Consider the following 129,152-nt stretch of genomic DNA (forward strand, 5'->3'; position numbering starts at 1 on the left):
TGAAACCCCTGTGGGAGACCCAGACTAAGTCTCCAGCTCCCAGCTTAACCCAGCCCAGTCTTGGCCATTGCAGGTATTTGGGGAGTGAACCAGCAGATAAGAGCTCTTTCTTTCTGTTTTCTATGCCTCTGAAATAGTTTTTTTAAAAGGTAAGTTTATTTGAAAAAAATTGTTAAAAATGATAAATTCATTGTGTGTGTCTTACTACAGTAAAAAAAAGTTTTAATATATCAAGGCCTAACAACCATTTTAAGATTAATGTAAATTCAAATATATTGGCTCTCCCATTTGCAAGCTGTGTGATGTTGGGAAGTGTTTTAACCACCTCATCTCCCCACTTCATGGTTTCCTCATCTGGAAAATCAAATAGTATCTCTCTTCTCGAGTTGTATGAAATTAAATGAAAGAATATATGAAAAATGTTAGAACACTCCTTAGAATATAAGTTCATAAGAAATATTATTTGTAATGATCATGATTAATCATTGGTTATAAAATAGAAAAAGCAAACTGCAGATTCTGTGTGTAATGCCTCCCATTTTTATTTTGTGGAGACGCTAAGGAGGTGTGCATTTACACGCATGCAACTAACATTCTCACTCATGCATCCATCACGCGTTTATAAAACACCTCCTGTGCACCTGGTATTGCACTGAGGGCTGAGTAGACAGTGATGAGCATGGAGTGTCAGGGCATACTGATGACAGTGGTGGCACTGTCTACATGGGTAGGTCACAGAGGACCTCTCTGAGCCAGCCATGCAAAGATGAGCAGGAAGCGGCATGGTGGGAGATCCCAAGCTGGACGACCTCCTGTGGGTAAGGAGAGTGGTGTAAGAGGAGGTTGGACTGTCCACAGATGATTCTAGAAAGATAGAAAAGAAAGTGTTACTAGTGATTTCTGTTAGGGAGTTGTGCTCACGAAAGAGGAGAATAGAGAAAAGGAGCTTTACTTTTCATCTCATTCCGTTTTTTACCATTTGAATTATTAACCATAAGGATGTATTTTATTATCAGAAAAAAGGCTGATTAATAAAAATGGGGGGGGACTTTTAATGATTATGAGTAGGGAATCCAATAACCTTTCCTCATTTCTAGAAGCACCTTGTCTCAGCTCCTCTGTTACATTTCAGGAAGTAAGATGGTAACTTGACTGACATCTGCCCTTTGGTCTGAAAGTAGAATGGAGGTTACCTCCTATCTGCCTAACAGTCTTTTTCTTTGTATCAATGATAATTTCTTCCAATTCCCTGTAGTGATGTCATTGAATCATCTACTCCAGGGCTGCTTTTACTTTTGTAGAAGGCCCTTCAAATTCCCGTAGGATTCTTTATTTTGGTCATTGTGATGACAAATACACACAGAGGCAAGTGTTCTGCCTTTGCAACTGGAGCAGCGTGGGAGGCAGGGCTGGGCCTGAGGGACTACAGGCAGAGGCAGGAATCAAGCTCTGTGGTGGCTCTGCAGGGCCGTGCACTGTGCTTCTCAGGGGCTCCCCGGGGCTCCCTGGGGCCTGTCTGGTACAGAGCTGGGAGGCTTTCCCTGTGCAATGCTCCCAAAGGCAGAGGACGGTTTTCCTCGTCCAATAGAATCCCAGAAGGTGTTAGGATGCTCAGACTGGTACCCCAGGTCAGGATAACTGATGATGCGTTCTAGGACAGATAGCAAAAGGAGCTGTGAGCTAAGGTGCTGAGGGAAGCTGTAAGGGCCGTCTCCTGGCATTTTCAACCCTCCAGAGTGAGCTGGAGTCAGGGGGCAGGAACACAGAGCCTCTCTTCTGTCAGTTCCTGCCCTTCCTCACTGATCACTTCACTGCCTATATGGCCACCCCAGAAACCAGGTAACCTCCACCAACTGGGAAGCTTGCACCCAGCTCACGCTCCACTTTGCCTGTGTGTACTCCCAGGCCTCTCTGGTAACTGTTTCAAGCAAGGAGTGTACGTTAGGTGGCGCTTTGTCTTCGGCGTTCGGCCAGCTGTGTTCCTGGGCTTTCTTTCCTCTTCCCAGCCTTGGCTCCGTCCCTGCCACTGTGTGTGCCACATCCTCCTCACACAGAAGATGTTAACCTGTCAGGTCCGTCCACGCAGTCATGTTCCAATACCAGAATCGATGTTCTCACCTCTCCACCGAGGACCCACTCTTCGTCAGCCCGGAGATACCAGCGATAAACGCGGGTCCATGGTGCACTTGTCAAATGCAGGCAGTATTCGTCCTGAGGGTCCTCGGAAATAGGCCCGGCTATTATCCCCACCTACAGATGAGAAAACTGAGGCAGAGAGAGGCTGGCTTCCCCAGCGTTTCCTTTCTGGCAGTGGCCTCTGCTGCCTGGGCCAGCTCTCCAGTCGGAGCAATGAGCCGGGTCCCTGCCCCTGTGCCTGCCAAAGCGACTCCTTGATCTCTTTAACTCCTCATCTGCTTTCACATCCTGAGCAAAACAATGTGTCCCCAGATCCCTCCTGCCAGCCCCATCTGTGAAGCGTGTGGGCTGATGTTTGAATAAGAATGACTAAAGGGAAAGCGGTTTGATGAACTTCAGACTGTGAACTCAGGGAAGAGAGTGAGTCAGGCCTCCACATTCCTCAAATACTTTCGGGAGGCTCAATGACCTCAGACAATAAGAACCTGAGGCAGAATGTCCTTGGGAGGCCCCCAGCGGGGAAGAACGTGAGGGCAGGCTCTCTCTGCACCTGGCTCCCTGGTGCGGTGGCTGGGGGTGAAGACCAGCAAGGCCCAGTCTGCCCAGGGTGCCCCCTTCTCTTGCCCAGGCTGGCGGTGCCCACCCCTGGACTGCCTTTGCCTAAGCTGAGCTCAGGGGTCGCCTCCTGGGGCAGCCCCCGGAACAAGCAGTGGCTCTGTGGCAGGAGCTCCCTGGGGCTTTGGGGGGGCCTCTGTCACCCCAAAATCTTGGGCCTCTGCAAAGAAGCTGCTTTCCATGAGCCTGCCCAATACCCTAGGATACCCCCTGAGGCTGCAACAGCTCCCATGCTGAGAAACAGGGGAGTTTTTCTGGGGGTGGGAGTTGTGAGTGCCGCTCTCATCCTTGGCCTTGGCCGTGCCAGGAAGCCTCCTGCACCTCATGTTCCTCTTGAATGAAAATGATTTGTTGTGATCAGCCTCTCCCACAGAGGGTGACCTTTAACCCCAGGCACTGTTCTCAGTGAGGCATAGGCACACATCCACTAAATATGCTTAAATAATCACGACCTCGTCTTTCTCCCTGGCTTATACCTCTGTCCCTCCCGCTCCTGACCAAGTTGAATCCCATGGTTGGCATGAAGTAGAGTGAATCACGAAGAGACATGTCGTCTGCTAAATAATGTGCATGTATGCGTGTGTGCATGTGTGTGCGTGTGTGTAGACAGAGCAAACCAGAGACTGCCCCAGAGCTTGCCCCCAGGCCAAGTTCACCACTCCAGGGTGAATTGTGGCAAAAGACTCTGACTTGAAATGAACCGGAGTTACCTCAGAACACTTACAAGCTCTGTGAGCAGGGAGGGATTGAAAGGTAGTACCTGGAGCCCATTCTGTGGATGGAAAAGCAGAGGGAGCCAATTCAGAGGCATGCGACTCTCCCGGGAGCTGCACCACTGTCCAAACGGAACACAAAGAAAGGGCAGATGAAGAAGTAAACCAAGGGAGGCAGTGGGTTACTGGCGCAAGACCCAGCTTGAAGCACTCCTGACTCCTGGCTGCTTGAGGAAAGTGCTGCCAACGTCTCCCAAGAGACTCCCAGCAGGCTGCTGGGGCGGGTGAGGGCTCCAGTGCAGAGGAGAAGCCCCTGGAGACGGAGGTGCCAGCTCTTGTTCCCGGGTCTGGTCATGTCATGTGACTCCCCCCGCCCCAGCACTCTCTTCCATGTGATGAAGAGCAAAGCTACCTGGAGTCCTGAGGCTCCTGCTCTCTGTCATCCCCACAAACATTCCCAGAGACCCAGTTGCCACTTGCCCTCACTGTTGCTTCCCCAAGTGACTGAGCTGTTACCCAGCCATTTCACTCTCCGGAGAGGGAGGAGGGAATGGGAGTAAAGGCAGGTGCATAGGGCACACATTCAGTCAGGCAGATTGGAGGCAGGTTACCTAAGAGTTTGAAATCTGTCTCCAGGCTGCTGACAGACGGGCTGCCCTCTTCCTGCATCTCATCTTTGCCTCTGGTCCAATTACAACCCCCCTCCTGCCCCTGCCCAGTGGAGATCTTGCCCTCATTCTGGCAACCAGGAGAAGCTGCCTGAGGAAGTCCTGCCACTCCAACCAGCCCTGCCCTGCTCACCTCGCTGCACCTGCCACACGCTCCCTGCAGCCTCCCGGGTGGTTAATGATCTCCTCCTGGGCAGAAGAGTCCTTTAATCATTTACCAGTGTAGATAAAGAAGAAAGCATAGCTCTTGAGTTGGAGGCCAATTAGGCTGGCAATCCAGACAGCAAAGATGGAGTTCAAATCAACTTCAAGTTCAAACCCAGCTTTTTTGTAAGGGTACCCTGCCTTATAGCTATGTATATAAAGTCTTATCAGAGCCTTCTCTCAGATATTTAAAAATCCCAGCCCTATGGTATGATCAACACTCTAGGGATCCTTCACTACTCTGGGGAGCTACTGTAGCAAGCCAGAGGAACCAAACTACCAGAGAACAAAATGAGATTCAAGCATTTAAAGAACTCCAAAGAAAGGCCATTTTGCAATTTGCAGCTTGTTGGGTTCCTTATTAGAATTTGAAAAACACCTTTTTCATAGGGAGTTATGTTTTTTTAAATCAAAAGCACAGTCTCTAGAAACAGCATGGTGCAGTAGGGAAAAGCACATGTTTTGGGATTAAAGAGCCCTAGGTTGAAATCTTGCTTTCAGCTAACTGTGTGAGACTTTCAGAAACTTAACCTATCTGAACCTCACCTAACCTTACATCTTAAATGGGACCGACAGTTTTGTCCTTGGGATTTTTACACACATCATAAACATGTAAAGAACAACTTGGCTCATGTTAGGCAATAAACGACATTACATCAGGACAGGCATTTGGTGCAGCCATAAAGATGCCGCCTGGGACATCTGTATCCCTTATCAGTGTATCTAGGGCTGACTATCAGCTCTGCTCCCAATTCCAGCTCCCTGCTGGTGTGTACCATGGGGGACAGCAGTGATGGGTTGGTACTTGGACCCCTGCCACCTGCAGGAGAAACCTGGATTGAGTTCCTGACTCCCAGCTTTGGCCTGGCTCAGCCCTGGGGCTATTGTGGAAAGCTGGGCAATGAACCCACAGATTGCACATCTCTCTTTCCATCTCTCTGTCTCTGTCCCTCTGCCTTTCAAATAAATAAAATGAGCTTTTTAAATGAGATATTTTTAGAAAATTAGTAAATGATACTACATCATCATCATCATCATTATCACCCAGATCACCATATCCAGAGACATATGAATTTTGTAAAGGTATGAGAAAAATATTCCCTCTCCCAAGGGAAACAGTGAAATTGCTTAAAGGTGAATGCAATAGACTATAACACTGGTGGTCCCCAGTGAACCGCACCCTCCCATATCTATGACCTTGTGTGGTTCCCACTCCCTGGGTTTGATCATGTGGCTTGTTTTGAGCAAGGAGGCATTAGCACAGGTGAGGCAGAGGCTTAACAGGTGCCTGTACCCTGCGGCTGTCCCGTTGGAACACACTCCCTGTAAGAAGCCAGCCCCAGGGCTGTAAGGAAGCTCAGGTTAAGATACGGAAGGGTGAGAAGCCACAGGAAGAGAGGCCAGAGGATGAGAGGTCATCTGGGACACTCCAACCCCCCGCCAAGCCCCTTGCTGAGTAACCACATGAGTCACCATCCAGAAGAATCTCGTCAACTGACAGCCCTGTGACAAATAACAAATAAATGTTCTTTTAAGTCACCAACTTTTGGAAGGGTTTGTTATACAAACATCAAGTCCTAGATCTACATTAAGGAAAATCAGCAATACAAGCCAAAGAGATAAATTCTGCTTATAGAAGGCACTGCTTCTCTCCCCCTTCAGCTCGCAGAGCCATGGGGAACAAGATTGGGACAGTTGGGCTCTGCTTCCTGCAGAGTGCTGCAGTGCCATGGCACCAGGACTAGAGAGGGGAGTGCAGCCCCTGGCTGGTTGCAAACAGGAGGTCTGAATGGCCAATGAAATATTCCCTCCATCCAGACCTCACGGCAGAGGGTCCCTGGCTGGCCAAACGCTAGATTCCCCTGCTCTCAGTCCTGGGCCTTGGCAATGCTGTCTTCCCATCTGGTTGCCCCTTCTCCTTTCCCTTTTACCAAGACCCATGGAAAGCCTGAGGCAGCCTCCAGCCTCCACTGGATCACACAGCATAGCTGACTGCATCCACATTAAGTTCTGCAAGGCCAGAGGCAGAGTCTTGGTCACTGCTTTATTCCCCAAGAAATGACACAGAACCTGGAATGCCTCCCATGCTCAGTCCATGCAGTCTGAGTGTAGGAAGTGGAGCTTCCTCTCCCCCTGCACGTTTGTGGCCTGCTCACTGGGGCTCTGCTGCGACTGTACCTGTGCTAGGTCTGCAGCCTGCCTCTGCGAAGTTGGAATACAACTCTGATCAGGCACAACTTCAGTCTAAAGGAAATGAAACAAAAGCAAAATTTGGTTTCCAGTCTCTCCCTCCACATCAAGGGAAGAGGTTTGGTCTTTGAATGGAGCCTGAGCAGACTGGGAGACCTCCAGGAAGAGAAGCCGGTCTTGGCAAAAGCCCTAAGCCATGGCCCCAGCCCAAAGATTCTCCCAAGGGGAAACTCAGTAGAAAGATTGTCTTGCTCTAAGGGAATAGGACTTGGGGAATAAAACCCCAAGTCGTAAAATGGGCCTGTGGGTGGGTATTGATTTATTGAGAGAACATGCCAGCAGGTCCCTCTAAATAGCCAGCCCCACAGTCTGCTGCAGCTGCGATTTGATTTCAGGAGTTTGATATTACACACCGGTTTTCAGAAGAAACACAGATAGGCTCCCAAGAAGCCAGACATTACAGGGTGTCTGGCTCGTGGGCCAGGCCTGAAGGCGACTGAGTGGGCTTTGAGCTGCTGTAAGTTACCAGAGAGCTGTGGTGCCAGTGCTCTGTGTCCAGCTACTCCGGGAACAGACTCCATGAGTTGAGCTATTTCTGATGTTAGGTGCAGCAGAAGAACAAGGGCTCTACTTGATTGTGTCCTTTCCTGTAGCGAGGGCATGGGATCTGTGCCCATTGTTCCCTCACTCACTCACTCACTTATTCAAGGGTGTTTTCCTGGGTGCTTTCTGTATGCTGGCACTATGCTGAGCACAGAAAAGTGCAGAAGATGGTAAAGGTGTGTCCCCTACCCTCTAAGAACTCATTGTTTGGTTGAAGAGACAAGTTCCTCAATTTCACTGAAGCTAGAAAGCGGGGGTTTTTTTTTTAACCCTTTAACAGCTCTGAAATTAGGATGCATCTTACTGAAGATAGCATGTTAGTTTAATTCATGGGTTTTCTTTCTTTTTAGATTTATTTATTTATTTATTTGAAGGTTTACTCTCCAAATAGCCACAACACAGCCAGATCGTCCATTCTGAAGTCAGGAGCCCAGAGATCCTCCATCTGGTCTCCCACATGAGTGGCAACGACTCAAGCACATGGACCATCCTCCACCGCTCTCCCAAGCACATGAGCAGGGAGCTGGATCAGAAGTGGAGCAATCAGGACTCAAATTGGCACTCCAGTATGGAATGCCATCACTGCAGGTGGCAGCTTAGCTGACTAGGCCAAAACACAGGATCCTGGTGGGATCTTCTTAGTGTATGTAAAGTCATGTTGTATCTGGCTGTCAGGGACTTACACAGAGGAACCCTGGTATGTGAAAATGCTAAGGAAAGGTCTAATGACACACAACTCCAAGTGGGACTTGATGCTTAAAGTCTATGGTCATCCGTACCTTCCAGGCCCCATTACAATATCCATGTATATATCTGTGTATTTGTGTGAATATGTGTGTGTGTGTACACACACCAAGATAAATCTGGATATAAATATAGAGAGATGTATGGCAGATGAGTGAATTTCTGTGAATGAGGCCAAAATTTATTACTGAAAGAGTGCACATGAATGCTAATCTTGGCTTCTTGGCCAACCCTCAGAACAATTTCTTACAATCTGTCTAGTGTTACAGGGGATTTCTTCCTTTTCTTTTTTTGGCTTCACCATTCCTCACCCAAAAAAAGCAGTGGCTCCTGCTGGTGGTGCTGAACCATTGCCATGTTCTATTTATTTAAATGGCTGTGTTTACGTAGCATGCCAAGGGACCTGGCCTTTGACTTATGAGAGCATAAAGAGAATATCCAGTTTCTAGGCAAGGCCTGAGAGTGACTGTGGGGATTAAATATGACCCTGGGCGCATGTGTGATACCTGGAATGGTTTAGAGCAAGTGTGTTATCATAATATGATAATCCAAATCCCTTAGTCCAGTTATCATTAATATAGCACATAAGGACTATGAGTTACTTTTTCATTCTTGGCCATGCAGGGTAGAAAGACACTCGCTATTCAGTTCTACCTTCTCTTGGCATTCTTTTTGAGTGAGAGTGTGGTTATGATAGTTGCTTTGTGTCTGGAGGAACAGATGAAGTTTAGGAACCAGCATGGAGCTGCCACTGTGGCCTTTTGTTTACGCGTCACATTACTGCAAGCTTTAAAATCTTGGACAAGAAAGCTGTACTATGCCCAGTTAGCGGTAAGCAGAAGCATCACTCCAGAAGGAACCGGAAACCATTAAGAAGTTGGCCTCTTGCAGGAATCTGACTTGTGGCACAAACACAAGAGCATCAGGTGGCAGGAACCAAGTCAGCCAGGCCTCTTCTCTCTGGGCGTTTTGCCCTTGCAGCTGGGTCCAGGTCGTTACTGGAGCTGCCTCAAGTGTCCCACCAATGAGTTAGGCCTAGCTGGGTCCTGTCAACCCGAGACCAGCGTGTCATTTTAAGGCTGTCATGTGGAAGTAATACTCTGCTTTGCCTGCTGGTGGTGTAGTGCCTTGGCTGCACTCAACTGTGTCCAGCTCCTGTTTGTGGTTGTGCCAGTACTAACTCAACCCCTCTGCAGGCTGGCAGTTCTTATTTCTGTGGTGATGGGATTTCCAAAGGTAATGCCCATGGAAGGAACATACCTGTGCCCATCACCCGGGTACATCCCCCATAGGTCCCTGCTGAAGGCTGCTTTTCCTCTTACTAGCCATTAAAACAAAGATGCAAAATGGCAGCTACTACTCAGGTCTTGCTTGAGCCTGTGCATTTGCACAGAAAATATTGCACAGAAAATATTGCACAGAAAATATCTCCGGGCTTCAAATGCTATGACATTTTCTACTTTGGGAGATAACTCCAAATGGCAAACTCCTATTCATCCTTCATGATCCAATTTAGATGTTTTGTTGTCTAGGAAGCTTTGACCACATCTATGCTCTGATATTACTGGGTACTCTAGCACTGTTAGAATTATTTGTGTACATGGCTATCTTTGCTAGATGTGTGGCATCTTTGAGGTCAGGGACCATGTCATTTTATTTCCTTATTTGTCAACCATATCTGGTTGACCCATGGCCTGTCATGTGCTATATACTCAGTAAATGTTAGGCAAAAAAATGAAAGAATGATATCCCTGCACAATGTTTGTTGACTAGTTCATTCATTCACATCTAAAAGTACTTTCTTCTCCTTTGGAAGTGGCTATCATTGTGTTATTTATGAAGATCATAGGCCTCAAAAGAGAGTCAAGTGTGTCAGGATGGTTTTAGCTGCAAGGAACAGACAACCTCACTAAAATAGCTTAAGCAATAGAGGAGTTATGATCACACTAAACAAGAGATCTGCATGATTCAGCAGCTCCATGAGCTCCTCCCCCTTTCAGCTCCTGCGTCCTCACTGTGGCAGTGGTTTCCTCCTTCTTGGGTTCCTGGCAGGTAATGTCCAACAAAGAAGAAAGCTATTTCCTCTCCTGAATGCTTTTGATTATCAAGGCCATCTTTTCTCAAATCTTCCTTTCTGCCTCCAGAAGATTTCTCCATCACTACCATTGATAAAGTTGAAGGCACAGTAGATCATTAACAAGAACATGAAAACTTCATGCTGACCTAACCCAGGCCTGATGCAATCTTTGGTGTGAAGGTGGATACAGGTGGTTGCCTTCTATGAATGCAAAGTTGGAGCTCTTCTAGCAAGGAGTCAGAGGAATGGGGAGGTGGCTGTTTGGTGGACACCTAATGCACCAAGTATTTCAATAAATTGTGGCACTTCAATGATAGAATAAAAGTCTACAAAGACCAAGGGACAGCTCCATGTATCAACATTAAATGATTTTTAAGATACAGTAAATATAAATAAAACTCTGTGTATAGTCTAATCTTTTCACTTATTTAATATTTATTAAAAAATGCCCACTCCAAAAATCTGTAAGAATATACATTACATGTTTAACAGTGGCTCTCAGTGCTTGTGTATTTGTGTATATGGGGGTGGGGGCAGTTTACTAAAGACCTTCACTTTTGACATTCCAATATGTCTTAAATTTTGAATTTGTACAAGTATGCTCTCCTTTTATAAAATCAAAATAGTAGCAACAACAAAACCAAAACTCAAAAACTAAAGAGAACATTTTAAATGGCTAAGTATCATACCTCAAATGTAACCAAGGACATGGGCTCCTTTCCAAGAGCAAACTAATCTGGAATAAAAGAGGGACCTCTCCGAAGGTTTTGACCATGGAATCAAAATTTAAATCCCACCATGGATGAGCTCCTTGATTTTCACTAGCAAATCTCCTTAAAAGAGATCTGAAGTTTTCCCTCGGTGACTTCTTCTCTGTTTGCTGGAAGAGGATGTCACTCTCGGTGTGGGATTCTGTTGATGCTGAATCTCCTCTAGAATCCCATTGGTAGAGCCACATTGACACCAAGAACCTGTCCCATAGCCAGACCTGCCTATAACCCAAGAGCCTACTCTCAAGAACAAGCTCAGAGAATAAATCTACTGAGCTCTACCTTCTACTCTGTTATTGGTTTACTCCGTATAACTCTCTGGAGTTCATTGAATGCCTCCAAAAAATAAGTATTGTTTATTTGATGGCACTGGAAGCAAGAATTTTGAGTCATTAAAAACAATGCTAATGCAAGCTCCCTGGCAATCTGAAGTTATTCTTTCTGGAAGTCTCTTTGGTTACTGTAAAAATAGATGGTTAAATTCAGCATAGGTTCAGAATGCAGAGTCTATCTTTGCTTAACTTACCTGGTATCCCTTGGAAAATATGATGTGGTAATATAAATGGAATATGAATGCTTCTTTACAAAAATACACAGATTGGAATAATAGAAGGAAGTTGGAGTGTGGGGGAATATTTACAGCTCCATGGTGATCTAACAAGGCCGCCATTTTTTCCTGTACTTATAACAGCATTTCCATGCCTCAAATTATTTTACTAAGCCTTTTCTTAATAAAAGATGTGTCAAGGTTGCATCTTTTTTTTCCTGCTTTTTTTTTTTATTTGACAGAGTTAGACAGTGAGAGAGAGAGGGTTAGAGAGAAAGGTCTTCCTTCTGTTGGTTCACCCCCCAAATGGCCACAACGGCCGGAGCTATGCTGATCCGAAGCCAGGAACAGGTGCCTCTTCCTGGTCTCCCACTTGGGTGCAGGCGCCCAAGCACTTGGACCATCATCCACTGCCTTCCCAGGCCACAGCAGAGAGCTGGACTGGAAGAAGAGCAATGAAGACTAGAACCCGGTGCTCATATGGGATGCCGGCTCCGCAGGCAGAGGATTAACCAAGTGAGCCACGCACCGGCCCCTGAGGTTGCATCTTTTTAAGAAAGAATCTGGGGGCTGGTGGTTAGCCTAGTAGTTAAGATGCCCATGTGCCCCATGAGAGTACTTGAGTTTGATTCCTGGCTCTGGCTCCTGATTCCAGCTTTCTGCCAATGCAGACCCTGGGAGGCAGTAATGATGGCTTAGGAAATTTGGTTTTGGCCACTCACATGACAGACCCAGATCAAGTTCCCAGATTCCTGCTTTAGCCTGGCCCAGGCCTAGTCATTGCAGATATTTGGGGAGTATACCAGTCAATGAGAGTGCTCTCTCTCTCTCTTTCTCTCTCTCTCTCAAATAAGTACATAAAAAATTTTTAAAAACAGAAAGAACCTGGATTTTGAAAGATCCTCTCTTCCCATCCTTCAACTACACACACACACACACACACACACACACACACACACCTGTTCTCCATCAGTCTCTATGCTGGTGAACTGCAGAGCACCTATTCTTAAGAGAAAAGCTGCAACTTAGCCCCTACCATGGAGAAATTACTATGGCCCACTGCTATTGCCTATATGTTTGAATTTTTCAAAAGACCTAGAAATTTGGACTTCATCTTTCTTTTCATATTTGCCAACAAATTCTGTGTTTACAGGCTGAACAAAACATGTCTACTGGCTAGCTACTGTTCAAGCCTCGAACTCAGGACCTCCGCCCTGGGGCAACATGGACCAAACTTGCTCTCCTTTCTCCAGTGAAGATCCAAAGATGCTCTAAGATAGCCCTCAAATTCCTCTCCATTCAAAATCTGTTGGTAATTACTCACTGACAAAACTTTTTAGTGAGTTTAAATCCTGATGAGAAAATAGTTAAAGAGCCTATCACAGTGTGGTTTTGTTGCTACTACACAGGCCCTTTGCATGAAGCACTATTATCTGTCCTGGGGTGTATATAAGCAATGAACTGTGTCCTGCCATGTCTGGGAAGATTTGGAGGCGATCTTTCTCTAGAGCCCTTGGAGGACCTCCCTCCACTCCTCCATCCACAGCCATCCTGATGCTCCTCTACCTGGAGCTTGTACCCAGGAGCAGGTGGATATGGCTCTAGGTGAAGCTTGGGATGAGTAGCCTAGGAGCCTTCTTGAGGCAACATTGGAGTCAGGTAAATGAAAAAGAAATGCTTATGTCCTCCCACAAGCATGAGCACAGAGATCAGCCTTGCGGAATCCTAGTCATAGCTAGCAAAATTTCACTTTTTCTGATTCTGCTCAAATTCATTCCAGATTAGAGAACTGACAAGAGCTTCTTCTCCCTAAATGTTTCCACTAAATAGGTACTGTGATGGTTAATTTTATGTGTCAACTTGCCTAGTCTATGTTGACAATTTATGTGGTCAAATAAAACTCTAGATAGTACCATGACGGCATTTTTGATATGTATTTAACATTTGAACATTAGACTTTGGATAAAGCAGATGACTCTACAGTGTGTGTTGTGAGGGAGGGGTTGCATACATGCAATCGTTGATGTCTTTCAGAGCAAAAACTTAGGTTTCCTGAAGAATGAATGATTACAATTCAAGATTATACCATGGAGGGGGCCAGCATTGTGGTGCATCAGGTTAAGCTACTGCCTGTGGTGCCAGCATCCCGTTTGAGTGCTTATTTGAGTTCCAGCTACTCCACTTCTAATCCAGTTCCCACATAATATACCTGGGAAAGCAGCAGAGGATAACCCAAGTATTTGGATAGAGTTTCAGGCTCCTGGCCCAACTGTGGCCACTGTGACCATCTGGGAAGTGAACCAGTAGATTGAAGATCTAGCTCTCTTTCTGTAGTTCTCTTTCAAATAAATAAAAAATTTATAATAATAAATAATAATATAATAATAAATTTAAAAATCTTTTTAAAATTACACCATAGAGGCCAGCGCCGCAGCTCACTAGGCTAATCCTCCGCCTAGCGGCGCCGGCACACCGGGTTCTAGTCCCGGTCGGGGCGCCGGATTCTGTCCCGGTTGTCCCTCTTCCAAGCCAGCCCTCTGCTGTGGCCAGGGAGTGCAGTGGAGGATGGCCCAGGTGCTTGGGCCCTGCACCCCATGGGAGACCAGGAAAAGCACCTGGCTCCTGGCTCCTGCCATCGGATCAGCGCGGTGCGCCGGCCGCAGCGCGCTGGCCGCGGCGGCCATTGGAGGGTGAACCAACGGCAAAAAGGAAGACCTTTCTCTCTGTCTCTCTCTCTCTCACTGTCCACTCTGCCTGTCAAAAAAAAAAAAATTACACCATAGAAAGCCTGGATGAATTCCCAACCTATTTGGCAGAACCTTCAAATTTAATTCTTACCTGAATTCTCAGCCTGTTTTCTTACCCTAAGGATTTGGGACTTGCCAGTCCTCATGGTACCATGATATATTTGCTCTTTCTCTCTCTTTCCACATCTCTGTCTTTTAATTATCTGGAGAATCCTAATACAGGTACCAATTCTGTGTTATTTCTGTACCCAAAGCAAAAACATCAACTGTTTCAAATACTCAGCCCTCAGGACCACAAATCCAGGTGGTGCAGGTACCTTCCATTTTTCTTTATGGCTGAAATGAGGAACATGCCACTGACTGTTTCAGAAAATTTCAGCTTGAGCACCAAGTCTTCTGAATAGTTTCTAGTCTATAATCTTCAAAAACAGAGCTGAGGCAATAGCTTCTCCAGGAAATTTTCTTTGTTGCCAGCCCCAGGCAACTGGTAACCCTTCTCCACCCTCCTCTCTGCTTAATTATACTTGTCACAGCACATATTTGTCTACATGGTTGTATTAGTCAGTTTTGCATTACTAAAGAGTTACTTGAGGCAGCCTAACCACAAAGAAATGAGATTTGTTTTGCTCACGGTTTTGGAGGTTGGAGGGCATAGCAGAGGCATCAGCCAGGATCTGGTGAGGGCCCTCCTGGCTGTGTCACATCATGATAAACTGCGATGGTGGGAGCACATGGGCGAGCGAGTGATCACATCTCAACAGGAAGCCAGAGAGAGTGGATGGAGTCAGGTACAGGCTTTTATATCACAATCCCCTCCTGAGGACAACTAAAGGGTATCAGGAGAGCCAGCTTAATCCCTTTCCAAGCAGCAACGAGAAAGATCTACAAACATTCCATTAGGTTCTACCTCCTAAATGTCTCAGCACCTCAACACTGCTACACTAAGGACCAAGCCTGAAAAACATGGACTCTTGGGACAAGCCATATCCAAACGACAGGAGTGCTACTAGTTGTCTCCAATATTTATTCTCTCTTCTATATTAGCAAGATCTTGAATTTTTAGCTAAGTACTTGGAACCCAGAACAAATGCTGTATTTACTAGTTTTTCCTGTAGCTAGATGAAGCCATGGACCATGAGATGAACTATGGATCATGCATGGTGAAACAATGAGATAGCTCAAACCTTGGGACATCACACCAATCCTCTATTACCTATCTGGATTTTTTCATATGAAAGAGAAATAAACCACTATGCTACTTGTGCCTGAACCTAATACTGACTCAGTTTTCTTAAAGGTACGCCTCCCTTACACAAGGTAAAGGAACCAAGTTTCTTCATCAACTGCATAACACTGAACCTAGGATATAGTGATGAGAGGAAAGTGCCTATTGACTGGATGTATGACTGAAAAGAAGAATGGATAAATGATTAACAGTTGGCTAGGGGAAAGTCCAAGGTCAAGTATTAAGAAGACATTGTGCCAGTGAGTGGGACCTTCTAGGTCAGCTCCAGCTTAAGGCAACATTGACCCTATATATCCATGAGCACCTCCTTTTTGCCAGGCACAATGTCAAATGATGTTTTTACAGTGGTGAAAAGTTTTTTGCTCTTACAAAGGTTATTATAGTAGGGGCAGACACAGTTTTTTAAAAAACAGGTAGTTTTAAGGGCGATGATGAAAATAAAATTTGTTGGCTGGCGCCACAGCTCACTTGGCTAATCCTCCACGTGTGGCGCCACCACCCTGGGTTCTAGTCTTGGTTGGGGTGCCAGATTCTGTCCTGGTTGCTCCTCTTCCAGTCCAGCTCTCTGTTGTGGCCCGGGAGTGCAGTGGAAGATGGCCCAGGTCCTTGGGCCCTGCACCCTCATGGGAGACCAGGAGGAGGCACCTGGCTCCTGGCCTCAGATTGGTGCAGCGTGCCTGCCTTGGCAGCCATTGGGGGGTGAACTAACGGAAGGAAGACCTTTCTCTCTCTCTCACTGTCTAATTCTGCCTGTCAAAAAGAAAATAAATAAATAAAAAGAAAAAGAAAAGAAAATGTGTTGTACTTCAGGCTGAGCAGTAGGACAGGTGGCCCAAAGGGTAGCATTTTTGCAGAGACTTGGATGACAAGAAGCAGCAGAGGTCAGGGAGAAAGGTCTTTGAGGCACAGAGAATAGCTAATGCAAGGGCTCTGAATGGCAACTTACTCAGTTTTTTTCAAAGGGGAAAAGGCAAGTGAAGTATACTGAATGAGGGGAATTGGGAAGGAGTAGGTAGGACCAGCATTTACGTGCAAAGAGCTGACTCTTGCTCTAAAGCCAGCGGAAGCCATGAGAGATTTTAAGCAAAGGATGGGCACCTTCCAATTTGCATGTCAAGAGTCACTCTGGCTCCTGGAAACAGAAAGAATTGTTGGAGGGCAAGAGTGCAAACAGTGATGTTTTGATTTTCTGCTTCTGTGTGAGAATATGCAAAACTGAGTAGCTTCAAGTTGCTGTATTAGTTTGCTCACCACTTTGTGGGTCAGGAACTATAGAAAGGCTTCAACTGGGCAGTTTGTCTCTGACTCACAAGACATCAACTGGGGTGACTGAGGCTGGAGGATCCAGGTCCCTGGTCTCTCCCCACACAAGGGCAATGCCCAAGTGCTACCTAACCTTCTTCCCTCTCCACCTGACAACTGACTCTTTAGGGCCTATCCAAGTGGCTTGGACCTTTCCCATTCTGCTGATCTTAGGGTGGTTGTACTTCTTAGATGGAAGCCCATTTCTAAGAGAAAGGAAGTAGGAGTTCCGGTGCCTCACTGGGAACTGGCACTATGTTGCATCACTTCCTCCATATTCATTGGTCAAAGTAGCCAAAGACGGTGGGGAAACAGACCGCACCTATTGATGAGGAAACAGGGTCACTTGCAGAAGAGTATGTCAGGTGGAAGCTACTGCCATAACCAGCTTTGGAAAATACAAAATACCACACAAGCGGTGGCCGTTCCAGTAAGTCAGGCAAGACGCATTTGCTTAGATTTGGATGTTTTCACTGGAGAAGAGAAAGTGGTGGATTTAAAGTAGTGAGCAGAATATATGGAAACCAACTAAAGCATGAACAAATGCATCTGAGTACTTGTGAATAGACTGCCCTTGATAAGCTTACATGGATGAGATTTGCAGTCTTCCAAGGAAGAAAGTCTCGAATACATTTGATCTATTCACAGGAAACACACATCAATGTCATGCTTCATCATTGCCACCCATCAATTAGGGCAGGGAGTTAAGACCAGAAGAGGCCCAGAGCTACACAGAGGGGTGACAGTGTGAACCTCAAGACCGTGAGGTCCAGGGATTGCCAGGGCCTGTACCCCAGAGTGCAAGGTCTACAGGCATTACATTTTCAAAGGCTTCATGGAAGTGAATGCATTTGACCAGGGAAACACCTGAGCAGTTTTTGTTTCATACCTTTGGTTACTTAAGGAGACACATTTTTTAAGGTAAGGGAATCAATGCACCAAAGAGAGAAAAGAAAGAGGGATTTTTTTTTGGTGACAAAAATGCTGGAAACTGTTTTCACATGTCAACACACGGGAGAATGATTCAGAAACTTGTCCAGAGTCACCCAGCAAATTAATGGCTGAGCTGGTGCTAAAAGACATGTGTCCTGATTCCAGTCTGGCGTTCTTTCCACAGCATCACCTGCCATTCTGCCCAGAACATAGCTTTGCGCTGGCCTGTGGTCATATTGAACCCTTGCTATTGCTCAACTGACTTTCAGACAGTGCCAGGATGCTGGGAGAAGAAATTGTGAACAAACCAAATCTGTTCCCCCTACTGGAAAAATAACTAAAACCATGCTTTGCTAATTTGACTCAGCTGCGTCTCTTTGTGGAGAAGATAGTACATAACGTCCATGTGAAAAATCATCACAGTGAGGCCTCTTGCTGTGCTGCGAAATGTGCCATAGACTATTTCTTAAAATTCACAGAATGCCTGAGATTCTCAGTTCTCAGATCTCTACAAAAGCTCAGGATCACCAGGATCTTTGGATTGGAAAATGAGAACAAAAGGTTTTTACTGCGTATGTATGGTAGGGGTAAGGAGAAATACGCTTTATAACTGATATTCCCTAGATGTAACTTCTATTTCATATGTGCAGTTGCATGTTTTTTGTTTTTATTTTCTCAATATTTGAAGTGGTCAAAACTCTACTACAGACAGGTAACACATGTTCTAAAATATTATCATTTCAACTGCTTTTAATATCTTTGGCATTTCCCAGAATGAAATAAAATTTATGTCATTTGTTTCTATCCAATTTTTAAAAAATTATTTGAGCAGTCTTATGGGAATAAAATTGGCACTTGCATGTCACTATTATAGCATTTCCTGGGAATGAGATGAATGACTCAAAGATTCAATGGTTCCCATACTAGGTTTTGCATCACGTTTGAACTTACTTGGACAAATATTTTCTCCCCCACCACACTTAAAGGATTTATAAAATATTGCTCCTTGCTGTTTGCAGAAGAAGCCATTTGTTGTGCTCTGGTGCTTGATAATATGTAGATGTCGTCTATGGATTTAGATGTCTCTTCATTAAGATTGCACCACAAAATCTTATGCCTTCATTATGCTTCTTATGTTATATTGCACTGATAAGTTTGACTGCAATGGAGACGGGGCCAGGTGGTGTTTAAATCCCAAACACTGAAAAATTTGAATGCCGCAGGCAAGGAAAACTGACTATTCAGTAGGTACAAGTTGTAATATTTCAGGCAAGACATTGTCAAAATCAGAAGAGTGAAGGCTTTCGGCCACTGCTTTCACTAGCACATTTCTATTATCCTTTATGCATTTCAATGAGACTTTAAAACAGATGCTTAGGCAGTGTTTTTCTGTAGGTTTTCATGAAAGCATCAATATTAATCTATTTTGAAAAATCCTCTATGGGACCCCAGAAGCTGGCTCCCTTCCCCCCTTTTTAAAGCACTTTCTCTCAGGCCTAAAAATTCAAGTACTCTCTTAACTAAGTGCAGACTGAAATATTTCACTATGGATTTGAACGGGAGCCAAGATGGACGATGAAAAGAAAACTTCTCTCTATAAAGGGTTTATTGTCAGCACTTTCTAAAGATGTAGATTCCTCTAACACAGGCTACCAGCCTTTTCACAGACACTGATGCGGGCTTCTGCACCCCTCCTGGACCTACCCTTCAGGTCCTTTTCTTGTAGGAATGCTCCACATCAGGCCTTTGACCTTCGGGATAGCCAGCCCCATCTAACTGCTCCTTCCCCCATCAATATAATGTATATTTATAAAAAAGCAAGGGGAATGGGGTGGCTTGGTCCTCACGCTATTGGAAAAGTACTTGAAATTCCTCACATTCCTTTGCATTTAACAGCATGTTTACCTAATCACTGGCTTATTGGGATTAACACAAGTCATTGCTTCAAACTCATTAGTGAAAACAAACTGACTCCTATAGATTCCATCTGTTTTTTTCTGATCCCAGTCAAGGGTGAATTTTTAAGTAGTGCTTCTAACTTTGAGGAATGATATTAGAAAACCATAGTTACAAACAAGCAGTCTTTTATAATACATTTTCCAACCCCATCTCTTGTTGCTCCTGGATTTAGATTGTGCATCCTAGAGCATGGACTGTTTTCATTGAAGGGTTTCCCCTCTACTGATGAGACATGCAGAACAACCTGGTGATTAAACTGGAAAATAATTCTGTGATGCCTATCTCAGAGTGATGGAGTGCCTTAGGCCTTGTTATTATAAAAATAAAGTAGTAATTTTTAAATCACAAATTTAGCTTCTAATTCCCTTGTGCTTCACACAAGGCCTATCTTCTATCCATGTTTTTAAGATAGATTACTACACTACTGCATATATCAAAGAAACCATTGCCTTATTTTTATAGTTTACTGCTATATTTCAGACCCCTAAAACAGCTCCTGATGTATAGCAGGCACTCAATAATTTCTGTTTGCATGACTGAATATGTAAGTCACACGGATGCTGGACGGTCTCTAAAAATATTGAATGCCATACACTCAGATATTAGGTAAATATTTCTTTATTAAATGATTAATTCCATAAATAAATTCTTTTCACTGAATATAAAATTAAAATCATTTACAAATTATTCCAGTATTACATTTCCCCTCCCTCCCCAAAAGCTACATTTTGATAAATAAAAACATTCAATCTTAAAACACCTGATTTCTGTTTGCTGTGTAGAGTGCAGGTAGCTGCCTCTCGTGGCCACTCACAGAGTGTCACTTTTGGGAAGGGATGGAATGTCCTCCCCATTACTTCTGTCAAAGGACAAAGGAAGCCTTTCACTGTCCACCGCATCTTATTATCTCTTTTACAATTGTAGACAGGAGAGGAAAAGGGCCTAGAGAAAAATATGCTTAGCGAATAATTTACAAACAGAAAACAGAACGTCATTGACACCACAAGCTCCAAAATGAAGCAGTAACGTGTGCTCCAATACTATGAAGCAAAGGATTCTCCAGTCGCGGCTGCGTTACAGGCCATCTGCACCAGCGCGCTCGGCAGTTCTGAAACATCTTAGCACTACTCAAGAATGAGCAAGGCATCCCTTCTACGAGGAGTCCCTTCACCCACACCGCCCCCACCCACGTCTCCGTGACGCTGCCACTCTTCTCCCTCCTTTGTTCACCCTGACACTGGAAGCCCACGGAGCGCTTAGTCCCGAAATTTGTGAATGTCATTGAACAGCCTGTAGAAGGGAAAGGCGGCCTCGTTGGCATGCGGGCAGTTGAAGCTGCACCTGCAGGACTGAATCATCATGACGTTCTTGGAGAACGTCTCGCCGTCCTCACAGCGGAACCGCATCTTCACCGTCCTGGTCTGCTGGGGCATGCAGCACCGGCCGTCCACGCACGAGCCGCAGTACTTGGGCCGGTATTTCTTCACGCTCGAACACCCAGCGTAGGTGAACCTGACTGCTTCGGGAGACTTCTTGGTCTTGCTGCATTTCTTGCCCTTCTGTAACAAACAGGGGGGACGGGAAGTCAGGGATGCTGGTTGCCTGGTTTGGAAAGGAGGGTCACATCCCACCCACCTGCCCCAGCCCAGCTTCCCAGGTCCCGGGGTGGGGTGGCGGGACTCACTTTCAGGCTGCTGTACATCGGCTGTCCACAAGGCCGCACTTCACAGATCCGGGTCTCTTTCACCAGGCGGCATTCGGAGTTGTCATTGGTAACCCGGGTGGAGATGCCGGTTCCACAAGTCTTTGAGCACTGGGACCATGAAGTGGTCTGAACGATACACTTCTGGCCGTGCAAAGGGTTGTATAGGATGCGAGGCTCCATGCCAAAAACTAGAGAGACAAACAAGAAGAGAGGGCGTCTCAGAGGCAAACCGACACAACGGGACTCACGCTCAGCTCTACAAAGCTTTGGCCCAGAAACGCATGCCCGGCCAGGGTCGGCAGCCCAGACTTACCAGGGAGCCTCTTCAGCGGGCCGCCTTTTCCCACGGCAATCAATTCGTTGTTTCTCGTTAACTCCACCTCAGAGGCGTCGAAGCCCAGCCCCTTGCCCAGGAGGTCGTCCAGCTCGTCCTGCTCGTCGTCCTCCGCGGGTTCCTTGACGTTGTCCTCGTCACAGACCCATTCCTCGCAGCACTGCCCGGCAACTTTGACCAGCCGGGGGTTGGGACAGCCCAAGTTGGGGAGAGACAGTTCCTGGGGACACAGCGGAATGCAGCCGACGGCGCCATCGATGCACGTACACTGGTGTTTACAGTTAGGCTGGAAACTCTCCCCGTTCTGGTAGATCCGGGAGTTGTATTCACAGGGTCGGCCTTCCGACTGAGCTGCAGAGACAGAGAGACGGGGGATGAAGCAAAGAGCCGGAGGCATGGCCTCGAGCGCACACGCAGTTTTTGCTCTTGAACTTGGTTTATGGTAAAGTTCCCTGCAACTCCCGGGAGACTCCAGACCAGAACAATAAGTTAGTCAGGAATCACTTTTCCGTATGCGCTTTTTGCTGGGCTCAGACACACTGAATTGCATTCCAGACTGCTGAAATCATGTGCTTTTCTGCCAAGCTACCAACAACAAAGCATCACCATACATGGTCTCAGAATTACTAAACTTCGGGACTATGATTTTTTTTAAAGGGGCCAAACCACAAGCATCTTACCTCTGCAGATCCCCTTCAGAGCGGTGGGGCTGGCGCCGAAGTTGCATTCCAGCCCCTTGGTGTGGTCGCAGGGCTGCGTTTTGCTGCAGTCCTCGTTGAGTTGCTTGGCGCAGACCTTGCAACAGCCGCAGCCATCCCGGACCAACCCGACTCCCGGGGCGCACTTGGGCGCCTCCAGGGGGCAGTGGCAGACGGCGGGGCAGGTGGAGAGCGCCTGGAAGAAGAAGAAGAAACGCGTGAGACTCGGTGCGGGGTGCGGGAGAGAGGAGCGCAGCCGCCCGCGGGAAGGACCGGGGGTCTCTCACTCGGTCGACGAGGAGCGCCTCTGATTCCGGCCAGCCCGGCGGCTGCGCCCAGCAGGAGGACCCCCGGACACGTCTCAGGGAGAGTAAAGCAGCAGCTACCTCCCAAGCGCCCCCTTAACTTTTTCAGCTTGGCTTTTCCTACCGCGGGGCCATCTGGGGCGTGGGGACGGGGCTGGAGCGCGGTCGGGTAGGCAGTGGCCAAAGAAGAGTCCAACTCACCAGCCTGGTCAAGTGGAGAAGGGTGACGGCGCAGGCGAGCGCCCTGGCGGTGCGGGAGCTCATTGTGGCGCGCAGGAGGAGCCGGGGTAAGCGCGGCGGCGGAGACGCCAACAACCTGGGGCGCAGCAGACAGGCCCGGCGCGGCGGGGTCGCGGCGGGCAGGGAGGCGAGGGCCGGGGCAGCAGGCGAGCAGTCAGGCTGCGGGCGTCTTTCTCTCGGGGTCCTTGCCGAAGTGGAGCAGAGGTAGCGGGCACTACTCCGAGGCGATCTCGCTCGCGGTCTGCCCAGGCGCCGGGAGCCCGCCTTTTATATGGGCCCGCGGAGGCGCCGCGTGTTGCAGTGACGTCGGCGCTGTCTGCGCGTTCCAGAATTCTCAAACATCTCAGGAATGCTGGTTGGCGCGGGCTGCTGCCAAGCGCCTCCCCTGGCTCCATTGCACCTTTTTTTTTTTTTTTTTTTTTTTTTTTTTTTTTTGGTCTCCGACCCATCAAGAAAACAGTCCGTTTTTCCACTTTACATACCGACTTCCACTGGGGAGGGCTCTTTGGGGGCATGATGGTGGTGATGGGTGTGGAAGGGTGTTGGAGGGGCCGAGGGGACGAGTTCAGAACTTTGCCCGGACTGGGAGGGTGGGAGGACCTGAGAGGGAGGAACAAAAGTGGTTTTGTTTGGTGATGCCGAGTTGACCGGGCAGCCACGGAAGCCCTCGGCCGAAAAAGCAGAGAGCTGTTTGCTTGTTTACAGCGAAGGTGAGAGTCAAGTTATCTATTGAGAGAGTCCGACGGGGATGGGGAGTGCTCCTGGGAGCCAGGAATCTATTTGTGGACTTCAAAGAGGCACGCGGATCAAATCCCGAAGCCTTGGCATGATGTTCATTAGCTAAGTGAAGTGTATTGCAAATTAACACCTGCAGCAGCATTTATGAATGAGAAGCGAGGGGTGGGGGTGGGGAATCGACTTCCCCCCACAGTCTGGCACATGCTCAGGCAGAGGTTCCCCCCCTCCCCCGCCTCCACCCCGTTTTTGGTATGTTGTTTGTTTTTGGAGGTTCCCGCTTTAGTTCCAGCCCACTGCCTGGGTTGGAAGTCCGAGAGGAAACGAACACAGGGAGTTCTCTGGGAGGCCGGCTTCCTCGCGGATGCGGGAGACCGGGTAAGCCCTCCAGGCCTCCCTCGGCGGGCAGGAGGCAGGAGGCGAGTTTCACCAAGCAGCCAGCCAGCCGACGGAGGGGACCACCGGGGAGTGATCTGGCCTGAAATCTTCACCTGCAAATCCTTCCTGCAAGGTCAACCCAGATTCCAGCGGTAGCGCTGTGCCCCTCGCTTCGCTGAGAAGTTCTGCGGGGGTTTGTAGCTCTTTTTCTTGGCACCGCTGGGAAGCCGCCCTTTTCCAGTGAGCCGCCAATATCCTCTCCAGGTACAGAGAAGAGATGTAGGATGTACAGGATTCCCTAATCAAAACGCTGGCAAATTGTAATGTCCGGTTCCACCTGCTGCACACACAGAAGACCCACAAGAGGGCAATTTACGTTGACATCATTACTGTTAGTGTGAATGTTGCAAAACCAATCTTCTTAGGTACTTTTAATAAGACACACGGAAGTCACCATTACGAGGCTGTGTTTTCCATAAGTTCTGGGATAGCCTCTCTTTTTCCTCTTAATTTTGCAGCCTTGCTTAAGAAGGCCTCCAGTGCCTGGCTTTTCTGTGAATGATTGATAAGCAGCATGAATGAGACGCATTGGAAAGAAAACACACTCCAATGGAGAGAACTGTTGCAGCAGAGAGTTAGGTTTCATTCATTCAGAAGTATGCTTTCCTAAGTCTAAGAGGCATCTGCCAGAGGGAGGCTGAGGCTGGGGGAACGTCTCAAGACAATGTGTTCTGCAAATAGTGAGGCCGGGCTAGGCCCCGCACACCACACAGGCCAATTCATCAGTGACTATTTGGAAAATATTCTCTTCCTGTCTCAGCGTTTCATCATTGTTTCTCTCTAAAGAGGTGCCTGGGGAGGGTGGGGGAGGGGCTAAGGGCAGTCCTGGGTGGGAGGAGGCGGTGGGGAGAATGGAGAGGACCGTTCCTGGCTTCTGTTGTGGCGTCTTTTCTATTTGACTTCATGGTTGTAAGTATTTCCAGATGGTGAATCAGACACCAGACGTAACAATATTTCCATATTTGGGTATAGCAGTAGCCTGCGTTTTTAACATTTTTCTGCCTCTGTTATCCAACCACAAAGCATTCTTGACAGCTTCAAATGTTGTTAAATTTAGACTTAACTTCTGTTCCCAGAGCAGGAAATTCTTTGGAATTCCTTGTTTTTCACGCAATCTTTCTATCACGCTTTAAAATAAAATTGCAGTGGATGATCCAACTGGCCATATCTACGTTGTTCCTTTATTGGGGGGAGGGGGGCACGGCCAAGGGATCCAGGCCGCTGCACCTCTCTCCGCGAATGCCATTCCAGAGATTCTTTTAACAATCAGATTAAAGTTTTCCAACAAGGGTCTGTGGGTTTGTTTCTGGACTTCAATTGGGGGATCTCGGAGGAGGATGAGTTGGCCCCAGAGAAGAGAATCGTGCCTTCTGCGGCCCATTTAAAGCCGCAGCTGCGTGGTGGCAGGGGGTGGGAGGCTAGAGCCACAGGGCCAGGAGGTGGGGGAGCGGGAGAGAGTGCAGTAACCTTGGTGCACAGCTTTTCCGTTCCCACAGACCGCGTCCCGGTGCGCCTGCTAACCAACGACGGCCTCAGGCGGGAGCAACGGCGCCCCCCCCCCCCCCCTCGCGACCAGCCCAGGGACGGTCCGGAAACCCTAGACGTCCCGTCGCCTTCTCACCTCCTCGGCTGAGAGCTACAGATCAGTTCACGTTGATGGATAGGCGGAGGAAAGGTACAAATGTTTAAGGGTAAGTGCTGATTCGGGTGCTAATTCTGCACGGCTCCCTGGCTCGCGTTCCCCTCTCCCGCCCACCACGGGCCACCCTGTTTCCCTGGGCTGCAAGCCCCGGAGAAGGGTCTTGCTCCTGGCTTAGGGCTGAGCAATTGGGGTGGGGGGGGGTCTTCCACCCGTTGCTGCCCCCGAATTTTAGGTTACCTAAAGAACGGCTCACCATCTGGCTGCAACTGAGAATAGCAACCCTGAACCTAGCCACCACGCTGGTATCCTAGCCCTAGACACGCGCGCGTCGCAATCACCTGGAGGGCTGTTTAAGGGACTGACTGCCGGGCCGCAGCTCGAGTTTCCGATCAGTTACTTTTCTAACAAGTCCCTAGGTTATGGTGATGTTGCTGGTCCTTGAAGCACACCCTGGGAACCTCTGCCCTGGGCGACAGCAGAGACTGTAGGGACTGTGTGCGTGTGTGTCCGTCCATAGACAGATACTTGCCTGTGAAACTTGCCAGTCTACAACTCCTCTTTGATCGCCACCTTCATGAATGGCACAATGTAAGATGTCCGCAAAGGGCTAGTTTTGATGGGCGCCCTCACAAACATCCCCGATTTGTCTCCTCCATCCTTCCCCTACCCTCTCCTCCCCTGGCATGATCGTCAAGGAGAGCCAGAGGTGGCCGGAATTACGGTGGGGGCGGCGGCGGGAACTGCGTGGCAGACGCGCGGGTAGGGCCTCGGGCGGCCCCGGGACCCCTGCGGAGACCCGGAGCAGGGTCCGCGAGGCTGGAGGGCCCGGAGACGCGCCCGGCCGCCTGCTGCCGCCGCCCCCTGCCGGCCGGCGGCCCACGCGCCTCCTCCCCGCCGTTGCCAGGACGCGAGGTTTCCGGCGGCTCGCGGCGCAGGACGTTTCCAGCCCCGGCCCATATTTGGTGAAAGTCTTTCAAGACTCCGTCATCCAACTCTGGGGGGCGGCGGCGGCGACGGCGGCGGCGGCCTGGGAGTGGGCTGGGCCACCGCGCGGCCGCTGCGTTCCTGAAAAGTACGCCTCGGCTGCCCGCGCCCAGGCCTCCGGCAGCGCGGGACCCGACGCGGGGCGGGCTAGGGCGGCGGAGAGCACGTCGGCCCCATCCCGCCGTGCGCCCCGCCGAGCGCCCGGGGCCTCCCCGCGCTGCGTGGGAGGCTGGCGCGGAGGGCGCCGCGGCCCGATTGTGTCACTTTTCCCGTCCACCCCCTGCTGACTCCCAGCGGGGCGGCGAGCGGCCGCGCCGTGCCAAACCTAAAGGGCCCGCCCGTGGCGGGAGTGTGGGGGCGTGTGTCAGGGTGGCGGCGGCCCCGACGCCCGGCGCCCCCGGGAGCGGGAACTTGGAATTGACACTGGGGGAAGAGCCCCGAGGGCCTGGGTTCCTTTAGGACACGTGCTGGAACTCTCTCGCGGCTCCTCCTGGTCTCACACAACTCTTCCCTCTCTTCCTTCTCAGGAAGTTCCGTGGGGAGGCTGCGGGAGCGGGGGATAGGAAGCGGGCTCTGCTCTCCACCAGCCTGTGGCCCTGAGTCGGCCAGTCCTCCTCTCTGTGTCCCGAGCTTCATCAGTAGATGGGTTAGGAGGCAGCAGCAGGTGGTAAAACCTGAGTAATCCCTTTTCGAGGCTGAATCCCCTCCTAACGGCGACAGAAACAAACATGTAGGGCTCACCGTATAGCAGGCACCTTTGTGAATGTTCCCTGTATATTATTTAAATATCCAGAGTTCCATTGAGGCAGGTCCTCTTCTAATGCCATTGTCTAGCTAGGCACAGAAGATAGGCAGAGAGCCAAAAGTCACTCACCTGGAGGGTAGCAGAACTGGAATTGGACCCAAGCATCTTGGTGTAAACAGGGCTTAGAATTAACCACTGGGTTACACTGCCTACCTCAGTCGTTCTGGCTTATCCCCTCTCCTGGAATTTTAATCTTTATTTAACGGTATCCTGGCTTACCCAGAAGGTCTAGAAGGAATGCATCAGACAGAAAAATAAAAAGTTGCTAAATTAACTGCAGCTGTGCCAGTCCCTGAGCATTGCCTAATGCACTGGCTCTTCCGGGGCGGTGGGGAGGTGGGGGGGGGGGAGTTGCGGTTGACAGAAAAAGCCTTAATACAAATAAGTTTACAAAAGGGGGCGGAGGGGGGAGCTGGCGCTCTGGCTTGCCAGGTAAAGCCTGCGAGGTCGGAATCCCATAGGCACCTGTTGGAGTCCTGGCTGCTCCACTTCTGATCCAGCTCCCTGCAGTGTGCTTGGGAAGGTGGCTGTTTTGACCTTTTGGGGAGTGAACCAGCAGATGGAAGGTCGCCCCCCCCCCATCCTCTCCTCTTTCTCCCCCTGTTTCTCTGTTAACTGTGTCAAATAAAAATAAATAAATGAAATGGACTTTTGGGCACCATGGCAGACTGGTAAGGAACATAGTTAGCACCTTGGGCCTATTCTGGCACCTCCTAAGACACATTGATCAGGCAGTCCGGGCTTCTGGAGTAAAGGTTGACCTGATGGGAGCATTTGTCACTGAGATAGATTTTTCAGCGTCACTTACTTGACAGTTAATCAGTCTCAGTGTCTCTTGTGGACCGTCTGCTTATAACCTGTTTTTACAATGACCTGTGTATTCAAGGACAGATTATCTTCTCTGAATCCCAGATTTATTCAGAGCTGGTGAGGTATCGTTGTACCATATGGGGCAGTGGTGATGTAATGAGGACCTTCACAGTGAATTTCCTGTAGAGGACTCTAGGGTGTGTTGCAGGAACAAGTACACAGTGCTGTGTGGACACCGTAGCCTGAGGAGTTAGGCTGGCACAACCCATCTGGGTCTGAAGGGATGAGCAAGAGTTTGAACAGGGAAGGACGTTTGACACAGAGGGAGCAGAGCCTCAACCAAGCTTGAAGACAATGTAGTACTGAGCCATAGACTCCTTTGGAGAGTTGGAGAGAGGTCGGCTGGACCTTCTGCGATTGGGACTTATGCTATAGACAGTGGTGAATCATGTGAGAGCTTTGCCTTGGCTTTCCCATCTATAAAGCAATGGGATTGTTCCAGCTCAGGGGAAACACATTCAAGTGCCTGCAGGATTCAACCAGGTTAACAAAATGCCATGCCTGAGGATCAGTGTCACTTGATACTTGGCCTTGGCTTTGGGAATCATGGGGACAGTGGGGACAGTCTATGGGAGGCTAACTGCTTGCTGGCTAAAAACATAGGCTCAGTGTTTGCCTGTGTTCTCATTTTTGAAAGCAATACAGACATCTGGATTGTTATGCAAAACTTTCGCATTTCAAAAATCTTGGCAATTAATTAAAATTAATTAATCCTAGGCAAACCAAAGAAGACAATGTCTGGGTACCAGCTATGAACTCCAGATGGAATGCCTAAGCACCTATCCTGCTCTGGCATTGTGTAACTTCCTGTCACCCATGAAATTTTGGGGAACAGCACCCTGGTCTCCACGTAACTGTCAGGTTGACCAGACTTTGTTTATGAATCAAGCCTTCCACTTAGCTCTTGGTTGTAGGAACTTGTGCTCCACCAACAAAATTGGAGTATGTGGCTCTCTTTTTCTACTTTATCCACCCTCTAAACACTATTTAGTCTCCCCTGAATTAGTGTGGTAAGCAGCTGGCCTTGCCTTGGCAGCACAATAGGAAACACTTTTTTTTTTTAAGGGCACTGGAATCCAGTGGGAACTATATCTGTTTATTTCCTCTACCTGGCATCTGTCCGCAGGAAGCCAGTAGTTTCTGTCCCCCTTACTTTACAGACCTTCTTGTTTCATGCTAACACAGAAACATTTCACTGGGAAGGACAGGAAGGCACCTCTCCTGCTCCACCTTGCAATCCATCTTCTAGAGATGATTAAGTAATATGAAATATAGTAACTATAAGTCACTATGACATGGGCTTCCTCATAGTTTGGGGAATCAAGAATTAACCTCTACCCCTTGTGTTTCATTTCTGGAGATACCTGTGTCTTCACTGCCCTTGGAAAAGCCATACTTTCTGTATTCAGAATTTAGAAAGGATTTGACTTGGGCACATTATGTAAGCACACATCTAGATCCTACAGAGATATTGAAACCATTTATTCATGCCAGATTTTTTTCAGGTCCTAAGGATTTAATGCTAGCAGTTGGGGAGATTATGTGAAATAAGACAAGCTCAATGCTTGGTGTGATGCTTAGCACATGGTAAGTGCTTAACAAATTATAATTATCCCACTCCTAAGCACCACCACTACCTTCACTTTTACTACAACTAGCATAGAATGAGGTAGCTTGTCCTCTAAAGAACATTGTCTATTTTTTAGATAACATGAACTCCAGTTATAAAATCAGTAAAATTATTTGATATATGATATATAGACAACATGATTAAAAAGATTCATTCAGCCCAGGGTTCTGGCCTGTACTAGGGCACCAATGATTATCGAAGAAAGCATGCAAATGGGCTGGCCTGTTATGGCATTGTGATTTGGCCTACAGGCAGTGGAGAGCCCAGGTTTTGCCTTGGTTTCCTAATCTGTAAAATAATAGGATTACCCAGCTCAGAGTCAGGCATGGGGACCAGCTGGGTAAAACAAACAACAAAATGCCATACCTGGTGATCACTGCTGGCTGATACTTCGCCTCTGAATTCGGGAGCTGTAGAGTAGTTGGGACCATCTGTAGGGCCTAGGTGTTGCCTGACTTGTTCTAAGTGGTAAGTTCGCATCATTTCACCTGATACCTAAAATCTGACAGCACAGTTTATTTCCACTTAAAAAACTGAGAAAACTGAGGCTTATCTAGAAATCAGTACAAGGGGCAAGACACAGGGCTGTTAAGGTTGAGCAGAGTGTCTGTTTCCAAGACCATTCTTTCTAGGAAGAATGTAGCATGTGCCCTTCATGAAATCTACCTTAAAGATTAGGAATTTGCCTGGAACTTCCTGACTTACCCTTAAGGACTGACTGTGAATCTGTCACTTAGATGTTTTTCTAGATGTGTCTCCAGCTGATTTGTGGAACCCAGTTTCTCTCTCTCTATCTCTCTTTCTTTGACACGTAGAGTTAAGACAGTGAGAGAGACAGAGGGAAAGGTCTTCCTTCCGATAGTTCACCCCCCAAATGGCTGCTACGGCCAGCGTTGCGCCGATCCAAAGCCAGGAGCTTCTTCTTGGTCTCCCATGTGGGTACAGCGACCCAAGCACTTGGGCCATCCTCCACTGCCTTCTTGGGCCACAGCAGAGAACTGGACTGGAAGAGGAACAACCGGGACTAGAACCCGGTGCCCATATGGGGTACTGGCTCCGCAGGCGGAGGATTAACCGGGTGAGCCACAGTGCTAGCCCCAGGACCCCAGTTTCTTAATGAGATTCGAATAATGAATGAGTTAAATAAGACAAGAAAAAAAAAAAAGGGATTCCTTCCTTAAGACTGTTGCCTGAACTTGCATCTGTTTCCTCTGAAAAAAAGGGAGAGGGATGTGTCAGAACAGCAGAGGAACTTCTCAGAGATTGAGAGATACTTCTACTGTAACTTAGTCATCACCATCGATTTTGTTACCTGAGGCAGATTGTGTTGCCACCTCCCACAACCTGTGGTCACTCTCCCAACAGAGGTACTGAGCACAGAACCCTGCAGCCACCCACCAAACATGCCTTGCCTGCCCTTACCCACAGTGGCCCTGAGCCTTAGATGCGCAGTGGGTAGGGCATGCCCAGGGTGATGGCTTGAACAGAATGCATAGAGCACTTTGAGACCAGCCCCAGGTATTTCTCTGAAATCTTTTACCCCACCTCCTTTGATTAGGTTTTAGCTTCCTTTAAACAAACAACAACCAAAAAAAGGGATGTTTATAAACAGTTAATTCTTAAAGGACAAAGATAATGTGTGTTCAATGCTTGAACTATCTGAGACTCTGAAATGCTGTTAGGGGAATTATAAGTTGTAAAATATACCAGGATAGTAAAGCATTGCAGAACTAGAAGATGCATGACTCAGTTCAGTCTCATAAACATGATATGCAGGGCAGGCTTCCCGCTAGGTAGCAATGTGGAGAGGATGAATGTCTGGACTGTGTGTTGTGGCTCTCACGGCCTAGGGAAGATGCAGACGCTCACACGGATAACACGATGCAGTTCATCCATGCTCCAGGACCAGAGCAGTCAAATTGCTCTGAGAGTGCAGACCAGGGATGTCCAGCTCTGAGTTTAGATGTGAGGCCTTGCTTGATTTATTGCTTTTAATGAATGAAAGGGAATTATTCCCTAATATACATGTTCCCTTTGGAGTTGGTGACTGAAAAGAACATGTGCTGCTGATTCATGAGAGATTACAAAACACTTGAGAGGGAGTAGCTTTGGGTGAGTCTCTGCCATGGCTTGAAAAGGATGTGGCTCCCAAATCCACACAGATAGTTAAGAGAGCTCAAACTTATTTCTATTATGGTATTCAGGATATAGGCCTGCTATGAAATCCTCAGATCAGCCATGCCCTTGGAAGGTGGTTCTCTTGAGAGGGTTAATTATAAAAGCTGTCTTGTGCTGAGCCTCTCTTTGCTTCCTGGCTTGTCACATAGAATTTCTCCACACACACTCTACCATTGGCATTCTTCATCTAACCAATGAAACCTGCCTGATCTTGGACTAAGAAGCTCCAAAACTGTTAACCAAAATAAACTTCTTTCCTTCTCTAGAATCCTGTCTCAGGTAATTAGTTACAGTGTTCAGGAAATTGGAATCAAGGGTGGGATTGTTACTATTTCTTAAAATGTGATGGCAGCTTTGAAAGTGTCTGGCTTGGGGCTGGCACTGTGGTGTAGCGGATAAAGCTGCCACCTGCAGTACCGGCATCCCATATGCACACTGGTTCGAGTCCCAGCTGCTCCACTTCCAATCCAACTCCCTGCTATGGGCTGTGAAAGCAGTAGAAGATGGCCCAAGTCCTTGAGCTCCTGTACCCACCTGGGAGACCTGGAAGAAGCTCCTGGCTCCTGGCTTCGGATTGAAGCAGCTCCAGCCATTGTGGCCATCTGGGGAGTGAACCAGCGGATGGAAGACCTCCTTTTCTCTCTCTCTCTCTCTCTCTCTCTCTCTCTGCCTCTCCTTCTTTCTCTGTGTAACTCTGACTTTCAAATAAATAAATAAATTTTTTAAAAAAGAAAGTGTTTAGCTGGCAGAAGTTAGGGTTGTTGGTAGGACCTGGCTAGAGCAATTTAGGATGTTGTGAGCAGGGCATTATGGGCAATTCTAGTGAGGCTTAGAAGACCAGAAAGCTGATAGGGATGTGGACAGTAAAGACCATACCAGTGAGGTTTCAAATGGAAATGAGGATTCTGTTTGGATTTGGACTAAAGCCTTGTTACATGGTAGCAAAGTACCAGATTGTATTGGGTCCCTGTCTTGAGACTTTCTGGAAGGGTGAACTTAAAGGTGGTGGACTAGTTTATTTGGTAGAGGAAATTTCAAAGCAAGAAAGCATTCAGGTTGTACCATGGGTGTTATTGGCTACAGTTAGTACACTTTACAGTGAGACTCAGGAGCAAAATGCAGCGGAGTAGAAAGGTTTGGAAAACTCAGACAAGGAAGGAAGTTCATTCAGAACAGAAAAGTGAAGTGGAGAAACCATTTACTAAAGAGATCATCTTAGATAAAATGGAGCCAGGTGCAAGTAGGCAAAACAATGAGAGAAAAGACTCCAAAAGGCATTTCAGAGATCTTTGGGGTTGGTCCTCCCATCACAGGTCCAGAGGTCTGGAAGAACAAAATTGTTTTGTGAACTCCAAGAGCACTTTCAGTGAGCTTACCCAAGAAAGACGTCCTGAGGCTTCATTTCCCTGTATTCAGCTGGTGAAGCATGCCAGGACCTTGGTGATGTAGTCTACATGCTGAGATCAAATATTTGTCTTTCACCAACCTTTTAAAGGAAAGCCTGGGAGGCCTGGCAGAGTTGTGTTGCAGGGCTGGAGCCCCTGTGTAGAGTCCATAATAGGATGATGCTAGTGAAACTGTGAGAATGAAGCTGCAATGAAGAAAGGTAGGGGCACCAGCAATTCCAAATGCTCTTTCCCCCCTCCTCCCCACCCAGGAACAGTGCAGGCGGTATAAGCCTTGTAAAGCCAGAAACATGAGTATACAGCTGCAGAGTCACAGTGTGGGTTGAGGCCAACAGAGCCATGGAGGCATGGAAGCCCTCATCTGCATTTCAAAGACTGCCTCAGATAATCTGCAGTCCTGGAAGAGACCTGTTGCAGGGGCAGATTCATTGAAGAGACCCCCCACCCCCCGCCACCACTAGGACAGTCCCAAGTGGAAATGTGGGGTTGGCATTGCTGCAGAGAATCTGCACCAGGGCGAAGTTTAACACAGTTGTAGAGATGAGAATCCAGCCCTTGAGAGTTGCAGCATGGGGCCTCGGGGGCTTGCCCACCGCTGTTCCCCAGATGCCAGATATGGAGCTTTAGAATTTAATGTTTTCCCTGCTTGTTTGTAACCTGTCCAATTAACCCATTTTAATCTTTGTCCAATTAATCTGTTTTACTTGTCTGTTACCCCTTTTTAAGATGGAAATGTGTGCCCTGTGGCTGTCCTGCCATTGTATCTTGGAAGTATGAACTTGGTTTCAATTTTTCAGAGGCTCATAGTTAAGGGAGTTTGCCTTGGATCTCAGAAAAGACTTGGGACTTTTGAATTAATGTTGAACTAAGTTAAAACTCCGGCACTGTTGGAAATGGAACCACTATATATTGTCTGTCAGAGGACACGGGTTTAAGAGTGGCAGGGGTGGAAAGGTATGGTTTGAATAGGATGTAGCACCTGAGCTCATGTAGACAGTTAAGGGGATGCAAACTTAATACAATTATGGTGCTTAGGAGGGGGGTCTGGTGGAAGGTTTTCAGGGGCAGACCTTGGGAGGTATTTCTCATGAGAGATTTGGTGACAAAAGACAAATTGAACCTAGCCTGTCTGTCTACTTCTTGGATTAACATGAGATCCTTCCTCCACGTGCTACACCATATGCCTTCTCCAGCCTCAAAAAACGGCTGAGTCAGTGGGGCCTCCTGGTGTTGTACTGAGAACTTCCAATATTGTGAGCCAGAATAAACTTCTTTCCTTCTGAAGTAGCCTGTGTCGGGTATTTAGTTATAATGATGAAAAGCTAACTCTTGCAGCCTCTTAAAGGGCATTAAGGGGGCCCATGCTGTGGCTTGGAAGGCTAAGCCTCTGTCTGTGGTGCCAGCATCCCATTCAGACATTGGTTCGAGTCCTGGCTGCTCCGCTTCCAATCCAGCTCCCTGCTAATGTGCCTGAGAAAGCAATGGAAGATGGCAAAAGTCCTTGGACTCTTGCCACCCATGTGGGAGACCTGGAGGAAGCTTCTGGCTCCTGGCTACAGCCTGGCCCAGCCCTAGTCACTGTAGCCATTCGGGGAGTGAGCCAGTGGATGGAAGATCTCTCTCTCTCTCTCTCTCTCTCTCTCTCTCTGTGTGTGTGTGTGTGTGTGTGTCTCCCTCCTTCTCTCTGTATATCTCTGCCTTTCAAATAAATAAATAAACCTTAAAAAAGAGAGAGAGAGCAATAAGTACAGATGAGACTAAAACTTTGGGTGCTGTTGGAAATTTCTACCACTATGGACCCCTCTTTCTAAGGGGGAAAGGAAGAGAAATAACATTGACAGAGCCCTGCAATGAGCTTTTGACATCTGAGCTTAGGAAATGGAGAGTGAGAGAAGTTAAGCAACTGGCTCAAGTTTAGGCAGTTAGAATGGGACCAAATGAGAGTGCTAACTCACACCTGACTGATTCCAAGGTCTGATTCCTTTCTGTTTTCTGTGATACTATCCTAACTTACTGAGTTTCCATTCCCTTTGTGTTTGCTGTTTTCCTATTTTCTATTTTTTTAAAAGATTGATTTATTTATTTGAAAGGCAGAGTTACGGAGTGGCAGAGGAGAGGCAGAGAGAGGTCTTCCATCTGCTGGTTCACCCCCCAAATGTCTGCAACAGCCAGAGCTGCACTGATCAGGTGAGTGCAGAGGCCCAAGCACAGGGCCATCCTCTACTGCTTTCGCAGTCCATAGCAGAGAGCTGAATAGAAAGTGGAGCAGCCAGGAATCAAACTGGTGCTGAAATGGGATGCCGGCACTGCAGGCAGCACCTTTACCTGCTATGCCTTTTGTTGTCACCAGCACCTCAGCACCTTGTCTTTATGGACCCAGCCCTTCAAACCTTTCCTTGGCACTTTTATATACATTGATGAAGTCTTTGAGCCACTGGTGACTCTTTAACTTCTAGAAGGTGGTGTAAATTAGAGTGAATGGGATCATTACCATCATGTCAACATCATCAGCACCATCATTATAATCAGAGAACAGCCTGTATCTACACTTGATTCTTTGGGAGACTCTCTGTAAGGTGATTTAGATACATAGTATCTCTGTTTTCCAGGGACAAATGACAGGTTCCAGAGGATGTAGTGGAGTAAATTAGAAATAACAAAGGAGGCATGATTTAGGGGATTTTGTGTTTGAAAGATAGATGGGAGGTGCATGACAGCCTAAGGTTGCACTGGAGCACTGTGTTGGAACCTGGAAACCTGCTTCAAGAAGGAAGGCAGGTGGTTATATGAAGAGGGTATTGGACAAATGTCCTCAGTTGTGTGTGTGTGTGTGTGTGTGTGTTGTTTGGAGGAGATAAGGATGGTAGGTATGGAGAATAAGCAAGGGGGTAAGGGTTCAGGAAGAAAAATAGAAATTATCGGGTACTTGGGTACTTGGGAGCTCTTTTTAGAGGCTTTGAGGCTGTGTTGGAAGAGGCTGTAGCATCACATCAGATTGGCCATTTAATCTCATTGGCCCTCAGTCTCTTTAGTGATAAGCAAGGATAATATAATCTCACAGAATTATTGACAAGATGGGATGACATCATGTTACGAGTCAACTCTTTAGAAACCGGGATGCACCATACAAATGTTTGTGATCAGTGTCAGCTTGGGATCTATGTTTCAGCCTGAAGCTTCTACAGAGCCTTTGGGAGGGGACAGGAATGTCTAGTGAGAAACAGAGAAAGCCAACAGTCAGTTGAGGATAGGGCATGATAAGTGAGAATAAACAACCAGGTTCAGCAAGAGTGAGGTTGTGGGTATCAGGAGAAGCTAAGAACAGAAGTAAACCATGACATTCCCATGGATTCTTTGTCCTTTCCTGTTATTACAACTAATTCAGACTCCATCCCCCTTTTTCTCCAGGCTTACTGACTTTGTAGATCATTACTCTGCCATTTAGAATGGAGGAGAAGGCTCTGAGTCCCATTGCAGGAAATGTAACCAGAAAGGGCCAATTTTCATAGCTGTGCACCCTGAAAAAAATATTTTCAACAGCCGTAACTCCAAAAGCTGGGGCCAGGGAAGGAGGCAGAGGCTGATGAGGGGGTGAGAGGAAACTCAGAGAAGACATCTGAAATGACACACAGTGAGAATCAAGACAATTAGCACCTAAATCACCTCTCTGGTTACTAGTTATTAACCATCTGCCACCAAATGCAGTTACGGTAGCACCACGCTGGGGACCTTGTAACATGAACCACATCCTAGGGCCAGGGACACCCAGGTTTTGATCCTTTGCCAACATCTCTCTTGGGGAATACCATTTGGTGTTGGTCATAGCAGTTAAGGTGTGCTGAGTTGTGAGTCATCAGAGATCTGCTTTCTTCCAGAATACCATGGGAAAAGGACAGGCAGATTGGTTCTGATTTGGGACCCTTCCAAACTGTTACTGCAGCCTGGAAACAAATCTGTTTGACATGTTTTTAAAATCTAATTCAAATCAGAAAACAGATAATAAACCTCTGCTCTTTAGTTTCTTTTTTTAAAGATTTTATTTATTTTATTTGAGAAGTAGAGTTACAGACAGTGAGAGGGAGGGACAGAGAGAAAGGTCCTCCCTCCGCTGGCCCACTCCCCAGATGGCCGCTATGGCCGGCGCTGTGCCAATCTGAAGCCAGGAGCCAGGTGCCTCCCCCGGGTTTCCCACACGGGTGCAGGGGCCCAAGCACTGGGCCATCCTCCACTGCCTTCCCAGGCCACAGCAGAGAGCTGGACCGGAAGAGAAGCAGCCACTGGTGCCCATATGGGTTGCTGGCACCACAGGCGGAGGACTAACCTACTGCGCCACGGCGCTGGCCCCTGCTCTTTAGTTTCAACTTGGAGTTAAAGCCTTTTTTGTTTGGTTTGGTTTGATTTGGTTTTCTGTTGTCTCCTTGTTCTCATATCATATGTTATCTGCAAACCATTGCATTTCTAGGGGCCAGGAGCCTCTTCCATGTCACCCTATGTGGGTGCAAGGGCCCAAGGAATTGAACCACATTTTATTGCTTTCCCCAAGCCGACAGCAGGGAGCTGGATCTGAATTGGAACAGCCAGAACTCAAACTGGCACCTATATGGGATACTGGCACTGCAGGTGGCGTCTTTACCCACTACACCACAGCCGCAGTCCCTTCTCATCACACTTGATGGTGCTGCTCTTAGAACTTCCAGTGCTTCCTCCAAAATCTTGGAAGAGCAAGCTATGTTTTTCTCTGCTTGGATATAATTGACTATGCTTAGGGTAGTATCATAGTATCAGCACAGGACGAAGGTCCTCTGATAACATTCATTCAAAAGGAGTTGGATTTTTTTTTTTTTTAAGTTAACTGAGAAACAGAGAAATGGTGGGAGGGGGAAGATGGACAGACAGAGAGCTCCCATCCCTTGATTCACTTCCCAAATGCCACAAGAGCCAGAGCTGGACAGGGGCTGAAGCTAGGAATGCAGTCCAGGTCTCCTATATGGATGGCAAGGACCCAGTGACTTGCTGCCTCTCAGGGTCTATGTTAGCAGGAAGCTGGAGTCAGGAACTGGAATGCAGTATTGAACCCAGATACTCTAATGTATAAATGGGTATCTTAATCACTAGGTTAAATGCCTGCTTCTAAGGGTTGGATATTTTTATTTTAAATGTCTTTCCACTTCCGTTGGTAGAAATCCAGGCTTTCTAGTACTTATGGCTTTTTAGGTAAACTTCTGTCTTCTAGTGCTCCAATTACAGCTAGTGAATATGTGAATTATATTCTTGTCCTTAATTCAAATGATGCAGGGAAAATCTCACAGTTTCTGTAATGCATTTTTAAAGGTGAGCTCAGTTATTTGAAGCCTTTTTCCTAGGCAGTGGGCCACAACGGGAGTGGACAGGAATGGCGAGTATATTGAGTAAGAGGACTTCACTCCCACATTCCATCACATTTGGTGGCATTTTGGAGTAGTTTAATTTAATTCCAGCATTGTTCATATATGTGTCATCTGCCTTATTTTCTTTCTCTTGTTGATTTTGGGTTTGGTTTTCTCTTTTTTGTCATTTCTCAGTGCAGAATTTGAGGTTACATTCAAGACTCTTTTTCTTTCTGGTATATGCACTTAATGCTAAAAATTTCCCTCTATTCTTGCAACCCACAAATTGTGGTATTTTCATTTAATTCAACAAACTTCCCAATTTCCTTCCTGATTTATTTTTCACTCTTGTGGTATTTAGTAGTGCATTATTTAGGATCCAAATATTTGGATATTTTCCATTTATCATGCTATTATTTATTTCTAGTTTAATTTCATTGTGGTCAGAAAATAAACTATGTATGACTTGAGTTCTTTTCCATGGATTGAGACTTGTTTTATGGTCCAGAAGATGATCTATATCAAAACCAATATCTGTTCCTTTGTGGGTGGAGTGTTCTATGTCAATTGGATTATGTTGTTTGATGGTGTTGTTCAAGTCTTCCATAGCCCTGCTGATCTTTCTGTCTGTTCATTCTTTGAATAATTGAGAGAGGATGATTGAAACCTTCAACCACAGTTGTAAATTTGTTCATTTTTTTCCTTTTAGCTCTGTTGGTTTTCGCTTGATTTATTTTGGGCTTCTGTCATTAGAGGCAAAACATTTAGGATAGCTGTATCCAGTGACTAAACTGACTATAATTGCGAAATTACCCATTGTAATGGTTAATTTGTCAACTTGAATGCACCACAGAGTCCAAATTTTGGTTAAACATTTTCTGGGTGTGTCTGTGTGGATGCTTTCGGATGGGACTAATGTTTGCATCAGTAGACTGAGTGAAACGGGTTGTTCTTCCCAATATGGAAAGGCCTCATCCAATTAGTAGTTGAGTTCCTGAGCCCTCTTGTACATAAGAGGGAATCTCTTCTGCCTGGCTGCCTTCAAGCTGGAACATGATTCTTGCTTCCTGCTTTCAGACTCAAATGGAAGCTCCAGCTCCTCCGGTGTCTTGAGTCTGCTGCTCTTTGAATTGGAGCTGTACCATCAGCTCCCTTGGGTCTCCAGTTTGCCAGCTGTAGATCTTGGGATTTGTCAGCCTCCATATCTGTGTGACCTAATTCCTTATAATAAATCACTGATGTGTCCCAGGGTCTGAGTTATCAGGAAGCTGGAGCCAGAAGCCAGAGATGGGTATGAAACCCAGGCACTTCGATGTGGTCTGTGGACATCTTAACAGGTGTCTTAACTGCTACCCTCTAACTTCAAGTTTTAAATGAGATTTTATCTCTAGTAAGAACCTTGAGAGAACAAATATGCTGGCACCTAACATATACTAGATCCATAATAAATATTTGTGCAAGAAATGACACTAAGAAACAAGGATGGAAAGAACAACCAAATGAAGCCTAAAGAAGTTGAGCATCCGGGCCAGAGTTGTAGAACACCAGGTTAAAGCCCTAGCCTGCAGTGCTGGCTGGCATCCCATATGGGCACCGGTTTGAGTCCTGGCTGCTCCATTTCCAATCCAGCTCTCTGCTATGGCCTGGGAAAACAGTAGATGATGGCCCAAGTCTTTGGGCCCCTGCACCCATGTGGGAGACCTGGAAGAAGCTCTTGGCTCCTGGCTTCAAATCGGCGCAGCTCTGGCCATTGTGGCCATCTGGGGAGTGAACCAGAGGACAGAAGATTCTCTCTCTCTCTCTCTCTCTCTCTGTGTGTGTAACTTTCAAATAACTAAAATAAATCTTAAAAAAAAAAACAGTTTAGAAAAGCACCTGCCTCATACTATCCTTAAGGATCATTTTTTAAAAAAGATTCATTTATTTATTTGAAAGGCAGCATTACAGAGAGAGGGAGGGAGAGACAGAGAGAGACATCTTTCATCCAGAGTTCACTCCCCAAATGACTGCAACAGCCAGGGCTGGACCAGACAAGCCAGGAGCTAGGAGCTTCTTCTGAATCTCCCAAGTGGGTGCAGGGGCCCAAGCACTTGGGTTATTTTCTTCTACTTCCCCAGGTGCATTAGCAGGGAGTTGGACCCGGTCAGAGTAACCAGGACTCAAACAAGTGCCCGTATGGGATGCCAGCAGTGGTTTTACCAACTATGCCACAGTGCCGACCCCAAGAATCATGTTTTTGAAGACTATTTAATGACATGGGATACAGCTCTCAGACCAATGTTAATTGAACAAAAGAAGTTCAAAGCATTCTATGTAAATCTATCATTTCATATGAAGATCCTACATTCCTTGTTAATGTAAGTTATCTCTAGATGATTTTTATATTCCCACGACTTCTGTTTACCATAACTTTTAGATTATTTTTAGTGTAACTTAAAAAATTTCTATTAAAATATGAGGCACCTGGGGCCAGCACTGTGGCACAGTGGTTTAAAGCCCTGCCCTGCAGTGCTGGCATCCCATATGTGCACCTGTTTGAGTCCCAGCTGATCCAGTTCTGATCCAGCTTCCTACTGATCTGCCTGAGAGAGCAGCAGAGGATGGCCCAAGTCCTTGAGCCCTTGCGCCAATGTGGGAGACCCAGAAGCTCCTGGCTCCTGGTTTCGGCCTGGCCCAGCTCCGGCCATTGAGGCCATTTGGGGAGTGAATCAGTGAATGGAAGGTCTCTCTCTATCTCTACTTCTCTCTGTAACTCTACCTTTCAAATAAATAAAATAAATCTTTAAAAAATATATGAGGCACCTGATACATGGCATATAGCAAAGAAAGAGCTTTACTCAAAACATGGAACAAGCTGAGGGCAGGGAAGTCCACAGACACAGAAACAATATGCCCACCTCGAGCTACAGCTGGAATCATATTTCTCTATCTCTGTGTTCATTAGAGGTCCTCTGGGATTGGAGTGTCAGAGCCATTGAAAGGAATACCCATCTCACCTAAGGGGGAAATTGTGGCCTAATTGATCAATTTATGGCAGTGGAATGGAAACAGCCACCTTTGGTTGGCTTTGCTTTGACTAGTCGGGAACAAGTGCCTTGTCCTTGGTTCCTGTTTTACACTTATGTGCTGTGGTGGTTTGTTGGGATTGCCACAACCAAGACCCATGGGCTTAGTGGCTTAAACAGCAGAAATTTATTCTCTCACAATTCTGGAGGTTGGAAGTCTGAGATGGAGTTGTCAGCAGAGTTGGTTTCTTCTGAGGCCCAGCTCCTTGGTTTCCTTTCCTTTCCTTTCCTTTCCTTTCCTTTCCTTTTTTTTTTTTTTTTTTTTTTTTTTTTTTTTTTTTTTTGACAGGCAGAGTGGACAGTGAGAGAGAGAGACAGAGAGAAAGGTCTTCCTTTGCCGTTGGTTCACCCTCCAATGGCCACTGCGGCCGGCACGCTGCGGCCGGCGCACCGCACCTATCCGAAGGCAGGAGCCAGGTGCTTCTCCTGGTCTCCCATGGGGTGCAGGGCCCAAGCACTTGGGCCATCCTCCACTGCACTCCCTGGCCACAGCAGAGAGCTGGCCTGGAAGAGGGGCAACCGGGACAGAATCTGGCGCCCCAACCGGGACTAGAACCCGGTGTGCCGGCGCCACAAGGCGGAGGATTAACCTAGTGAGCCGTGGCGCCGGCCTCCTTGGTTTTTCTCTCACCATGTGCTCTTCCTTTATCCGTATCTCCTTGGAGGTTATGTCTCCTCTTTCCCTATTCCTTACACAACACCCACAACAACACACACACACCATTAGCTCTGCTAGACACATTATCTAATTCCACGTGTCCAGATTCTGCACACACATCAATGCTGTCTTGTCAGGTTGTGGTGTCTACCTCACTAAGCAGTCCTTCTAGAAGGCTTTGATGACTAAAAATATAGATGATGTGTCTGTCCTTTGTACATCAGCCCTCTCACCCTCATGTGGGAACATGTACTTTGGGTACTTTTGCAAGCAACGACTTGTGCTGGTCTACCTCATACGTTAATTCTGGCTGAAGTAATACTTTGGGAAAGGAATATGATCCCAAAATAACCACCAAGAGAAGTGTGTCATGAAAGGTCATGGCCACGGGGCAGAAGATGTTAGACAGAAGCGTTCTAAAAATAGAGCAGGAGATCAAAGAACCAGCAGTGACAAGGAACCTTTTTTGGCTTTGGTTCCCAGGAGGAGGAGGTGGCAGCACTCGTCAGCCTGCTGGAGCCTTATGCTCTGCCTGACACTCAGGCCCCTGTTGTGGAAAGACAGGGACTGGGAGGATGGTTAGCACACTTCTCGGTCCCAAGTCCTGACTGCCTTTACGTCATTCTGATGAAAGGCATCTTTACATCAAGATAAGTAGTATCGCATAGAGTTACCCTAACTGCTGGATGGCTACTATTTAATCCTGAATCCTTAATTTCAGTTTTCTTCTGGACCAGATATTTGGGTTTTACAAGTTCAAGTTGACTTTCGTTGTATCGCACGATGAAGTGTTAGTGTCTGCAAAGCCAAGCACGGGGATGATCCTGTGAGTTGGATGGGCTAATAGGCAGTTGGGTCAGGTCCCCATGGGAACGAGAAAAGGGGGACACTCCCTTTCAGTGTGGACAGAATGTTTGCTTCTCCCCAGAAGCTGCCTTCAGAAGACCAAAGTGCCAATCACACCCTTCTGATAACGAGAACAGCAAGGAAGTGGAACTCCCACCCTTCTGCTGGTTTTGTTGTGTTTTGTTTTATCACAACAGGAGTACACTCCCCACCCACTGATTGATCCTTAGCTGTTATTCTGTTCCTCCCCTAGTTGGTGCTTAAAAAAAAAAAAAAGCCCACTTTCTTGGGTTTTTCTCCCTTGGAGCCCCCTTCCTGACTCTACACCAGGAGGGTTCTGGACTTAAATAAATCTTGCTTTGCTCATTGTGCTATCCACATGGAAATTCTTCTACTTGAGACAAGAACCAAGGTTGCCTTCATCATGTCCCTGTAACCATAGGAGCCCCCATGCCAGCTTCTGTCAGCCGCTCTGTGTGCTCCATAGATTTGGGGTTTGAGCAAATCTGCCTGCAGCTGAAGAAACTAGCATTTTAGTTGTGCTGCCTAACCCTCACTTCCCAAATACAGCTTTCACATAATGAGGTGGGTATATGAAGACAGATTTCAAATGTGGGCCTCTTGAATGAATTTTGGTGGATGATTAATCCCACAATTGCTCCCAAAAAACAGTTCCATTTCCTCAACAGTAAAATAAACTTCTTGACACTTGGATGCGAGACAATACGTGTGGGAAAACGGTTGGCATCTGAGCAGTGCTGTGCCCATGTGTCTTAAGTCACATATTGTCAGAGAACCAGTCTACACGTTCAAGCTGAATCCATTCCTTCCCGATGAAGGAGGCGTCTTCTCATTCATTCCAAAACTACTGTGTCACTCCAGCATGCAAGGTGCTCCGCCAGGCACAAAAAGTGTTCAAAGATGAATCAGACCCGCATCCTGCCCTCAAGGAACTTAGGGTACCAGGAGACATCATAAAGCACTAAAAAAAAAAAAAAAAAAAAAAAAAAAAAGCCCTGAGTGGTTTCTCTAATTTAGCATCCGATGGCTGCATAATTGAGCATCATATGTCATTTTAAAAGTGATTTAGCGGTCTAGTCTAAATAACAATGACCATGTTAATTAACAAGCAATAGTCTGTAAAAGACTAATTGATATTCATGTGGCTAGTCAAGAATATTGGGAGATGAATGTGAAAGCCGAGGTGTCTTGACTCAGGACAAGCACTTTGAGGTGCCGGTGATTGAGGCTGACTGGCAGTTCACTAATCCCAGCCCTTGTTGAGCGATCAGTCTTCATTACGCTCCCCACGCCAAAACTGACCCGAAAACAATTGATTCTGGCTGGCTCTGAGGCTAATTTCTCCATTTGTTTTGATTCAAGACTTTCTTTGCCTGAATCGTTGAATGAAAGGCCCCTTTGTTTAACATTTTATTTGCAGTGTAGCTAACAACTCTGTGGCTTTATTCTGAAAACAAAGTTGACACTTCTCTGGAAGACAGGGGAATCCTAATATTTGTATGAGGGAAATAGGCACAGTTAGAATGCTGAAAATTATGCAATTAGTTGTTTTAATGGAAATAAGAGGCTCGGCTAATGAAAATCCCTAGGCATTTGCAAATCACAATAAAATCTTAGTCTTGTAAAAATCATGCTCATAAAAATCTGACTCTTAGAAAAATCTAGCAGATTCTCGGTCAGAGTTAGGGCCACAAAAGTGTTCTTATTACATAAAAATACTAACGGTCTTCTCAAAATGCAGGACAGACACTGATCGCTTCTCCCAGCAGAGGAAGGCTGTCTTAGAGATCAGCAATCTGTTGCCTTCTCAGGAAAACTACAAGAGCCTGTGCTCTGGTCCTAACTCTGTCTCTCCTTCAGACCGTAATAGACTTAGATCAGTATGAGAGATCTTAAATATGGTCCTTAGGAGAAAGAAGCTATTGTGAACTCAGAAAAGAGGAATGCTTCATTTGCTGCTCAGAATAATGATTGAAAACTATTAGGGGGGGCCTGTGGCTTTAGCTAATGAATTCCACACAATGGTGGAAAGAGAAACATACATGCAAGTACTGTGCAACAAGCAGTGCAAGCCGCGAGTCACTGCCCGTGGTGGGCTCAGGGGCCTGGGCTATCTTGTGAGGAAGACACAACCGCCAGGCAGACTCCTTGGAAGGTCCCCCCACCTCCAGCGAAGCTGCAACCATTCTGAAGAAAATGCCTGGGAGAGAGGGAAGGTGCAGATCTGCACAAGGGCATTTTGGCGCCCGTGAAACTCCGGGGCCTTTGCCTCCCAGTAAACAGTACTCCCGATACTGCCCACAGTTCCCACATTCAGTCAATTCATTTAACAAATATTTCTAGAATCGCCATTCTTTTTCTTAACTTTTACCTATTTGAAAGCATAGTGAAGTGAGAGGTGGGAGAGAGAGAGAGAGAGAAAGAGAGAGAGAGAGAGAGAGACCCTCTCTCTATCTGCTGGTTTACTCCCCAAATGCCCACAACAGTCAGGGATGGGCCAGGCCAAAACTAGGAGCCAGGAACTCCATCTGGGTATCCCACATTTTTGACAGGAACCCAGTACTTGGGCTATTATCTGCTGCCTCTCAGGCACATTAGCTGGGGGCTGGATGGGAAGCAGAGGGGGCAGTCGATCTCAGGTATTCATGTGTTGCAGGCACCCCCAAGCAATGGCTTAACCTGCTATACCATCATGCCATGGTGCTCATTCATAGGCACCACCATCTGGCAGTGATGGAGAATTTTTTTTAAAGATTTATTTATTTGAAAGAATTACAGAAAGAAGGGGAGACACACACACACACACACACACACACAGAGAGAAAGATCTTCCATCTGCTGGTTCACTCCTCAGATGGTTGCAACAGCCAGGGCTGGGCCAGGCCAAAGCCGGGAGCCAGAAGCTTCTTCTGGGTCTCCCACGTGGGTAGCAGGGGCCCGAGCACTTGGGCCACCTTCTGCTGCCTTTCCCAGGCCGTTAGCAGGGAGCTGGAACATAACTGGAGCAGCTGGGACTCGAACCAGAGCCCATGTGGGATGCTGGCGTCGCAGGCAGAGGCTTTACCCACTTGTGCCATGCACCGGCGCTGATGAAGAATCCATTCATGCCTCTGGCTTCCAATTTGCGCCTCTACAAAGTGGAGTGGACATCCCAGGCCTTTGAGAGCTCCTTTTCCTGGTCAGGTCAGCAGCACTGCTCCCTCCTGGGAACCTCTCCACCCCCACTGACTTCTGGCTTCATGGCCAGTTAGGACCCAGCTCACTCTGTGGTGCTCACCACGCACCCTCAATGTGCCAGGAGATTCCAAATGTTTTCATCTTAAATTGTGATTATGACTATTTCAGAAGATGGTTTAGCTCTCAGAGTAATAGGAAAGTCCAGCAATTCATTCTCTGACTTTTCCCATTTTACTGCTGTTTAAAAAAGCTACCTCAAAATTTAATAACTTAGGGCATCAACATCGTGGCACAGTGGGCTAAGCCACCACTACCTGCAACACCAGCATCCCCTGGGAGTGTCAGTTTGATTCCTGGATGTTCCATTTCCCATCCAGCTCCCTGCTAATGTGTCTGGGAAAGCAACAGAAGATGGCCAAGTGCTGTGGCCCCTGCCACCCATGTTGGAGAACCAGATGGAGTTCCTGGCTCTATCCTGGTCCAGTCCCAGACATTGTCACCATTTGAGAAGCAAACCAGTGGGTAGAAGATCTTTCTCTCCTTCTCTCTCTCTTTCTGCCCCTCTCTCAGTAATTCTGCCTTTCAAATAAATAAATTAACAACTCTTCAAAAAAAATGTAGTAACTTAAAACAGTACCATGGGGGATAGGTGTTGTGGTACAGTGGGTGAAACCTGAGCATGGGACACATACTTCCCAGATCAGAGTGCCTCCATTTCTGATCCAGATTCCTACTAAGGCACCTGGGAGGCAGCAGGTGATGGCTCACATACTTGCATCCCTGCTACCCATGTGTGGGGCCCAGATGGAGTTTCCAGCTCCTGACTTTGGCTTTGCTCAGTCCTGGCTGTTGTGGGCATTTGGGGAATGACTTGAGGTCTCTCTCTCTCCCCCCACTCTGCATGAGTGTGTGTGTGTATCATTCTGCCTTTTAAATAAATAAAACACAAATTTAAAATAAATGAATACATAAATGTTCATTAAAAAAACAGCACCGTCATATCTTATCTCATGGATTCTGTGTCAGGAATCAGGCAGCTTCCTCTAAGTCTCTTTACTGCCCTTCCTGGAGAAGACTGAGGTCACTAATTGCTGCCCAGCTGGCAGGGAAGCTGCTTAGGAAGGTCCAACATGATTTTACTCGCCTCTTTGCCTGATACCCTGGTGGAAATGACTGCACATGGGCTCAGCCAGGCCTGCCTACTGGAGTACGTCCACACAGTCTTTCCAGTCCTGCAGTGTCAGGGGGCTGGATATCTCACATGGTGGCTTACTTCCCCGGAACAAGGATCCCAAGAGAGCAAGGAGGAAGCTGCATAGTCCTTTCATATCTAGCCTCAAAATTCAGGCAGCATGACCTCAGCAGCATTCCATTGGTTGCAAGTGAGTCATGAGGTCATCCCAGATTCAAGGGGGAGAGATTAGACTATACTTCCTGATGAGAAGGAGTCATCATGAGAAGTAAGGAGCTTCACTGAGGGGGTGGCCGTTATGCTGGACTTTGAAGGAAAAGTCAAGTTTAGACAGCCCAAGAATAGAGGAAAAAGGCATGTCACTCCTACATGAGCAAGAGCACAAGAGTAGTAAAGTAGGCCATATGAGTAAAAGTTAAGATTGCTAAAGAACTTGGACTTCAGATTTGAAGCCAGGTTTTTAAGCTATGTTTTAAGAAGACAACTCTGGTGGTGCTGGACAGCTGAGATTTTAGACAAAGGAGGTGACCAGTGTACATAGGAGATTGTGTATCCTGTTGAGTGGGAAGGAGAGGGCTTGCTTTCTCTGCTGATCTATCAGAAACACTATCATCACTTTTTCAGCAATGGTAGCTTACACTGATGCCATTCATCTCTAGCCTTAGAATTCCCTCAGCAAAGATTTGTCCAGATGCATTTGGATTGGATACTTGGGAGAGCAGTCATCCCTTTGGGCTTTCATGTCCCTCTCTCTCCCACATACCCATCCTAGGGAGTCAATACCTCAGTAGCCCTGGACACTTCCAACTTCTCAAGTCCACCCCAAACCCTTGTTAAGAAGGGCAAGATTCACAGCTGTTTCTTGCCTCAGTTCTCTCAGACTCTTGGCTGCCGCCGCCACACAGAGTCCCACACCACTCTCTGGGCCTGCTGAGCCCCATCATGGTGCTACATCTTTGCATGAGATTATGTCTCTGTTTTGCTATCTTCACCAATTAACACCCGACTGAAGTACCACCTCGAGGAGGCACGATGCAGTCAGGTGCTACCTTCAGATGCCCACGAGGTCCTGTCTTCTGTTGAGGTGCCATGTACATTTCCTGACTGTGCCTTTTGTTTGTGTGGGTAAGCTGAACCCTTTGGGGGAGAAGAACACTTCCTACCATCTTTGTATCATCAGTGTCTCTCATTGGACCAGTTACAGGTGACCAGGTAAATGTTAAATGAAGACAAGAAAGTAAGAACTTGGTTTAACTCACGGTGGTGTGGGTTTCTGACTTAGAAACTCCGATACTCTGAATGAGCCAAGAGTTGGTACCAATCTCTTCAGAATAGTGGCATTGAAGTCTGTGCAGAAGAGGCTGGGTTTCTGTTGACATAAAGTTAACCCAAGTAATCTGGGAAATCAGCCAGGGAAAACCAGCAGATCCCAGAGTAGTAGACTCTATTCACAAACCTTGTTTATTTCTGACAAACTATTTCCCAGAGGTATCATGAGCTGTCCAATTGCCGTGTCTCTCACACCCCAGCAACCATTAAAACTGGCAATTCCTTCCTGGTTTCAAGATGCACAGCAGCCCTGTGGAGTCCTCTGGGTGGCCAGTGACATTCTCTCTGCTGAAAGGCTGACATTCACCAGGAGTTTAGGTCATTGTCGACTCCTGCGATCTCCTTTTAAAACCTAAGATTGCACATTCATAAAATCCTTCCTGATATTGTGTGGAGAATGGCGGGGAACTCAGCTTATACATGTGCTAAGCCCTAAAGAATGCTCCGTGGGCAGAGCTCAGCTTACTTGCGAGAATGTTGTTTGCATAGGGTTTCAGAGCCAGGGTAGACTGGATGTTTTCCTTTTAACCAAGAACCCTGCCATGAACTGCCTTATATAACCAAGCCAGAATGAGCGAGTTGTTGCTATTGCTTTCACCGTGGCTGGAGCAGACAGATGCTATATGTGCTGCCTAAGCCCCGGGTTAGCATATGTGGGCTCATGCAGGACCTCTAACTTGTACATTTTTATTATTTTCATAGGTCGTTCACTGGGCTTATTAACAGTCTGCGATAATTTGCATCCTTCTGACTGCAATGTATTGATTTGATCTTACCATTAGCACCCACTTTGAGTCTCTCACTTAATTTCTATTTCAGCTACTGTCACGTCTAAGGTGACACTTAGATCTATGAAAATGATAACTTTAAAAACATAATGGATTAAGACCAATTCATCCCAATGCCAAATCATTCTCTCTTTCCAGCTGTCCTTTCAAGCAGGGGCTCCCCTATTCCATGTAAGGATCGCTAAGGACTTGGAGCTAGGGATTGGTGAGGTGGGGTGAAAGGTGAGTGGCCATTTGAGTAGTTATGGCTGGGGGTTTGTTATTGTTGCAAGTAGTTCATGGGACTGGAGCCTCCCCGGGCCCCCACTTTTCTTTGGCTCACACTCTTGTTGCACATTTGGTATAGACGAAATGCTGCAGACCTTAGAGAATGATCAGGAAAAGTTCTTTTCTGTCTTGCTTCCTTGGCAGTTCATTAGGTCTGCAGAGCCACAGAAGGCAAAGAAACTTCAAGCTGGAGTTGGGAAGCAGTGCCAGTTGGGTGGATCTAAAATTAGAATATGTAAATATGTAAATAGGATTCAATTGCTGGTAATTTGACTTGCAATTTCCTGGGAATGCATCTATTACACCAGGCCTGCTGAGAGTCTGACTCTGTAGTTACATTTACAGTCACCATTATTTTCAAGAGCCCCGTGACTGTAGATTCTGGCAACACAGACTATTCTACTGTAGAAACCAAAGGCTGCAAGGACTTTGGGTTTGAGTTGAACAGAGCCCTAGCCCAAGTGCCAGTAATGTAAACTCATCTATCTATATTAACAAACGGTAACTTAATCACTCCTCCAAGGAGAGAAGAATAAATTTATTGACTGAAACGTACCCCTTATGATTGGAGTGAGGAAATACAAGACCGACTCTTAAATCGATGACTATTGCCTGTTTTCAGCATACCTTCTTGTGTTGAAGCTCGGTCAAAGACTATGCTCTTTATTTTGTCCATCATACTTGAAGTTTTGAGACTTTTGTAAGTAAAAAATATAAAGCACAAAGAAAATTCCATGGCTATTTGGCCAAATAACCAAGAATTGTGGTTATGCATAGCAAGAGGGAAGGGAGGAGCCCTCGATGATGCAAGCAGAGACCTAATGGATGTCTTCTCTGGTCTGCTCCGTGGTCTCACCTGCTCCCAGAGCTCCGGATGAGTGTAGTTGTCCTCTGCCAGGGGCCTCAGTGTCCCCTGGGACCTTGTTAGTGGCCTCCTGTAGTCTCAGGCCTCATCCCCCATGTACTAAAGTGAGAGACTCTGGTGCTGGGCCTTGGCAATCATTGTAGCAGTAACACTTCCAGCTGATTCTGGCGATGGCAGAGTTTGGGAACTGTTAGTCTAGAATGGATTTTGAAGAGAGGGCCGTAACCTTTAGAGTAGATTAGCTATCATTGTTACAAACTTTTATTCCATGCTTGAAGAGAGACCAAAAAATAATCAGACTGTATGGTCCTTAGATAAATACTACTTTTAACTAAAGAGCTTTATGAAAGCCAATACTATCATAGAATGATAGTTTTGGGAAGAATCTCAGAATATCACTTTTCATAGCCTATTGTATTATACAGGAATGTTTTAACTGCCCAACTTATAACCTAGCAATGTCTATGGAACTAGTTCCATGAAATATTTATGTACAAAAGGGTTTGATGCCCAAATGTTTTTAGAGTACCCTGGGTTACGCAAAATAAAAAGGTTTCCTTGCTGAAAATTCTTATAAGAAGAGAACCTGTTTAATTTTGTGTACTCAAGTGTCCTGCAGGACTTCTCAGAGCTTTTTCTTTTTAAAGATTTATTTATTTTTTTTGAAAGGCAGAGTTACAGAGAGGCAGAGGCTGAGGCAGAGAGAGAAAGTCTTCTATCTGCTGGTTTCCTCCCGAAATGGCCGCAACAGCTGGAGCCGGTCCGATCTGAAGCCAGGAGCCAGAAGCTTCTTCTGGGCTTCCCATGTGGGTGCAGGGGCCCAAGGACTTGGGCCATTTTCCATTGCTTTCCTGGGCCATAGCAGAGAGCTGGATCTGAAGTGAAGCAGCCAGGACTTGAACCAGCACCCATTTGGGATGCTAGAACTGCAGGTGGCAGTTTTACCTGCCATGCCAGAGTGCTGGACCCTCTCAGTACCTTTAATACATGAATGTGTAATTGTGAATCTCCAAAAGAGAATATTCTCTTTTGTATATGATGGTCCTTTTAGTTCACGGTGTTTTTCAAGAATTTAATCATGGAAACATTTTCTGTGGAGCATTTCTTAGGACCAGCATTCTTGCAGAATCCACTTTGGGAAATGCTAATCTAAATTATAGGATGATAGAATTTCTGGCTTGGAGCTATCTCTAGAGATCTACCCATTGAATCTTCTGAACACTCAGCTTCCTCAAAGTCACAGAGCTAATTTTCTGGAGCCATTTTGACCAGCGGTTTGTGTTGTTATTGATCCTTGCAGATGTGAGAATCATTTTTGAACATAAAATGTTATGGATAAGCACCCGCCCTCTACACACATAGACATGTATGAAATAGGCAAAATGTTTTTATACTGGTAACCAAGAAGTGGCTCAGCATGGGTAACTACAGTGCAAGCTTTGAAGACAGTTTCTAGCCGCATGATTTACTACTAGCAAAACCGAAGGACGAGTTTCTCAGTGTCTCCACATCTCAGTTTCTTATCTATCAAATGGAAATAACAATTATACCTATTTTCTGCATACCATTGAGAGGGTAACAAAATATTCTCTATAAACAATGCAGCCATTGTTTTTATTGATGAAAAATCAAATTTATAGCATCTTTGAAAATTTTGAATTTTATTAAAATAACATAGGCATATTTATCCACATGTATATGGGGCAAAACATATTGCACATAAGTACGAGATCTTATTCATTCATTCTGTAATGTGTGTGATGCAAATCAGTCTGCAGATCCTTGGCAAGAACTCTGCAACTCTGGAGTTTACAGACTACAGGTTAAGAACCAATGGCCTGTGTCAACCTATTTTTGTTTAAAAATAGACTGTCTTTTTAAAAAAAAAAATTACAGGAGGAGAGAATCCTCAGCCGCCTTTTTTCCCATTTTTCCTGTGTTTAAATTCTTTTGTGGTTAATTTTTTTTTAAAAGATGGAGTTGTTTATTTAAAAGGCAGAGTTATAGAGAGAGAGGGAGAGGAGAGACACACAGAGATCTCTCATCGGCTTGTTCACTCCCCAAATCGTCGAAATGACCAGGTCTGGCCTGGGCTAAAGCCAGGAGCCAGGAGCTTCATCTGGGTCTCCCATGTGGTTGCTGGGATTTTTGGGCCATCTTCTACTGCTTTTCCCAGACCATGAGCAGAGAGGTAGATCAGAAGTAAAGCAGCCAGGACTTGAACTGGTGCCCATATGGGATGCCAGCCCACGACACCACAATGCCGTCCCAGCTGGCCCCATTTTGCAGTTAATTTTGTATGGGACTCCTTGGGCGTAGTCAAAACCTGTTTCCTCTGCTCTGATCTTCTGCAGACCTTGACATTTGTTCCCTGTCTTTCTCACAGTAACATTTTATTCCAAGTAGAACCTCTTCTTAAACAAACCACTCTATCAATCAAGAACAACAGTCTGTACCCAGTGTTTGAGTGGGCTCCTGAGGCTGGACAGAAGACATGTGAAACTACTCGTGTCACTTCAAGGCATCTATAAGATAGTTGAGGGAACACATTTATAGAGTATGTTAAAGTTATACCAATGATACTGGTTGGAAATACAGTTGATGTTCAGAAAAGGTCAAAACCCATGTGGGAGATATTTGTGGAGCTCTGTAGCAGTGGAAGCATGTTTAGTGCAAATATACTGAATTAAGAATCAATATCTAAGTTCTAATTCGGTTTTTGGACTTTGTAACAAACTCATTGTGCAATGTGAGATAGTCATAACATCTCTGTGTTCTAGTTTCTTTTTTTTTTTTTTTTAAGATTTATTTATTTATTTGAAAATCAGAGTTCACAGAGAGAACTCTGGCTGCAACGGCCAGAGCTGCACCAATCCGAAGCCAGGAGCCAGGAGTTTCTTCCAGGTCTCTTCACAGGTGCAGGGACTCAAGGACTTGGGCCATCTTCCACTGCTTTCCCAGGCCATAGCAGAGAGCTGGATCGGAAGTGGAGCAGCCAGGACTTGAACTAATGCCCATATGGGATGCCAGCACTGCAGGTGGCAACTTTACCCTCTACACCACAGCGCCAGTCTCTCTATTTCTTATGTGTAAAATTAACTATTGACTTGGGTTCTACCTAATGGCACTTAGGGGAGAAGACTTTTATCCTCAGTGTGTGTTCTCAGGTTGTCACTCACACAGCCCTCTGGCGCAGACACTAGTGATAGCCCCATTTCCACACGAGGACGCTACGGTTTAGGAGGGCTAACGTGCTATAACATAGTGAGTGGATGGTGGTGCCAGTACTCCCACCTCGGCTTTTTCTACTCCAGCTTCTTTGCTTTTAACCACAAGGCCAAATTTTTCTTACGAGAGCAGAGGAAAGGGTTTGTGCTGGACCTTTTGGAATGGATGCAGGCAGAGATGGGGTTACACTTTGGGTCTAGCTCCGTCCCAGAGTACATGGTAATTTATTGTGCAGCTCCCTCCCTGAATCGCAGAAAGCCTATAATATGAGGTTATTTTGGTCCCCAAACACTAGCTCTATTATGGAGATCAGCTGAATATGAAGCTAGGTTGCTGCTTATTCATTAACCTTTTCTTTTTTAGACGTTTCTTTTCTCTTTAAAAAAAAAATCCTTCAGTCATTTTAAATTGCTTTTTCCTAAATTTCCTTTTATCAAATACAGCTCTGTCCATCATCATGCCTACAGAAAGACCATTTTCTCCCCAATTCCTATAAGCCATAAGCCTGGAACTCATCACAAATATAGCATTGTGCTTGGACTTTAATAAAAATGACTATTGGCTTTTACATGCTTCTGTTCTGCTAAGAGTTGCAAACCATTCTGTGTATGGCCTTTATCTCTAGTCAGTGTTGCTTGCCTGGGGTGTTCATGAGGTCTGCCTTGAATCTGACCGTTAAGAGATGGAAAAGCCAAAAATAATGTCTGAATCTACCTTGTGCTGCTGTAACAGAATGTCATAGACTGGGTGATTTATAATGAACAGAAATGAACTGGCTCACAGTTCTGGAGACTGAAAAAGTCCCAGATCAGGATCTGGCGAGGGGCTCCATGCTGCATCATCCTATGATGGAAAGTGAGAGAACCCTCTCCATTGACTCCTGCAATAGTGGTGTTAACCCATTTGCGAGGGCAGAGTCCTCCTGGCTTAATCACCTCTTTTTTAAAGTCCCATATTTTAATGCTGTGACAATGGTGCTGAAGTTTCCAACACATGCGTTTTGGGGGGAACACATCTAAACCGTAGTAAATAGTAGCCAGGAACAGTTCCTAAGTGCTTTCTGGTTGTAGGCTCTACTCAAGATGAGTTCTGTTAACACTTCACAATCCTCACCACCCCAGAAGTGTGGGACTACTGTTGCTCCCATTTTATAAGTGAGGAAATTGATACAAATAAGGAAATTGAAATGAATATGATTTGTCCACTCACATAGTCATTTAGCAAGTCAAACTCAGAAAGTTTAGCACTAAAACCAAAGCCCTTAAACATAAGACTACGTGTTTGCCTCCTTAAAGGGTAATAAGTGAGAGATAACACGGGAAGACCAGTTTCTTCTTTCCCCTTCCTCTGCTTCCTCCTCTTTCTCTTCCTCTTCTTCTTTGGGTTGAACTGATTTATGTGGAATTTACATGAGCAGTGTAAGAAGATTAATTATTTAGACTAGGAGAAGATTAAGAGCGAGGGACGGAAATTAAGAAAAGGAACATTCTGGACACACATTTACATCTCCTAGACGCCTCTTTCCCAAATGCAGGGCTGTTTCCAGACCAATTTTCCTAGTGAAAGAGGTCATTCACAGCTAGGAAAAGCAAGCCCCACCCCTGGCAGCATTGGCCTGTCACTGCAATTGCAGTTAGTAATGAGAGGGGGAGAAATTAATAGCTTACTGCCATTTCTAACGCATTTTAATAATTAAAAGAATAAAAATTGGGCCTTATCTTTAGAAGAGCAAAATGGGCTTCAGGAAACTACTCCCTCCTTTTTACCACCTCTGCTGTGTCTTCTAGTCATGATAAAATCACCCATTTGCTATTTTCTCTTTCTCTGCTAATAGCAGGGTTTTAAATTATGAAGGGAGGGATTATTAAGGCCCCTGCTTTGCTGCTTCTCTGCTCTCTGCTTCGAGAGTTGGTGGACTTTTTGCGCTCCCCTCCCTCTGCTTGGACAGGGCCACTTTCTGTTGGGAGTCACGTCCTAGCTCTGCTCTGGGCCTGTCTAGGAGCCAGGAGAGCCGAGTGGAGGCCGCTGAATAAAGCACAGGAATGTTTGAGTGGCAGGGGAAGGGGGTTGTTGACTTTACTTAAAATATTTCTTGAAAATATCTCATATAATGTTAGGTTTTGTAGCTCCCTCCAGCTCTAATCTGACCCCCTACTTTTAAATAAACGTGAAGAATGAATAGCTGTGTACAGGGGAGGTCAGAAAATGAACCCCACTGTTGCTATCTCCACAGGCATCTGTGCGGGTGTGACAGGGTGAATAGACCCTTTGGGAATTTTAAGGGGAATCCTCTAGAGCCAAATTCCTCAACCAGGGCAAACTTCCATCAGCTGTGTAAATAGTGTGGCAATGTGTGGAGGCCACAGGCAGTTTCCTGATAGTCAGCTACTGTGCCCAGGTAGTTAAAAGGATTCGTGTTCCATCCTGAGGCTGGCAGGATATGAGCTGGGTCTTGTAGTCCCTGATGAGTGGGTGGGTAGAACTTTCCTCTCCATTGTACTGAGGACTGGGGAAGGCAGGCTGCTTACCTAGGGAGGACAGGCTGTGCACAGCCACACCTGAGAAGCCTTCTGGGTGTTTGGGGGAGGAGGAAAACTGCAACTCTGCACTGGGGACAGAACTGACCCTGCGATGGCACACATTCATCCCAGCCCAAGACATTCCTGGGGTAGGAGTAGGACATTGTGCTCTGGGAGTTGTTGATTTGGCACTGCTTGAAATATGAAGTTCAATGCAATTCATGTACCTAGGTTTTTTTTTTTTTTTTTTTAATTCCTCCAAAGTCTGAAAGAAGGCAGAAACCCTGGAAAGGCTTTCTGTCCATCAAAAAATGCAGCATTCATGTGCCTCTGCCTCTGCTGGGTGCCGGTTTGCAGCTGCATTAGTCTCAGCTCTTCCCCATGCACAAACCTGGATACTTGCCCCAGCTCCTGGATCTTAAATTATTTTCGTTTCTTTTCACTTATTCTGCAGTCTTCATCATTCTGACATCCGATTTGTTTGTTTAACTTAAAGGAATGAGGATGTAGACAAAACAACTAGGTACTGGCAGTCCTCTATGTACATCAGAACATAATGCAATCCTAAAAATATGAACAGATCTGCAAAAATCAAATAATAGACCTGCCTATTATAAATGGAGATCTAGCACCAAAGGACTAAAATTCCTATAAAAGCCCCCAAACATCTTGTTTTTGGATGTAATTTTTAATCGCATATTTCTACCCTTTTGCTTGTATTCTCTATTTAATTCTTTTCACTCACCATTGGACACCTAGAGTACTGACTGGAACCCCTCCACCATCATCAACAGTTTATCAGCTTGGGGATTGCCCACTGCTCTTCAAGTTCAACTTAATTGTATTAAGTTTATGATTTACCCTTCTTATCAATAGTGTCAATATTTAGTTTTCATTTTCAGTCCTACTTTTATGAATAAACCTGCATAAAAGTCATCAAAACATTCAAACAATTACTTAAACAAGTATTCTGGTATAAACAGGGTGCCATGCTACCCAAACAGAACAGCTGTACCTGTCATTATCCAGTTGTACCATGGCCAATTTAAGTACTTATATTTACCTTTTTTTAAATGTTCTATCAATTACTATTCCAGGTGTTACCAGATGTCAAGATTGCATGCTGGGGGACTGGTGTTGTGACATGATGGGTGCCATTTGTCACCTGCTTCACTTCCAATCCAGCTCTCTGCTTTAGCCTGTGAGAAGCAGCGGAAGATGGTCCAAGTCCTTGGGCCCCTACACCCATGTGAGACCCAGATGAAGCACCTGGCTTCTGGCTTTGGTCTGGCATAGCCCTGGCGGGTGTGATCATTTGGGAAATGAACCAGCTGATGGAAAAAAAAATCTCTCTATCTTCCCCGCCCCCCCCCCCCCCGCCCCTGTAACTGACTTTCAAAAAAAAAAACAAAAAAAAAAAACGATTTCAGGGCTGGAACTGTGGTGTAACATTAGGTAAAGCCACTGGTTGTGGCACTAGCATCCCATATGCTTCACTTCTGCTCCAGTTCCCTGCTAATGGCCTAGGAAAGCAATGGAAAATGGCTCAAGTACTTGGGCCCCTGCCACCCATGTTGGAAACCTGGCTCCTGGCTTCAGACTGGCCCAGCTCCAGCTGTTGCAGCCATTTGGGGAGTAAACCAGTGGATGGAAATTCTCTTTCCTTATTTCTCCCTCTCTGTACCTCTGCCTTTCTAATAAATAAGAAAATCTTTTTAAAAAATTTCATGCCGGGTTTGGTGTTTGTCAGAGCACTTAACACTGCTTGGGATTCCTGCGTATTTTACTGGACTGCCTGATTCAAGTTCCCGCTCTGCTTCTGATTCCGGTTTCCTTCTAATTCACATGCTGAGAGGCAGAGGTGATGGCTCAAGTAATTGGATCCCTACCACCCGTGTAGGAGACCTAGATTGAGTTTCCTGTCCCTGGCTTTGGCCTGGCTTACCCCAGCAAGCGTTTAGGGAGTGAACCAGCAAATGAAAGATCTCTTTCTCTCCCCCTCCCTTTCTTTGCCTTTCAAATAAATAACCAATACATAAATAAATTTTTTTAAAGGATTGTATCCTGGTATTGGTATGTTTTCTTGAAATTACCAACTTTTTTTTTTTTTTTTTTTGATAATTGAAAATGAATCTTGATGTGAATGGAATGGGAGAGGGAGCGGGAGTTGGGAGGGTTGCGGGCAGGAGGGAAGTTATGGGGGGAAAAGCCATTGTAATCCATAAGCTGTACTTTGGAAATTTATATTTGCTAAATAAAAGTTAAAAAAAAATCAATGAGCAACTTTTTGGCACTGGTCAATGGGCCAGAGCCACAGGACTCACAGGTGTAGAGGGAGTTGCTTGTTTCCTGTGTGCATTGTGAATAATGTCTCATGCCTATCTTGCAGAAGTCAGTCACCCAGAAAAATGCCAGCATAACCTGCATATATTATAGTTGTTTTACTTAAGACAATAGAATGTTTGAGCAAAAAAATTAACTTTCAATGCATTGAACATATGTATAATTAGTTGTTGAGTAAGAATTTAATAATAATTTTGGAGAGGAGAAAGGAAATGGAAACCAAGGGAAGGTTTGGGTCTCTCTTTTTTTGTATTTTTTTTCTGTCTTTTATCATATCTATTGGCCCTTGTGAACAAAATTCACAAGGATTATTATCTGATATTTAATAAAACTTCATCTACATCTCATTATATGAACATAGCTCTGACAAGCAGTGTAGTAGAATCATTAAGAGTATTGACTTTGAAGGAAAACAGAGTTTGGATCCCAACTCCAGTCCTTTCTGTCTGTGTGATCTTGGGTGAGTACCTTAACCTTCCTGGGGCTTAGTATTCTTATCCATAAACTTGGGATAATTATGTGCATCTCTCAAGGTGATAATAAAGATTGTATAAATGTGTACAATTTTTGTGAAATCACTCAGTATTAGCCAACCAACATATATTCGTTTCAGATTTCCTTGGTGTGGTTTGGAAACCTGTTTCCTTTGCATCTTTGGCAATTATTGACCAAATAAAGCTAACCATTCAAGTAGGGTATGTGTATGAAATTGTAACTTGGGGTTATACAAGGTGGATTTGAACATTGATACTGTTACTTCCTCTTGTTTGTGGGTGGCTTTTCATAAATCAGTACATTGGTTGAGAGTATGAATAGTCAGTGGGCTGTGTCCTTAAAAAGACTGGAAAACCACTCTTCTAGCCTTGGGACCCTAGCATCTTATCATCATTTATCAGGCTTTATGGTGTTGGGCTTTGGTCTGAGAAAATGAGATAACAGGTGACACAAACCACCTATTTTTCATGTGACAGGAGTTTCTAGCTGGATAGCTGTAAACAAATGAACCTGGAGAGGAGATTTGAAAGGGTACAGAATTCTGATTTTCTAAGAATCTACACAGTAACAGGTTGAAGAAACACAATAAAATCACATAGATTCTGTGCATGTCCAAGCTGCAGCCTTTAGGAGTGCTCACTCTTGGTGTCTTTTCAAAGGTCATGTGACACAAGAGCCATCTGTCAGACTCCGCCATCAGTTTCCCATACAAGTTTCCTTGCAGTATCATGGACAACATTCAGGCACAAGAATACAGAGATCTGGATGAAAGTCTAACTTGTGCCATTCTTTGGTTATGTGGCCTTGTGTAAAAGGATTATTTAACACCTCAGAGTTTCAGTTTATTGATTTGCAAAAAAAAAAAAAAAATCTGTATGTTACTATCTACAACAAGGTGAGGTTTTGAGGAATAAATGAGAAAATATGTCTTAGTCCATTTAGGCTGCTGTAACTGACACAGCACGGGCTGAGTGGTTAACAACAGGCATCTCATTCTCAAGCTTCTGGAGGCAGGGACATCTAAGCTCAAGATCCCGGAAAATTCTGCCTGTGTTCAGGACCCACTTCCTGGTTCACGGAGGGTCGTCTTCTCCCTGTGTCCCACCACGGCCCAACAGGCAAAGGAGCCCACTGGAGTCACTTTTCTAAGGGCTCTAATCCCATTTATGAAGTCTCTGGCCTCATGACCTAATGACTTCCCAGGGGCCCAAACTCCAAACACCATCACACTGGGGTTTAGGTTTCAACAAAAGAATTCTGGAAGGACACAAATTTTCGGTGTAGAGCAATATGCTTCCAAATATTTGCAAACTCTACCACCGAAATGAAGGGTTTTCATGGGAGATCATCATAGATCTCTGCCATAACCTATAAAACATAAACAAACGAGTCATTAAGACCCACATGGCATCCTTTATTAATGTCTGAGACTACAATAATGAGGAATACCACAAAATGTCTGCAAAATATGTCATTTTAATTTGTTTAAAAAACATAGCAGTTTCCTATGAAATACTAGGGCTAGAGCTAAGACATATTTAGAGTTACAGGAACTCCTTCCCCTCTAGGCCGTGACAAGAACAAAACGACAATTTCTATTTTAGCACATGGGGAATTTCTTCTTGTTGTTGTTTAAAAGGATTTTATATAATTTTTTTTGAAAGTCAGAGTTACACAGAGAGAAGAGAGGCAGAGAGAGAGAGAGAGAGTTCTTTTATCCGCTGGTTCACTCCCCAGATGGCTGCAATGGCCGGAGCTGTGCCAATCAGAAGCCAGGAGCCAGGACTTCCTCCGGGTCTCCCTCATGGGTGCAGGGGCCCAAGGACTTGGGCCATCTTCTACTGCTATCCTAGGCCATAGCAGAGGGCCAGATCAGAAGAGGAGCAGCCGGGACTAGAACTGGCATCCATATGGGATGCCAGTGCTTCAGGTCAGGCCTTTAACCCACTGCACCACAGCACTGACCCCAGATTTTATATTTCTTAAATGAAGCTATCTTTAGCCTAAGCACTAAAGAGCCTCCTTCAAAAAATTTTGATAAAAACGCGATCACTAGGGCCAGCATTGTGGTGTAGCAGGTTAAAGCCTTGGCCTGCAGTGCTGGCATCCCTTATGGCCCCTTATGGGCCAGCTGCTCTACTTCTGATCCACCTCTCTGCTAATGTGCCTGTGATAAGCAGCGCTCACATGGGAGACTCAGATTAAATTTCATGTTGGAGAATCAGAGGCCATTCTTATCTGGGGAATCAGAAAAGAGTTAATGAAGGAGGCGAGTGTTTGAGCTAAACTTTGAAGCTGAGTTGCTTTGGACATGTGTAGTAAGGAGCGATTCATAGAATTCAAGGCCAAAGCACAGATCTGGAAAAAGGTAAGGAACATGCAGGTGCAAAGAGGAAAAAAAGTTGAATTCCAGGACAAAGAAAAAAGGTATATAATATGTTGGATATCTTGGAAAGATCATTGAGTTGGTTTAAAATGAGGGTGATGTGCTAGTTCTTTGTTTCAAAAATTTGTATTATTTTTCCACATTTTAATGTTTCTGAAAGCAGAAAAATCTTATACTCAATATGGACAGTTAATATAATATTTCCTTATCACCTAGAAAGAGGTTATTGAATCAATGATATATTCACAATTGATGGAGATAGTTTAATATTTCATAATCATATAATCTTTTTCATGCCCCCATATAAGCTACTTTTCAAGTTATTTAGTGAAATAAGTAAAATTGTCTAGATAAATACTTATTGCATAGTGTTCTCTGTAAACTTACTATATTTGTAAAAATAGAATTGTACAAGTTTTTTTTTTATCTTTTATTTAATGAATATAAATTTCCAAAGTACGACTCATGTGTTACAATGGCTTCCCCCCCATACCGTCCCTCCCACCCTAGAATTGTACAAGTTTGATAGGCAATGAAAAACTATTGAAGATTTCAAAAAGAAGAAATTTGAATCAGGTTGCTATTGTTTGGATGTGGTTTTCCTCAAAGGTTTATGTATTGGAAGCTTGGTCCCCAATGTGGTAACATTAAGAGGTGGCAGGACCTTTTTTTTTTTTCAATATTTATTTATTTATTTGAAAGATCAATGGAAAGAGAAAAGAAGACGCAGAGTTAGAGATTTCACTTCCCAATTGGCCATAACAGCAAACTCTGAACTAGCATGAATTCAGGAGCCAGGAACTCCATCTGGGTCTTGCACATGGAGATCTTCCACTGCTTTTCCAGGCACATTAACAGGAAGCTGGATCAGAAGTAGAGTAGTCAGACCCAAAATGGGGCTCCAATATGGGCTGCCACACTAAAGGTGGTGGCTTAACCTGCTCACCACAGTGCTGGCCCCATGGTTGGACCTTTAAGAGGTGGGGTCTAATGGAGGTTTAGGTCTTGGAGGGGGGCCCTGTCCTCAGAAAGGATGAACATGGGTCTGTGGAACCCCAGTCTCTCTTTGGCTTTCTTCCTTACAATGTAATTGCCAACATTTGAAGCCATCTGCCATGAGGCCTTCATCGGGAGCCAAGCACACTTTAAAGCCATTGCCTTTAAAGTCCAGACTATGAGCTAAATAAACCTCTTTTCTCCCCAAAGTACCCAGCCTCAGGTATTTCATTATAGTCATGGACAAAGGACTACTACTGGCATCAACATTACCTGTCAGTAATATGAAGACTCAGTTGATTCTGGGAAACTATTGCAATAGTCTGAAGAGGTGTTAGTTATTTAAGGGCTAATCCAGGGCAGAACCCATGAAAGTGAATGGCAGGTGCTTTGCCTTAGAGTTGCTATTGACAGGGCTTGGGTATGATGGAGAGATAGTACCACTAATAGACAAAAGATGCAGAAAATGAAGCAAGTATGGAAGCAAAGCTGCTTGATTTGGGACATACTGAATTCAACTCAGCCATGAGGCAGGCCCACAATGGGATGCCCAAAAAACATTTAGAAATCTGTAACTTCACTCTGGAAGGAGATGATGCTTAAAGTATTTTAGAGTAATTTTCATTTAGGTGAAAATTGAAACCATGGATGTAGATAAGATTTTTTTTTAAGATTTATTTATTTATTTGAAAGGCAGAGTTACACAGAGAAAGAAGGAGAAGCAGAGAGAAAGGTCCTCCATCCGCTGGTTCACTCCCCAATTGGCCACAATGGCTGGAGCTGTGCTGATCGGAAGCCAGAAGCTAGGAGCAATTCCTCCAGGTCTCCAACGAGGGTGCAGGGGCCCAAGGACCTGGGCCACCCTCCACCGCTCTCCCAGGCCATAACAGAGAGTCAAATCAGAAGTGGAGCAGCCGGGACTCGAACCGGTGCCCACATGGGATGCCGGCACTGCAGGCTCTTACCCTTCAAGCCACAGCACCGGCCCCTGATAAGATTTTTTTTAATTGATTTATTTATTTTATTTGAAAGGCAGAGTTAGAGAGAGAGAAGAAACAGAGAGAGTGCCACGGCTCACTAGGCTAATCCTCAGCCTAGCGGCGCCGGCACACCAGGTTCTAGTCCCGGTTGGGGCGCCAGATTCTGTCCCGGTTGCCCCTCTTCCAGGCCAGCTCCCCACTGTGGCCCGGGAGTGCAGTGGAGGATGGCCCAAGTGCTTGGGCCCTGCACCCCATGGGAGACCAGGAGAAGCCCCTGGCTCCTGCCATCGGATCAGCGCGGTGCGCCGGCCGCAGCACTCCAGCCGCGGTGTCCATTGGAGGGTGAACCAATGGCAAAGGAAGACCTTTCTCTCTGTCTCTCTCTCTCTCTCACTGTCCACTCTGCCTGTCAAAAAAAAAAAAAAAAAAAAAAAAAGAAAAAAGAAAAAAGAAACAGAGAAAAACACACACACGAAGAGATTTTATTTTATTTTATTTTTTTTATCCACTGTTTCACTCCCCAAATGACTGCTAGGCTGAAGTCAGGAACCAAGAACTCCATACAGGTCTCCCATGTGAATGCCAGGGATCCAAACACTTGGGCCATCTTCTGCTGCCTTCCCAGAAACATTAGCATAGAGCTGGATTAGAGGTGGAGCAATCATGATGTGAACCTGCACTTGCAGGTGGTGGTTTAAGATTTTTTAAAAGACAAGAAGAGTGAGCAAAAGAGAAGAAGATGAAGAATGGAGACTCTAGAGAAAAACAACATTTAGACTATTAATTGAAAAGTAAACAAAGGAACCAGGGGGAAAAAGGACTTGAAAGTGTAGAGAACAAGAAAAAGGCCGAGGCCATGAATCCAAAGAGAAGCTGGTTAACAGTGCTAAGTGTATTGATTCCACGGGGACACTTTTATGGACACAAAGACAAATTGGTATGAAGATAGCTCTTTGTATACTTGCATTATCTTTGAATACCTTTTGGCATCTGGCTCCCATCTTTTTACTTCTTCCACTTCTTTCCTTTGGCAGCATTTTCTCAGCCCTTTCATTTCCACCTACATTTCTGTGGATACTTTAGTAGCTTTGAGAACTCTTCCCCCTGCCCATGTACTTGTAGGGGAACACAGAGCAGAGACTATCTGAGGCAGCCCTTTAGGGTAATCCTACGCTGATGCTTAATGATGTCAGAGAAAGAAATGATACCAAGCCTACCTGGGCAAGTCATGGGTGAGGGCCCTAGGTGCTTCCCTTTCAGGGAAATCCAAGTCATCATAATAATACCGTATGGTTTAGGATCTGAGCACAGGTTGCCTGGAGTCACTTACAATTTTTTGGAAAAGATGCTGCTGCCTCTCACATAAGAACTCTGCAGCCCCTCTCAGCTCTTCTCATTCTGTTGTTGTTTCTATTTCCATGGCATTGTATACAATAGTTGGTTCTTTCTTTACTTTGCCATTCAGGGTCCTTTGAATAAACTCATATCCATGGAAATCAGCTTAAAATTAGAGCAAGTTACTGCATAACTTATGTTGAATGCATTATATATTTGCAGACAGTGGCAGTCTTGTATTTGTCATAATCACATTTTCATGTGATAATGTATAATGCATCAATAGCCTGTTGGCAATGAATTTAGTTCTAGTGTGAAAATCACATAGGAATGGATTAGGTTTGGTTCTGATTTTCCTGCTAATGGGACTTGTGAGGTCTACATTCAGTACAGTGCTACATGCCTGGCTCTGTTAATGTGTCAGATTTAAGCATAAAAGCAGAATTGGCTTTAGTAAAAGCAAAGAACTTATCTGTTTACTGTTTTTTTTTTCATTTCTTGCATGCTTGTGTTGCATTTTTAATAATGGTTTTGATGATATTTCTTAAAATGCAGTTGTTAACTAAATCCAATGAAGACCTTTGAATGAGAATTACTAGAAGCTGCAAGGGTGCAAGAGATTATAGTTTGTTGGATCTGGGTTAAGACTTGGATATCCTATTATTATTTTTCTTTTTCTTTTTTAAAAGATGTATTTATTTATTTGAAAGTCAGAGTTACACAGAGAGAGGAGAGGCAGAGAGAGAGAAAGATTTTCCATCTGCTGGTTTGCTCCCCAGATGGCCACAACAGCTGGAGCTGTGCTGATCCGAAGCTTCCTCCAGGTCTCCCACGCGGGTGCAGGGACCCAAGGACTTGGGCCATCTTCTACTGCTTTCCCAGGCCATAGCAGAGAGCTGGATCAAAAGTGGAACAGCCAGCACCCAAACCGGCACCCATATGGGATGTCACCACTGCAGGAGGCGGCTTTCCCCTCTACGCCACAGCACCGGCCCCTATTATTATTTTTCAAACATTTTGTTTTTTGAGTAGCGGTGGGAGGAGGATTGGTTTTAAAGACATTTACTTAAAAGTCAGAGTAGGGAGGGGAAGGCAGAAGGGAGAGAGATCTTCCATCTGCTGGTTTACGCCCCAAATGCTTGTGATAGCCAGGTCTGGGCCAGGCTAAAGCCAGGAGCCAGGAACCCCATCTGGGTCTCCCACATGGGTAGCAGGGGCCCAGGTACTTGGGCCATCTACTACTGCCTTCCTGAGTGCAATAGCAGGAAGCTAGATTAAAAGCAGAGCAGTTGGAATATAAACCAGCACTCTGATATGGGATGTTGGCATGGCAAATGGTGGCTTAACCCACTGTGCCACAGTGCCAGCTCCGGGCCATCTTATTGCTAAATTTCCTTAATTTTCTAGTGTGCCCTGAAGTTTCATGACCACTTTTCATCTGGAATAAGTTAGAAAATTGAGCATAAGCAGGGAACTATCTAGTTAAAAACTTAATTAGATACATAAAATCTGCAATTACCTGCAGCTCATCTAGATACAAACTAAAATAGTTGAAGAAAGGCTTTAGAGGGTGGACAGATCTCTCTGAAAATTTGTGGAAGGATGGAGAGTTTTCAGAAAACTGAAAAAGAGCCAACATCTTATCTAAATATTTTGGAGGGAATAGAAGAGATCCAAGCAACTCAGGCTGTGTATTTAATTTCCATGACTGAAAAAAATACACATCAGTGGGAATATTCTCCTAATTTAGTGTGGTGAGTGAGCGACTGTCCTTCACCCCAACTTTAGGGAAATGGGCTGTAACTAGAGCGTGAGGGATTTGGGTTAGAATGTTAAGAGTTTTATGGCTGGGAGGAATATTGGAACAACTTCCTAAGAAATATTGTGCAATCTCTTTCTTTAGAGGTCTTTAAAAATAGGATAGATTTTCATGTCTGGCTTGAATCTGGTGCTGCCCAAAGGCCAAGGGCAGCCTGATTTTACGCCTCATGTGTATGTTCTGGAGATCTTTGAAGATCTATTTCCTCATGTCACATGTTGGAAACTACTTTTTAAAATATTCTTTCACTTTATGTGAATTTTGCTTTACAAAACAGTATCCCTATAGTGCTTTGCCTTTCATTGCATTTCCGTGGAAAAAAAGAATGGCTAGGCATATCCCTCCCACTCCACCTCCTTTTTTCTTTTGCTTCAGTACACTGTGTTTTTGGTCACATGTGTACACAACAAAGTTTAAATAAGTAGTCAGGAACCTTTTCTGGCAGACCTTGGTCGATCAACTCTATACCATCTATACAGAATGGACAATAATGGTACATGCAGGGAGGAGGCAGAGGGCCCAGAAGCTCTTGGCAGCTGTGCTGTCTGGTTAGAGAAGGAGGCAAGTTACAGAGTTTGGACATTCAGTTCTGAGCTGTTATTCCTGAGTCAACAGGATTTTAATTATGTATGTGGCCTAGAAGAGACGTTTACGCAAGAGGAACATATTGTTGTCGAATGTGTTTGGGATTTACTCATGGTTCAGAATTGGAAGGAAGCCGAAGTCATTTCTGAAGGTACGTAACCGAACTAAAGGAACATGGAATAATGATAGCCCTCTGAGCGCAGGAAAATCACCATCATCCCTGACTTCTTCCCATTCCTGCTTCCTACTCCACTCATTCCTCTTCTTTTATGGTTATCCTTTTCACACTACATTCATTCATTTGAAATCACATCATTTGGGCAGAAATAAAGGATGCGTTAAATATACCTTTATCTTTAAGCATCTTTTTCTCCTGTCATGATGTTGAAGTCACTTAGAGTTTTTGTTTCTAAGTTCACTGTGACCTTTTATGTATTTTAGACTAGCTTTGGAAAAAGTTAAAAATTTACTGCATTGAACTGAGGTGCTGTGTGAGGCATAGAAAGCCTGTTCTCGGTAATGGTGGGTAATAATTTCTTTTGTATGGTTGGATTAGATGGGATCAAGAGGCCTGCAGTAGGCAAAGAAATTAGCTTTTGGGCCGGCGCCGCAGCTCAATAGGCTAATCTTCCATCTTGCAGCGCTGGCACACCGGGTTCTAGTCCCGGTTGGGGCGCCAGATTCTGTCCCAGTTGCCCCTCTTCCAGGCCAGCTCTCTGCTGTGGCCTGGGAGTGCAGTGGAGGATGACCCAAGTGCTTGGGCCCTGCACCCCATGGGAGACCAGGAGAAGCACCTGGCTCCTTCCTTCGGATTAGCTTTTGGGTTGGCGCTGTGGCGTAGCAGGTAAAGCTGCCGCCTGCAGTGCCAGCATCCCATATGGGCGCTGGTTAGAGACCCAGCTGCTCCACTTCCGATCCAGCTCTCTGCTATGGCCTGGGAAAGCAGTGGAAGACGGCCCAAGTCCTTGGGCCCCTGCACCCACGTGGGAAATCAGGAAGAAGCTCCTAGCTCCTGGCTTCGGGTCAGTATAGGTCTGACTGTTGCGGCCAATAGGGAGTGAACCAGCAGATGGAAGACCTCTCTGTCTGTCTCTCCTTTCTCTGTGTAACTCTGACTTTCAAATAAATAAAAAAGAAATTAGCTTTTCTTAGAGTAAGCTTTTCTTCCTGGGACTGCATTGATTGTTTGATTCATTCATTCTGTATTTTCTAAGCACTTACAATGTGTCAGCTATATTAACCATCAGTACACCTACAGGTATACTCATTTTGTTTTAACTTGTTTTCTTAGTGTGCCTTTGTTTAATTTACCTTCTGCATACACATCCAGGCATGCTGCACTATAGAATGACATTTTCTACTTTCAATAGCTAATAGTGATCAGGCATTTACCAGACATTCTCCTCAAGACTTTTTCTATATTGTGTTATTTAATTTCCTTAGTACACAACCTTATGAGGTAGACCTTATTAGTAACCTCCTTTAAATTGAAAGGAGCCAAGTACAGGCAGGAGAGGTATCTTGCACAAGGTCACATACCTAATGAGTGAACCCAGGCTGTGAGTCTTTGAGCCTTTGTTCCTAATCCCATGCTGTCATGCCTCCCAGCATTGTTTATTCCATGAGTTTTTTTTTTTTTTTTTTTGACAGGCAGAGTGGACAGTGAGAGAGACAGAGAGAAAGGTCTTCTTTTGCCGTTGGTTCACCCTCCAAAGGCCGCCGTGGCCGGCGCACCGCGCTGATCCGATGGCAGGAGCCAGGTGCTTCTCCTGGTCTCCCATGGGGTGCAGGGCCCAAGTACTTGGACCATCCTACACTGCACTCCTGGGCCATAGCAGAGAGCTGGCCTGGAAGAAGGGCAACCAGGACAGAATGCAGCGCCCCGACCGGGACTAGAACCCGGTGTGCCAGTGGCCGCAAGGCGGAGGATTAGCCTAGTGAGCCACGGCGCCGGCTATTCCATGAGTTTTTGATTTAAATGTTTTCTTTAGGTGCAAATTCTCAAGACAGCCTTTATGCCTCATTAAATTGTCATTTTTACCTTTTGTTTTCATCTCTTTTGCCTCCTTGAAAAATCCTTCTATAGTTGTTTTTTTTTTTAAGAATACAATGAACTATTTGAATCTTCAGTGACTTCAGATTTTGCAATACTTTCTTTTTTTTTTTTTTTTTTTTTTTTTTTTTTTGACAGGCAGAGTGGACAGTGAGAGAGAGAGACAGAGAGAGAAAGGTCTTCCTTTTTGCCGTTGGTTCACCCTCTAATGGCCGCCGCTGCAGCCGGCGCACCGCGCTGATCCTGGCAGGAGCCAGGAGCCAGGTGCTTTTCCTGGTCTCCCATGGGGTGCAGGGCCCAAGCACCTGGGCCATCCTCCACTGCACTCCCTGGCCATAGCAGAGAGCTGGCCTGGAAGAGGGGCAACCGGGACAGAATCCGGCGCCCCAACCGGGACTCGAACCCGGTGTGCCGGCGCCGCAAGGTGGAGGATTAGCCTATTGAGCCACGGCGCCGGCTCGCAATACTTTCTTAAATGCCATCTTGGTTCTCTTTTAAAGCCTTGTAATATAATCAAATAGTACATTTGAAAAGTTAATATAAAATAAACCATTTTAGGATATAAACTGATGTTTTGCTCTAATGCCCATATAGATAAAAATAATTCTTGGTGCTTTGAGTAACTATGAACACTAAAAAACCCCGTGAGAGTCTTTGGTGAAGTGAAGAAAGATGCAGAATGTACCTTAGTGTGCACAGCATTGGTTTTCTCCAGCTTAGTAAGAGATTACAATACAGTTTTCATCCAACCTGGAAATGACTACTATGATTTTTGTAAGGTGAGAACTCAAATCATGTTTCTTTAATGCCAGTAATACTGTCTTGAAAAACTTCCTTTTGAAATGAGCCAGATCTACCAAACCAACATATCATCTTGGAGCAATTAAAGGTTTTATGGTTTCCCCCTCTACAATCTTATTTCCAGCTGACAGGTTTTGAAGGTTCCCCAAGGATAACCGTTTGGCAGATGTCATGTACCTTTTAATATAGGGTTTGTAAAAAGCAAATGATGACTTTGTTAGAACCTGGGACTCATGGTGGGCTTTATTTTATACATCCCAGAGTTGGCATCTAAATTAGTGGGGACACTTAGAAGCCAGGTTTATCCCTTCATATCCTCGCTCTGCCACTTGCTAAATAGCTATGCAATCTTGGACAAGTTACTTAAACTCTTAGAGCCTTGGTTTTGGCTTCTGCAATTTGGGAATACCAACAGCATCCATCTCATAGAGTTGTTATGAGATGAGATAATCCATGTAAAGCACAGGGCAGAGTGCCGGACCCAAAAGAAACAGCCAATAAATGTTACAGCTTACCAATCCCAATGGTGGTGAAATTTAAGGCATCTCATGTTGAGCTCAATTCTTTTACAAGACCTTCATAGAACTTGCTATTCATACTTTAATTCATAGTTTCATAATACTAGTGCCCTCTAAGTTTTTTAGTATTTTTCGTTTACTCAAAGCACAATGATTGTTTTTCTCTATGTGGATGTGAGAGGAAAAAGTCATTTTCTATTCTGAAACTATTTACTCTGCATTAACCTTTACAAACATGGGGTCGGCTCTGTGGCATAGCAGGTAAAGCTGCCACCTGCAATGCCAGCATCCTATATAGATGCCGGTTGGTGTCCTGGCTGCTCCACTTCCAACCTATCTCCCTGCTAATGGTCTGGGAAAAGCAGTAGAAGATGGCTTAAGTACTTGAGTCCCTGCCACCCATGTGGGAGATCTGGATGAAGCTCCAGGCTTTGGCACCCATCCCCAGCTGTTGTGGCATCTAGGGAGTGAACCAGTGGATGGAAGATATCTCTCTCTCTTTCTCTCTCTCTCTTTCTCTCTCTCTCTCTCTTTCTCTCTAATTCTGACTTTCAAATAAATAAATAGACTTCTAAAGGAAAAATTTTTTACAAAGCTATTATACTGCTTTGGCCATATTAGAAGTTTTTTATAGTGAATCAAGAGTACAAACGGACTGTTTTTGACACTTGGCCTCTGCAAGCAGGGTCTACAGGAGCTGGTAAGTAAAGACACATGGGCTCTGGGTTGGCAAAGATTAAAGGGGCCTAGATGAAGGGAGGAAGCTAGTTCTGTGATGCCTAAACTATGTTGGCCAAACCTGTTAACCCCGATCATAGGCATTATCTGCAAATAATGATTCCCTAGTCAAGTAAGTTGGGAAAGTCCTGGGTTTTAAGTTAAACACGGTTAAAAGCCTTTCCTTATTGTAGAACTGCTCACTATGCAGCCTTAGTCTGAATTTCAGCCTTGCCTCTTTCTAGCTTTGTGACTTTATTTTCATCGGTTAACTTCTTCAACCTGTTTCCCCAACTGAAAAAAATGATAGTAATAGTATCTATTGGTTTATTATGAATTACATGAGGTAAAATTCTGTTCTGAGCCCACAGTAAGTACTATATAAATGCTGCTCTTACTAATGAGATGGAGGGAGCGTTGAAGCTGGTGCCATTTAATCCCCACTGCAGCCACGAACTCAACTGAAGTTTGTCTATACAATGGGGGCAAAATGCCACTTCCCTGACTCAATGTGAGAAACGCAACATACTTGAGAGATATTAAAAATGTAAGAGATGTATAATGAATGACAAGGATGATTATTCCTGCAATTTCCATTAATATCATTCACTAATACACACCGACCCTGTGTTGATGGCGTTGATTGTGAGGCCTGGACAAACTGAACATAAATATGTACAGTCTGCTCACTTCCCATTGTGTGGTGGAAACAGTGAGGAAGAGCTGGCATGGACCTGTGTCAGGGGCCTCTATTTCTCAGGTTAAAATATAAAGGATTCAGGCCTAGGGAGACAGGGATTGAGAGAGACTGGGGCAGTGGGATCATAGGGCAGAAGTAGCTCTCGCTAATTCTGTACTACTGCATTCAAATCAGATGCCACTAGTCAGATAAACATGGAATGTCCTGGGCTCAATGAAGATGGCTAAACTACTTTCTTTACTGTAGGAGCACTCAGATTCATTGATGCGCTACGGTGATGCTTCGGTACGCATTCAGAAGCTCTAGGAAAGGAATGTTGTTTGGAGCATTTCCCAAGCAGGTCATTTTCTTTTTTCCTCAACCAGCATCTTGAGAGAATGGAGTGCCTTCACACACACACACACACACACACACACACTGAGAACTGGCTGTGCAGTTATGCTGTCTTTTTGTCCACTTGGGTGCTTCATTCTCCCAGAAGGCTGCTGCTGGCCTGATTTACCATCCAGACTTCTCTACCATCAGCAGGATTCAGTCTTGACTTGTTTCTAGTGATGATGTAGCACATTTAAATGTACAATATGTTGATCTATAGAAAATAGCTGATTTTCACCTATGAAAATGACAGTTCCACGTAGTGCCAACTAATCTTAGGACAAAGACTGCAAATGCCATTTGAGTCCACTTGGTTCAGGTGTTCCTTCCTGCCACCTGAAGAAGGGCAGGACTGAGGGACTGGGTTCTCCCAGTTTGTAAAATATTTATGGAAGGCTTATTCTATACCTCAGACGATGAAGTCCATAGCAATTTTCCAGTAAAGTATTGCCTACCTCCCTCTTGGTTAAGCAATGAAATAATGAAAAACTTGCTGCAAAAAGTTTGAGGAAAATGAGCCAAAAAATGACATCTAAATTTTTCTTTCAGATCCTGGCTGCCACCAGCTGCACCATTTCCGAATGTTCCAGATGAATGGGTCAGCAGTTTCTAACCCCTCTGATTCTCCGGGGGCTCCTCCTCCCACAGAGTCTTGGCTGAGGTCAAACACAGGCTGCAGGCCCTGGAAATGAGCTCCTTGAAGACTGCAGGGAGGGGGGCTCCTAACCCACGTATACAGAGAAGACTGACTCCTGAATGGGACCACAAGTTAAAGTCAATGATTTATTATTTATCTCTCTTTTTAAAAAAAGATTTAATTATTTGCTTTGAGATTCAGAGTAACAGGAGGGAGAGAGAGAGAGAAAGAGAGAGAGAGAGAGAGAGAGAGAGAGAGAGAGAGAATCTCTATTCAGTTTGCTTCCTAGATGGTCACATTGGCCAGTGCTGGGCCAGGCTGAAGCCAGGAGCCAGGAACTTCATCCAGGTCTCTTACATGGGTGGCAGGGGCCCAAACACTTGGGCTGTCTTCTGTTGCTTTTCCCAGGCCATTAGCAGGGAACTGGATTGGAAGTGGAGCAGCTGGGACACAAATTGGTGCCCATGCGAAATGCTGGCATCAAGGGGCTTTACTCATTATGCCATAACCCAGGCTCTATTTCTTATTTTTTAAGGATTTATTTATTTTTTAAAAGGTAGAGTCATAAAATTATAGAAAGAGAGAGAAATATTCTATTCACTGATTTACTTTCCAAATGACTACAACAGTCAGGGCTGGGCCAGCCAGAAGCCAGGGGCCAGAATTTCCATCCAGGTCTCCCATATGGGTGGCAGGGGCCCAAGTATCTGGGCCATCATCTACTGCCTTGTCAGGTGCATCAGCAGGGAGCTGAATAAAAAGTGGAGCAGCTGGGACTTAAACCAGTACTCATGGGATACTGGTGTAGTAGGTGGCGCTTAACTCACTTCACCACCAATGCAGAGCCCTCAGTGATTAACATCCGTACACTCATCTATTGTTTCCTTCTGTATATTGTTATAGAATGCTCAGAAATGTACTAGGTTGACTGCTAAATTCAGGATAAAACAGTAGACAGGATAGATTCTCAGAGTCCAGTGACAGAGGCAGAGGTCAGCAAGCACTTATAATTGAGTCCATTGGCCAGGGTGCTGCCAAGTCAAGGAAGGCGAAATGAAGAAAACCACATGAACAAAGGGATGACCGAGCATGTGAAGAATCAGGTACTCCTTGAGGGGGCAGACATCTAGCCCAATAGTTCAGATACCCATGTTCCACATTGGAGTGCTTGTGTTTGATGGCCAGCTCTGGCTCCTGACACTAGCTCCTGTCTAATGCAGACCCTGAGAGGCAGCAAGTGATGATTCAAGTAATTGGGTTCCTGCCTCCAAACCGGGAGATCTGGATTGCATTCCCAGCTCCTGGTTTTGGCCCAGCCAAACCCCAGCTGTTATGGTCATTTGGAGAATAAACCAGTAGGTAGGAATTTTCTCTGTGTCTGTCTCTCTATGAATGCCTGCCTCTCTCTCTCTCTCTCTCTGCCTCTCAAAGAAAAAAATAATAACCATTTTTAAAATTTATTTATTTGTTTGAAAGTCAGAGTTACAGAGAAGCAGAGAGAGAGAGAGAGAGAGAGAGAGAGAGAGAGAGAGAAAAGTCTTCTATCCGCTGGTTCACTCCCCAGATGGCTGCAACAGCCAGAGCTGACTGATCTGAAGTCAGGATCCAGGAGCTTCTTCCGGGTCTCCCACATGGGTGCAGGGGCCCAAGGACTTGGGCCATCTTCTACTGCTTTCCCAGCCCATAGCAGAGAACTGGATTGGAAGTGGAGCAACCGGGACTTGAATTGACGCCCATATGGGATGCTGGCACTGCAGGTGCTGGCTTTACCTGCTATGCCACAGCACTGACCCCCATATATGGGATTTTGAAATATATTATCTCTTTTGTTTTCTTGAAAGATTTATTTATTTATTTGAAAGGCAGAGTTATAGAGACAAAGACAATGATCTTCCAACTGCTAGTTCATTCCTCAAATGGCCTCAATGATCAGGGCTAGGCCAGGCTAAACCAGGAGCTCAGAACTCTATCCAGGTCTCCCAGTGGGTGGCAGGGGCCCAAGTACTTTGGTAATTTTCTGTTGCTTTCCCAGGTGCATTAGCAGGGAGCTGATTTGGAAGTGGAGCAGCCAGGACTCAAACTGTTGACTGTATGGGATATTAACATCACAGGAGGCAGATTAACTTACTGCACCACAATGCTGGCCCCAGAAAAATGTTATGACCTAATGCCAATTTGTACACTCTGTAGGTAGCATCAAGAAAAAGCAGCACCCGATTTTAATTCATTTCAGTATATAAAAATGATAACTTATAAACCAGATCTGTTAAGGGAGAGTACATGATCTATTTCAAAAACAGTCTTGTTAATGTCTTTGGCTTACTGGGTGTTGGAGCAGCCGGTCAATTTTATCAGTAGATGAAGGACTCTGAACTAGCAGTATTCACAGCACAGAATGAGTCTTGTTTTCACAGACGTGGTCGTCACAGGATTCCTTTGAATCATGATCATTTTTGGTAATTGATAGCCAATTCTATCTTCAGAAGTTAAATTTATATGTGTTTTAAGAAACCATAGGTGTTCAAAGCCCAATTCCTCATTTATCTTTATGCTGCGCTTGGCCTTCTTGGCAATATTTGCAGGTGAATTAGCTGTTTGGGAAACTTGCATCCTGTATTGGAGTGCTGGGTTCAAGTCCAGGCTCTATTGCTGATTCCAGCTTCCTGCTAATGTGCACCCTGGGAGGCAGCAGGTGATGGTACTAGAACCTGGGTCCCTGACACCCTCATGGGAGATCTGGACTGAGCTCCAGGCTCTTTGCTTTGGCCTGGCCCATCCCTGACTGTAGCAGGGATGTCCCTCTGCCTTTCAAATAAGAATATAAATTAATTAAAAATGTACCTAATTGGTGATGGGGTATGGGAAGTGTTAAGGAAGGAAGTAGCCTAATTTTTAAGTTTGAAAGATTGTGACTGGGGCTGGCGCTGTGGCGTAGCAGGTAAAGCTGCTGCCTGCCATGCAGGCATCCCATATGGGTGCTGTTTTGAGTCCTGGCTGCTTCATTTCCTATCCAGCTCTCTGCTATGGCCGGGGAAGGCAGTAGAAGATGGCCCAAGTCCTTGGGCCCTGTACACGTGTGGGACACCCAGAAAAAGCTCCTGGTTCCTAGCTTGAGGTCAGCCTAGCTCTGGTGGTTACAACCGTTTTGGGAGTGAACCAGCGCATGGAAGAGCTCTCTCTCTTTGCCTCTGCCTCTCTGTAACTCCAACTTTCAAATAAATAAATAAATCTTAAAAAATTGTGGCAAATGTTATTTTAAAAGGAGAAAGAGATTACATGGTTATTCTCTTATTTAGAAGTTAACATAACTCAGGGGCTGATTCGTGGCCTAGTGGGTTAAACCCCTGCCTTCAATGCTGGCATCCCATACTGGTGCTAGTTTGTCTCAGGCTGCTTCACTCTCAATCCAGCTCCCTGCTTATGCTCCTGGGAAAGCAGTGGAAAATAGCTCAGGTAGTTGGGCCCCTGCACTCACATGGAAGAAGCTCCTGGCTCCTGGCTTCGGATTGACACAGCTCCAGCCATTGTAGCCATTTGGGGAGTGAACCAGCAGATGGAAGATCTTTTTCTCTGTCTTTTCCTCTCTCTCTGTCTATAGTTCTATCTCAAATAAATAAATAAAAATCTAAAAAAAGAGACCACAGTACACAATGAATATGATTTTAAATGCTAAGTAGTTTTATTAAAGCAATATATTCACCCTTACTAAATTTACAGTTATAATAAATAATAGAGGCACTCAGGCAAAATGGATAGAGACACCTTCCTCGAGCAATAGCACTCCTCAAGTCCATGAATAGCATTTGTTAATAACAGACAATAAAAAATGCCATTATGCTGATGTTTGAACAGTGTTCAGTCATTTGTATACAAGGACTGTAAGCTAAAGGCCAGTAGGAAAAAAATTACAGGTGGTCGCTATTTTAAAGTTTAAGGCCTATTTAACACTTACCCTCTCCTTAGCCCAGGGTGACAGCAGTGTGTGATACGGTTGGAATCCTGGAAGCAACCCTGAAACTGCCTCTGACAGTTGAGAAGATAGAATTCTATCCCTCTTCTGAGTAATTTCTTCTGCAGTCTCTCTGTTGGGAGCCAGTCTTGCTGAACATTGAAATACTGCTCAGCCCATTCTGCATCACGGACCATCCAGGCTTCCGGAAACTTTCCAAGCTGAAAACATTCCAGACATTCCTTAACACAACGGTCCTCAAAAGGCTGGTTTCTTCGGGTCCCGCAGGAACACTGGCTGCATGGTTGTAGTCCCCACTGCACAAGCCCTGCCTTAGCAGACACCGGGCTGGGGCTGCCTCCTCTCTCCTCTCAAAGGCTTGCTGTGCTCGGCCGGGAGTTTGTCCAGCTTGCGCTGAGCGGGGCGCCTGAGGACACTGGGACCCTCGGTAAGGAAGCCTCCGTCCACCAGGCTGAGTTTGCAGCAGCACAGTGAAGCTACACAAGAGGTGGGATATTTGGTGTGTGGTGTGTTTTCTTTGGAAACAGGCATGAAATGAGGTTTCCTTTAGCAAAGTCTTGCCCCCCTCCACATCCAAGAGTCTCCAAATTACTTTTAATAAATTCAAGAAACAGAAATTCTACACTGGAACTCTTATTAGCTGCCTTTCTTATAAAAATAATTTCAGGACACACCATTCCCCCTCTTTTTCCCTATTAATAGTTCCAGTTCTGCCTCTTTGCCCCCACTCTATCCGTCTCTCCTCACTTTGCTTCATATACACTTGGTTTGAAATTCATTCTCTCTGCAATCTGGGAAAAGGAATATCAACTGCTCCAAGATTGAAGCTTTTCAAGAAGGAGCAATATCTTCAGCCTTAATAAATTTGCAGTTATAATAAACAATAGAGGCACTCAGGCAAAATGGATACAGATACCTTCTTCTAGCAAGTCCATGGACTCCCCAAGTCCATGAATAGCATTTGTTAATAATAGATAATAAAACGTTCAATTATGGAGACTTCTTCCACAAATGACCTGCTCCTTTCACATGCAGGCTGATGAGCTTGGCACTGCTCTCCGTGGGGATTTAACTTGCCTATAATTCTCCGTAGCCTTTTCTTCCCCGGTTCCCACATTTCCTGATAAATACAGCAAAATCCGCAGTCTTACTCAGGAAACACGAGGACAAGGTCTGGCACACAGGTCTTACTGCGTAAAATACAGGTTCTTGGTCAAGTGTGACAGGCAGCACCAGCACACCTGGGTCGGGAGCTCTGACCAGTGGAGTTTGTCATTGGGGCCAATTCGTTCTCAGTGACCCGTGGGACACTGAACGCACCAGAGGTACTCTATAGTCAGTAGGAGACTGACAGCCAGTGAGCTGTCAGTCAGAGCCTGGGGTTGGGGGTGACAAGAATGAGGGGCTAAGGAGGAAGCCACTGGGCCATTGCACACTTCCGTGTGCAGTGTGAGAGCTGTGGGCTGGGGCTCACTACAGAGGTTACTAAAATGAGAAGGCAGTGGGCGACATGTTTTCCTCTGCCCTTGACAGGACACGTCCATGTCCTCTTTTGCCAGATCTGTTATTTTCCTGGATCCATTTACCCAAACGTCCTTCTGGCTTTGGAAGCTATGGCAGAATGTTCAAATGCCCAGTCTGAAACTCAGAAGCTCACCTAGACAAATTCTGTGAGATGTTGTCACCTAAAAATACCCCTTGTGGATCCCAGGGAGCAGGAATTGAAGCAGAGACAGCAAGTTCATGCTGCTTTTCAAAGAGTCACTATGGAGTGTTTACAAGGATCCCACAGATGACTAAAATTAGTTTATTCTGCACAGCATTAGCCACTGCTGACTCAAGATGGTGATACAAGGAGTGTTAAGCTGTGAGCTCACCAGGAAGCTCATTCCCTTAAAATTACTATCTGGCAGGGAGAGACCCCGCATTCACATCAGTGGGTGGAAGATGGGGTATAAATAGCCACTTGTTACACCACCACTCAGGAGTGCACGCCCTGCTTATCTGCAGCTGTGTTTCTCACGGGTATCTGAGCCTCCTGACTGGTCTCTTGTCTCTCAGGGCTCGAGAGTTTGAAGTGATTATATGTGCACGTAGGAATATCACTCTTTTTGATGGTGCGATACAATAATCAGAAAAAAGCTGAAGTGATCTGTTGAGGTTCATCCAACAACTCACTGGCACTTAAAACTGAGTTTTCAGTCCTATAATCTTCCAAGTTTTTATTTAAAAATAATTTATTTATTTATTTGAAAGGCAGAGTTACACATACAAGACACACACACACACACACACACACACAAAGATCTTTCATCTACTGGTTCACTCCCCAAATGGCCACAATGGTCAAGGCTAAACCAGGTCAAAGACAGGAGCCTGGGACTCCATTCAGGTCTCCTACATGGGTGGCAAGGGCCCAAGCACTTGAGTGATCTGCTGCTTTCCCAGGAGCATTAGCAGGGAGCTGGATCAGAAGTAGAGCAATTGAGACTCCAGCCAGTACTCATATGGGATGTTGGTATCATAGGCAGCAACCTAACCCACTGTGCCAAAATGATGGTCCTCTCCCCTTTTAAAGGATTCATTTTATTTATCTGAAAAGCATAGTTACAGAGAAAGATCTTCTGACACTGTAAACATCCTATAAGGCAGAGGACACGTCCTGTCAGCTGAGCCAAGTGTCAGTGGTCAGTGTATTAGAAACATGTTCGGATAGGCATAGGCAGAGAACAGTGTACAGATACTGGCTGTTCTGCTGCGGGAAAAGAGACTTTCTTCCTATTGAAGGTCAAGGTTATCAGAATCGAGCTGTACCCACACTCAAAATTATTAGCTCAATAAAGACAAAAAGTCAGAGAAGGCAACAATCTAAGTAAATTGGCTAATCAATGCAGGGTAACAGTGACTCCGTGTTTCTGTGTCAGCCTGTCACGTTCTGTCCTGGTGGCTGATTCTGTGTTCCTTTTCATACCTACTACAGATTTTCTGTGATAACCATTGTGGGACAGAAGTAGATGTTTTTCAGCATGTGCCAGACTCATTTCTAAATAGTTCTGTTGCTCTGTAGGTGCGCATTCTCTGCCACTTATAAATTTCCCCCATGTGTTGAACCCATTTTCTGACTTATTAAGTCCCAGGATGATTCTTCAGTGACACAAGAAGCTATGCATAACTGAAGCCCTGGAATGTTTCTTGTTGGGACATTGCGTACTTCATTTCTAATTAAGCTTTTCTTCTTACTCATATTTGGCTTTACTTTATCAATAAATTACACAATCAATAATTGGGAACAGCATCTTAGAAGTTCTGCAAAGATGCTTCTCAGTGATGCGTGGGAAAGAGAAGCGTTCAGGGAGAATTGGAATTCAAATGGCACTGGGGCTGGATGGCTCTTGGGCTTGATGATGTCATGGTGGAAGTGACAGCTAGACTTGTACTCATGCTAGCAGTTCTGCTCTGTAGTCAGATGAACATGCTGCAGACCTGGAGTGAATTTCTGGCTCCTGGTGAGGGCCTCAGCTGAGGGTACTGTGGGCATTTGGAAAGTGAACTAGTGGATGAGCACTCTCTCTATACCTCTCTCGCTTTTTGCCTCAAATAAATAAAATAAATTTAAAAATAAATAAAATAAATTTAAAAATAAATAAAATTTGATTTCACACATCCCACTTAGTTGGATATTCCCTTTAAAATTTCTTTGTGCCAAGTTTCTTTAGAAAAAGTTCTTGGGGGTGAGGTAGGCATATGTCCTACCAGTTAAGACGCAGCTTGGGACACCACAGGGTACCTGGGTTTGAATCCCAGCTCTTTTCCTGATTCCAGCTTGCTGCTAATGGGCACCCTGGGAGTTCAAGTATTTGGATCCTCTTTTCAGGATTCACAACTTTCTGACCATCTGCTGCAGCTTCTGCCATCCTCCAATCGCCAGCATACCTGATCCAACCTCCAGCAGCATTGATGTGGGCTCCTCAGGGCACCCTCCCAGGAAAGCGGTGGCCACCTGGGAGGCAGGCTCCACCGTCCAGCAGAGGAAAAATGCCAGCTGTGGAAGAAGGAGCACAGGCCGCACCACTTTGGCAGGCACCAGGGGGATGTGGGGATTCTACACAGAAGACTCACTTGGGCTCAGAGTTGGCCATGTTCTAGTATTATTTATGAGTCTTCTGTTCATTGCTTCTGTGTTTATGTCATCTGGTAGGGCAAGAACAATCGCTCACAGATTTGGCTGCATTTGTCATCATCTGCATTAGAAGGAAGAAACTCACCATGTCTTGTACCAAAAGTATAGTGATTTTCTGCTCCTGAGAAAGAAATTTTCTGTAAGCTTATTGTTTTACAGGGAACTTAACACGAATTGATTTTGAGGAGTCAGATTTTTTCCATGACTAATAAAGCTTTTAACTCATTTTTTAAAAAGTAGTTGGGTCCCAACTACCCATGTGGGAGACCCCAAACTGAGTTCCCAGCTCCTGGTTTCAGTCCTCGCCCAGCCCTGGCTATTGTGGATATTTGCTCTCTGTCTCAGTCTGTCTGTCTCCCTCAAATAAAATAAATAAATAAATGAATAAATACAATCAAACTTTAAAAACTAAAAAAAAAAAAAAGCCATTTGGCCTCTTTCATGTGACCAGTGTTGAGAAAAAGTCTTCAGAAGTCAAATTTCTTCAAAATGCTGTTTCAATGCCTCCATCTTCAGCTTCTGCCAATCACCCCATCCTTTCCTCCATCCCTTCAACTCTGACACCACCCTGAGATAATCCATGTATGACACTCAGGTAGAAAGAAAGTGCTCACGAAGTGTTGGTTACTATTTTCTCTGCCTCTTTATCCTAAAGAACTTTGCTCCCCAACTAGACTTTCAGCTCCTGGAGAATTTGATACTTTCTTTTTATTACCAGCTAGGACTGCACTTTCTGGGTCCTTGATAAATGTGTGTTGAATGAATAACAGAATTTTGTGTGTTTTTTTTTTTTTAATGTATCTTCATACTCTCATACCTGATAGTTAGTAGATCTTCAACATTCAATGAATGGATATAAGCCGAAATTTCAATTGTTAACTATTTGAAAGGCCACCAAAGTTAAGCACTGTGTTCCTATTATTGGTCTTCCTAATATCTTGTTAGTGCCAAACACATTACACAGCAACATCAGCAAGGTTACCCTTGAACCCAGTTATTGTCGATGGTGTGCTTTGTCATTTAAGTAACTGACTGCCCCGCTTCCCCAACTTCCTACATGAAGAGTAAAGTAATTATGGCTAACGTTTATTGTGCCTTTGCTTTGAGTCGGGCTCTGTTCTAGATACTTTACACATACTTAATTTAATTCTTGCTGCGATCACTTCCAAGGTGAGGCATCAACTTGCCTCAGGTCATGAACTTGGTAAGCACTGCATTGTAGCCAAAGCTGGGCTGGGGTGGCAGATGAATGATGGTTTGATGGCACATTTCATTGAATATGTTCAAATGAGAGCAAATGGCAGAATCCAGCCAGCCAAGATGCTGATACACAGAGGCTTCCATGTCCCTCTCAAATACATTGGTGCTCACAGCTGTCTTCTCCATCCCTGGCCCAGGTAGAGGGCGGGAGGATGCAGAAACTGCTGCTTGATTGGCAAGCACAGAAAATGTTCACCTAGCGACTCCAGGGCACTTGTCTTTGCAAATATCTGCTCTGCTCTATCAGCAAGCAACACCCTGTCTCATCCACGCCCACTTTCCCTCTCATCCTCTAATCTCTCCCAGGTGTTCCCTGGGCTTTGGATTTTCCACTTTCCTACCCTCCTCCAATGGCCTGAACCCTGCAAGTCATTTGAGATGCGAGTTAGGTAGCAGTTCTTGCTAGAAGCCTTCCCTTTTTATGTACTGGAGATATAGAAAGAACTAAGACTTGTTCCAGACAGGTGTTGGCACCTCTACAACCCTTTGAACATTGCTTTATCACTGTTCATATTGTTCTACTTTGTAAATGCTGGTTTAGTTGTCTCTGCTCCTAGGTTGCAAGCTCTTCAAGGGTGGGGATCCTGTTTTTAGTCACTTGTATCATTTCTATGAGTCACACAAAGTATCTCATTACTGTTTACTGAATGAATACATGATTGAATAAATGTAAGCATTCCTTTGCATGTCCATTCCGCTCCAAAATTATGGCATAAACCAAATACAGGAAATGTATATTTCCACATTTAGATGCCAAATATTTGGCAGGAAAAGCATTGCCAAGAATAACAAGTAAAAGATACTATTTCTCTGTCCTTGTGTATCAGCTACTACACTTGATCTTAGCCAAGAAGGCTGAGAAGTGATGTCCCTATGTATCAGAGAGAAAATATCCCATTGCTACCCAGACCAAGACCATAGGAATAAATAATGTTTGATGAGGGAAAAAAAAATGCAAGCCTGAAAAATTTGTGGCTGGAAAAAAAGGTTTCAAGCAGCATTTTATTTTTCCCTTCCGCGGACTTGTTGTGTAAATTATGTGTGGGGCAACTATCTGATAGGAGGATTCAGTGGTAATTACTTGTTCTCAAATGTTTGGTTAACCACGCCTCTTAATCCCACATACAGTAGCTTAGCACAGAATTAAATTCTGCCCTTTAGGTAGGATTAGCATGTGGAGTTTCTTATTTTTGTAGTTAAAATATTTTTATCCCAATACTTGTACTTTTCCATTAAGAATGAAGGCAGAGTGTGTATGTTGGGGGGGATATAAATAGTGTGGAATTTTTATGATTCAACTCATCATCCTTTTTGGTTTGTGGTTGATTTTTATGGGTACCATTTTTTTTAATTACTCACCCATAATTAGTTACAGGAACATAGAAAGAATTGCTAGATCATTTTCTCCTTTAATGAATCTAATATCTTCTCTTGGTCAATAATTAGCATCTTTAATTTTATAAGGGGTAAAGTAACTTCCTTCAGTCTTTCCTTTAAAAATGCAGACAATTCATGAGACAAGTTTAGATGGAATCCTTAGGGAGAAAGGTTTTTATCTGCTGCCACATAGAGCAGGAATGGGGAAAATTGTTACTCTGAATAACTGGCGAGTTTGGTCACGCTAATTTATTAATTAATTCATTAATGTTTGTTTGGGTCTAGAAGGGACCAGAACCTGCTATTTACTGGGGATGTGAAAAGAACTCAGAGCTGGTGTCTGTTCTCAAGTTGCTTTCAATGGAGCAAGGGATGCTTGTATGAACAGTTGCAATGAATTAAGACAGTTCTTACACGAAAGTCTCTACAAAGCACAGCAGGGCTTTAGCAGAACAGGAGCTGGCTGAGAGTGTAATGGATGGTGTGAGTCCAGAATAAGAATCTGCAGAGGAGACAGTACCTGAGCTGAAACCTGCTAAAGGAGCAGGAATTTGCCAGGCAGCAGAGCTGGTGGCTGAGTGATAGGTGAAGGTGTTCGAGACACAGAAGGATGAAAAGCTGGGTGCTAGAATCTGTGGGGCTTTATTATCTGTAGCAAGTGGCCTGGGACCCAACCCACAGCTCACTGAGCCATCTCAGTGAGAGGCAGTCCAAGGTGAGGCCCTTTGGGGAAAGGTTAGAGAGAGAGCAGGTTCATTCTGGCAGCCACATGCTGGGGAGACCAACGTAATGGGACACTGTCTCAGTATTTGGTCCAAACAATGTGAGGGCAGATATGGAACAACAGTGGTAGGAATCAGACGTGAGTGGTAATGCAGAGGCAGGGCCAGGCAGGTCACAGGGTGCTCTTGGCACTGGAAGCCACAAGATCTGTCCTGACTCAAGTTTCCATTCAGTGATCAGGGCTGCCTGCAGCACCCCAAGCACTGAAAGTAACTTGAAGCAGAAAAGTGAATGAGCCCAACCTCAGAACAGTTCCTTGACGTTAAATAGGACATTTTCAGCTTGATTGTCGCTTTTGGAGGAGCATATTTGTCTATCTATTGAGTAATCATATTTATGCCAGAAAGGTTACTGTAATGATTCCAACACCGTTCTCCAAGCCTGTCCCCATCTGCTTTCAAAGCCCCTCATTAGCACTTTCTTCATGGTTTCATTTTTATTGTGGAGCCAGTAAATGTATGCAGACGAAGATGATCAACACCATAAATATTAACCCGTGATGTCAGATCTGCTTTCCTGGTAGCTGAGATCTTCATTTAATGTGCATTGACATTTTCTATGCTTATGTCCATTAAATGCTTACATCTGCTTTCAAAACTCTTTAGAATTTCAGGAAATCTGTTACAATCATATTGATCTGCTACTGTCTCATGCGTCCTGGTGACAAGGTCCCCGCTTTGTGCCTTGGCACAGCCATTTTCTTGTCTGAATTGTTCATTCTTAGAAACCTCTAACCTCCTCTTTCAAACTCTGGCCCCAGATTAAATGTCCCTGAGATGTTTAGTCACTATTCCAGTTGCTTGTTGACTTCTTAACAGCAATGCATTAAACTTACAGACATGTTTCTGCTTAAGTCTTAAACATTTTCATGCACATATCTTGGGCAGTTAGTGTCATCCATAGTTGAGTGTGGGTCCAGCAGATGACATCATTAGCCAATGAACAGATAGTGGAAATACATTTCCAGCTCTCTGCCCTCATTTTGTATTGCCCTCAAAATTTCAGGATTTTTCTAGATCCCCAAATCTTTGCCTAAGTGTCATTGGGACATCATCGCTGTTTCTGACTTCTCTGTACAATTCTTTGAAAAAAATATTCAAAATACTTTACATGCACAGAAAAGTACAGAGTATAACAAACCTGAATTTTAAAAAAAAGATTTATTTATTTATTTGAAAGGCAGAGTTACAGAGAAGCAGAGGCAGAGAGAGAGAGAGAGAGAGAGAGAGAGAGAGAGAGAGAGAAAGAGAAAGAGAAAGAGAAAGAGAAAGAGAAAGAGAAAGAGAAAGAGAAAGAGAGAGGTCTTCCATCTGCTGGTTCACTCCCCAGATGGCTGCAACGGCTGGAGCTAGGCCAATCCAAAGCCAGGAACTAGGAGCTTCTTTCAGGTCTCCCATGGAGCAGCCGGGACTTGAACCTGCACCCATATGGATTCCAGTGCTGCAGGCAGAATAAGTTTAGCCCACTGCGCCACAGCACTGGCCCTGATGTTAGTTCTGTCTATCTGTATCTCTCTATGCCTCTCAAATAAATAAAAATGTCACATAAATAAAATTTTACTTAAGATATTCATGCATCAGAATTTTGTTATTTTTATCTATAAATTTCTGTGATTATATTTTAACAGAGCAATTATATTCATTATAATTATTGATATATTTAAAACTGCTTATAGCATCTAACTTGAAACTTTTTATTCCTTAGTGATTTTCCCTTATTTTTTTGTCATCTTTTAAGTAATTATTTACTTACACACTGTTTTGGAAAAAAATTCTGTTTATCTTCCTAATGTGGCTACCACTTTAAATGCAAAAATAACACATATTACTTTTAAAATTACATGTATACTTATCTTCTCAATCTCTCTCTGTTGAGATCCCATCATTTCACCCCACAAAAATACAAGTACCTCCCCTTTTTCCCTTTTCCTTCTTTCCCAGAAAAGTGGTTATATTATTCCCAATCTTCTATAGCTTGCTTTTATGTTATATCTTTGAGCATATGATTATGATATTTTAACATATCATATGGCAGTTGAACATATGACCATATGACTGACATAGGTGACTCATTCTTTGTAATGGCTGTGTAACAGTGATGATGGTGGCTGACATTTGCTGAGTGAATACTACCTGTTGAAAACTTCATCTTCTGCAAAGTTCACAACAACTACATGAGCAAGGAAGCTCCAGCTTAAAGACCGAGGAACCTGCAGCTTAGAGGTGTGGTAGATAGAATAAAGATCTCCCAATGGACTTGCATCTAATTCCATGAATCTCGTGACTGCTACAATCATATTGATCTGCTAAAGACTTTGAGGATTAAGACCAAGGACTTTGAGATGGGGAAATTATTCCGGAGCAGCCAGGTAGGCCCAATCTAATCACTTCTGTCCTTAAAAGTAGAACCTTTTCTCACTGGGTGAGAACAGATGTGATGGCAGAAGCAGCGTCAGACAGAGGCAGAATGGGAGGAATTCAGCACCTTTGTTGCTGTCTTTGAGAAGTAAGGATTTACGTGCAGGAACCAGTGACAGGACTCCAGGAACTAAAGGCATAAGCTTATAACCAGCAGGGAAATTGAGGCCTCCGTCTTACTGATTTCTGCCAACACCTGATAAGCAAGATTCTGGGACTCTATGAGAAGGAACTCAACCCTACCAACCCACTAATTTCAGTCCATTCTAACTTATAACTTACTGTATTGTGAGAGGATAACTTTGTTTTGTTTTACCTCACAAATTGTAGTAATTTGTTTTTGCTTTTCTTAACATTTATTTGTTTATTTGATAGGCAGAGTTACAGGCAGAGAAGGAGAAACAGAGAGAGAAAGAGTCTTCTATCCACTGGTTCACTCCCCAGATGGCCGCAACAGCTGGAGCTGGGCTGACCCAAAGCCAGGAGCCAGGAGCTTCTTTCGAGTCTCCCACATGGGTCAGGGGCCCAAGCATTTGGGCTATTTTCCACTGTATTCCCAGGCCATCAGCAGAGAGCTGGATCAAAAGAGGAGCAGCCAGGATATGAAATGGTGCCTATATGTGATGCAGGTGCCACAAGGTAGTAGCTTAACCTCTTAGGCTACAGCATGGACCCTAGTTGTAGTAATTTGTTATCACAACAATAGAAAATGGATACAAGTGACCACAACCAATAAATAGGCTGTAGAGTGAAATAGAAGCTTAGACTCCAGTAGTCTGATTCCAGGGCGTATGTATGGCTAAATCATAATTTGTTTAACCAGTCTATTCTGATGGCCATTTAGCTTGCTTCCCATTTGTAGTATTTCAGACAATGGACAAATTTCCTCACATCTATATCCTAATACACTTTGGTTAGGATTTTTATAGGGAAATTCCTAAAAATAAAATTATTGGTCAAAGGGCGCGCGCGCGTGTGTGTGTGTGTGTGTGTGTATAGTAAAATCACCTTGCAAAATCTTCCTAAAGCAACATTTTGACAAGAACTGAAATCAGCAGGGAAAGAATTAACAGAAAGAATTGACAGATTTGGCATATTGGTGAATTTTTCAGCCAAGCAAATGAAATGACCATCTACCTGGAAGTGCCCAACTCTTGTGATTTAGCTGGACAGCCTAGAGATGCCTGCTGAGAAGAGTTCCTCTGGCTCTATACTCTGTATGTGCTTTGTGAGTGAATTCATTCCTTTGGGCTTTCACTTATGGTTCTTTCCCTTTGGTCCTTGCAAAAAACACTGGCAAAAATAAATGGCCTTTTCACTAAATGTCCCTTGTGCTACATGTCCATTCAAAATGCTATATTACTTCAACTGAAGCTAGGGTTTCCCATATGCACAGATACTTTAAAATATAGATAGCATTGCATTAATTTTTGAATGATAGGCTTTCTAGCAAGGCCTTTGAACCCAACTCCTGGGGAAAAAAAATCATTGATTAAAGAAAATTAACATAGCAACCAGCTCAAATGCAAGGGCCCAGTGACAAGCTGGTATTTAAAGGGAGTTGTTCTTGAGGGGACCCACTATCAGATGTAATGACCAATTTCTCACATGAATCTATCTCAGAACAGACTCTTCACATTAATGGAACCCAGGCTCTGAAAGATAAGGCTCCTGCTGGAAATTACTTTTACTTTCTAAGGGCATCTTAGTTGCATTCTTTTACTTGGAAAGTGGTCTCTTTCTTTTTGTTTTTAATTGTAAAAAAATACATTTAGAATTGGCCAGCTGGTCTCAATTTAGATTATCTTAATTTTGTTGGCAGCATCCAAAGCATCATAGGAGCTCTCTCCTGTCTATCAGGCCTGATCAAAATGTTGAACTTGGGATTGGAGTTGTTGCATAGTTGGTAAAGCTGCCACCTGCAATGCTGGCATCCCATTTGGGCACTGGTTCATGTCCTGGCTGCTCCACTTCTGCTGATGGCCTGAGAAAAGCAGTGAAAGATAGCCAAGTGCTTGAGTCCCTGTACCCACATGGGAGACCAGATGAAGCTCCTGACTTTGGCACAGCCCAACCCTGGTTGTTGCAGCCAACTGGGAAGTGAACCAGCAGATAGAAAAAGGCCTTTGTCTCTCCTTCTTTCTGTAATTCTGACTTTCAAATAAATAAATCTTTTTTTTTTTTTTAAAGATGCTGACTTTGGCCATGTTAATTTCATTCAGCTCTTCACAGCCTGTTTAATATGATGGTTGTTGGCTTTGACACTTGCCAATGAACACAAGTGTATTGTTGGCGTCTTTAGGGCTGACTCAGGGATCGGGGGGCCTTGATGATGGTCTTACTGGTCAAGCTTCTGCTTTCGGGTACCCTTTGCAGGATATTTGGCTGCCTTCAGGATGCCCTGGGATGCTGGAAAGTGGGTGACATGCAGTATTTATTGGTTTTTTAAGTGGCTGTGGATGCTTCTCAGAATCTGGGCCTTCAAGCCTGCTTTGGATACTGCTTTGGGAGGGGCAGAGGCTTCCTTCTTCCCTTAATCACCATCTTGGTGCAAAAGCTGGAAAGCGGTCTCCTTTACTCCTGACAGAACCAGTGCTTTTGTTGAGCACGTAGATGTGAGAGTGCCTGATTTTTTCTCACGCTCTTTCCTTTGTTTCAGAACACCCTTTTCTCATATTCTAGAGCCTTGGGGATTTTTATTTTTTCTTTAGGCTGTGATTTTTAATCACTGGAGTTGTGAAATCTTTTGAGTCAATTGTCAGGCATGCTTTTTGCCCTTGTGTTCTACTGCTCGATCCTGGGACATACAATCAACATCCTCTTAGCTGTTAAATGAAAAGATGTCTAATTAATGATACTTTTTTTGCTTGTCATTTATTTATTTGTTTACTTTTTAATTCATTTTGTCTAAGAAACTAGAATGGAAAAAATGGAACTCCTATAAACTTTAGAGTTTTTTTTTTTTTTTTTTTTTGGCAGGCAGAGTGGACAGTGAGAGAGAGAGACAGAGAGAAATGTCTTCCTTTGCCGTTGGTTCACCCTCCAATGGCCGCCGCGGCCGGCGCGCTGCGGCCGGCGCACCGCGCTGATCCGATGGCAGGAGCCAGGAGCCAGGTGCTTTTCCTGGTCTCCCATGGGGTGCAGGGCCCAAGCACCTGGGCCATCCTCCACTGCACTCCCTGGCCACAGCAGAGGGCTGGCCTGGAAGAGGGGCAACCGGGACAGAATCCGGCGCCCCGACCGGGACTAGAACCCGGTGTGCCGGCGCCGCTAGGCGGAGGATTAGCCTAGTGAGCCGCGGCGCCGGCCACTTTAGAGTATTAAAACAAAGAATAATCCCTCCTATTTGTTGAACACTTGCCATGGACCATTCCGTGAGATGGATGCTATTATTATTCCCATTCCAGAAAGGAAGAAACAGAGGTTTGAAGAAGTCAGACAACGTACTCAAGGCTATGTGGTAGTAGGATGATACAGCTGAGATTCAAACATAGGCTCATGTCACCAGTCTGTACTCTTAACCGCTGTACCATATGTTCTTTGACATTTCAAATTAGTCATAAGCAGTACTTCCAGGAACATTTGGAATCAGGGAAAATTAAACACAGAGTTAGTTGGTTGTGGGGAAGTAAAAAGATCATTGGAACTGGATTTGGGAGGAGGAGTCCCAACTGTATTTTTAACCAGCTGAACAAGTCTTCAAGCCAGTCACTTTACCAGCTAGCCCCAGCCTGCAATTTTTTATCTGTAAAAGTGCCAGTCTTCTAGCATCTTTAACAAAACTTCATTTCCTCTTCTTTAATTTTTCCTACACCCAGATAGATGAAATCTGCCACTCCCATATCATTTGCAACAGTTAAGATTGGTAGAAGATGAGTCAGTTGGCACAGGGATACTTGTCCTAAAAAAGAGGGGGCAATAAAGGAATGATTAAATGCCACCCCTGGCGGAAAGCAAGCTAAGCATAATGACTCAAGTTCAAAGCCTAGAAAATCTTGGCGGAAACAGGGTGGATATATTCTTCTGTCTCCAATGTTCTCTGTGTATATTCATTGTTGACCATAGAAATGTGGATGAGCATGTGACTCATCATTAATCATCTTCTTAGATTTAATTAGGCTCTTCTAGAGTAATAATAATGCTACTGAAGTTTGTCCAGCTAGAAAAGCGGCCCAGCCAGAAAGAAGACGTGCTAACTTTCTTGAGCATGTATCTTTACTCGATCACACAGCTTTCTTCTGTCCCATGCATTATGAGCTGAACTGTGCTCCTTCCTTTTCACATGTTGAAGTTCTAACAGTATCTCAGACTGTGACTGTGTTTGGATACAGGACCTTTATAAAGGTGATTAAGGTAAAAGGAGGTCACATGGGTGGCCCAGAATCCAATAAAATTGATGTTCTGATCAGAAGAGAAGATTAAGGCACAGCTAACATATGGACTAAGAGGTGAGTAGGACACCAATAGAAGGCAAGCAGCTACAAGCTTAGGAGAGAGGCTTAGGCTTCAGAAGAAAACAAAGCTTTCAACATTTTGACCTTGGATTGGTATCATCCAGAACAGGGAGAAAACAAATTTCTGTTTAATCCACCCAGTCCATGGCGTTTAATTATGGCAGCCCCAGCAAACTAATACACCATGTCTTCAACACAGAGTTGTCTTAAAAGTTTCTCCTATACTTTATAGAAGTTCTTCACCATTTTTTTTTTTTGTAATATCTTCCCTCCTTTGCTTGAGGTAGATTTTTATACCATAATAATTCATACTCACATGCTTAGCTTCATTCAAGATATTTGAAGAGTGCTCAAAGTTTTTAACGGATCATGATGGGTACTTTGAGCATAATTTGTATTTCCACACTTCAATAAAGTCTTTGTCACTGTTCACTTTAGTGTGTCAGTTTTCAAATAGATAAATCTTATAGCTAATGTAATACATCAATGATACACACACATACATACAAATTGATTTCTCAAACCCCACATCTACCCTGTGAGCTGTTCTCCTTTGTCCTTCTCCCTATCTTAGGTAAAGTAGTAAACAACAACACCACAACCAGGCTCAGGATATCAAACTGAGGATCAAGTCATTCTTGATCATTTCTTTTCTCTTGCCTCTATGTCTCATCATCCACTCCTGTCAATTCTTTCTTTAAAACATTCCATAGGAAAATAATTATAATCTTAAACTATAATATTAAATTTAAATTAGAAATATCAGTATAGATGCAAGAATTAAGAATATCTACATGGTGACCAGTGCTATGACATAGTGGGTAAAGCTGCCGTCTGCAGTGCCAGCATCCCATGTGGGTGCTGGTTTGTTGTTCCACTTCCAATCCAGCTCTCTGGCAATGTGCCTAGGAAAGCAGTAGAAGATTGTCCAAGTTCTTGGGCCCCTGCACCCATGTAGGAGACCCGGAGGAAGCTCCTGGCTCCGGGCCCAGCTCTAGCTGTTGCCACCATCTAGGGAGTGAACCAGCAGATGGAAAACACCTCTCTGCCTCTGCGTCTCTGTAATTCTGCTTTTCAAATAAATAAGTAAATCCCTATATATATATATATATATATGCACACACGGACATGAGGAGTCTTCAAAAAGTTCATGGATAACATATATTATGAAAAAATTATGCACAGGTTTCAATCATTTTGCACCAAAGTCAACCCATCTTATAAATTTATTTTATTTATTTGGGAGGCAGAGAGACAGACAGACAGACAAAGAGTTCCCAACAACTAAATCACTTTCCAAATGCCTGCAATGGCTGGAGCTGACGCCAAGAGATGAGAACTAAATCTGGGCCTCTCATGGGGTTGGCAGGGATCCAATTACCTGAGCCCTTACCTGCTGTACCTCAGGGTACATATTAGCAGGAAGCTGGAACTGGGAGCAGAGCCAGGCCTTGAACCCAGGTACTCCTATGTGTAATGTAGGTGTTCCGAGTAGCCACTTAACCCGTATGCCAAATGCCCACCCTGAACTTAATTTTAATTCCATTTGTCTACAAATATTTTGAAGTGCCCTTGTATGTGTTCAAGGGTGGGTGTATATCTTAGCTGTGTCCCCTGAAAGAACATAGACACAATGACATCCATTTAGCAACAAACACACCTAAAACCCAGATATTTTGAGAAATAGTTGATTCCATTTGTTGATAATGCTCAGTGATTTATAAGGGCATGCTACAAGGACACAAGAGCTAGTTTGAAAGGACTCTGACTAGCCAAATTTTAGACAATTTGTACAGGACTATATTGATTATAAGACGCTGAATATATAAAATCTATGAGTCTGTAGTAGTACCCTTCCAAAAATGAAATACAGAAATAAAAACTCATTTATCATCATTGGAAGTGACTATTCAATACACAACTCTGAAATTGCTAGTAAAAGGAAAAGAACTAAAGATTTACCTTTTAGTAACTCCTTTTGAGTAGGAATTGCATACATCCTAACTGATAAGGAAAACTCATCTTTAATGAAGAATGACCCAAAAAAGGTGTCATACTATTCAAAGTCACTATTTTGCAACTTCCAATGAAATAATTGATTCAGGAAAGGTTGGTAACAAGTTGTTTTGAAGATAGATACTCACACCATGACAAAACATCACAGTGTGGATTATTTCATAATTGTAAAGGGTCTAAAGGAGAGATATGACAGTCAGCACCTTGAACAAGCGATAGACTTTAAAATTAATAATATCATAATATAGTCCTCCTGATGTGATACATATGAGATTAATAGAAAAGTTATAAAGTACGCTTGACAGAAGTGTTTAAACTGAATCAAATTAAGCTGTTAGTCCTAACCTAAAATATATAGATCTTACAGGGAATCAAAGAGCAATCAAATTACAAAGAAACCTGTTGAAGAATTCCAAATAGGAAATATTTAACAAGATAATTTTTTTAAAAATTCCTCCAAAATTCATTGTCATGACATGGGGGAGGAAAATGAAGTAACTGTTCTAGATGAAGCAAGAGTAAAGAGACATAGCAACCAGCCGGCACCATGGCTCACTAGGCTAATCCTCCGCCTGTGGCGCCGGCACCCCAGGTTCTAGTCCCTGTCGGGGCGCCGGATTCTGTCCCGGTTGCTCCTCTTCCAGTCCAGCTCTCTGCTGTGGCCCGGGAAGGCAGTGGAGGATGGTCCAGGTCCTTGTGCCCTGCATCCGCATGGGAGACCAGGAGGAAGCGCTTGGCTCCTGGCTTCAGATCAGCGCAGCAGCCACTTGGGGGGAGGGTGTGTGAACCAACAGAAAAAGGAAGACCTTTTTCTCTGTCTCTCTCTCTCTCTCTCACTATCTAACTTTGCCTGTCAATAATAAATAAATAAATAAATAAGTAATTGGGAGACACAGCAACCAAACACAAACAACTTGATGGACTCAGTTTGAAAAAAAAAAAAAACAGCTAAACAATTTTTATGACAATTACAGAAATTTTGAGTGTGAGCTATATATTGAATGATATGGATATTATATGGTACTAAGGAACTAACATTATTTTTAGATGTGCGAATCTGGACTAATCTGAAGATAGTACTGAGCCCTGTGTATATGCTATGCTTTGCTCTTACCATATATCTAAGCAACTGCAGTGTGGAATTGTTTCCTTTACTAATTAAGGCAAGAACTTTCACCTTCTCCCTTAGAAAGCACTTGATGGCCTCTCCCTGACACTTCCAAGTTGCCAATGTCACTACTCTTGCACTCCAGGACCATTATTATGTACAAGGAGGGTAACTTGAACACATGTACTGTGGCACCACCACAGTCAATCTGACTACTTAAAGTGACTTAACGGTAGGTAATGTACCCTGGATCCACGAGGCAGAGATGTTTCAGGTCCTGAGCAAGACAGAACAGGACAACGTGAGATTTCATCCCATTCCTCAGAACAGTGTAGATATCAATCAGCTTTTTACCACCACAAGGAAATATCTGAGACAATTATCTTTCTAAAAAGACAAGTTTTATTTGGCTTTCAACTTTAGAGATTCAAGTTCAAAATTGGGTTGCATTGGTTTGGTCTCTGTGAAAGTGATAGATAGCAAAGGGAGTGCATGCAGAGGAAGAATTGCAGGGCAAATAAGCAAGCAGAGAGAAAGGCTGGGCCAAACCCTAGATTTCTGTAACATCTCTCCTGTGAGAACTTCCCTACAAGGATTTGCCCTAGTGACCTAAGAATCTCCCAATTTGCCCCAACTCCTGAACAACAAAATTGTATTGAGTTTCTACTATTTTATGACTTATGTCTTTGGAGTTTAAACATCTGAATGAGTTCTGGAGCAAAATCCTACTCAAACCACAGTGACATGCTATTTAAAAACTTATGAATTATTCATTTCTGGAATTTTCTGTTTAACATTTTTGGACTGCAGTTACTGATGCGTAACTGAAACTGCAGAAACCAATACCTTAGGTAAGAGGAGACTACTATATGGCAAAATAGAAACAATTATTAAATCTCTGCTGAATCCGGCAGAGATTATATATTTATTTTATATCCTGTTAGTTTTTTTCTAGATTGCACATTTAAGCATTTTCATATTAAACAGTTTAGAAACATTTCTAGGAGCTGGCATCATGGCATAATGGGTTAAGCGACTGCTGCAATGCTGGCATCTACGGGTGCCATTCAAGTCCCAGCTGCTCTACTTGTGATCCATCTCACTGCTAATGCATCTGGAAAAGCAGTAGAGGGTGGTCCAGGTGCTTGGGCCCCTGCACACACAGGGGAGACCCAGAAGAAGCTCTTGGCTCCTGGCTTCAGCCTGGCCCAGCCCTGGTTGTTGCAGCCATCTGAGGAGGGAACCAGTGGATGTAAGATATTTCTCTGTCACTCTGTCTTTCCCTCTCACTCTCTGTAACTCTGACTTTCAAATAAATAAATAAACTTTTTTTTAAAGAAACATTTCTATGCCTCTACCCCCTCTTCTCCTTATTAAAATTTATTTATTTATCTAAGAGAGATGGGGAGACAGGCACACAGAGAGAGTTCCGATTTGCTGGTTCAATTCCCAAATGCCCACAACAGCTGAAGCTGGGTTAGGGTCTAAGCTTGGAACTCAATCCTGACCTCCCTCGTGGATGGCAGGAACCCAATTCGTTGAGCCTTCTCTTCTAAAGACTCAGACTTCCAGGGACTGCATTAGCAGGAAGCTGGAGTCAGGAAGTAGAGCCAGGAATTGAAACCAGTAACTCTGGTGTGGGATGGGGGTGTCTTCATTACTAGGCCAACTGCCCACCCTGCCTCTTCTTTTATGACTCTGCCCTTCATTTCCATCCCCAGGGCCACTCTCTTGCTGCTCATCATCTCTTGCCTGAACTATTGTGGTGGCCTCCTAGGTAGTATCTGTCTTCATTCTAACTGCCAGAAACAGCTTCTTAATAATGAGTTCTCAACCCTTTCCTACCCTGCATTACTCTATTGCTAGCCATCCCCTCATCGTTGTTACAGTGGTGAAGTCTCAGTAAGTTTGGCAAGCAAGGCCATCCACGTCTTTGCTCCAAACTACACTCACATCACATTCTTGTTCAAGGTATTCTCCTGCAACCTCATAGGGTGTGCTCAGTCAGGAGCCACAAACTCAGAGAGTAGAGGGTACAGGATCTGTGGAGGACTGAGAAGCAAGACCGCCCTCTGCAGAGGGCAGCTGTCACTTGGGGCCAGTCGGATGTTGCCATGAGAGAAAGTAGGCCTAGTGTTGGGAAATCTTGGATTCTATTAAGTCAGAAATAAATATTTGTATACAAGTTTCCCCCCATTTTAAGTGATAATAAGAAATTTATTATTTTAAACACCATGCAGGATGAAAAAACTTGTCAATTTCAGTGTGTGTGGCTCCTCTGTGATAATCCCTTAGAACTGAATTCTCCCTCTTCCACACTGACTCCCTGTGTCATTGTCCTTTCCCTCTCCTTGGTTTGGCATTCTTAGGAATCCTTCAAAACTCAGTAAGCAAGGCCATTCATGTTGCTCCAATGGCCCCATGTAGAACCAGGGGCTCCCACTTCAGTGCCTTGGCCATTAGCCCTCCTTTCTTCTAGAATGGTATAGAATTGTATGTTTGGTTATCTATCTTCTCCCACTGGATTCTGAAAGCCTTGTGATGTTTTATCCATTTTGTCTCCCCTGTGCTGCTCTCAGTGTCTGGTTTATACTTCATAGTCTGCATTCGGTGAGCATCTGTTGACTAAGTTTCAGGCTGTTAACCATCATGTGCAGAAGAATTTAGGACATGGCTCCTACAGAATCCAGTTGGAAATGCACTTAGCAATGTCAATGAATCAATAAAGGAAATTTTCCTATGATCATACTCCAAGTAAGATTATTTTCTGGGATCATTTGTGTATTGTAGGGAATCAGTTAACAAGCTTATTTTGAAAAAGAAAAATATCTCAAATCAAGATTGCTTTTGACACTTTAGCCTGAGAGAATCATGATGTCGCTCCCCCTCTTCGTGGAGGAACGACACAGGACCCTGCGCTGTTCTTTTGTCTGCTCGGCCCTTCCCGGGTTTGCTGCTGGTCCTTCCCGGGTTGGCTACCGACCCTTCCACCTCTGTGGAAGGGCGGTTCCCGCTGCCACTTTTCCCACTTCCGCGGGGGGAGCGGCACACCCCCGGCCGGCTCTCTCGGGGGGCTGCTCAGATGTTATCTGGATGTTCCCCTTAGATGTTCCTGGTGCATGTTGTCTCTCTCCTCCTTTATAGTCCTCTTCCACCAATCCCAACTCTGCTACCCACACACCGAGTACCGCTGCTCTCCTCCAATCAGGAGCAGGATCAGCTCCTGCAGGTTATTGGTCGAACTGGAGGCAGCTGTGTAAAAGTTGTTTACTCCTCTCCCAGCGCCATATTGTGGGAGAGCAGATGCATAGAATAAGTCTTAATTCCAGTAACTTAGTCTAGTCTGAGTTGCTCCCCACAATATGAGAATATTATTTCAAGGTTTGCCTTTCTAAAACAATCTTGGCCAAGATCAGACCAAGGATCTCAACAGGTTTGATAACCCACCAGTGTTATTCAAGACCTGATGGTAGGGTATATACTGACTCATGCTACCTCCTCTCCTTGGGACATCAGTTTATACACCTGATTCACTCTTGCCTCTTTCATGCTTTTCTTGTCTGGAATGTTTTCGTTCTATTACTCAGCATTCCTTTCAAAATCCAGGTCAAAACTTCCTTCTGATAAATACCACTTGCCTTAATTGTTCCTCCACATTGTATTTCCTCATTTCCTTTTTGTCGGGTATGGCCTACTCTAGTGTAGGTTATCAACAAGAGTAATTATGATGTTAAGAATAAGATAATATGAGGAGCCGGTACTGTGGTGTAGTGGGTAAAGCCGCTGCCTGCAGTGCTGGCATCCCATTTGGGTGCAGGTTCAAGCCCTGCTGCTCAACTTCTGATCCAGCTCTCTGCAATGGCCTGGGAAAGCAGTGGAAGATGGCCCAAGTACTTGGACTGCTGCACTCATATGGGAAACCTGGAAGAAGCTCCTGGCTCCTGGCTTTGAACAGGCACAGCTCTGGCTGTTGTGGCCATTTGGGAAGTGAACCAGCGGATGGAAGACCTCTCTCTCTCTCTGCCTCTCTTTCTTTCTCTATGTAACTCTTCCTTTCAAATAAATAAATAAATCTTTTTTTTAAAAAGATAATATGGTAGTGATTTTTGTAGGCCATTGTTAAAATTAATAGCTTCCCAGACTGTTTTCTCTCCCTAGACATTCTGGTCCAGAGGATCTGGCATGGGGTGGGACATAAGCATAGGTATTTGTGTTTTTAACAAGGACCACAGCTAATTCTTATCATCAGGCCACTCTGGAAAACACTCTCATCATCCTTATGAACTTGAATTTGAGGTCATATTGACCAGGACACATGTCTGGGCTCTTGTGCTTATGAGCTGTATGTAACCGTAGGCAAGTTACCATGTTCAAAGGGATGTTTTTTTTCATCTAGGAAATGGGGATGAGAATCCCTGGCAGGTTTGTTTTGGGGACTAAATGATTCATGTAAAGTATTAACATGGTGCCTAGAAAATTGTCAGTGCTTGGTTAATGCATGACAACTAGCTTTATATCTGTTTATAATTTACTTGGATATGTTACTCTGATTCAAGGTCAGGATGGTGGTTTCATTTGTTGTTCTGTAGTAGCACCATGGTGATTCAGAATAGGGTGACCCAGAAGATTGACCCCAGCTGAAGACAGTCTGTTGACTGTTGACAGTCTGCCAACTTCTATCAGTGTTTTATTGCCTCAATAAGGTATCAGCTTTTGTTCTCTTTCGTTTTGTCTCTCATCTCCATTAAATTATGGAAAGGTCTCTGAGGCCAGTGATCCTGTCATCTAATTTTGTTATACAGTAGACCCAGTACCCTGTAAAGTGGATACCAGCAACAGAGGGCATTATCTGACAGAACACACATTTAGTTCATAGGCTGATAGGACCATCATATCTTACTTACATTAGAACAGCTCCTAATGGAGCCTAGAATCTTATACTCTTGCTTCTGTGCAAGGCAGGGTATATACAGCAGCCGAAGTGCCCTGGTAACAGTGTAATCACCTCATGTCATTCCTACTTGAAGTCTTCCAATACTTTCTTCCCGCTCTATTTAGAAAAATCCAAACACCTTACTGTGGCCTTCTGAACCTTACCTGATCTGAGCTGGTCTGTTTGTCTGACCTTAGCTCCTGTAATTCACTTCCTGGATCACACATTCCATCAGCACCAACGTTCACCTTGACTACACTCTCCCTATACCTTCAAGTGCCATTCAGCCAAGATGTCACCTTCTTAGATGTCACCTCCCTGTCTCATGTTTGCCTTAAATCATCCTACTTTGTTTTCTTCTTATTATTTATAATTTCTAATACTGTACTTATCAATAGCTGATATCAGTTTATAGATTTATTGGCTGCTCCAGGAAAGCAGACATCTTGTCAATCTGTGTCCCACACACTTGGGGACAGAAACTGGCATGTTCATGGGCTTGGTGTGTACCCATCAAATTGATGAATGACCTTCACAGATGCAGGACTTCTATAGAGTGCAGTAGACTTCAACTTTTTTAAAGCAAGGGATTCCTATCAAACAAAATGTTTAGTTTTAAATTGTTCATTTGTTTGGTTATTTTTACTTCTTCTCAACACTTAATAGTGTTTTGGATATATAAAAAGTTCTCAGTAGGGGCTGCTGCTCTGGCATGGCAGTAAAGCTGCTGCCTGCTGTGCCGGCATCCCATATGGGTGCTAGTTCGAGACCTGGCTGATCCACTTCCGATACAGCTCCCTACTATGGCCTGGGAAAGCAGTAAAAGATGGCCCAAGTCCTTGGGTCCCAGCACCAACATGGGCGACCCAGAGGAAGCTCCTGGCTCCTGGCTTCAGATAGGCTCAACTCTAGGCCATTGCAGCCATTTGGGGAGGGAACCAGCGGACAGAAGCCCTCTCTCTCTTGCTGTGTCTCTGCCTCTGCCTGTAACTCTGCCTTTCAGATAAATAAGTAAACCTTTTAAAAGAAAAGTTCTCAGCAAATACAGTGGTTTAATGAGTGCTTGTTCCACAAAAGCCACCACCAGGGGGAAATCAATCTATCAGCAGCTATGGTAAGTGAGAAAATCTGGCTTGGAAGAAAAGACCTGGCCCAGGAGACAAGGGTAGGCAGACAGGAGGACCTCCATGCTATGGGAACAGGTCTTGTCCATGGATTCCTAATGGCTCTGCAGAGAGAGGCAGGACTGTCATCTGGAGAAGCCAGAGGAGAAGCAGCAAAGCAGGGCTCTTTACTGCGGGCACAGGACTGCAGCACTGCAGGTAGGCTGGCGAGGGTAGATGGCAAAGGTAGAAGGGGGCGTTCTCTGGGGGCGGAAATGACACAGGAAGCAACTTCCTCCAGACTTCAGTTGTGAGGGTCTAGGATGGGATAAATGTTCTGTGACAAGAAAGCAGCAGGCAGGAGGGCAACTGACACCTCCCTCTGTTTCAGGGGACACAGAGTTCAGGGGACTAGAATTCTAGCTGTTGAACATGTCCGATCTCCATCACAGCCATCGGCTTTGTTGTCATTTGGGTTGTAGTGAGCTTTTGGTATTCTTCCAGAATTAAGCAAGATAATGTGAGTACAGCAAGCAGCACAGTGCATGGGATGTAGTCAGTGAATAGTGGCTAAGCACTACAGCACCTTATCAACATTGAAGCTGAATAGTAAACACTGGGTCAAGTTCCGAGGAGGGAGCAGCACTTCGACATTGTCCATGCCTTTGAGTAGTTTACAACACGGAAGGGACATGATCACTCAAAAGGCAGAAAGTGAGTGGAGATGCAGGAAGCAGGGCCAGTGAAGTGTCAAGTATGTTCCTACAGGATAACTTCCCAGGTCGGGGACGAATAAGCTTACAAAAGGGCCTTGGGTCTTGAACAATGAGTCTAATTTAGGCATAGGAAGACATTTATAAAGGGTATTCCACATAAAAGAAATAGTGTGAACAAGTCATGAAAGAGGGATAACACATAGTTTTTACAGAAAAGAGCTTTGTTTGGGTAAAGTTTAAGGCAAAAGAGGAGGAAATGCAAAAAATGAATAGGAAGAAATTTGAGGGGATCATTGAATATCAAATTTCAGTTGTTACTTGTTAGGAAATAGGATTTCATTTAATATTTTGGGCAGCAGATTCAAATTCTCAAAATGAACTTTAAAAAATTTACCTGAGGGGCCAGCACGTGGTGTAGTGAGCACATAAAAACACCGCCTGCAGAGCAGGCATCCCATCTGGGCACTGGTTTGAGTCCTGGCTGCTCCACTTCCAATCCAGCTCTCTGCTATTGTGCCAGAGAAAGCAGCAAAGATAGCCCAAGTCCTTGAACCCCTTCAACCTACATGGGAGACCCAGAAGAAGCTCCTGCCTCCTGCCTTGAGATAGGCCAAGCTCGGGCCATTGCCACCATTTGGAGAATGAACCAGAGTATGGAAGATCTCTCTCCCTCTCTGTCTCTCTCTCTCTCTCTGCAACTCTGCCTTTTGAATAAATTAATAAAACTTTTAAAAAATTTTTGGCCTGTATGCTGGACAGTTCTCTAGGCTTTGGATACACCATTAATGAAACAGACAACAATCTCTGAGCTCAAAGAGAACTAAGACGGAGACAGGCAGATTATCCAGGACACACTTATAATTTGTTCAGCTGAGAAGTAGTTCAAACTGAGGCAGTTCCAAAGAGATAGGTAAAGGAATTAAGGCAAGATACTCTGAAAACATGGAATTAACAGAGCCTAGAAAATGATTTTAAGGGGAACCAGAGAATAGGGAAGCAACAATAACTGTAAATTTGGTCCAGGGATTTGATGCCATTAGCTGAAAAAAAATTGCATCTAAGAACAAAAGCAAGTTTTAAAGGAAAGAAAATTTTATTTTCAACTGTTTTCAGAAAACTGAATTTCAGAATTTAGGCCATGCTGAACTTTGATGCCTGAATAAGGGAAACACATGAGATGTACCACTTAGCCCTCCTTCCTTTCCTTGTTGAAGCATAGGAAAGGGAAGCCCAAGTTGATAACAGCTGCCTTGCTGAGCTGAGCAGGGACAGGTCGGAGTTCAAGATTGTTGAGGTAGCTAGAATTCGCATATCAGAGTAACGAAGAGAGAATTACTACACAGAGAAAGAGGTCTAAAACTCTGTAGAGGGGTATCATGAGTCTCTGGCTGAATACTAAGCTGCTCATTCTCTGGGCGGAACTCCACAAGGCCTGGTGGAAAATAACTTCAGGGGAGCTGGAAGCTGAATGGAGATTCCAGAAGACACACAGAACTGGAGATGGAGGCATTCTGAGTGGAGTGACCTCAGTGACTCTCTGGTGCTTTCAGCAAAGACTACAGTAAGGCCAGGCATTAGGAATAAGCCACTCACCCCAGAGTAAAGGCTAGCTTCAACAAAGCTCAAACACAGCCTTGTAAAAGAGAGGCTCGCACTTGGAGGGGTATCTGGTGATGTGGTTATAACAATGGTTGGGGTGCCCGCATCCCGGACCAGAGTGCCTGGCTTTGAGACGTAGCTTCACTCCCAAGTCCAGCTTCCTTCTTTCGTGCATTCTGGGAGGCAGCAGATACTGGCTCCAGTGTTGTGTTCCTGCCACCTAAATAGGAGACCTGATTGAGTTCCTGGCTCCTGGCTTTAACCTAACTTGGCACCTGTTGCTGTAGGCATTTGAGGAGATCTCTTTTTGTCTGTCTCTCTCTCTCTGCCTTTCAAGAAAATAAAATACATAAATTAAGTTTTTTTTTTTTAATTTTTTTGACAGGCAGAGTGGACAGTGAGAGAGAGAGAGACAGAGAGAAAGGTCTTCCTTTGCCATTGGTTCACCCTCCAATGGCCACTGCGGCCCGCGCGCTGCGGCCGACACACTGCGCTGATCCGATGGCAGGAGCCAGGTACTTCTCCTGGTTTCCCATGGGGTACAGGGCCCAAGCACTTGGGCCATCCTCCACTGCACTCCTGGGCCACAGCAGAGAGCTGGCCTGGAAGAGGGGTAACCGGGACAGAATCCGGCGCCCCGACCGGGACTAGAACCTGGTGTGCCGGCGCTGCAAGGCGGAGGGTTAGCCTAGTGAGCCGCGGCGCCAGCCATAAATAAAGTTTTTTTTTTTAAGTCAAGTTGACTCACCAATAAATTAACAGAACAAAGCTCAATATTTTTTAAGTCCAGACCCAATAACATAGCATTTCAATGTCCAGCATATAATCTAAAAATTACTAACTATGTGAAGGAGCATGACCATAGCAGATTTTTTTAATACAATAGGAACATACACAGAGATTACAGGGATGTTGGAATTAGCAAGCAAGCATTTTAAAATAACTCTCATAAAAACCATTAAAGCTTTAAAAGAAAATATGCTTTCATATAAAGAGAGGGAGATTCTCACTAGAAAGATAGAAAATATAAAAGAAGACCAACTTCAAATTATGGAATTGAAAAACATTATACTTAAAATGAAAAAAGATTGCTAGATGGGTTTAATAGCAAATTGGATTCTAGAGAAAAAAAACAGCAAATTTGAAGACAAGGTAATATCAACTACATGAGCTAAAGCACACAGAGAAACAAAAGCAGAAGAAAATGAACCAGAGCTTCACTGACTTGTGCAGTAGTATGAGTGTGTTAGCTTTCCCCTCTTACTCATTTTTGGTTTAACTTTGCCTTTATTTTCCACCATGATGAAAAACTCATGTCTTTTACACAATCACAAGACACTTGAGATCATTTCTGAGGTTAAGTTCTTGTGTTCTACATGGTTCAGTAGCATTTCCAACAGTTACAAATACCGCTGACTGTGGGGCTGTGGGTATGTCCCTCTCCTGTGCACTGGCTTCTGCTTTCAGGTCTCCAGGAGCTCAGGCCTGGGCTTGGAGCTTCTCTGAAGCCCCAAGCGCACTACCATATCCTTGGAGGAAGCTCCCATCTCCAGACAACTGTGCCGTTGCCTGCCTGCAAGTGGTCGCCTTCTCTGAAGAGTACCACTCCTTCTTCATAGTCATCACTTCCTTTGACTTTGGTCAGGTTTTAATAACAGTACTGGTTTTGCAACAGCTCAAGAACGCTTAGATAAGATTTCATTCGACTGTATTCTTTTTTTTAATGATGTATGTATTTATTTGAAAGTCAGGGTTACACACAGAGAGAAGGAGAGGCAGAGAGAGAGAGAGAGAGAGAGAGAGAGAGAGAGAGAGAGATGTCTTCCATCTGAAACCAGGAGCCAGGAGCTTCTTCCAGGTCTCCCACACAGGTGCAGGGGCCCAAGGACTTGAGCCATCTTCTACTGCTTTCCCAGGCCATAGCAGAGAGCTGTATCAGAAATGGAACAGCCAGGACCTGAACCAGTGCCCATATGGGATGCCAGCACTACAGGCAGCAGCTTTTCCAGCTAGACCACAGAATCAGCCCCTTGACTCTATTCTTAGACTTTGGGGGAATCACTAATTGGCTCAAGCCTCAATTTGCTCTTCTGTAAAATGGAAATAATAATGATTATTTTAGAAGATTATTTTGAGTATTCAATAGTATCCTTGAAAATATCAGTATAATAAACTTTCAATAACCACTTACGAACCCTCAATCTTTTCGAATCTCTCTAACACAGATCTTGTTTGTTTTATGTGAGAAACATGTGTTGGTTAGCTTTTCATTACTTTACCTAAAGTACCTGAGGGGAGATTATTTTTTTTAATTCATGAAATTATTTTTTTAATTTTTTTAACTTTTATTTAATGAGTATAAATTTCCAAAGTACAGCTTATGGATTACAATGGCTTCCCCCACTTAACTTCCCTCCCACCCGCAACCCTCCCCTTTCCCACTCCCTCTCCCCTTCCATTCACATCAAGATTCATTTTCAATTCTCTTTATATACAGAAGATCAGTTTAGCATCCATTAAGTAAAGATTTCAACAGTTTGCTCCCACACAGAAACACAAAGTGAAAAATACTGTTTGAGTACTCATTATAGCATTGAATCTCAATGTACAGCACACTAAGGACAGAGATCCTACATGAGGAGTAAGTGCACAGTGACTCCTGTTGTTGACTTAACAAATTGACACTCTTGTTTATGGCATCAGTAATCACCCTAGGCTCTTGTCATGAGCTGCCAAGGCTATGGAAGCCTTTTGAGTCCACCGACTCTGATCATATTTAGACAAGGTTATAGTCAAAGTGGAAGTTCTCTCTTCCCTTCAGAGAAAGGTACCTCCTTCTTTGATGACCTGTTCTTTCCACTGGGATCTCACTCACGGAGATCTTTCATTTAGGTCTGTTTTTGTGTTTTGTGTTTGTTTGTTTGTTTGTTTGTTTTTTTCTTGCCAGAGTGTCTTGGCTTTCTGTGCCTGAAATACTCTCATGGGCTCTTCAGCCATATCCGCATGCCTTAAGGGCTGATTCTGAGGCCAGAGTGCTGTTTAGGACATCTGCCATTCTATGAGTCTGCTGTGTATCTCGCTTCCCTTGTTGGATCGATCTCTCCCTTTTTTATTCTATCAGCTAGTATTTGCAGACACTAGTCTTGTTTATGTGATCCCTTTGGCTCTTAGTCCTATCATTATGATCAATTGTGAACAGAAATTGATCACTGGGACTAGTGAGATGGCATTGGTACATGCCACCTTGATGGGATTGAATTGGAATCCCCTGGTATGTTTCTAACTCTACTGTTTGGGGCAAGTCAGCTTGAGCATGTCCCAAATTGTACATCTCTTCCCTCTCTTATTCCCACTCATATTTAACAGCAATCACTTTTCAGTTAAGTTTCAACACTTAAGAATAACTGTGTATTGATTACAGAATTCAACCAAAAGTATTAAGTAGAACAAACAAAAAAAATACTAAGAGGGATAACGTATTAAGTTGTTCCTCAACAGTCAGGGCAAAGGCTGATCAAGTCAGTTTCTCATAGTGTTCATTTCACTTTAACAGGTTTCCTTTTTGGTGCTCTTTTAGTTGTCACTGATCAGGCAGAACATATGATATTTGTCTCTTTGGGACTGGCTTATTTCACTCAGCATAATGTTTTCCAGATTCTTCCATCTTGTTGCAAATGACCGGGTTTCATTGTTTTTGATTGCTGCATAGTATTCTATAGAGTACATGTCCCATAATTTCTTTATCCAGTCTACTGTTGGGCATTTGGGTTGGTTCCAGGTCTTAGATATTTTGAATTGAGCTGCAATAAACATTAATGTGCAGACAGCTTGTTTGTTTGCCAATTTAATTTCCTTTGGGTAAATTCCAAGGAGTGGGATGGCTGGGTTGAATGGTAGGGTTATATTCAGGTTTCTGAGGAATCTCCAGACTGACTTCCATAGTGGCTTAACCAGTTTGCATTCCCACCAACAGTGGGTTAGTGTCTGAGGGGAGATTCTATGGAAGCAAGAAGCTTTGCTTTCACTCACAGTTTTGGAAGCCTGGAATCTGATGAGAGCAGAATGTGTGCAGAGGTGGGCCAGGAAACAGAGAGACAAGGGAGCAGATTTTTCTTATATAAACAACCCTCTCATCAGAACTGCCTTCCTTAAAAAAATATTTATTTGAAATGCAGAGTGACTGAGGGGGAGAGGCATATACAGAGAGAGGAGAGGTCTTCCATCTACTGGTTCATTCCCCAGATGGCCACAACAACCAGGGCTATATCAGGCCAAAGCCAGGAGCCAGGAACTCCATGTAGGTGCCCCACATGGGTGGCAGGGACTCAAGTACTTAGGTCATCTTCTGCTGCCTTCCCAGGCTCATTCTCAGGGAGCAGGATAGGAAACCAAGCAACCAGAACTTGAACCAGCACTCCGATATGGGATGCCATTATTGCAGTTGGCAGCTTAATCTGCTGCACCACAATGCCAGGCGTCAGAGAACTACCTTCTGAGTGCATGCCCCCAGGGACCTAAAGACCCTCCTCTCAGATGCTGTAAATAGAGCGATCCATCAACTATTTACATTAACCTGTTAATTATTAGTATAAGACTTTGGGCTATAAATGCCTGCATGATTGTGGGGAGCCAAATGCTCTTCAAACCACATGAGACAGCCTATTATCCGTGAAACTGGGGTTCCAGAAAGAGAAAAAAGATTGGGACAGAAAAATTGTTTGAGGAAATGGTGGTTGAAAAAATTCCAAATTTGGTGAAAAATACTAATCTGTGACTCTAGAAACTCAATAAATCTCAAATAGAATAAAACCAAATAAAAACACTCTTGACAGATTGTAGTCAAAATTCTGAAAGGCAAAGATCAAGGGGAAAAGTGTTAATAAAAGCCAGAGAAAAATGATCCATCCTGTAAAGACCCAGGGGAACAATAATGGTCACTTCTCTATAAGACAGAGACAAATGAAAAACAACAGAGAGATGAAGAGACAGAGACAGAGATCTTCCACCCACTGCTTCACTTCCCACATAGTCTCAATGACTGGCACTGGGTCAAGCTGAAGCCAGGAGCCAGGAACTCTGTCTAGATCTTTCACGTGGGTAGCAGGGACTCAAGTACTTGAGCCATCATCCACTGCTTTCCAGGTGCATTAGAAAGGAGCTGGATCAGAAGCAAAGCAGCAGGGACTCATTTGACACTCCTATATGGGACATGGACATCTGAAGCAGCAGCTTAACCTACTGAGTCTCAGCACCTGGCCCTGAGCACCAGTTTTTATGAAGCATAATTTGAAGAGATGTATTTTTTTAGAAAGCAATTTATAAGGCACTTGGGGATGAATTCACCAAGGGAAATGCTGATAATTATGTTTGGATTGTCAGTAATTCTAGTTTCAGCTCCAGAAAGCAAAATGCAAGACTACAGAATGAGTCTTTATTTGAAGAAAGAACTTTGCTTCCTCTCAAGGTCATCTGGCCATTGATTTAATAATATATGACACGAGAGATTACACTTTTGTAATCACATGTTACTTTTTTATGTAGAAAACTGACATGGTTTTAAATCTCCAAGACTTATATTCAAGGGCGGGCATTTGGCCAAGTGAGTAAGTTGCCCACATCTCACATCAGAGTGCTGGAGTTCAATGCTCAGTTCTGGCTGCTGACTCCAACTTCCTGCAGACTTTGGGAAGCAGCAAGTGATGGCGCAAATGATTGGGCACCTGCCACCCATGTGGGAGACCTGGATTGAGACTCTGTCTCCCAGCTTCAACTTTGGCCCGGTGTGGCTGTTGTGAGCCTTTGGAGGGGAGCCAGTGAATAGGAACTCTCTCTCTAAAATTATGGGGCCAGTTCTGTAAGCAGCAAGTTAAGTTGCCATCTGCAGCACCAGAATCCCATGTTGGTGTGGGTTCAAGTTCCAGCTCCCTGCTAATGCACCTGGGAAAGTGACAGAGGATGGCCCAAGGCCTTGGGCCCCAGCGCCCATGTGGAAGACCTGGAAGAAGCTTATGTTTCCTGGCCTCGGCTTGGCCTAGCTCCAGCCATGAAGGCCATTTGGGGAGTGAAACAGCAGATGGAAAATCTGTCTCTCTTCTCTCTCTGTAACTCTGACTTTCAAATAAATAGATAAATCTTTTTTTAAAAAAAGGTAAAAAAATACATTCAACAACTTATAAATATATACTTGCTGATCATCTAGAAGATGTCAGCAATTGCTGTGTATCTCAACTAAAATATATGCTGATGTTATACTTTAAAGCCATATTTCTGGCCGGCGCCGCGGCTCACTAGGCTAATCCTCCGCCTAGCGGCGCCGGCACACCGGGTTCTAGTCCCGGTCGGGGCGCCGGATTCTGTCCCGGTTGCCCCTCTTCCAGGCCAGCCCTCTGCTGTGGCCAGGGAGTGCAGTGGAGGATGGCCCAGGTGCTTGGGCCCTGCACCCCATGGGAGACCAGGAAAAGCACCTGGCTCCTGGCTCCTGCCATCGGATCAGCGCGGTGCGCCGGCCGCAGCGCGCCGGCCGCGGCGGCCATTGGAGGGTGAACCAACGGCAAAGGAAGACCTTTCTCACCTGTCTCTCTCTCTCACTGTCCACTCTGCCTGTCAAAAAAATAAATAAATAAATAAATAAATAAATAAATAAATAAATAAATAAAAAATAAAGCCATATTTCTTTTGGGCATCTCTTATTTTTTAAGAATAGTAAGCTTATCCAAGACATTTTCTATAATGAGGACAGAAACCTTGTCAACATCTGAAACAAGCATAGTGTAAAAAAGGAAATTGGTGGGGCCGGTGCTGTGGAATAGCAGGTAAAACCACCACCTGCACCACTGGCATACCACTTTCCATCCAGCTCCCTGTTAATGCACTTGGAAAACCAGCCAAGGTCGGCCCAAGCACCCACATAGGAGACCCAGAAGAAGCTGCTGGCTTCAGACTGGCCAAGCTCTGGCTATTGTGGCCATTTGATGAGTGAACCAATGAATGGAAGATCTCCCTCTGTAACTGTCTTTCAAATAAATAAATAGATCTTAAAAAAAGAAGAAGGACATAGATGCCTACTTGACCTTGACCATCAGGACTATTTCTTGCCAAAGGAGGGTAGAGCAGAGGTGCAAAAAGGACTATACTTTGTTTTTTTCATCGCTTTGGAAATACTGTGACTCCGGGGTCACTGCATGGAGTATGACTCCTGACCATTCTCTGTGCTCTCAGTGATGTTCATGGCTGTTTCTTCACCTCACAGGCTGTACGACACCTTGAATTTGAGTAAGCCCTCGTGTTGGTGATTACTGTGTCGAGTTGTTGATTCTGGAGCAGGCCTTCCAGCTGTTCACTGGCCTGAGCTCCCAGGAAGCAGACAAGCTTGTTGGGGTCATGGTGCTGTTAGGTTAAATCATCCTGATGGTGCCAAAACACTTCTGGTCTAAGAAAATGGTTTTCTGTTTTGAATTAATGAAGCAGAAACACAAGCTGTGGACAGCGTCTATAAGTAGCTTTTGTTCTTTTATGCAGAATGTCCTCAATGTTAGCACCTGCAAGAAGATAGTATGCATTATACCAGTTTTATAATAGTAGTGTTTGTGGAAAATGATGGCAGAAAAACAAACTGGGTTTTATCTCTCACTGTTATTATTGGTTGATGATATTCCTGCAAGGGCTTTTGGTATTAGGTTAAACCGCATGAAATTGCTATTTATGTAGACATTTTTATGTGGTTCAATCTAATAGGAAGCCAGGCAACTTTGGTTCTTGCAGACAGGTGAATTTTAATTAGTTCTCACTGCATCATTGTGAGTCTGCTACAAATATTTGAAATTAATACATAACCTAAAAATTGGAGTGTGAAAGGCAGGATTTGTTCTATTACTCTTGCTGTTTTTGCTCTGTGTCATTGCTATCCTGCTCTCAAGGAAAATGGATACTCTAAATACAGAATGTCTGACAGTAGCCATTCTTATAGCCCCTTGAGAGGGAAACAAGTAAAAACATAAAGACTGTTTATTTGGTTGAGTTAAGATCCTCTTTAGATCCTTCTAATGATAATTTAAATTTGAAGCTGATCCTTTGTGGATTTTTTTTTCTGTAGGGAAGACAATTCCATTCCAGGAATATATCAAGGGTATTGAAATGTCTTTCCCTCTCCCTTCCTCCATATCTCTCCGTTTGCAGTTTCATTTGTACAGAAAACGAGCTCTGATATCTTTGGCTGAGATGTTTTAGTAGGAAGTGCTTCAAAATAAGAAGCAAGGGCTGTTTTCAAGACAAACCTTTTAAAACTATATCCAAGCAAGCTAAGTTTTTTCTTGTTAATTATAGTTAAAAGTAAACACGTTTAACTTAATCGTGTTTATTAAAATGTACTTGCATTCAAGCATTCATATAAATCAGTACTCCTATATGGATTTAAATTACATTAACAGAAAACATTCATTTCCTCACATTTTCAAATCCTAAGCAGGTTTCAGAACCTGGTCTTCTGTATGGTTGTTTTTGAAAAAAAAAATGCAATTCAGCCAAGGGTGATCTTGTTTTTCCTTTATTCTCTAAGCCAGAAGCAATTACTTTTCATTTCAGGATTAAGAACTGTCATGTTGCCATTGGTCACAGAGGCTCCTGGTTTCAGCATGTCGCATTGGTTCCCAGCCAGTCCTGGGTGTGCAGGTAGCAGCTGGGCCTGGGAGTGTCTCTCTAGCCCGCATTCCTTGGCCATGAATTTTGCAGCCCTGTTTATCTGATGAAGACCTCCCGGTAGTGAATTGCTCATGACACTGTAACAGAGACTTTAATGAATGATATGGAAAGATAGACTATTTTTCCTCCTGCAATGCCAACCAATCCTGAGTTTTTCAAGTCCCTACTCTCTGACTGATGGTCTCAATGCCTGGTATGGAATTCTGTCAAGACCTCTCCTACATAAACCAAATTCTAACAGCAAGCCTGAAAGTCCTCTCTGTGAGCCTACCACCCAAGCTTGCAGAGAATTTTCTTTTCTTTTCTTTTTTTTAAAGGTTGAACATGCATTGTCACATTTAATTTTCACAACAACCACAAGAGTCCATTTTCATCTACATTTTACATATGTGGACTTCAGGCTTAAAGACATTACAATGGTGGCCAACGTCATACAACTCAAAGCCTAGAACTCTCAAAGCCTTGATTCAGTCAGTCCGTTTGTTCACATAAGCTCACTCATATCATCACCACCCCTCCCCTTAAATGAAGACATCAATACAGGATTTTTCATTTCCTTGTGTTGTTATGGCACAACCTTCTTTTTTTAATTTATTTTTTATTTAGTAAAAATAAATTTTCAAAGTACAGTTAATGGATTACAATGGCTTCCCCCCCAATTTCCCTCCCACTCACACCCCTCCCATCTCCCGCTCCATTCACATCAAGATTCATTTTCAATTATCTTTATATACAGAAGATCAATTCAGTATATATTAAGTAAAGATTTCATCAGTTTGCACCCACACAGAAACACAAAGTGTAAAATACTGTTTGAGTACTAGTTATAGCATTACTTCACATTGGACAACACATTAAGGACAGATCCCACATGAGAAGTAAGTACACAGTGACTCCTGTTGTTGACTTAACAAATTGACACTCTAGTTTATGGTACCCTAGGCTCTTGTCATGAGTTGCCAAGGCTATGGAAGCCTTTTGAGTTCGCCGACTCTGATCTTATTTAGACAGGGTCATAGTCAAAGTGGAAGTTCTCTCCTCTCTTTAGAGAAAGGTACCTCCTTCTTTGATGGCCCCGTTCTTTCCACTGGGATCTCACTCGCAGAGATCTTCCATTTAGGTCTTTTTTTTTCCCAGGGTACCTTGGCTTTCCATACCTAAAATACTCTCATGGGCTCTTCAGCCATATCCAAATGCCTTAAGGGCTGATTCTGAGGCCAGAGGCACAGAGAATTTTCAACAATTACTTGTACATTGGCCTCCTCACTGAGTCTCTCATCTCTGCAAAATTTCCTTCAATTTACAAAGCTATCTCTCCATGTCCTTGGGGGACTGATTCCAGCACACAACCCCACCCCACAGATTCCAAAACCTGGGGTGCTCAAATCTCTTATGTAAAATGCCTCAAATTTGCAAATGCACATCCTCCTGTGTAAATTATCTCTATATTACTTATAACAGCATAATGTAAACGCTCTGTAAATAGTTGTTCTATTGTATTGTTTAGAGAATATGACAAAGAAAAAAGTATTTTTTACAAATATTTTTAGCTGCTGTTGATTGAATGTGAGCAGGTAGAACCCATGAATAGAGAGTGTTGCTTGTATTTTTATTAATTTGTTAAATTATTATGATTTTTATTTTTATCTGATTATCTTAATTTTTTTTTTAATTTGACAAGCAAGAAAATAGAAACAGAGAGAGGCAGACAGAAAGAAAGAGCTTCCATCCATTGGTTCACTCCCCAAATGCCTGCAACAGCCAGGGTTGAGCCAAACCAAAGGCAGGAGAGCAAAGCTTAATTCAGGTCTCCCACGTGGGTGGCAGGGACCTAGAAACTTAGCCTTCACATGCTACTCCCAGGATGGGCAATAGTAAGATGCTGGAATCAGAAGTAGAGCTGGAACCCAAACCCAGGCACTATGATGTGGAATGTGGCACCCCAGGTGGAATCTTAACCACTCCACCAACAGTTCCACCCCATGTACTTTTTTTTTTTTTTTTTTTTTTTTTTTTGACAGGCAGAGTGGACAGTGAGAGAGAGAGACAGAGAGAGAAAGGTCTTCCTTTGCTGTTGGTTCACCCTCCAATGGCCGCCGCTGCAGCCGGCGCACCGCGCTGATCCTGGCAGGAGCCAGGAGCCAGGTGCTTTTCCTGGTCTCCCATGGGGTGCAGGGCCCAAGCACCTGGGCCATCCTCCACTGCACTCCCTGGCCATAGCAGAGAGCTGGCCTGGAAGAGGGGCAACCGGGACAGAATCCGGCGCCCCAACCGGGACTAGAACCCGGTGTGCCGGCGCCGCAAGGTGGAGGATTAGCCTATTGAGCCACGGCGCCGGCCTCACCCCATGTACTTTTAATCGACAAATGCTAGCACCAATTTCAGCACACAGATTCCTTCTGTTAAACCTCATGCCTTGACTTGGGTAGCTTGGATGGCTTTGTAGCATGGCTTTCTCATTTTTCTCATGTATCTTCCTTTTGTTTTCCCAAACCAGAGTGTAAACTCCTTGTGAGAAGAGACTCTGAGAACTAGAAGCAACTGCATGAACAAATACACCGAGAGAGAGTGGGGGAAGGACAGGGCTGGAAAGACTTTGCTTTGTTGCACTAAGTAATCAGAATAATTTGCCCCAGCAGGTTCAGATGCCTGGAGATAGTATACTTGAGTCCTCTCCTGTCCCCTGCCTGCCCTCTGCTGGAACTGCTAATGAGCAGTGAGATGGCTCACAGGACGTAACGTGGTGAAACAGGAGCTTATCACACTGAAAAGCAAGTGCGTAACTAGGATTTGTGAGTCCACAGACCACAAATCTGACCACATCCCTCTGCTAGCTCCTCTTTATGTGTCTTTGGATAATGAACTCCCCCCCCCCACAGACCCCTTATTGGTTCAGTGAGATGGACCAAGTAACCTTGTGTATCCTCTTCCTTCTCTTTTGTATATCATATTCAGAATCATCCAATGTATGGCTAGTAGCTGAGCCATGTAGAGGCCTTTCCCAAACACAAACGCCCTCCTTGTTTGCCAGTCCCCAAGAGTTTTCATCGCCATCACTTACAAAAGGCATTTACATGGGTCTGGCTAGACTGCCAAGTTGGTAATGCAATGCAGGAGATCAGTTTGAAACTCTAGATTGGCTTCCTGTTTTGAAGGGCAGCAGGACGTGACAGCTGCTGAGGCAGCCCAATTGCCCTTGGAGAGGAGAAGCCAGAGTATGTGATCGTTAGCTGACCTCTCCCTCCTGCAGTCCCACAGGCTGGGTGGACAGCTCTCCCCTGTCCAGTGCTGGTCAGGTGGCTAGATGGTATTAAAAAGGGAAGGGAAAACTTTTTTTTTTTATTTAATATTAAGAGAGGGCACTCTCTGGGGAAGCAGAATCCATTAGCTGAATCCATTTCAGTATCTATGGTTAATTAATTTAGGCAGCTTTAATGCAATTTTATTATGTAGACTTTAAGAGCTATTCTGGTAAATGCCCATCCCATAAATACTAGCACTGCTTTATATGTACAATATCCTTTTTGGAAGGGTGAATCTGAGTTATTACCCAGATATTAATCTGACACAATCCAACCAGGCAATGCAAAGATGCTTCCTCCTATTCTGAACATTGTTTAATACCTTTGGAAGTGGGAAAATTTTTTCAGTTATGGCCCTTCTATACTTCAAGTCAGTCTGGTTGCCTCCCCAGACAAGATTTTGAAAATCAGCTTCACCATACTATGAACTAAATAATTGATTTCTGCATTTCATTCTGTAAATTAAACACTAGACTTTGAATTACTAGAAGAAATAGCATAGTTAGCCAATAAACCTTTCTTATAAAATGACAGCACTTTAATTTATTATATGCATTAACATTTATCCATGCCTAAGATCTCATCAATCAATTTTCCATTTAAAAAGATGTCTCTGGAAACAACAGTGGAGAAATGCTGAGTTCCAAAAACAATATTGGGAAAGGCAGCAGGTCTAGCATTCTGGGCACACATTGAGCTAAATTATAGTCAATAACTGAATGGCTCCAAGCATAAACCCACATTTTCTTAGGTATCTACCTTATGAACTGACTCTCTTGGAATGTCAGAATTTAAAAAAGAAAATATTTGAATTTACTATTTAAGAGGTATGCTCTACTGATTCAATATTACAGCAACCTCTGATATTCTTTTAAAATATTTATTTTGCCACTTTGGCAACCTTCTTCTACACCACTGTTGGGTTTTAATTTTGTTCACCGTACTACACTTCAATAGTTGGCTTCAGATTAAATGAGTATTAGTATTTTATGGTGATTTTTAATTAGTTGCTTTTGTAACATACTTTAAGTTTAAACTGACTTGAAATAGAAGCTCTAAGAATCCCTACCACCAAATAAATGTTAACTCTAAAATGTACTGAGCATATACCAGGACTGATTTATCCACTTTTTGCTGTGGTCTGAGGTCCCCTCCAAAACTCATGTTGACAGTTACTAGTCATTGTAATAGTATTAAAGGGTGATCAGAGCATGAATGGATTAATGTTGTCACATGAGAGTGGGTTAGTTATGCAGGATTAGGCTCTTGATGTCCTCTGTCTTGCACATTTTCATTTGTCTCTTTCTGCCAAGTATGGCATAGCACGTGGATCCTCACCAGATTCTGGTGCCATTTTCTTCAACTCCCCAGCCTCCAGGGCCATAAGTCAATACACTTCTTTTCTTCATATGTTATCCAGTCTGTGGTATCCTGCATCAGCAGCACAAAATGAATTAAGACAATGGGCAAGGGCAGGCATAATACCTGGGGGCCCATGATATTTTTAGACTTGTGAACATGTTTTAATTTTCAGGAGAGAAAAATAAAAATTTAGCTTAAAGGACATTATTATATATGGTCATCCCTCAGTATCCTAGGAGAGCTGGTTGCAGACACCCGAATCTGCAGATGCGCCAAGTCCCTTATATAAAATGATGTCATATTTGCACATATCCTATGCAATCCCCTCATATACTTCATCTCTAGATTACTTATGATAATGAATTTTATGTAAATAATAGTTATGCTGTATTGTTTAAGGAACAATAAGAAGAAAAATCTGCACATGTACAATACAGACACAGTTTTTTTAAACTTTTATTTAGTAAATATAAATTTCCAAAGTACAGTTATGGATTACAATGGCTTCCCCCCCCCCCATAACTTCCCTCCTACCCACAACCCTCCCATCTCCCGCTCCCTCTCCCCTTCCATTCACATCAATATTCATTTTCAATTCTCTTTATATACAGAAGATCAATTTAGTATATAGTAAGTAAAGATTTAGTATATATTAAGTAAAGATTTCAACAGTTTGCACCCACACAGAAATACAAAGTATAAAGTACTGTTAGAGTACTAGTTATAGCATTACTTCACATTGGACAACACATTAAGGACAGAGATCCTACATGAGGGGTAAGTGCACAATGACTCCTGTTGACTTAACAAATTGACACTCTTCTTTATGGTACCCTAGGCTCTTGTCATGAGTTGCCAAGGCTATGGAAGCCTTTTGAGTTCGCCGACTCTGATCTTATTTAGACAGGGTCATAGTCAAAGTGGAAGTTCTCTCCTCTCTTTAGAGAAAGGCACCTCCTTCTTTGATGGCCCGTTCTTTCCACTGGGATATCACTCGCAGAGATCTTTCATTTAGTTTGTTTTTTTCTTTTTTTTTTTCCCAGAGAGACACAATTTATTTTCAAGAGGCAGAGAGACGGGGGGTGGGGGGAGGATCTCATTTATTGGTTTACTCCTTAAATGCCTCCCATGGCTAGGTCTGGGCTACATGGAAGGTGGGAGCTGGGAACTCAATCCAGGTCTCCCACATGAGCGATAGGGACCCAACCACTTGTGTCATCACCTGCTGTCTCTCAGGGTCCATGTTAGCAGGAACTGGAATCGGGAGTAAGAGCAGGAATTTGAACCTCGGCACTCGGGTATGAGATGTGGGCCAAATGCTGCCCCTTGATGCAATTTAAAAAAATATTTTTAATCTGAGTTTTGTTGAATTAACAGATGCAGAGTCCATGGAGATGTAGGGATATTTGTATCATATTATTATTTTTATTTTTATGTCAACATTACCATAAAACACAATTTTCAATATTTTTGAATTGGAGGAAGGAGTTATTGAAGATGAAAGTTACAATGTAATTCTGTGTACAATAGGCCAGATATTTTCTATACTAGATTCCAGAGATAAAAATATGAGTAAAATATAGTTCTATATATCCAAAACATTGACAGTCTAATGAAGAAAATGGGTAAAGATAGTGTACATAGTGGTTGTTGCCTTGAAATTGTAATTACAGGCTGAAGAACACAAGGATTTTACTACAAAATGTCTTTTTAAAGATTTATTTATTTATCGGAAAGGCAGAGTGACAGAGCAGGAGGGAGAGAGATTGAGAGATCTTTCACATACTGATTCACTTCCTAAAAGGCCCAACAGTCAGATCTGGACCAGACCGAAGCCAGGAACCAAGAACTCCATCTGGGGCTCCCACATGGATGGCAGGGGCCCAAGCACTTGGGCCATCTTCTACTACATTCCTAGGTCCGTTAGCAGGAAGCTGGATTGGAAGTACAGCAGCCAGGACTTTAACTGGCACTCAGCTAACAGGGGATTCCAGTGTTGCAAGTGGCAGCTTAACCTGTTGCAACAAAATGCTTGGTCCCAAAATGTTAGTTAACAAGTAGACTTGGTCTTATCCTTCTTTTAGTTAAGCTTATACAAGAATAGGGTTTACATATGTTTTAATACTATTAGACAGAGTAACTATGAGTGTTCATTCATTTCAAACAATGCTAATATTGCCACCCAGACCTGCAAGTCAAAATGTTCATATTCTCTAACCACCATTAATCAATAGTACCACAATTCCAGGTCCTCAGTATTTATGGTACAATGAAGAAAATGAGATTTTATTTTCTCCAGCATAGCAAACGTATGTCCTTCCAAGTTTCATTGAGGCTTCAGAAGTAGAACAGAAGCTTGGCGGCATTTTCCCTCTTCATAAAATTTGTCCTTTCTATGAGATTCAGCATTTACTTTTCACAATTACAGCTTCTAATGCCACACTTGGAACAGTCATAATGTGCTTCTTAATCTAAATCTTCCTTGTTAATATTTAAGCCCATTTTCACATTTTTTACTGTCAATTAGAGAATGATTTTTGAACATTTTCTATTTTTAGAGCAATTTTTCTGTATTATCTTATTATACACAAAAGCTTTTTGAATAAGTAGGGCATCATAGGACAGTGGAAAAACTGAGTCAGACAAAAGTGGCTACGAATCTAAATTTTGCCAATCCATCTGGTTGACCTTGGTTACTTCATTTAACCTCATTTGCGTCTCATCTTCCTCATCTATAAAATGAGGATCATTACATGCATCTCACAAAGTTGCTATAAGAATTAAAATAGTGGAATAATGTATGTCAAGCATTAGACAAGTCCAAGGAATATAGCTGATAGCGAATAAACAGCTACTATTATTAGTGGCCCTATTATACAAATTAGGAGACTAAAGCACAGACATATTAAACACCATGGCCAGTGTTAGGGGGCTAGGACACCCAATTATTATGGATATATTGCAGCCTTTGTTTTGACAAAGCTTTTTTGAGAATGAAGATATGGAACACAAAGGTACAGAATAACACCAAGATCAAATCAACTAGAAAATCAATTTATGTTTACAAGTACCTTGTGAGTACAAAGTATTCTGTGTTTAAATTGGGCTACTTTGGGTTGCAAATGGTAGAATCCAAACTTGCCTATGCAAAGGATAATGTAACCAAATATAGCATGTGGGGAACTGATTCTGAGGGTGGTTGGGTTCTGTGGAGGAAATAATTTTAGGGCTCCATCTCTGTAGTGCTGACTCATTGTTTCAGTTCTCTTTGCAGATGAACTTTCTCCAGGTCAATGGGGACTTGGCTCTTAGTAGCCTTGGTCTCTCATCACATCCTAAAAGATTTTCTGCTACAATGAAAGAGAACTTACTCTGGTTCCAACCTGAAATCAACCCCAAGAATCACTTGAATTTTGGATCAGCTGAGGACACATACTCGGTCCTAAACTGTTCCCAGGAAGATGGGGTCACACAATTGGTCCAATTAAGGGCATCATCATCCTTGTCATTAGAATAGGTTTTTACCAGGGAAAGAGGTGTATTGGGCAAGAAAAAATAATAATTTTTACCTTCTATGAGATGTAATGGAGAAAGTAATATTTCAGTTAGTGAATTTTAGAATTGGTACAGAGTCAACAGACTGGAATCTCAGAATGGACAGTGTCAGAGTGGACATGTCACATGGACTGCTCAGCACAGAAGAGAAGCCCACCACACTTTTGTCTTCTAATTTTGTTACCCCATAGATGCATAGTTACTTCTTACCATGCATGCATTTTTGTAGAGGAAAGTTATAAACGCTTGGATGTTGGCTTAGAGAAAACAGAACTCTCTAAAGAGAGTAACTAGAGGCTGGACCACAAATGACATGCCTGTTTGAAAAATTGACAGATGTCTCAACCTATTGGAAAGCATTATTTCAACAAATTGCTTAATGCTTTTCTTTCTGTACAGAAGGCCACAGCTGCGGACTGGAAGCAGACTTATAAATTGAACCGTATAGTGAGTGAATTCTTAATGTCTTCACTGGGGTTATTTAAGACATTGAATTGATTGCTCTTGTCTCCAGTGGTTCCATGGCCATTTACTGTCACATTGGTAGCAGGACCGTCATATTGTGATGGAGAACTGGAGACTGGGTGGAGCACCAGTGCTCGATTTTTGCGCCCAACAGCATTTCCCCACACATTTCACATTGTTCCTGCAAGCCTGGCCCTCTAGTCAAGGCTACCTCAACAACTCTCAGGTCTTTAGCACGAATCCTCAACATATTCCTGTCATGTTACAAATTCATTTTTTCTCCTTATCTATCTCAAATCTCTACTCTTTCGAACACTAAATTCTTCACTCTTTTACCTCCTTAGGAAACTAGCCCCATCCATTACTTCTATGTGCATCTTCAGTTATTCCTCTCTACTGCATTCTCTCTCATCCACCACAAGGCTGCCCTCTTGAGATTTCACCATGTGATCAATCTGGTCTATATTATGTTATGAGTGAGAGCAGGTGATCTGCGCTAATCCCACCCTCACCTTCCTCCCTTCCCTCTGGCTTTAATGCACATCTGGATGCCACAGGCAGTGAGAGAGGTAAGACCTGAAGTTTTTATGCTCTCATTCCAGCCAGGAGGCAAACCATCTACTTTATTTCTTTGAACCCTGAACTTAAAGAAAAAGGCATCATCTTCTGAACCACCAACTGGCCCTGTTACAATCTAGTGGATGGAGAAGTTAGTTTAAATAAGTTGTAAAAATTGCCAGCTCTGGGGCTGGCTCTGTGGTATAGCGGGTAAAGCCGCCGCCTTCAGTGCTAGCATCCCATATGGGTACTGGTTCAAGTCCCAGTTGCTCCAATTCCGATCCAGCTCTCTGCTATGACCTGAGAAGGCAGTGGAAGATGGCCCTAGTCCTTTGGCCCATGCACTCGTGTGGGAGACCTAGAGGAGGCTTCTCTCTCTCTCTCTCTGCCTCTCCTTCTTGCTCTGTGTGACTCTGACTTTCAAATAAATAAATAAATCTTTAAAATAAAAAAAATGCCAGCCCTCTACTCTGACTCCAGTCTCAGAACTCTGTCTCCTAACTGGCCTTCTGCCTCTATTTCCCTGTATATGCTCCAATATGCATTAAAATTCTTTTCCAGAGTGTCAAAGGGTCCTTGGGTCTATTCAGTGAGCCACCAGGGCCCCTCTGCTATTGTGTTTGACTATTGTTGAGGCTTTAATCTCAGTGGAGGAGAGTTTTTATCAGGTGACCATTGCCCCCATTGTTGTAATTTTGTCTGGAGGTTTCTAGGCAAGAATCTAGACCCAGTAATCTCAGATGCTATTGAATACTTCTTGAGACACCTTCCAACCTTACCCCTAGTCCCTGAGGTTCGTTTGACTGACAGCCCCACAATTAGACACTTCCAGTATTGGCTTTTGGTTTTGGGGCATACAGTTATTGTCTCTTTGCAGGACCTCCAGTTTTTCTCCCTCTAGACTGCCAATTTGTGGGCTCTTATAGGAGCCTCCTTGTAGGTCATTGCCCTTTATCTTATCACCTATTAGAGTCTCCTTAGGAATCTCTAGAGGGGTGCCCATCTTCTCTGATGGATGCCTTCTCCCATTAAACTTAACATAATGGTGAACCAATGTCTAGTGGAAAACTAGACTCAAATTCAATTAGAATCTAAAACAGATGTCTTTGGTAAATAACAATTTTATACATTAGAATTTGGTTCAACTGTAACTGGACATTGGGTTGAAAGGCATTTCTCTTGAATCTAGGAATATCACTGCCTTTAAACAATATTGCTTTGGAACTTGCCAAATTTGTTTTGCAACTTGGTTTAGCAGGTTTCTGATAAAATAGCAATGGGCAATCAATGCTTATTATAGCCTCTTTAAGGTAGATTTTGTAATCTCTGGTTTAATGTCCCTGATTTATGGCTAGAGTTTTATAAAAAGGGTAGAATTCCATATAAGTGTAATTTTGACATTAATTCAGATAAAGGTATGATATAGTATCAACATCTTAAGTCATGTCATCCGGGTGTATTTGCTAAATGTAAATTGGGTAAATGGCAAATGAGATAAATGTGTCTAAATGTAAACTTTGTATTCTTAGCACCTTATATTCTATGGAAAAACTATTTGGGTTTGCTAATATATTTTCATAAATTGTACATATGAAAATAGTTCACCACCGCTTGAAAGTAACTAGGGTTGAAATTCTGTGTGTGGGACTGGCGCCATGGTGCAGTAGGTTAATCTTCCGCCTGCAGCACCAGCATCCCATATGGGGCACCGGTTCTAGTTCCGATTGTTCCTCTTCCAGTCCAGCTCTCTGCTGTGGCCTGGGAAAGCAGGAGAGGATGGCCCAGGTGCTTGGGCCCCTGCACCCACATGGGAGACTGGGAAGAAGCTCCTGGTTCCTGGCTTCAGATTAGTGCAGCTCCAGCCGTTGTGGCCATCTGGGGAGTGAACTAATGGAAGGAAGACCTTTCTCTCTGTCTCTCCCTCTCTCTGTCTGTAATCTACCTCTCAAGTGAATAAATAAAATCTTTAAAAAAATTAAATTTGATATATTATCTTATTTAGAAAATGCTGTCTTCTATTACTCTATTTTATTTGACATAGAACTAGAACCTGATCCTCTGCTAAAGCAATGAGGTTTTTGCAATGCATATGTGTGAGTAAATATCTTAAAATAGTCTTAAAAATCTGTTTAAAAACTGCAACATCTCCTTTTAGAAAATTTTGTTTAATTGGTGACTATCAGTTTTCTAGCCTGCTCCAGTAAGCTATTTTCTTTTCCCTAGTTCTGACTCTAGGGAAAACTAACTCCAAGTTATGGGATGATTCCATATGCTAACTAATTTACGTTTTTATTTGTGTATCTTGAGATGACCAAAGAGACAGATTTTGTGTTCTGTTGAAGTAATCTATTGTGTTCTCTTAATGTCTCTGTGAAGTTCTGATTTTTTTAAAGACTTATTTTATTTATTTAGAGACAGAGAGAGAGAGAGAGAGAGAGAAGGTTCTGATTGTTTAAAACAAGCTGAATTCTCATTAAGAGTTATGATTTGCTTAAATATATATTCATTCTAAATCATTTAAGTAATCGCTTTATATCAGTGATCAAATCTGGCCTATATTATTTCTATTTATTTATTTATTTGACAGAGTTAGACAGTGAGAGAGAGAGACAGAGAGAAATGTCTTCCTTCCGTTGGTTCACCCCACCAAATGGCCGCTACAGCCAGAGCTACGCTGATCCGAAGCCAGGAGCCAGGTGCTTCCTCCTGGTCTCCCATGCGAGTACAGGGGCTCAAGCACTTGGGCCATCCTCCACTGCCCTCCCAGGCCACAGCAGAGAGCTGGACTGAAAGAGGAACAACTGGGACTAGAACCGGTGTCCATATGGGATGCAGGCGCTGCACACGGAGGATTAACCAAGTGAGCCATGGCACCAGTCTTTTTTTTTTTTTTTAAGATTTATTTATTTATTTGAAAGTCAGAGTTATACAGAGAGAGGAGAGGCAGAGAGAGGTCTTCCATCCACTGGTTCACTCCCCAATTGTTCGCAACAGCTGGAGCTGTGCTGATCCGAAGCCAGGAGCCAGAAGCTTCTTCCAGGTCTCCCACGCAAGTGCAGGGGCTCAAGGACTTGGGCCATTTTCTGCTGCTTTCCCAGGTTATAGCAGAGAGGTGGATCAGAAGTGGAGCAGCCGGGTCTTGAACCAGTGCCCATGTGGGATGCCGGCACTACAGGCGGTGGCTTTACCCACTATACCACAGTGCCAGCCCCAAGGGATCCTATTTCAATGGATATTTTAAGACTTCTTGGCATCCTTGACAGACATTCAAAAAAATCAGTTTCAAATTCTTTGGACTTCGATATTTCCTATTGGGCCCCTGGAAATATCAAAGGATATGTCTCTCATTTTGTAGAGACATCAACTAATAAAGCTATTTGGATTATATTAAAGGTACTGCCAAAATGTGAAGTGCTAAATTTTAAGTTGGGAGAATATAAAATGCTATTGATACAAATGCCCAAAATTTTAAAAGTCTGATTATCTTGCATTATCAGACATGATGGTTATCTTAACTGAGAAAGGCCCAGGAGGCCTAAAAGGGATGTTTTACAAAATCCTACAGGTGCTGTCAAAAATATGTGTGGAGTAAGCAAGTGCCTCTTCTTGTTGGTTAATGAGTTTATAACTTTTAACATGACTATTTAAACTCTTTTGTCATCCACAGTTTTGTATATCAGATTTATTGCTCATTGAAGTTAAAATATTGTTGGTTTTGTATGCATTAAGTAAGGATTTCAACAGTTTGCACCCCCATAGAAACACAAAGTGAAATATATTGTTTGAGTACTCGTTATAGCATTAAATCTCGATGTACAGCACATTAAGGATAGAGATCCTACATGAGGAGTAAGTGCACAGTGACTCCTGTTGTTGACTTTACCAATTGACACTCCTGTCTATGGCATCAGTAATCTCCCTATGCTCCAGTCATGAGTTTCCAAGGCTATGGAAGCCCTCTGAGTTCTCCGACTCTTATCTTGTTTAGACAAGGTCATAGTCAAAGTGGAGGTTCTCTCCTCCCTTCAGAGAAAGGTACCTCCTTCTTTGATGACCTGTTCTTTCCACTGGGATCTCACTCGCAGAGATCTTTTGCCAGAGTGTCTTGGCTTTCCATGCCTGAAATACTCTCATGAGCTCTTCAGCCAGCTCCGAATGCCTTTAGGGCTGATTCTGAGGCCAGAGTGCTATTTAGGACATCTGCCATTCTATGAGTCTGCTGAGTATCTCACTTCCCATGTTGGATCACTCTCCCCTTTATTTACTCCATCGGTTAGCGTTAGCAGGTACTAGACTTGTCTAAGTGCTCCCTTTGACTCCCAGTCCCTTCACCATGACCAACTGTGAACTGAAACTGATCACCTGGAACAGTGAGATGGCATTGGTACATGCCACCTCGATGGGATTGAATTGGAATCCCCTGGTATGCTTCCAACTCCACCACTTGGGGCAAGTCAGCCTGAGCATGTCCTAAATTATACATCTCTTCCCTCTCCCATTCCCACCACCATGTTCAACAGGGATCACATTTCAGTTAATTTTCAACACTTAAGAATAACTGTGCATCAATTACAGATCTAAACCAGTCATATTAAGTAGAACAGATAAAAAAACTACTAAGAGGGATAATGTATTAAGTTGTTCATTAACAGTCAGGGCTATGCTGATCAAGCCACCATTTCCCATAGTGTCCACCTCACTCCAACAGGTTTCCCTCTTGGTGTTCAGTCAGTCGTCACCGATCAGGGAGAACATATGGTATTTGTCCCTTTGGGACTGGCTTATTTCACTCAGCATGATGTGTTCCAGATTCCTCCATTTTGTTGCAAATGACTGGATTTCGTTGTTTCTTACTGCGGTATAGTATTCTAAAGAGTACATATCCCATAATTTCTTTATCCAGTCTATCATTGATGGGCATTTAGGTTGGTTCCAGGTCTTAGCTATTGTGAATTGAGCTGCAATAAACATTAGGCTGCAGACCTCTTTTTTATTTGCCAATTTAAATTCCTTTGGGTAAATTCCAAGGAGTGGGATGGCTGGGTCGAACGGTAGGGTTATCTTCAGGTTTCTGAGGAATCTCCAGACTGATTTCCATAGTGGCTTGACCAGTTTGCATTCCCACCAACAGTGGGTTAGTGTCCCTTTTTCCCCACATCCTCGCCAGCATCTGTTGTTGGTAGATTTCTGCATGTGAGCCATTCTAACCGGGGTGAGGTGAAACCTCATTGTGGTTTTGATTTGCATTTCCCTGATTGCTAATGACCTTGAACATTTTTTCATGTGCCTGTTGGCCATTTGGATGTCCTCTTTTGAAAAATGTCTATTGAGGTCCTTGGCCCATCTCTTAAGTGGGTTGTTGGTTTTGTTTTTGTGGAGTTTCTTGATCTCTTTGTAGATTCTGGTTATTAACCCTTTATCTGTTGCATAGTTTGCAAATATTTTTTCCCAATCTGTCGGTTGTCTTTTCACTCTCCTGACTGTTTCTTTTGCAGTACAGAAACTTCTCAATTTGATGCAATCCCAATAGTTGATTTTGGCTTTGACTGCCTGTGCCTCCCGGGTCTTTCCCAGAAATTCTTTGCCTGTGCCAATATCTTGAAGGGTTTCTCCAATGTTCTCTAGTAACTTGATGGTGTCAGGTCGTAGATTTAGGTCTTTAATCCATGTTGAGTGGATTTTTGTGTAAGGTGTAAGGTAGGGGTCTTGCTTCATGATTCTGCACGTGGAAATCCAATTTTCCCAGCACCATTTATTGAATAGACTGTCCTTGCTCCAGGAATTAGTTTTAGATCCTTGATCAAATATAAGTTGGCTGTAGATGTTTGGGTTGATTTCTGGTGTTTCAATTCTGTTCCATTGGTCTATCCATCTGTTTCTGTACCAGTACCATGCTGTTTTAATTACAACTGCCCTGTAGTATGTCCTGAAATCTGGTATTGTGATGCCTCCGGCTTTGTTTTTGTTGTCCTTTTAGGTTCCAAAGGACTTATTCCCCTGACCTCTAGTATTCAATACTGTGGGACAGTTCTATAAGCAGATAAAGCCAATAATGTACTATTTAGAAAAAATATGGTTAATTCAGATTACTAAGAGCAGAAACTAATTCAATTGCTGGTAATTAAAAAAACATTTTAAGAAACTATAACTGAAACTGCTTTGTTGTTCTATCTTGTATGTTATATTATACGTGTGTACATATTGAATGTCTACATGGAAAAATTTTATTTAGAGCTGTTTTAATTGGCTTATAGATAAAAATTACTCATAAACTTAAACTGCTAAGTTAATCGAAAATACTTTTTTTGGCTTATGTGATCTAAATCTCTGTACCAAGTGTTTTAAATTTGTTGGTACAAAGAAACTAAAAATGTTTAAGTCAAAGATATGTTTGTACTTGAGTTTGCTGGTCAAACAAGTTACATTTGTGTTAGATATTTTAGCAATGTTTCCAAATACATATACTTTTGAAATTTATAGATTACATTGGATTTTTCATAACTATTTTGATAGTTGTTATTTAACAGTTAAAATTGACTGCTAAGTCTTCATTTGATATTGTGATTGTCAGTAAGTGATCTGGGAAGACTGAATTCTTTCCTCATTTCTCTATTCTCTTCAAGATGGGAAACTAATTCAATTCTGAAGGACTCTCCAGGATGTACAATTTGATGTTTAGACCTTATAAAAGGGATGGCTAACATTTTTCTGTAATAATAGCATAGCCCAAATGAGAGCTTAAATTATGTTTTCACAGCTAGATTTACATTGCCATGGGCACAGTAAACAGGCAAAACCTTCCTATTCAAACCAAACTAAGGGAGAGCGTTTTACTAATGACTTAAAATTTTATAGATAAGGTGGTCATTTTGACTTTAAAGCGAGGACATAGCTTTCCTTATGGGTATTGTCTACCTCAAAGAAAAACCACCATCAGAACATGCCTGTGACTATATATTTCTAGTTTAGGCCACCAAAGGTTAGGGACAGAGCACCCCCTTGACTTGCATCCTCTTAAGGGTTTCCTCTGGTCTGTTTTAGCAAACCAGGAGGAAGAGGAATCAGGCAGCAGAAGCAGTGTAAATATAGGTGGCAGGCCAATTAATGGCTGCTTTACACAGTGACCTGCTATCAAGGAGACCCAACAGGCCAGTCCACTGCATTGGTTTTTGATGTGGAAAGCTAGGGCTTCAGCAGAAGTCAGCTTATGAAGAGCCCTGGCAGCTCTTCCAGTTAGGTCACTGGAAAGGGAACTGCCCTGAGAGCAAGTCACAGGCCTTGTTGGCTCTAAGCTGAAAAGCCCCTTCACTCAGCCCAGCTTCAATGTAACCACAGCTGCTGAGGGGACAGCCAAGTAAGATCAGCAACATTGCAGGCAGAACTGTAAATTTCCTGTTACAGATGCCACCTGCAATCACCTGGCGAGCTCTCCTCCCAGGCCAGTTAGGTGATAGAAGCCAACAGGGTGCCTTCCTTAATGAGGTTCACACCTCCATTTTGATGTCTTTTCCAGTACCCCACATGAAGAGAGAGATAGGCTTGGGCCTCATAACTGGCAAAGCCCTAAAGCCCACCTGATTATTGTCAGACCCCTTCTGTCAGTTTTTATTTACCTCTCAATGGGAAAACTTGCTTGTGGTTTAGACAGCACCTTTCTAAGATGTTCTACTAATGACTGTCCTTAGTTTTAGATTCTGTGAGTTTAAAGTGCTTGTTATATTCATTTCTCCAGACTTGAAACAGTGAAATCCTATATGGATGTGCACATGAAACCTCAGATACAAGCAGTTTCTGCAAGCTGACACAGCCATC

General features: G+C 44.0%; 2 protein-coding genes, 1 long non-coding RNA gene and 2 pseudogenes across 8 annotated transcripts; 2 read left to right on the plus strand and 3 right to left on the minus strand.

Moving 5' to 3' along the window:
* Positions 1-517: 517 nt before the first annotated feature.
* Positions 518-4,397, minus strand: LOC149125638 (uncharacterized). Of its 2 annotated transcripts, none has more exons than XM_089336756.1 (4): positions 4,266-4,397; positions 3,512-3,586; positions 2,119-2,250; positions 518-864 (listed from the first exon to the last, which is right to left on the minus strand). In XM_089336756.1, exons 2-4 carry the CDS (start codon positions 3,560-3,562, stop codon positions 733-735), a joined length of 315 nt encoding a protein of 104 aa, XP_089192882.1. In that variant the 5' UTR covers positions 3,563-3,586; positions 4,266-4,397; the 3' UTR covers positions 518-732. The 2 variants fall into 2 exon arrangements, with proteins under 2 accessions (XP_089192882.1, XP_089192883.1); XM_089336757.1 differs by lacking the exon at positions 4,266-4,397 and adding an exon at positions 3,877-4,060.
* A 15,659-nt stretch (positions 4,398-20,056) lies between these two features.
* CCN1 (cellular communication network factor 1) lies at positions 20,057-22,979 on the minus strand. Its single transcript, XM_002715884.6, has 5 exons — positions 22,698-22,979; positions 22,174-22,387; positions 21,473-21,844; positions 21,139-21,347; positions 20,057-21,013 (listed from the first exon to the last, which is right to left on the minus strand). The coding sequence occupies exons 1-5, from the start codon at positions 22,758-22,760 to the stop codon at positions 20,711-20,713; spliced, it is 1,161 nt and encodes a 386-aa protein (XP_002715930.2). The 5' UTR covers positions 22,761-22,979; the 3' UTR covers positions 20,057-20,710.
* A 2,336-nt stretch (positions 22,980-25,315) lies between these two features.
* Positions 25,316-81,737, plus strand: LOC149125639 (uncharacterized). 4 transcript variants are annotated; one of them, XR_016237217.1, is made up of 4 exons: positions 25,322-25,600; positions 73,398-73,622; positions 77,449-77,942; positions 81,330-81,737. It is a non-coding gene; the product is annotated as an uncharacterized LOC149125639 (long non-coding RNA). The 4 variants fall into 4 exon arrangements; XR_016237218.1 differs by lacking the exon at positions 81,330-81,737 and adding an exon at positions 72,720-72,813 and having other exon boundaries at positions 25,419-25,600; positions 73,398-73,446; positions 77,449-78,077; XR_016237216.1 differs by lacking the exon at positions 81,330-81,737 and having other exon boundaries at positions 25,316-25,600; positions 77,449-78,077.
* LOC149125640 (uncharacterized) lies at positions 25,971-27,619 on the plus strand (annotated as a pseudogene). Its single transcript, XR_016236794.1, has 3 exons — positions 25,971-26,035; positions 26,097-26,139; positions 26,315-27,619. The product of XR_016236794.1 is annotated as an uncharacterized LOC149125640 (transcript).
* A 1,885-nt stretch (positions 81,738-83,622) lies between the features above and the next one.
* On the minus strand, positions 83,623-83,762 carry LOC127493770 (U2 spliceosomal RNA; annotated as a pseudogene).
* Positions 83,763-129,152: the final 45,390 nt, after the last annotated feature.

The sequence above is a fragment of the Oryctolagus cuniculus genome, chromosome 7 (assembly GCF_051225735.1).
Source record: "Oryctolagus cuniculus isolate XC-2025 breed Fujian yellow rabbit chromosome 7, ASM5122573v1, whole genome shotgun sequence".
NCBI lineage: Eukaryota > Metazoa > Chordata > Mammalia > Lagomorpha > Leporidae > Oryctolagus > Oryctolagus cuniculus.

What these genes read in the sequence shown, in the direction of transcription:
- LOC149125638 (XM_089336756.1), bottom strand. Translation starts at nt 3,562, where the DNA reads ATGCCTCTGAATTGGCTCCCTCTGCTTTTCCATCCACAGAATGGGCTC. An exon ending in ATCCACAGAATGGGCTCCAG is followed by an intron (nt 2,251 to 3,511) that starts GTACTACCTTTC and finishes TCTCATCTGTAG; the next exon opens with GTGGGGATAATAGCCGGGCC. An exon ending in AGTGGGTCCTCGGTGGAGAG is followed by an intron (nt 865 to 2,118) that starts GTGAGAACATCG and finishes CTATCTTTCTAG; the next exon opens with AATCATCTGTGGACAGTCCA.
- CCN1 (XM_002715884.6), bottom strand. Translation starts at nt 22,760, where the DNA reads ATGAGCTCCCGCACCGCCAGGGCGCTCGCCTGCGCCGTCACCCTTCTC. An exon ending in CCCGCTGAAGAGGCTCCCTG is followed by an intron (nt 21,348 to 21,472) that starts GTAAGTCTGGGC and finishes TTGTCTCTCTAG; the next exon opens with TTTTTGGCATGGAGCCTCGC. An exon ending in CGATGTACAGCAGCCTGAAA is followed by an intron (nt 21,014 to 21,138) that starts GTGAGTCCCGCC and finishes TGTTTGTTACAG; the next exon opens with AAGGGCAAGAAATGCAGCAA.